The following is a 121,896-nucleotide window of genomic DNA, read 5'->3' on the forward strand; positions in this document are numbered from 1 at the left end:
AAAGTATCCCTTCACTGACGGCTGTCTGTTCACTCCGTCGCTTTCCGTGTTTTGTTTTCATCTGCTGCACTCAGGACAGTTTAGAAAAGACCGTTTCGGCAAAAGAGGAAGTCACATTCGTATGAAGTTTCCTCCCAGCCGTCTCTTTTTTGACAGACCTCATGCAGTCCAGCTGCATGTAGCCATAAAGATCACATATTTGACTGACTTTCATTCATAAATGTTTGTCACACCTGTTGGCAGTTGCTATCAATTAAAGAAGACGTTGGAATTTAAGATGTAAGCTGGTGTGTTTTTCGGAGCTGGTTGTGCTTTGAGATAACCACATCACCACTGCAGCATGAGAATACCTGTTATTTTGTTCAGATGTGGAGCGGTACATATGTGAGGGGTTGAAAGGAGAGCATTTAAGCAAGAAGGCGAAAGAGAAGAGGGAGACCCTCATAAAGAGAATCAAAGAGGTCAAGCTAAGGTGGGACATTCAACACCTCACACCTAACATTTCCTGCTTTCCAGTTTGGTTTGTGTCATTTAACTGTCAAATAACCTTTGGCCACTCAGTATTTCAGAAACTGCTAACTCATTTTTTCACTGTCTTTCCAACAGTTATTCTCAAGATTTCAAGGATAACGGTAAGTGTCAGTGTGTCTATTTGTTAAGCGGGCAATGTCAGTGGTTCTGAACTTTTTAATTTCTGAATTAATTATAATTCAAGAAGAAAATTCATTGCAAAAATCACAACATTGCCTCCTTTCTTTAACACTCCAGTTGATACAATCGAGTCGGATGATGAGGATGAAGTTGACAGCAACAATGATGGAGGCTCGCTGCAATCAGAACGCACGGACAAGGAAGAAGAGGGTGGTGAAGGTACAGTAGGCAACAAGCACTTAGCACACGTCTCGAGTGGATGTGGCCCACTAACTGCTAACAAGCTGTGGATTAAAATTTGGAAAAGCAGCATGACAATACACAAGCTTGTGTGCTCCTTGGAGAAAGTGACTTTGAGCAGCTCAGTAAAGGAGACATTCCAACTGTAACTTGGCAACGTGGCTGGGAACCAATTTAGGGGCACAACTGCTACCCCCACCAATCTCCTCACCCCACCCTTTCCACAACTAGGACACATTTTATAGCTCTCAGCCACAGTCTCGTGCATTGGTGCAGTTTGTGGGGAAACAAAAATCCAGTATATATATCAGCTTAATTGTCATGTGTTTCATCATAGCAACAATCCAGGATTTCATATTTACTTTTTTAGATGAGAGTATTGGGGAAAATCCCTGTGAAAGGGTGATTAGGGGATTGCAGTTTATGGGCTGTAAGCAGCTGCCGGTTTTATGGCGTCTCTTTCACACAAAGCAACTTTGACACAGTTGCATGCTGCAAAGGGAACCTCCTCTGAGAAGGGAAGCATTGCCGAGTGGAGCCTGTGGTGTTAATTATTATTAAATAAACAAATGCATGATGATAAACTTTGACCAGAAATCCACCCGTACAGTTTAAATATTCTTACTAAGGCAAACAAGTTGCTATTCAGTTTGACATTTAAAGAAACATGCACAGTTTGTTCTGGTTTACATCTCTGGATTGTACTTGTTTTTCTTCTTCTTCTAGGGGCCCAGCAGTCTCCACCTGTAGCAGCCCAGGACCTGACGGCTGTCTTTAAACAAGGATATCTGGAGAAACGCAGAAAGGGTTGGTGCTATACCGGTTAAATCCAGACTCATGGTTTTGGAGAGGAAGACCTCCAGTTGTCCATACACTGAAAGATGGATTTAATGATGTCGTGTTTGGACCACATATGTTCTTCAGCTGTGTGTATACTCAAAAAATGTCAGCAGATGCTCTGTATCCCTCATTTTAGTTTTTACCCCACCTTTTTCTTGCACAGACCACAGCTTTTTTGGCACCGAGTGGCAGAAGAGATGGTGTGCTCTGAGCCATCACACTTTTTACTATTATGGCGGTGAAAAAGGTATTTATTTTAATTTATTTTCACAACTCATAAGTAGATTATACATCATATGCTGCCTGTTAAACACACGGTGTGGAAGGGCAATTCTCCACGTTTTGATAGTGCTTTTACAGCGAACTGCTAATGATGATGATTTTATTTTCCAAACCCAGACAAGCAGCAGAAGGGTGACTTCAGCATAGAGGGGTACACTGTCAGAATGATCAACAATTTACGGAAAGACTCGAAGAAAGACTGTTGCTTTGAAATTTCAGCCCCGGACAAGCGACTCTATCAGGTGTGCCCATCTCTTGCAAATCGTCCAGCTGTTTCCGTGCTGAATTTTCTCTCCAAAGTGTAACATCTGGATATGGAACATGTTTAACAAGTGTCTACATACACAGTGAATCTTTCTTTCATTTTCTCCCTTCAATGATATTATTCACTTCATTTACTGCCTCTAGAAAGGCTCAACCTAGTGGCATATTTAAAAATGAATAAATAAAAATGTAAATGAGTGTCTGCAACATTCAGGCCCTTCATGCAGAACTTTGAACTATTCATATATGCAGTGCTATTTGTTTATGTTAATCAATGCATGTAGAACTGAATATTGGACTGACTGCAGTTCTCATTTCTCTCCTTGTTCTTCTCAGTTTTGTGCGTCATCAACCAAAGAGGCGGAGGAGTGGGTGAAACAGATAGACCTTCTTTTGAATAGTATGGGTTTTTGTACTAATTAGAATGCTTTATTCGGTTTTATTTTATAATTTCTATGAACAAAAAAAGCATGTTTGTAAGCATGCATGAGGATAAAACTGTACCTCTTTTTGTATAGACATGACGGGCATCATTCCAGAGGAAGAGGATGAACAAGACACTTATGATGATATTGGAATTGGAGCTGATGCGGATGAAATTTATGAAATACTTCCAGGTTCGACCACTTCCTGTATCAGTCTTTGTCACATGTTCGGCATGTCTCTTTTGGTAATAACACAAACTAACACACTAATTTCCTCATGCATCAATATTGTCATGTTTTTGCAGAAGAGGAGGTGTCCCCTCCTGTAAAGCGTCCCCCAAAGATAGATCCATCAAGCAAACCGGCTCCTCCTCCTACTGCAGGTAAAACATTCAGCAATCTTTTTTTTTGGTCAGCTTTCAAGTGTTTTGCTCATTATAATGTTGTAACTCTCACTAATTTATAAAAAGAAGTAAATTGTGACTAACAAAGAATGACTGTCATCTGAGCAAAATAAGCCATCTCAAGGCACAGTAAACAAGAAGCAGCAACAGTGACTTTTCCAGAGGAAGTTTCTGCAAATAACTGACTAGAAATAACACCAGCTCTGTGTCTAAGTTCCTTTTTAGATAATAAATGGTCTTTTATAATTCTCTGCGAGACAAACACTTGTCTGGGTTTACTCGATGATCAATAACAAGCACTAAAGGTCAACAACAAACTCAAAAACTCAGATGAGAGATGGAGATGCCAGCTGCCTTGTCTGAGCCTGACTAACTATATACAACCAGTGTCTTGCTGGAATGTGTCATCAGAAAACGTTCACAGCTGTTCTAACTTATCCAGTGTTTTTATGCAATACTTTGTGGGAAAATATTGCCAGCAGCTTGCTTAAAACCTAACATAGAAATAGTAGCCTAATTGTCACTGAAGTGGGACAAAGCTACACTCCTGCTTCTTGGTGTTAATAGTGTTAAATTGTACTGCAAGCCCTCTGCTGCCTCCTGTTGGTTTAACAGTCACTGTAGTACTAACTCTTGAGCTCACATGATAACCTTTGGTAGTATTTTTATCACCATGTTGTCTTCAAACAGTTGATAAGAGCACGGACTACCAGAACTACTACCAGGGCCTATGGGACTGTTCAGGGAGCCTTCCAGATGAGCTGTCCTTCAAACGTGGAGATGCCATCTACATCCTAAGCAAGGTATGTTCAGGTAGAGCCCAACCTAAATGTAACGTTTTAATATTAAGCTTGCAGTCAGTAGTGTTTAGTTGGCCCAGACCACCTGAAGTGAATTGTTTAAAGTGAACTGTGTGTTCATATCTGTTACTGGCAGCACCTGGCCCCCTGCCTGAGGTGGACGCCTGATGGTAAAAGGCAAACTAGATTGGTTCCCTGGCATTCTGATGGGGATTAGTTGTGTCACAAAGGAAACTGTTTTAGTGCCGCTGGCAGCGCCTGGGCGTAGCTGGCACACGGCACCATTCCATCACTTCCATCTGGACTGTTTCAGCAGTCGTTGCCGCTGGCATGCTGCAGCACTGAGCCCACACACCTCTCAGACGTCTCTCTCACCTCGCCAAATAGGAATGTGTGTTCTCAGGAAACCCAAGCTTAGTATTCGGTGCAGGTGAGGACGTGTAGTGGACAAGCAATTTCCGAGGCTTGTCAGCTTGAGCAAGTGCTGGGAGAACCTAGGGGCTGCTCTTTACCTTAAATATGTAACTGTACAGCTAAACAGGAGCCTTTTTGTGCTGGTTAATGCCAGCATGAATGGGATTTCATTGTGGTGTACTTGACAAGCCCCTTTGGATGCTGGTTTGAGAATAAGCAGTGAGATTCCATATTTTTACAGATGCATGTCAGAATCAATAGTTTGTATTTAAAAAGTGTGAAATGTATTCCATCTTGGCGGGCTAAATTTCCTGTCTACTTTTGGATCTGTTGAGAGACTCTGCAGTCGCTAGATCCTGTTTAAGAGTCAAGTCTGCCATCTAGTGGCACCAAAAAGCATAAAAGAATGAGACATCAGAACTTTTCCATGCCCAGTTCATTGTCCAGAGGTACACTAAGAAGCACTTCTATTTATATTTTTGCATGTAGCCTAACATTTTGATCCATGTGGGACCAGAAAATAATAAAGAAAGCCTTTCTGATATGTCAAGATGTCATATTTTTGTTCCAAAATGCATCAATTAGAAGTAGCAGATTTCCACACTTTAGAGACTGCAATGTGTAAATCTCTCGTTATTTTAGTTTTTCTGCCACATTAGAGGATGGTTTATGGGCTGAATTCTTAATTTTCTGTTATCCAGAGTCGATAGTTCCTCAGCACTAATGGAATGACACAAACGCACAAAGCAGGCGGACGTATCAATGCTCATTGACCAAATGCTCGTTTATTGCTCCTTCTTGTGTGTGGAAAAGGACCAAGAATCAAGTTGCCTTTTCACTCAGACTGGGAGTGCCATTAGCTGAAACCTTGGTGTTGGGGGTTGTGGCCTGCTGTGAGGGCAATGACCATAAAACCCGTCTGGACTGCCACAGCCAGCTGCAACCAAAGGCACAGCCTTCTCCTTCCTCCCCCTTCTGTACATCCCTCCCCCACTCCACAGGCCAAAAATAGGTGTGGCATTACAGCTGTGAGACCCCCCGGTTGGGAGGTGGGTGCTATTGATTTGAAGGTTTGACTAAGGGAGTGCGTGTTGTCCAGATATGCTGCACACCCCGTAACATTCCTTATACACATGCACAACCACAACTGCACCTCGCAAATGAAACACTAATAAACAATGGAAACGCAGAGTGTTTGTTTTTATCATCCCATAACACATCTACTGTTCAGTTCCAGTAGAGATTTTAGACTTCGGGACATTATTGTGAGTAGTGTCACCATATGTGTTCTCATGTTGTGTCCAGCACTCATTTAAGCACAATTTATGTGTCAGCCAGCCACCTTCACAATGAGGTGTTGCCATTTTCAAAGCTTAGAGGCAGGAGGTGTGTGTGTGTGTGTGTGTGTGTGTGTGTGTGTGTGTGTGTGTGTGTGTGTGTGTGTGTGTGTGTGTGTGTGTGTGTGTGTGTGTGTGTGTGTGTGTGTGTGTGTGTGTGTGTGTGTGTGTGTGTGTGTGTGTGTGTGTGTGTGTGTGTGTGTGTGTGTGTGTGTGTGTGTGTGTGTGTGTGTGTGTGTGTGTGTGTGTGTGTGTGTGTGTGTGTGTGTGTGTGTGTGTGTGAGACATCTCTACACATTTCATGCCTGTTGGCTGTAGAATCCTAGGGTGCTTGAGATAAGTGTCATTTTCGTCTATGGTTATGTCTGGATTTTAAAAAAAAAGTAGTTGGAGTATAATCACATGTTTAATAGGATCTAGATGGTTGTTTCACAAGTTTTTTTTTTTCTTATTCTGACACTGAAGTTATGACAGGAAGTCATTCATCTCGTTATCCAAATGACTGATCCATCACCGTATACCTGCTAGTGTTAATGCTGTTGTCATCTGCTTGTATGTAGTACCTCATGACCAAACGCATCTATTCTAAAACTGGAACATGAATACGACCCACTCTTTTCCCTGAAATGCTGTACAGATCCATCTTCCTTCAGCCTTGTCAGAACATAATCTCCATTTGATTCACATCCTGGGAAGACTTTGATGTAAGGTTGGGCTCTTGTCCGAAGACTGAAAGAGGGTTATTCTTTTCTTGTCTCAGATCTCTCCTCATGGTGTCTTCCTCTCATCTCTCATGCTGACCGCCATTTGGACTTATTACTTTTCAAGCTGTGACAGATTTATGTCCGATGTGCCCTATGCACAGTGAGGTTTTTTTTCTTCTTTTTCTGGCGTGAAGTGAGTGAGAGAGCTCAAAACTTAAAGTTGAAAACTGGCAATGTAAAGTTGATGATTAGACAGATCTATCACGCACAGACTGAGGCGCTAAAGAACCTGCTGCGTTGTACCGAAAAGAAATGCAAAACAACCAAAAGGAGACACAAATGAGAGATCTAAAATGATCATAAAAATTAAAAAAATGTTTTAACTGAGATACAAATGAACCACAGAATCATGTAAAACAGTAAATTGTGATCAGAATATCAAAAGCAAAAATTATTTGCAGTTGCAAACCTCACACACAACACATCTACATCATCATTTTTTTTGGTTTTTTTTTTAATTTACAATTTTAGTTTGTTTATCAATTTTTGCTGCGTCCCCCGCCCCAAGTTTGTGTGTATTTTAGTCATCAGTAGGACAGTGAGTGGTTTCACCTGTCCATGCCCAAGGGCTTGTTTCATGATACTAATGTGAATATGAAGATGGAGCAGTAAGAGAGGTCTCAACTGTCATTTTCTGTCAGAGAGAGCACAGTCTTACCATTCTTCCTGTGTTTCTGCTTCTCCTGTTTCCAGGAATACAGCAACTTTGGCTGGTGGGTTGGAGAGAAGAATGGAGCTATAGGTATTGTTCCCAAAGACTATCTGATGGAGATGTACAGTCTGTAAATATTCTGCATATAAACTGCTTTCTCTTGTGGAAATTTTCTTTGTCTACTTGTAAAAGATCAAAAAATGTCACAGGAATAAATCTACTGTATTCTCACTGGCATTCCTGTTCAAAAGGCCGGTCGTTTAATGGACAATATTTAAATTTGAATATTTTCATAGCACTTATTTCTGCTATGCATGCACTTTCTATGGCAAAATAAAATATAAGCACACATGTTCGTTGTGTCAGTACTTTTTATAGCATAACCTTTTATTTAAACCACAAGAGGGCAATATAGTTCCTTAACCAGGCCTACATGACCTCTGAGAGGCAGGGGACAGATCTTGTCCAGATGTTTAAACCAAATTTAAAGTGGCATCCAACATGAGAAAAGAGGGACACCGTTGTCAGATTTATTTCTACAATCTGCATGACGGATGTTTATTAATGTATGAATTTGATGCTGAATCTGTTCTTTGCCTTTTATCAACCTCTGCAGAAAAGCCACTATGTTAACAGTATTCATTGTGTAAAATTTCTTGGTTTAAAATATATTTGTTTTAAAGGCTGAGTTTATTCATCTGGTCAGCACTTTTGTCCAATGCTTCAAATGGGTCTTTTTTATTTATTTATCTTTCATTTTATGGTGCCTGGGAGACTTTGCTGGGTGGAGGATCACAGCGTGGCAGATGGTAGGTTGTACTGCATGCCTGAGTGAAATGGCTGAGGTGCACTAATAAGACAGTCACCCACACAGATAGCAGGGATGCTTATCGTCCTCGGAGGGGCTGTTTGACAGCAGGCGAGGTGATGTTAGCAGATCACGTCCCCCTGTGGTTATGCACATACTGTACATGTCTTTTAATGGTCTCCTCAATGAAGTTGAGCTACAGTTTCCTACATCCAGGTGCTGCGCTCATTTTCAGTTGGACGTACAATGTGGCCTTGACGAGGATTTTCAAGGTTGGAGATTGAAAAGAAAAGTACCTTCATTTACAAATAACTCGCTATGTATTTTTTACTTGCTGCTGTCCTTCTGCTTTGTTCCTGCTGAGTGATGAACCACAGTCCTCTGTCCTTTGGGTGACATTCAAAGTCAACATAAATCCTGGCCTTTATGGTATAGTACAGCGATAAACCTTCCCTCCTAATTGTAGGTGTAATGAATTACTATAATTACTTATTGAAAATATAGGAAATATTGAGAATTGCTTTGTTTTAGAGCAGTGGAGATTGACCCAGACAACGTGAAGCCTCACAATACTGTTTTTAAGGCTCGTCCTTTTGACTATGAAACAATAAATTGTCGACTTGCATAGATAAACACAAATATTTCTTTACTGCTGACTTTTTAACTTTTTTAAAACCGTTCCCCCATGACCCCCCCCTTTAATATTTGGCAAAGGTTGTCAAAGGCAAGCAAGGCTAAATACTGCCTCTCATTTTTATGTGCCAATAAAGGATTTCCTTAATGGATGTTAACTTACCCCCATCTCCTGTTGGATTTGGACAGCCATGTCCTCAGACTATACAGCTGCTTTTATTGCAATTTAACATCAAGATATAATGTTTTAAAGATAAATGGCACTGTGTCGTTAATTTCATGAGCACTAAATTACGCTAATGATAACAGAATATCACTAATTGATACTTTTAACCATAAAGACGCACTTTCACCAGCCAAGTATATATAGCTTGGGCTACTGAGTAACAATAAATAATTGCTGAGAAAGATGATGGAAACAGAAGATGTGGTCCAGTTGTTATTTTATACCCAAGACTCGTATTTCAAATGAAACAAATAGTATAACATTAATTTGTTATCTAAATTGAACACCATGTTCTTTCTTTGTTACTTCATGCTTTGTGCTTGTGTAGACTGGGACAATATCAGAGCATGCAACTGTCCTCATTTCACACCGTCCACCGCGTCCTGCATACCACTTTAGATATGTATGTCTGACCAAGCTATCAGCTGTTTCTCCTGCTCTTTAACCAGGTCTCTCAGCAGTAGGTCACAGCGCGGCTTCATGGAGAGTTTCTGTCAGGAATGCCTCAGCCTTATTTATGCGGTATCCCCAGGCATTTTGCAGGAAATGTATCGCCTCTCCGATGGGCTCTATGTCAGCATTCCATTAAAGCCTCTCCCCCTGGTCTAAATCTTAAAATCTGAAATAGACACTTTTTAAATGCAACTCACTCTTAATTGAGGTCAGTTTCTGGGAACGTAACTCATGCCAGCAGACAAATTAAAGTTTCCTCAGCTGGCTGAAGACATTGTGAGACTATATGGTTTACTTAAAGTGGAAGTTAATAACGTTCATGACAGACCGCTCTGAGACCACATATGTTTGCAGGTCTAGGCGTATATTTGTATTTATTTTAGTGATTTTTCCATGTAAAATTATGAGCTGCAGAGCGGGGTTAGTGGGAGGCCAGTAAATATGGGGTAGATGGGCAATTAATTACAATCAGCACGCCCACTTTTCTCACATGTTGTCAGTGTTTGCTCATCCCTTTCGCTAACAGGGGCAGGCAGCGATGTTGTGGGAGGACCTGTGAAGTGTGGAATAGGAGACACAAGCAGCTCCAGAGTCTGAAAGGCCTCAGAAGGAGCAGAGTCCCTCCATAAGGTCCATATGCAGCTCATATTTTAAAAGAATGAAACTGTTACTGCTTCAAAAGGGTTTGTCATCTTTCTTCAATATACCCATAGCATCACTGTTACAAACGGGACTCGTGTTTCAGGGTGGGAGGTTGGCAGTCCGGGCTGTCAGGAAGGGTAGAGCTATGTGCTGATACGTCATTCAAGATAAATCAGGCTTATCAAAGTGACAGGTGTTTGTCCACCTGCTATAAACATCTCCCACACCTCACCCCTGCTCCATCTATTTGTTCATTATTTATAAGGGTGCACATTCTGTAATATGCCTGTTTACTCTCCTGATGTAACTCTAATATCAGGTCAGTGATCTGGAGCTGATTTACAATATTTGTTTGTGAGGTGAGTAATGACCCTGGATGGTTTGGGAGGATAGCAGGGAGGATAGTAATCAGTGTAGGTTAGAGACGCATGCAATGCTCTATCTTTAATTACGCTCCCCAGGAGGCCTCGCACCCACAGACACTGCTGCAGCTAACTACCTGCTAATCATGTGCAGACTTACTACGCCCCTTCTCTCCTTATCTTTTTCTCTTTTGCTGTGGTGGTAAGTAAACACTGCTCACCACAGGCAGAGTTTATGATCATAGAGTGCCGTCCTTTCTAACTGGGAATTCACAGCGATTCTGCTAGCGATTCTCATAGTCGCTAACCCTGGACCCTTTCCAGTTTGCGTACCGTGCCAAACGGTCCACTGAGGATGCAATCTGCTCTGCTCTCCATCCAGCCCTCACACACCTGGACACTAAGGACTCATATGTGATAATGCTGTTCATTGACTTCAGCTCAGCATTCAACACCATCATCCCACAACAACTCGTATGCAAGCTTGACCAGCTGGGGCTCAACACCTCACTGTGTAACTGGCTGCTGGACTTTCTCAGTGAGAGACCACAGGCAGTAAAGGTCGGCAACAAGACCTCGAGCAGCATCACACTGAGCACAGGGGCCCCTCAGGGCTGTGTGCTCAGTCCACTGCTCTTCACCCTGCTGACCCATGACTGTAAAACCACCTACAGCACCAATCACATGACTGGTTCGCGGATGATACAACTGTGGTCGGTCTCATCACCAAGGATGATGAGACCCTGTATAAAAAGGAGGTCAGCCTTCTGACCACGTGGTGCGGAGACAACAACCTCCTTCTCAACAGCACCAAAACCAAGGAGATTGTTGTCTACTTCCAGAGAGGCCACACTGTACACCCACCACTGACCATCAATGGCGCTGTCAACGAGAGAGTGAGCAGCACCAGATTCCTGGGGGTGGATATCAGTGAGGATCTCACGTGGACAGCCAACACCACATCACTGGTGAAGAAGGCCCAGAGGCGTCTCTACTTCCTCCGCAAGCTGAGGAAGGCATGAACCCGTCCTCCCATCATGAGCAACTTCTACCGTGGCACCATTGAGAGCCTCCTGCAGGCCCGGTTCTACGAGGGTGCATAAGCATGCATTGCACCCTCAGTTTATGTGTTTGCATGCTCAGTTGAAAAGACGAAAAGAAAACTGACAAATGCGCGCGCGTTAAGCCTGATTTATGGTTCCGCGTTAAATCGACGGCTTAGCCTAGGCGTAAGCCCTGCGTTGGTGCAACGCGGAACCATAAATCAGCCTGTGTACGTCACTCATCTGCGTCCAGCGCGCAGTTACGCGCTGCTCTCTGCTGCACCGTTAACACAAAGTAACAATGGATATTCAGAAGTGGTTCAAGCACAACGACGCAAGCAAGTTTATATTTATGGTTATATTTATTTTTGTTATTTATTTTTCTATGTTTTATTTTCTGTTGCTAGATTGTCTGATGGGTGAGGTAGCCCAGACTAAATGTAGCATTTTCTTTTTGCAGCGATATTGCTGCAAAAATGCACTTGAAAGACACTTCAAATATTATTGTTTGACTGGTATCATTCCACTTGAAATTATGGGAAAATGCATAATTTAGTGTTGAATAACGTGCCAGGCATGTGTCTGATCTAAGATGCACCCCTAGTCATCATTTTCTAGAACCGGCCCTGGCCTCCTGACCAGCTGCATCACCGTGTGGGGCGGAAGCTGCTCGGACTACAACAAAAAAAGCCCTGCAGCGCATAGTGAATGCAGCTGGACGCATCATCAGTGCCTCACTCACCCCCCTCCCCTCCATTCAGGACATTTATGACACCCGCCTCATCCGTAAAGGGACCATGATTGTGAGCGACCCCTGCCACCCCTCACACGGTCTCTTCAGCCTCCTGCCCTCTGGGAGGAGATACCGGAGCCTCCAGGCTCACACCACCAGTCTGGCAAACCCCACTCTCCCACTCCTCCACCTTAAAGGGGACCTATTATGAAAAACACGTTCAGAGAAGGAGGAAAGCAACCAAATTCTGCAGTGTCTGTACAGCCGCCCGGAAGAGCCATCCAGTGTGATGTGGCTTCTACGAGCCGTTCAGATTCTGCTCCCTTTCGTTACGTAGCCAAAACGCAAACCATGCCCACAACTAATTTAGTTGTGGACATGCAGTTAGGACACAGTGTTACACCGTGTCCTAACTGCATGCGAGCGTCCGACTATCGCGTTGCACTGCGTGACATCGGACGCTCTCTGTTCACACTGAAACCATTAATATACAGTTCTGTTATTAATTGTTGTTCAACTCTAACAGGCCGTTTTGTGCTGAACTTGCTAACTACCCTCCCTCAACGGTTTAACAGTAGCTAGAGTACATTAACAGAAGCTAACGGTAAATTAACGTCTGCTCAGCATCCTGACAAAACACAGAAAAATAACGGTCAGAAATGTCCAGCTCCCTGGCGATCTCCCTCCAGCAGCTGCCACTTTATTGAGGTTTTTGTAGTGAAATGAGGAGGTATCATAGAGATAACTTCTCATTTCAACTAACTGGATCAGCCGTTCCTCATCCGTGACCGTTTCCTACAGCGCTTTCATCCGGCTTTCAACGCGAGCGACAGGAAGAAAATAGAAGCAGGGCATCCGACAAATGTTCAGCTCAAAACGCCGCACCGCGCATCGCTGCGCAGTGCTGCGTCGCTGCGTCGCTCGTGGCCAGTTAGGACAGTAAATAGAAAATAAAACAATGGAATTGATTTTGTCGCTGACGCTCACTCGCATTGCATGCAGTTAGGACACGGTAACTCCGCTGGCCGGAGCTTCCGCCATTTTTTCGTAGCGGTGTATCTTGTCATTCAGGCAGCCAATCAGCACAGAGCCTCATTATCAGCCTCCCGCCCACTCAGAATCCCACATAGATAATGAGGTTAGAGAATGGGAAGATAAAGACATGGTTTAGAGGCTGAATTTCTAATTTATTTAGCAAAAACAATCAAAAGCTTGTTTTTAAAACATTCAAGGCCTGTTTATAATAGGTATTAGATGACATAATAGGTCCCCTTTAAAACATTTTGAAACACTTTGTATATAATATTTTAACTATTTAATTTAATGTAATCCATTGCACTACTATTTTTAATTTAATTTTTTTAATTTATTTTATGTCGGACAAGAGGGAAACGTACTTTCAATTTCTTGTATTTTATGAAAAATGGACAATAAAGATGACCGGACTTTGCACTGAGTTTGGTGTCCCTGGTTGCAACGAGCTCACTGTCACGTTGGTGTCCCATCTCAATGTCAGCACCTTATATAGCAGCTTTTGTAAGAGAGCTTACTGGCAGAGAAAATAAAGGCACGAGGGGTTGGGTTACAAGAGCCTGCTGAGCTAACTGAGTCACTGGACAGCAGATTGCTGCCATCGCTCCCATTTAGTGTCATCTTTGGTATGTATCCAAGTAGCGGTCCTGCCAAGCTAACAGAAGCTAAATTAGTACCCAGGCTACACATGGAGCTGCTCCTCAGAACAAAGTGACACAGCCGCACCATCGCTCCAGTGAATGTCACAGAGGACACTGTGGCGAGAACGTCCACACAAGCTTGATTGTTATGTTTTGCTGCTTTGCAATTTTGTGTTTATGAAGCAGAGCTTGAATAATTGTTACCTCAAGCATTTGTCACATGACAGTTAACAGCCACTCGCCAAATTAAATATGACATAAAATAATAATATTTGACTCTTATACATTTTAGTTGACCAAAGAAAAACAAGACACAACACTAATATTTGAGTGACAAAAATGTGACATTGGTTTTAGACATATTTTTGAGGCTGAAACCAAACAAATTGTGGTTTCAAATGGTATGCTTTACTCCACTTTCTACAAGACAGTTGTTTTTTTTTTTTGCAGTTGTGACGCAGATGTCCTGATATTTTATGTTGTAGTTTTCTGTTTGACCTGTTTTAATCATTTATTGTCATTAGCTGTCCTGACCATGATACAGCACAAGTAGCCCAAACCATGATACTCCCACCACCACTGCAGACTGGATTCATCCAATAGAGAAATCTTTTTCTCCAAACACAGAACTGCTCATTTAGAAAACAATTTTCTAATTAGGCTTAATTTATGTAACATCTGGCTCATCCATATTATCTTTACCAAACTGCAGATTGGGCTTGTAATTCTTTTTGGAGAATGGTTTTACTGGCCTTCCATGTGCACAGTTGCTATCTGTTAAGATATCTTGCAACTTCATAGCCATTTAATATTGGATTATTCTCCTCAATAAATAAGAGGAAAAAAATAGACTTTACTATCTTTTGTTTCTTGGGACTTAAAACTGCACACCTTCCCGATACAGAATTATAGAAAATACTAAAGTTTTCAGATCTTCATTTTTTCTCCAGTTTTCCCATAATTACTTTATGCTTCCACAATCTATTGAAACACCTGACTGCTCGCAGTAGATCTTCATTTAAAATAACAATTCAATAAAACCACCAACTGCACAAGACACAGTGATGACTTTGAGCAGATGAGTCTTAAAAAGTCCTAATGACTGCTTTAATTCAGAAATTTTCTCATTAACTTTATTTTCTGTGAAATTATGAACTTGACACCCCAAATGTAGTTGAAGAAGAGGTTCTGATTCCCCTACACTACTAGAGCATTGTGTTTAGATTGTTCTTATTGTAAAAACATTTTCCCAGTGATTGGGTAATATGTCCATCCTCGCATGACTCTGGGTTCTTAAACATCCAGTTAAACATATTCGTAAACGTGAATCCCGGTCTTCAGGAGTTCAACCCCACCCTGACAGAACTTCAGACATCTTGGTTAAGCAGGTTTATTTTATATGCATATTAATGATTCCACCCTGGTCTATTAGTGTGCCGTGAATAATTATCATGCAAATTTAGGATAATTTGAGGCATTTGTGGCTATATGCAGACATTGAGATGATGGACTGTGTCTGGAAAAGACAAGCTAAGCTGGTCAGTGGATCTACAGCACAATAAGGAGAATTTAGGCTCGTCATAAAAGATTTTTCCTTGGCTCTTATTTCACTTAGACGTTTTTATGTTTTTTTTATTTTCTACCTCATTGCAGCCGTGAGCTGCCTGCTGATTTACACACACTGGCAGTGAAGCTCAGAGGCCCCTGGAGATGGTGCCCTCCACTTCTTCACCCTCCCTAATTCTCCCCCCAAATCCTCTTTGTTTCTCAGTCCTCTGTTGTCTTCTCAGTGCCACTGCTGGCAGTGTCTCCACTCTGGGTCTGACCAAAGAGGTCCCCTCTAGTCATTCCTCATCCCTAACAAGACATTAGTCAGAAGGGACTTGATCTTGTGACACAGAGGGCAATGCTCCTCTGTGATGACACACAAATTCATTTAGCAACGAGCAAATATATATCACAAATATATCACATCCGTGCATCTGTCTGTCTTCTGTTTACATGAAGTTACAAAACAGCGGAGGATGTAGACACTAGGGTGTCTGTAAAAGCTCAATTTTCATTGCAGCATCTGTGTATTCTTGTGCAAATGCAGTAAGTGCCGACATGCTGCCTTGTCAGACGGTCTGTCCTTCTCCAATTATTTCTGGTGGCACACACCAAAGATAAAAACCTTTTCATGCGTTTTTATTTCGGGGCATTGAAGACATTTTCTCAGCTTCCTATTTCCCCTCAGGTCCATCTGTTTATGGCAGGCGAGCTGGTTTCACACTGATCAGTTTGACTCCAGGTGATGGGAAGATGTTGCTTGCCTTGGTACGGTGATCACGCCCTGTAACTGCTACATACGCAGACCAAAAGGCACCAGCATGAGGAAGAGGAATAGCGGGTGTAGCTATGCACAACTGAGGTCAGATAGGGCTGCTGGGTTTGACTGATGACTGATACTTCTCATTTCAGCTCATTTACACTTAACATTTGAGTGACATTTGAGAGATAAGGAAAATAATTTCAGCCTTGACCATTTTCTATTTGATCTTTTTAAATACCAGATTAAGGCATCTATAAGGGCAGTGCTGGCTTTTAAGTGTACACAGTACTGAAATAAAATGTGGAAATATTCAGCAGGAGCTTATTAACACTTCATTTAATTCCAAGCTGGTACACTTTGCTCCTATAGTGAATGTGGTTGTGTTTGCTGTATAATAAGCCTCACATCATTTTCACTGTCAGTGATGGCTGCAAGAAGTAGAGCTGCTTGCAAGGCTGGATATTTGATCTATGGCCTCCAACTGACTTTTGCATGGGTGAATGTGACTTGCACTTTGACTGGTCAACAGTATTCGACATGTTCAGTATAAATGCAGTTCATTTACACTGTGTGACCTTATCATATCACCACTGTTGCTGTATAATTCTGGGATGATTTCTTTTGGTCTCATCCCCTATCTACTGCTGTGACAGCTAGGTTTGTCCGATATCGACTCATCCTGGTTCCGGAGAGTTGCAGTCACAGAGATTTAATATCTGAAATGGTGCTGAGCTGCTTTTGCTACTAATAGATTCTGCATAATGTGGCACTTAGAATGCATGAGCAGCCTCTGATTTATCTGTAATTTGCCTCTACCGAAGCATATCTCCCTCAGTGCTACCATTTGTTTTGTTTTTTTTAAGCTTCCTACAGGAATCCTGATAAGGATTTTATGTTTCGTGCCTGAAAATTTTACTTTATCCAGTGCTGAAATTGGCCTTTGCGTTGTGTGATTCTATGAATTAGTCATGCGTGAGATGAGATGATAATGTGACATGACAAATGTGGTGGATTAGTATGAGCTGTTAGACATACACAAGCATGCTTGTTCATACATACTTCTCCAGAAAAAAGGTCTTTTCTGATCTTCTGCTGTTTTATGAGTCAAAAAATAACCATGTTAAACACCATAACCTGAGCCAAAGTACATGTGGATGCAACATCCTGAAAACAGAGTTATTCCACCAGATCACTATGTTTTCACTCCTTCTGACCTCTGTGGGGGCATATAACATGAAGAAGGGAGTTTTTTACTGCAGAGCAGGTCTAATAGGTTTGAAGCTGTTCTCGTTGTCATGGCAGCAGGGCTGTACTGACAGTAAGGCTATAGTTGCTCAAGGTTAACAGCCAGTGGAGCAGAGTCACGGACCATTGAAAGAAGAGTCAATATTACTGGACAAGTCAGACTAAAGCCAAGGCTGAGGGAAACAAACGAGCCTCCACTTTTACAAAGATCTGTTGCTATGAAAAAGTATTCAAGACAAACCAAGTGACCTTTGTTACTTGTTAAACACAGACCAGAGGCTTTATCTACATAATCATTAGCCTTTAAGCAAAGCTCAAACCTGGAAAAACACTTCTTTACTTTCAGTGTCAGACTTAGATGAACTTCTCAAGGTTTTTAATAAAGCTGGGTATCATTAATTTTTCATGAGCCCACTCCTCATCGGTTCTTTATAAGTGTTAGCTGTCATAATTAATTTGTACGTTTATATTTTCAGTACAATTTCTGAGGATATGTGGCAGGAAAATGAGCCCACATTTACACATCGTAAATATTGGAACTGGCAAAAAAAAAAAACGAAACAAAAACATATTTCAGTTGATGAAGACTGAGAGGTTCTCCAAAACTACCATGAATTAAATACGAGTTGACACCTTTTGGTTTTGTTCCTTCTTGTAAAAGGTCCAGAAAAAAAATCATTTGCCTGATCTGATCAAAACTGTATGTTTCAAAGTAAGAATGAACTAATGATACAAATGATTAACAAATACCCCGTTTGGACTGAAACTCTGATTCTGATGTTACTGAACCTGGTGTAAATGCCCTTTTGCACGTTGACTCATTTTCCTAGCCACAGAAATAGAGCATAACAAATGCCACATCTACTTTAATCCTTCCCTGAGGAGGTCTGAAGTCAGAAGTCCAATTCTTGCTCCTCCAGTGGAGCCTGGCTTCATCGGTAAATCAGAGGAGCTCTACCTTACATCAACAGTTAAAAAACATCCCACGTGTTTTCTTTTAATCGGCCATTCTATATTTTCCATAGGAGTGTGTGTGAGTCCGTGGTTGGATTGTTCCTAATGGACTGTCCTTGGACTATCTCCGTTTTTTGCTGGAAAATAAAAGATTAATGTATTTGAAGGTGTGTGACAATGCGGCTCCACATTTCCAGCAGGAACAAAAGTGACTCATATGCCCCATTACCAAATGCAAATGCATATGAACACACACTTACACATCTTCTTGAGACGCTCGCCCCCCTTACTTTGAGTTTGCTTCATTTCTACCATCTCAAATGTTCTGCTGCTCAGAGCGGAGCATCTCAAGTGAAGTTCCATGTAAACAGTACTCGAGTTGTAAAAAGAAATCAGGGGGGATGGTGGATTTTATCTTATGGGGACAGATCATTTGCGCTGATTACAAATAATATATTACAAATAATAGCACTGACCAAAACAGCTGCAGAAATACTGCAGGAATGACATAGCAGCAGTTAAATGCTGCCTTCTGTAAGCTTTAAATATCCACTGGGTTTACATCAAATACATCAAAACACAACAATAAAAAACAGTTTTCTGAACTTATCAATATGACTCTGTCCTTCACAGGATAAGTAAAATGGATCACTATTAACAAGAATATTTGTCTTATTTATAGTTAAAATGTCTCATTTTAGTAAAAGAAAAATCTCATTACACTTAAAACAAGACTCATCACTGGAAAAAACAACAATTTTCACCTGTTTCAAGTAGATTTTCACTTGAAATAAGTAGAAAAATCTGCCAGTGGAACAATATTTTTTTGCTTGTAATAAGAAGATAAATATTGTCCCACTGGCAGATTTTTCTACTTATTTCAAGTCAAAATTGACTTGAAACAGGTGAAAATTGTCAAATAAGTTATTTTTCTGGTGATGACTCTAAATGTTGAAATAGCAGTAAAACCACATTCATTGATGAAATGACATAAGGGATGGAAAGGGGGGATGGCAGTTTTACAGGGGGGGTGATTTTGACCGTTTTTATTTCAGGGGGGGTGCCATCCCCCCTCTTCCCCCCTCAACTCGAGTACTGCATGTAACATACGTTTGTTGTTCCTATTCTGGTTTAATAATGTATCATTCATTTGATGCAGAAATGTACAGCTAATCTAATTATCTGTGCAGATATGTCAGTGTGCTCCCACTCCGTTTAGCGGTCCTTTGCAGACACATGGTGGAGAACACATAAATGCATGCATGCATGTATGGACACAGTGACAGCAGTGACAGCAAGCTCCTGCTAACACGAAGCAAGGAAGAGACATTAAAAAGGGGGGCTTGTCAATGCAGCTGGCGGTTTGTTCAGTAGGGAGCAATGAAGCCCGTCTACCTGGTAACCCCATCAGACAGGAGAGTCCCCTGAGATCCCACAGGACCTCCTACCAGCCACACACCTGACAGGAGAGCTGTGTGAAAACTCTGTAGAGACCTTATTAGAAATGTCATTCTGCTAAGCGCTGCAGGGGCCATCACATGACAAGCTTCTCACACTCAACACTATAATAGGCGGACACATTTGGCTGTCACTGCTTGAAATATTAGTCTGTTATCTGAACATATTGGGCCATTTTCTTAGTATGAATGACAAAAATTCATGATGTTTCTGTAAAGTTTGTTTATGGAGCAGATATAGGTAGAGACAACTGCAGCGTGTGTTCATAAGGCACTATGAAACTGAGACAACACTGCCACCTTCAGGAAAAATGTTGCTGAAAACTATTGACAAAACTAAACATCAAAATGACAGCATTTTAAATACTATGTACTCTTCTGCTTTGAATCTTAAACTACTCTCACAACCTGACTTATTACTTACTAGTAATCAAGTCATTTGGTGCAACGATGCAGTGCAGCCCCCCCCAACAGTTTCAAAAGTGGAATGCAGAGTAGAAGTCGATAGCCTTTCGCATGTTTCCCCCCAGAAGAATGAGAACACTGTTTTCATGAAGAACCAGATGAGACTCTGAGCATTTCCTCCTGGCTGGCCCCCAACAAATCAAGAGAAGGAGTGCTGTCAGGTTTCTTAGTTGCCAAATCTTTCATCTTGGGCTCTGGATCTTTACATTCTGAGCTGGAAGAACACAAACAAGAGCAGAGTTTTAACTTTAAACTCCATTTTGGCATTATTGACAAAGCATAATGTTTTTGCCTTTTTTTTTGCGTACTTCCTTGAAAGGGTTTGGGAAAGTCCAGCATTACAATACCTATCTGAGTCAGAGTCACAAGACAGGCTGAGGTCCTTCTGCAGGTCCTCTACTGAGTGGAATCTCCTCAGGCCGCTGCGCTGGACGGCCTGGGCCACAGAGTAGTTGGTCCTTCCAGCAGCACAGGCCTCAATCTTGGACACGCTGAGCTCTGACTGCAGGAAAAGGTGCAGGCAGCTGTCAGACAGCACCAGAGGACTTCCAAGGATTCTGAGAAAATGGAACAATAAAACACGTGAGGGTTAGTTATTCAGTTTATTGTACAGTTAATGGATGTGAAACCAGCAGTTATGTGGTCTGGATGTGACGGGAACTAGTGCATACCAGTTGTGTTGCTGTGTTGTAATGTGTCAAAGTTCATTAAACATATTGATCTCTGAAGTCTTTCTTACTCTTCTAAGAACCGCTGGAGTCCTTTCATTCGTTCAGTAATCTGCCGGGCGTTGTTGAGGCTGAAGAAAGGGTTTTTGGGGGGCAGCTCCGGTAACCGGATCCTGCAAAAAAACAAAGTTGAAAAAAAACAAAACATAAATGTGATTACTTTTAACAAGACTACAACTTTTGTCACGCTTGTCTCATTTTAGTTCAGTGAACAAACTCACATGAGCAGTGCATTTTCCTGCAGTTTCTGTCTGAGCCAAACAAACTCGCTGTACCTCCTCCTCACACTCGAGATCTTCTTGGTGAAACACACGCTGTCCGTCTGAAAAGGGATGCACCAGTTTGACACAGGCCACACAAACAGAAGCCATAAATCGAGTAACTTCATCACATCATTACACTTACGTGTAAACAGATTTCATAATCTATGTAGGCATGCCAGAAATCATTCTTTTGTATCCGTGGGTCCCGCACCCAGACGCTGATGAGCTGCTGCATGGAGGCAGGAGACACACAGACCCGAATGCACTGTCGTGAAAAAAGGGGAAGGCTTTTTATTGATCAAAAGAGGAAGCGTGATGACAAGTGTTTAAAAAAAACAAGGATAGGAAATTCCAACGGCATGTCCTTTCTCACACAGTACATGAAAACGAGTTGTTTTAAAGGCAACTCAAGTTTTAATCAAACATTTTTCAAAAGAAAAATATCAATATATAACATAACTTAAGACATACCTGAGTCATTTTGTTGTCACTTTCTTCTGTCATAATCCAAAATGTCTAAGGACGGAATCTCAGTAATATACAGTCAGACCGAAAATGCTGATGTGTTGTGCTTCTTCTTTGTAATTCACTGTCCAGCAGCAAATGTTTCAAAATAAAGTCACAAGACTGACACAAGCCACTCCCCCTGTAACTGTCAAATAAAAACTTTCAAAAACACCAATGCTCAGTTTACAGCCTATGACTGACAATAAATCCAAACACACCTGACTTGGCTTTCATGAAGCTGGACCAGCTGTTTGAATGAAGCTCATGGGATCAAAATGAATTGTGAGAGAAAAAAAAAAAGTCATAAAAGTCTTCTTTTATTCAGACTTCACAGATCCATGGTCAACAGTTACAGTAGTTCAGTAGCAGGTGTGTTTAAGGTTCAGCTGGGTGTCCCATAACAGTCATGGGAGATATGTAGAGTAAGGACAGTGCCATCAGGTAGAAGTAAATAGAGCTGTATAATAGCAGTTAGTGACAATTCCCTGTCTTAAAACTACAGTGCTACATTTAACAACTGCCATCCCTTCCATAGGAGTACAAAGGTTTGTATTAGTATGTGTATGCTGTCAGGAGTAGAGTTACTTTTAGAAACAGGACATTTTAAATAAGTCTACCAAGACCTCCCTTTGGGTAAAAGCACCAAATAACTAAACGACTTTTTCAGAATGAATGATCAAACAAAAGGAGGAGAAAAAGTGTTGAAAAAAAGGTTTGAAATTTCTATTGGGTAACACTTTTTGTATATTTAACACATACAGTAGATAGGGTAGAACCTGGGGCAATAAACACCTCACACCATGAACGTTCAACCAACACGTCACACATCTTGAGCTCTGAATAAAAGCTACTCGCGCTACAGGTAAAGACTGGACAGCAAGTTCATCACTAGGGGCTGCATCACAAGAAATAAAACACACTAAACCCTCCCAGGGGAATATTGTTGAGGCTAAACAGGATTTTACAAAAGTCAATGATTCAAATAACAATATCTTAAAAATAAAAACATCCACAGTGATTGAGTCTGCTACATAATGACAAGAAAAAAGCTGCAAGGGGTTAGTCTGGCCTCAAATCATCGGCTGCTCTGCACTTTAGATACATTTTAGTCTCCATTGCCGTGCCCTCGAAAGGCAAAGTGGTCTTACTGAGCACCAGGCGGCTGAGCGCGCTTCACATTGAACCTGCGCCAATAATCTCGCCCCTGCAAGAGCTGGAAACTCCTTGACTTCACGTGATGCGCCTGTAATGTCAGCTGGTGGAGGATGCTTGATGGAGGTTAAACTAAGCTTCAGGTGAGAGCGCAGCTGTTCGTGAGTTAGTCCTCTCCACACAACCCACGCACGGCCTCTACTGCTCCTCGTCTTCGCAGTGCCAGGTCAGCTTCTGCTCGTAGAAGTCGATGACCACCTGGGGACATCTGGCGCTTGCTTCATGGGCCGGGAGCAGGGAGACGTCGTCTGAGTTTTTCCTGCAAGTGGAAAAAACACAGAGTCAAGGCAAGTCTATTATCTATAGCTCATTTCAGCAACGAGGCAATTCAAGGTGCTTTACATAATAAAAACACAAAAAGAAAAGGACGAGAAAAGAACGAGGGAGGAAAACATTCAACCGGCCTGCCACTTTCAACAGCAGCACATAGTTCACAAAGTTCATGTCAAAATATGTCGTCATGAAGGAAACACTAGATATGCAAGTACGTGAATCTTTAGTTTCAGTGGCATTTAAGCAGATGAAAGCTGCATCCCCACAAAAAAAAAGACCAAAATGAGAGATATAAAACAACTCTGTTTGTTTCACGTGAGCCAGTCTCAGCCGATTTATGCTGTGTTGCCACCCTCTAAGAGTCAATGCTGCATGTTTACAGGCTGTGCAGATGAATGTCTGTACACACGTGATAAAACATAATCTTTCAAAGTCCACACATTCCTTGTGTTTCTAAATAAAGTTTGCTTTCAGAGAGGAGCTCTGAATCAGATCAGGGCTCTTGAAATAGACACAAGCATGGGCTTGAAACTACAGACTCTTTCAGAACCACACAAGACGGGGCTACTTCCTCTCAAACATAATTTATTACTATATGATTAAAATACCTATTAAATGATTCTCTGGAATATTATCCTCGAGCAAAATAAAAAGGTTCATATCCTTTCGTGTTGAAGTATAGCTGTACTAAGGGTAATGAACTGGACATAACCAGGCCTAACTTCACAACACGACAACAACTTGAAACATTTCAGGAGGAAAGCACAGAAAAGAGTTCAAATCTTCAAGCGACTCAACCAGAGTTGCAGCTAAAACTGCAGAGACATGATAGATTCACCGTGCACTGATGCTAACCAGCTAACGTGGTTGAGATTAAATGTTTTTGTCAAAGACAGGAACTTCTACATTTATCACCGTGGGAGTTTTTTTTTTTTTGGTACTTATACACTATTTCAGAACCAGCCCTCAAATGAGCAAATAAATTTTTTTTAATAGAAATTACGAAGAAGAAGATGGATAGTAATCCTTGAGATTAATAAAATAGATTTTGTATGAAAAATCAGCAAAGTTGGCTGATAAAGGAAGCAATTGGTCCTTTCGATAAGTCTATGAGAATAAAACCCTGACATTTTTGTAAAGTCACAGCCTTCCTCAAACACTTCTGCAGCACAAACACAGATCTATTTTATCAACCAGCAAAACAAGCTGAGGGTTTAACCGCTTATTTTTTCATTTGTTTTGTCTTCGACAGTTTCAGGTCTTTCTTCAGTGTCCTGCTGCTTGGCCGTTTTGCTTTCACTTGGTTCAGATTATGCACCAAAAGGACTTGAAGGGTTGTTTTTTTTGTACTTTTAAACCAGTCTACATTTGAGAGGTTCAAAAGTGTCACTGTACCTTTCAGAACACAATGGAGTCCAGGACACCATCACTGACCATGAGATGAGTAAAGAGCAGAGCGAACGCTAGGAGCCTCAGAGCGGCAGGTGTGGGCTGTGTGACTCTGTAAATGATTGTACAGGTGTACACAATCAAAAGCCAACTGACTATGTGACATCAAGGCCGACTGGGATGATAAGGGCAAAGCGCGCCTGCTGGGGTTTTCTGCCTCCCTTGCAGTGGAAGTTTAAAGACAACAAATACATAAAGGAAGTCCAGTTTGAATGTTTATATCACCACCTCAAACGCGAACATGTGTTTTGTTTACCATCAAACAAGCATTTAACCACATGCTGGCATTTATTCAAGGACAACGTAAAGAGGAAGCAGTGGAGTTACCATTTGACGAGGAACATGAGCTCTCCCTTTCTGTCTGTGGAGCCGATGATGCATTCAGGCTCGAGGTAAGTGCTGAGGTCTGTGGGGGCGTCTGACTGGTTGTCATCTGACCGAAGGGGGCAGCCGTCGCTCTGCACAGCCTCAAGCTGCTGCTGGGACTGCACACAGGACTGCAGCAGGAATAACAGGAGGAGGAAGAGTTGCAGCACAGGTTAGAATAAAATCCACAAAGTCAACATCTGCATAGGAGTTGGACAAGGTGTGGCACTTTTCACTCAGCAGGAATAATTGTGAAATTACTTTTGGTTGCTTTCGCTTTCAGGAGTATTGCATAACGTACCACCTTGGCACGCCATGTGGTTTCACGTTCCGCTTTAAAACTGGAGTAGAAACAAATTCTGCCACAATGGTCTAACTCTGCTTGAGTGATTCTCACCATTTCTACAAAAAGCTTCCTGATTTTTCTTTTTTTTTTAACTTTAAGCAATGTCCTTAACAGGAAGCCATCTAAATATATGCCCCCTTAGGCATTTTTAGACACTTATGATCTGTAAATAACATGGAAAACAAACTGCAGAGACATTTCCACCAGACTTTTCTCACTCACAATTTCCGTCTCTTGCTCTGTCATTTCTTCTTTGGGAATTAACGCTTGCTCACTTTGCTCTTCTTCATTCCCTTCAGGGAAATGAGTGTTTCTCAAGAACTCCTCAATGAGTTCAGGGCAGTCCAGATTGTCCTCAGGTTCCCACGTGTTCTCTGCACTGTGACGACACCAAGAGGGAGGAGACGGCGCGTCTTCACCGTCATGTGCAAAAGAGTTTCACACAACAACAAAAGCAAAGCAAGCAAGTGACTGACATGTTGCAGAGTAAACTCACTCGGTGAAGCCTTTCCACTTCAGGTAGTACTCCACTCGTCCGTTGAACACTCTCCTGCGGATGATCTTCTCCACCACGAACTCCTGCACAACAGAAGGCTCCTCGGTCTTCCTCTGTTTGGCCGTCTGCTTCTTCCTCATTCTGCCGTGAAAAACAGGGAAGCGAGTGAGCCGTTTACGAGCACATGGGGAAACAGAAAGAGTCTTGTTTTGTTTAAACGTCATAAATAAAACAGTTTGATCTGCGGACCGGTTTAACAGCTGCAGGGCACCGTGGCAGTGAGGACTCCTCTCAGGGGCGTCAATTGGGTATGGCAAGTTACGGCAGCCGCCACACCTTGGCTTCAAGGGAAAATGTAAATGTTTGCTTTTTAAATACATTTATGGAATTACTCTGTCTATTTGTATTGATTATTCTATTACTTAATACATATAGAATCACTACAAATGCAAATCAGAACAACATGATCGATTTCACTAGTTATTATACACTGCAAAAACTCAAAATCTTAACAAGAATATTTCTTATTTCTAGTTAAAATGTCTAATTTTTAGTAAAAAAAAAAAATCTCATTACATTTAAGACAAGACTCAAAAACAACCATTTTCACCTGTTTCAAGTAGATTTTGACTTGAAATAAGTGGAAAAATCAGATTTTTCTACTTATTTCAAGTGAAGATGTACTTGAAACAGGTGAAAATGGTCAAATAACAAGTTATTTTTCTGGTGATGACTCTTGTTTTAAGTGTAATGAGATTTTTTGACTAAAAATGAGACATTTTAACTATAAATAAGACACATATTCCTGGTAAGATTTAGAGTTTTTGCAGTGAGCGAGACTGCATTTGAAAAAGTTCCAATTTTCTTGACCACACAGTACAGATAAGCTACAGTATTTGCTGGACGTGTTGATTGATACTATAGTTAAGTTCTGTGACTTGTAACCTTGCCATACCTTAGCTTCCACTGAATTGACGCCACTGACTCCTCTGCTGTGCCCTGCAGACGATGAAGCAAACATTTATTATAGTGCTCCACCTGCTGTCTCGTTTGGGAGGCAGCAGTCCCAAACGCAACATGTTAGGAGAGAACACATGTTTGGTTTAGTTACGAGCGGATTTTGAGGAGAGACGCCTGAAAACGTGGATGGAGGGGAGTCTTGTGTGAGGCACAGCACTACACGGCACAACGAAGCACATGAACGTACGCTGTTGGTGTTTTATAATCTTGGCGGACAGTCTTGCGTTTCTCTGCTCAACGCGCACACGCACCAAACACGCGCGGCCCCGTCCACGCCGCTGGCCGCGAACACGTGTCGGTCGGGGAGTTTTTAAACGAGCGAAACAACTTTTCATGAATGAGTGAGAATTAAAGATGGCCGTGGATGCTCGGAGGAAGTGGTTGCCAAGGGAAAAGGTCATGCCAGGAAAACCGGGAGGAGACGGCGGGGACGCGCAGCGCGCCGACCAATCAGAGCGCAGTCCGCCGGTCCTCACGGTCCTCCCCAGCTGCACTGGTCCGGAACTGGCCCGCCACCCACGGGCCACATATGGATATGGCAGAGATGTGCTGGGAGACACACACGGGGGGTTTTCTCTGCGACTTTCTTTTTGAACAGAGTATAATTCATAGAATAACAAATAAATACATAAATAAATACATCAAATAAAAAATGAAATGAAAGTGTGAAGGTCTGCAAGAACATCAAGATATTCAAACGCTGCTATAAGCAGATTCTCATACTGAACTACCAACATTTGATGTTATAATGACCATGATTTTTTTATTTTATTTTTTTTCATTGTCTTTTTTTCTTCTGTGCATGATGCTTTTCTTTCTTTTTTTAGCTACTTTTATTATAGTGATTGTTTTTGTTTTTTTTCATTGACTTTTTTTCTTCTCTACTGTGCTTGGTGCCTTTCGTTTTAGCTGCTTTTATTATTGACTCACTTGTCTTTTAATTACTTTTATATTGACATACTCTTATATGTCAAGAAGAAGGGTATAAACTGTATATATGTATTATTGTTGTTATTATTATTGTTATTGCTATTATTATTCTTTTATATATCGGATATTCTTATATTGCAAGAAGGGGCCGGACTAGATAAGCATTTGCTTCTTCCTGTCCCTTCTTGAACAAAACTGGTTGTGCTTTATTATTGTTGTTGATGTATGGTGTGTTTTTTTTTATTATTGTTTTGTTCAAGATGAATAAAGATCAAATAAAAAAAACACTAACTAATTTACATATGAAATAATTGATCAAGGCAGACGTTTCTCTGGTATAGCACAATTCAACACAAGGTAATTCAAAGTGCTTTACATCAACATCAAAAAGCGACAAGACACAATTAAACAGTAAATAACAAATACAATTATTAGAAAATAGGTAAAATAATAAAAAAGCACAAGTTGTTAAAAATAAGGGCAGTAGAGTACAGCAGGTAAGTATTTAATTTAGGAGTACGCTTCAGTAAACAGTAATGTTTTTAGGCCTGATTTAAAGGAGCTGACAGTTGGATCAGACCTCAGGTCTACAGGAAGTTTGTTCCACCGGTGAGGAGCAGAATAACTGAACGCTGCCTCACCTTGCTTGATTCTGGTTCTTGGGAACCACAACAAACCAGATCCAGATGAACCTCAGGGGTCTGGGAGCTTCATAGGAACTAACAGATCAAGCATGTATTTTGGTCCAAGGCCATTCAGTGCTTTGTAGACCAGCAGTAAGATTTTAAACTATCCTTTGACGCACTGGAATACGTTGTAATATGGTCCAGTTTCCTTGTGTTTTTCCTTGTGTTTGTAAGGACTTCTGGATCAGCTGCAGCTGCCTGATTGATTTCTTGTTTAGGCCTGTAAAGATGCCATTGCAATAATCCAACCTACTAAAAATGAATGCATGAATACGTTTTTCCATGATCAATTTAAAGATTACCAAACAAAGAAACTTCCATAAACAAGACTTTTCCTTGTAAGTTTATTTCCTTTTGTTGTATTGTTGCTTTATTTTAAGTTATGGTGTCATGTGGTTTTCTCTAAGGAGGTCCTTTCTCTTCAAACGACCAAAAAGGCACTGTAGAGTTCAGCATTCTGGACATTTAATTGACAGCTCATTTTTAGCCAATCAGCAATCCCAGACTTACTGATTGGGCAAATAAGCACGTACCAACTAACCCAGTGTATACAAACCCAGTGATTTTTTTTTTTTTTTTTTTTTTGGGGGGGGGGGGGGTGACGACATCCACTGCCAATCCAGGAAGCAGGAACACACGGAAATACACGTCAAGCACTGGAAATCTGCAACAAAAAACCACAAACAAAGCACGAAACCGGCATGGAGCCAACCAAAACAATAACAGCAATCGACCTAAATCTTGAGATCTGATCGCAGTCTGAGCTAAGCTATCGCTACCCGCTACCTAAACCCAAAAACTAGAGAGCCAGCATGCAGGTGAACAAGCCAGTGTGTATGTCTATGTGTGTGTGTGTGTATGTATATGATCATGTGTGTGTGTGTGTGTGTGTGTGTGTGTGTGTATAACGCACCTGATTCTAATTAATGGACCTCATTAGTTTGTCACCAAGGTCTGCACAACTCTGTTGATGAAACAGGTACTTGTATCACGGTGTGCTGAAGCAGGGTAGCATCTAACATGCAGGACAGGGGCTCGAGGACCAGGGTTGGGAAACACTGACACTGACCTGACCCATAATCAACCCCCCTCTCCCCAAATTGCTTTGAAAAACAACCACTAGGGGACGCTGCCTTTCTATATTGGATTATTTTGGGCCAAAATGTCAATAGATGCACCTCTAAATAAAATGGGCCTGTGTGCAACAGAACTCACAGCACAAGGCAACAGAAGAAAATATTTGACTTGGAGGTGGACTCACGTTGGAAGGGCATCTGATGCGCTACTGTTACTGATTTTGTTTCATCCTCAAGGCAGGATTATGTAACACCAAGTGCGTTTGTCCAGGAAATGTACTTATGCAAGCACTACACTAGCGATAGAGGAATGCACGGAGAGGCAATGATGAGAGTTGATATTTCAGTTTCTCAATGAAAAAACTCTGGGAGGACCTTTGGGATGTGATTAGAGTGGTTTTATTTTCAAAATTCAGGGAATAGCCGATAAAAGTTGCTTGCATAGATGATTAATGTGTTGTATATATTGTCTCCAGAAAAGAGGGGCTATTGATTCAAGTCTCAAGAGGACAGGAAGCAGGTCTTATGCAAGTTGCAACTCAATATATGGTCATTTCAGCCTGCCGCCTTGACAACATTAAACTCCCCTGTGCAGAAGAAACTAAGAAGCTGTACTGTTGGTGTGATTCTGAGAATGTGCAGGTTCTGATAAAGTCACTAAGGTTATTATTAAATCTGTGTCAAAGATGCTATGAACAACTTAACAGCATTTACCAAGTTTAGTTTGATCCCATGCTACTTCTTGTATAGGCACTAACTTTTTAATTAAGCAGAGAAACTTTCTCTTATTCTCCTCTGAATTGTGTTTGTTCTTGTTATGAAAAGCATTAAACACTTATATTCCCTTATTCTATATTGATGCTGTTTACAACATGGTGGTCAGTTCTGTTCTGTTGACTCTGCTGCTGTTGCCTTCAGCGGGACTTCTTTGTAAATACAGTTATAATCTCAAGGCATTTTTTTCCTGTTTGGTAATATAAATGAAAAATTAACCTTGTATAAAAGGTAAATAATTTGTTTGTAATGGCTCAAATGAGTCACTTAGTCACTAACTGTTTATTCAACAAGTCAGGGAACAGTGGCTGTGAAGTGCCCTTATGTCTGGTGTTTAACTTTTACAACCCTTCACATTTTCAGCCCTACATATATGTTTTCTGTATGGATTTGTGCAGGAGTCATCCCAGAAACTGTGGCAATGTGTGTGTATCATCTATATGGCCTGCTGTTGTCCTCTGACCTCTCACTGTCATGACTTGAGGTGTTTTACCAGCAGTTGCCATAGTAACTGAACATCTAATGGGGCCAAGCTGTCCCTGCAGGAGTAAAAATGGCAGTCGTGCATGCAGTGAGACCCTGGATTTACTGCTCTGCTATATGGATCATGTTGGGATGTATGCACCAAACACAGGTTATTCCAGCACCACATTCTAGATAAAAAAAATAAAAAATAATAATCAGACGATAGGTTTATACATTATTGACAAGACATCAATCACAAAAAGACAAATAATTGATAGCTTTTAACAACTATTAATAAAATGTATTTTATGACACATGTTCTAAAGGAAACTGAAGATCCAGGAAGGGTTTTAGAAGTTTCATGAACACATTACATTTTTTTGTACATGTTTAAAACCTGAATAATTTACCACCATACAGTGATTTATGGGTTTGAAGCCTTTTTGTGCTTAAAACCAAACAGATTGAACTCCAGATTGACCATGGCACTAAAAATGAAATACAGAAGTTGATGAAATGACATGCTCAGGTGTACATGGTAAAAAGATATATTATGTTATCTCGTCATGCCTTAAATCAACAACTTCTCTCAGACCAGCACATTCTTCTTGTCCACTGCGAATGCATCCGCTGAACAGATGAGCCCTTGAGAACCTCCCTGCCTGAACAGAAATAGGTCCAGATGGCTGGATCCCGCTGTGAGGGGGTTTTGGGTGAGTAGTGTTCTGTGTGGTTCAGGCCAACCCTAGATGCTTTTCACATGACGGACCCCCAAAGCTTTCTCTCTGTTCTCCTCTGAAGCTCGGGTTGCAGCCCTGATGGGGAGTTCTGCTTTTGTTGCTGCTGTTTTTCTCATGAAGCATTAACCTGGGTGAATAAGTGGAAATGGCAGCGAAGAGAGACATTTTAAACAAGCTCTTCGCTAGCTGAGTGAATGAATGATTCCCTGCATATGTAGATGTCATAGTTTTGAAGGTAATTATTGGATATGATGCAGAGAAACATACACATGCAGGATGAATACAAACGGAAGTATGAGAGGTCAGATGTCTTCATTTCACCCAACTCTGGTGGTACTCAGTAGGGTTCTGTGTGGCAGAAAAAAAAGGTTTGCAACAGTGGCAAAGAGAAAAGGGATCTCTCTTGTATCAGATTAAGTTTGTCAGCACAGCACCAGTATTTTCCTGCAGGAGTTTGTCTCTAGTTTCAGTGCCTAGAACATATTGTTGGCCACAGAAACTTTTCCCAGTGTTATTATTATTATTATTATTATTATTATTATTATTATTATTATTATTATTATTATTATTATTATTATTATTATTAATATTTTTAGTAGTAGTGGTAGTAGTATTAGTAGTATTATTATGATTATTATGATGATGATGATGATGATGATGATGATGATGATGATGATTATTATTATTATTATTATTATTATTATTATTATTATTATTAATGAGTTTGGGAGAAACAGAGAACATTGCTCTGTTAATTTATCATTGAAGTGAAAGTTGACCTGTTATGTGGGCAAATCCTGAATTTTAGAAATTATTCTCATCAGTGATTATCATTTTTTTTTTCAGTATCAATAAGCCGAGCACTGTGATCAGCCAAAGTGAGTAAAGCGGTTTTCAGAAGTAGTCAGTCAGTAGAAGTGTTTCTGTTGCCAGTATGTTTTCACTCACGTGCCTCTTTCTGGGGTTTCAGTTCCATAATGTGAAGGCCGTCCCATCCTGTTAAATACTGATTAACAGGCATCAGTGACAAGCATTTCTCTTTCCCTCAGACATCAGTGTTTCACACAAACGGGGGGTGTTGTGGTTTGGTGAATGTTGTGGTTAATGGAGAAAACGGACCCAAGGCATGTGTGTTACTCAGGTCACATGCCTGATGTCATCATAGCGGTTTTTAAATGGAAAATCTAAGTTTTCGACTTTTGTAACACTTTTTTGAAACTGATGAAATTCACAGTTTGGGTCATGGTAGCTGTAAATGTTTCTATGAAAGCTGAGGAAAATCCAGAGCAATTTAAATGGAAAAAACATAGACATTTCGACATGTTGGATAATCTCTCAAATTACTTGAACGGTTCAGCTTCAGTCCAGAGTTGTTGTTTTTTTTACTTTACTACTCTTTACACATCTATTTTCTTGATTTGTCTCAGAGGCCCTGCGATAGACTGGCGATCTGTCAAGGGGTGTGCACCTGCCTCTTGCCTGTAATTAGCTGAAATGGCTCCATCCCATGACCCTGCCAAGGATAAAGTGGGTATAGAAAATGGATGGATGGATGGATGGATGGATTTGACCGCTGCTGTCTCCTTCATTTTAAAACTTCCCTTTGTCAGCTGTCCATCATCTACCAGTGAAATGAAACAGGGAACCTGAATTGTTTCCTCTTTCAGATGCTTTCTACAAATTGCCCCACTTGCCCAGATGGAAATAACTGGTCACCAAATCAAGTCAATGTATTATTATCATAATTACATTTATTTTAACTAGGAGAAGAGGTCTTCGGATCTCTTGGTAAGAGCATCCTGGCCAAGAGAGCAGTAAAGATAAAACACAATCATACATATAAAGGCTAAAAAATAACACAAATTTAACACAAGTTATAAGGTTATAAATATATGTAATTCATATTCCCTTTAAAAAGTTGGCCTGTGTTTCCCTGTGTGCCTTTGACATGTGAAAGAGTTAAGCCATAAAAGTCATAAAGAGATGATTGATTGTACATTTTACTAGGATATTCTGAAATATCCTGGACAGAATTGTTGATAGCTCTGAAATGATTATGAATCTTTGCATATAGTCATCCTTCAATCTAATTGTTTACTCTAGATTAATCTCGAACTGTTTCTAATTAGCCATTCAGAAGATTTAAAGTCAGAAAACTTGCCACGGTGTAGTTTGGTAATATTATGTGCATCGCAATGAGGATGGGCCAGAGTAAGATGGAAGTGCTAAAAAAAAGAAAACTATAGAGGAACCTGTTAAAGATTAATTCAATAAAACCATCTTTAAGCAGCTTCATGGTCCTGTGTCTACAGTTAAAAATAATATTAAAAACTATAACTTACATGGGATTGTAGTCATCCAAGAAGTAGCTGCAGAGGAAATGAACCTCCGGTCATCAGATAAATAGACAAAGGTAGACAAATGTTAAACAAAGAGCCAAGGAAAACATCCAAAGACACTGAAGCTGAACTCCAAAGGTCAAGGTTACTCACGGTCTGATTCTTCCAACCATTACATTTTGAACTACAACGGACCCCATGGAAGTAGAAAAAAATATATTATATAAAAAATATTGCAGGAAAATATTGCAGGAAAATTCAGTAGTAGGCCATGGATCCTCTATACGTTCTCAGATCTTAATCTTATTGAATATCAGTGTAAAAGTATGAGAAATGCATCATTGAGACCGAACCGTTGAAATCTGAGACACCTTAAGCAGTCTGCTTAAGGAAAAAGGGCCAAAACACCTGCTGTTAGAGACTGAAGTGTCAATGAAAGCTATAGAGAGCGCCCAAGGTTTCTGCTGTAGTTTGTGCAACAAAGTGTTAAGTCAAATAAACCAAAGTTTCAATTGCGTTGACTAAATAAACCTGGATAAAATTAACATTTATGTTATTTCTAACAGCGTTGTAGATTCTTTTTTTGTGTAAGGGCAGTTTTGGGCACATCTGTCCACATCTGTATGTCATTGTTTTATCACGTAAATATGAAAGTGGACAGCAAAGGCCAGAGCGCAGCAAGCAGACAGCTGAATAGCATCTTACACTTGAGTGGTGAGAAGACCTTTCCCTCTGTAAATCTCCTTGTCACTATGCAGCTGTTGAGTGTCTGCATGCATCAAGTGCAGTTCCAAAGACCACAAAATTCAGTCTGCTGACCTTTAACTCCATCTTCTCACAGCTGTATGCTTTGAACTTTCGATCTGCTAAACATCCAGTCAGGATTCAACTTTCTAAAGCCCAACTTTATCTGTCCTGTGGTATTTTAGGTGGGTGGCGGCTGATACCGAGTAAGATCTACTATCAGAACATAGTGGCAGAAATCAGCTGTTCAGTCCTGCGAGGTTGGTGTTTGAAAAAGTACAGATTAATGCAGAGTAAAGTAACGAAAGTAATTCCCCCACCAACTCAAAATAGGTTTGCAGGGCATATGGGGTGAAAACAAAATAGCTGAGAGTGCAGGTCTGCAGCAATTTGTTCAATAACTAAGGGATTTTTTGAAGTTTTGTATTCATCTTTTAGTTTTTTCTTCTTTTTATTTTTGTTTTATTTATTTCAATAACCACCCACAAAAAATAAAGTCTAAAATAAAATCTATTTAAACTAACTGGACTATTGTTTATCTTAAATGACACCTAAACAACTTACAATACGGTTCTGGGGCATTTATGATCAAAAGCTCATAAAGTATTAAACAAAAAATAATGCAGAAAGACGTGCATTTTGAAAATATGTGCATTTTTTATGAGGGCTAAATGTTTAACTGGGGCTTTTCTTGAGGAATATTTCTTGGACAAATGTAAATTCCTGCAGTCACATCTGGCATTGTAAAACAGATCACATTGGCATCTTTTACACACTAATTTAGTTTTTATTCTCATCGCTCTTTCCATTATTTGTGCTAAGGTTTGCTAAATCTCAAAACTCTTGATGGTAGGAAGATTTTCACAGCAGTTTTTTTGCATGACCATTCTGAATATCTAAACACCCTTTTACTGTTGTCTAATAATCCAAACTACAAGCTGATATGCTTTCTGACAGCAGGGACCCTTTAATAGTTTACTATAGCTACTATAGGAGGACGAAAAAATCCAGTAACAAGTTGCCATAGAAGCAACAGGTCTTGACTTTAGCTTGTATTAAAAACCAAACTGAAACACATACTGTATAAGTGGACTCGGGGTTTATTGAGTTGATTCATTCATAAATAAATAAAGGAATAGTTTGAAAGAGTTTCTTTTAATAATTTCTGATTCATGAAAAGAAGACAGTTTTTCAGACATATGAATCACAGTGAATGATTTTATAGCTTTTTACTTGATATGAAAAATAGTCTGCATAGTTGGCTTACAACAGGGTGGTATGAAGTAAGGAAGAAGGAACAAGAGTTAAAGTCTCTCCTGTAAAATGCCAAGTTAAGACTGACGCACAGGAAACAAGCTCTTACAGGAAATGAAGAGACAAACACAGGCCGGGTTAGATTTCCCCATCCTGCTTTTAGATGAGCCTCGCTGGTGTGGAGACACACAGGTCTCCAGGTTTTGTTTGCAGCCAACAGTAACCTTGCTGCAGCGCCTCAGGACTTTAAGTGCTTGTGATGGCTGATTGGGATGTTGATATGAGGGCTTGCGTTTGTCATTCCTCAAGATCCTGTCCCTGGCCCCCTAGTCCTCAGTCTCCTCCTCCATCACCAGAGCTGAGTTGTTCACCAGAAATGCTCAAGAGACATGCTATCTAGTTCTGACATGCTACCTGCACTGCTTCACTAATATAAAAAAAGATTAATAAGGAAGAAAACAAAAGAAATGTTGTTTTTCAGTGTTTTAAAAAGACCTCCAGGTTGAAGACTGGAGCCGCACTGGGACTCTGCCAGTGTTTCTCAGGTTTCACCTTGACCTGGAGCAATGAATAAAGATTACACAGCTGCCAGCACAACGAAAACAAAATAGGAAACAAAAAAGTTTTCCAGCAAGTTCAGACTAAACATAAATTCTTTAAAGGTCTGAGAAAGCTATGCCAGAACAACCAAAAGGATGAATGTTTGCTCTCTCTCACACTCACACACACTCACACACACACACACACACACACACACACACACACACACACACACACACACACACACACACACACACACACACACACACACACACACACACACACACACACATGAAAAATGTAATATTGTTGAAGAACAACTGTCTTTCTGTGCATTGATTTTAATAAGCTCATTAGGATGTATGGTTTTGTGACTTCACGTATGTGGTTGTGTGATTTAATTCAAATTCAAATGTACTCTATTGATTCCCAAGAATAAATTAATCTAAGCAGTAGTTTTCATGATTTAAGTCTCTTCACTAAATCCATGAAAAATCTAAAATCAAATCATGACAGAAGCAAAAAAGGTACATCGTTTATGTTAAATATTCTGCATGTTTAACACTCTACATGACTTTCAAAGTGATTTTAATCAGAGACTTCCTTCAAGTCAACTCCACATTTCTATTTGTAAATTTGTAAACACCTGACATCCAGTAAGTTAGAAAATTGATTGCTTTTTTTGTTTGTTCATTCGTTTGTTTTAGGAAGCAGTGGACCAACATTATGAAAGGCTGTATTTAAAGGCATGATGTTATCATAAACCTGACCAAGTAATTTAGATCCCCAACACTAAGGTCCCTAAATCTTACAATTTCAATCAACTAAAGATGGCACAATCTTGACTGAACATTGAATCAATAAAATAGTGGCCACTGGGACCAAAAAGCCAGTGAACATGAAGGTAAAAAGCAGGTGAAAAGGGACTGAACCGTTTTATTGCACTTAATAAAATGCACTAAATCGTGTTCCCGGTTGGAGACAGACCTGCATCTCTTTGATGCCCTCACCTTTTCAAAACTGTTCACAAATATTTTCCCTCTATGATTTAAACACTGTCCTTTTCAAAAAAAGCAGACATACTGTATAAATACTAAAAGCATTTATATGATAATTTATTTAAATATGTTTGAATATTTTTTATTATAACCATAAACAATAATATACTTGTAGTTGATTTGTGATTATTGTTTATCACCTATTCCCATGTCATCTGCATAAAAATACAATTGTTGGGTCAGAGTGAAGAGATGATGACAGGCAGTGGAGGTTCATATACTGCACACACTGTTTGAGGTTAGAGCTGGCCGGATGCCCACATAAACTCAGCGCTGCTTTTCTCACACCGCATTGGAGAGGCCGGCATCGATGGTGGTGATTCATGGTGTGGCGCCCAGGGCTAAGTCGAAGTCAGTACGAACAATTACAGTTGCACTGATGTGTTGTGAATGTGCTTGTGTAAGTCACAGAGGAATGAAGAGGGGGGAAAGAAAAAACATTACTCCCTGATTGAGCTGAGATTTGAGCTCCACGTACATGTTTGCAGTGTTTTTTAATTTAATCTCGCAGGAAAACATTAATGAGTATGTGGTGAGAAGGCCTGAACATTACTCTCATGGAACATGTGATAGATAATAATGGTGCATCGGGGCTATAATCCACACAATTCAGGATACACCACAGATGTAGAAATTCAAAAGAAGTTTTTCCTTTAACTGCTATTTGCAAAAGATGTTTCATTTGTCCACCAAACTTTTTGCCATTTATTATGTGAAATTACAGTTTCGAAAGCAAAAGTCTCTTCCCTTGCTGACTAATGTGTGTCAGTTGCTTGTGGGTGGAGAGTTTTTTTTACATTAAAGTTCCACATTGATCTGCTTTTTTGAACAAAGCCAAAGTCTACACACTGTCTGAAAGTATAGGGGTTGGTAAAAGCAACTCATCCTTAATATGTCTCCGGATTGTGAAGGGTTCAACTATTTGCTCCTGTAACTATTAACTTGAGGCCGACTCCTTCCTTTTTACACTCCTCCATCTCATATTGTGGTTGTTTCTATGTGTTTGGTAAGAGGTTAGGACTTGACTGGCAGAGGTCCTGCTCTCTGAGAGTTTGTAGCTCACTGGAAGGGGTTTGTTTCTATCGGGGGTGAAACAGCCACCCGTCCATCACCCGACAGAGCTGACAGCCATTCAGCAAAACCAGAGGAGTTCCTGCCAACAATCAAAAGGCTTTTCATGGAAGGAATCTAGCTCTGGTCTGTCATCAGGGAGGGGCGTTCCCATCTGTCAGCAGGGGATACTCTGCTTAACTCCTCCAAGTTTTCTTCTCTTTCTCTCTTTCTCTCTCTCTCTCTCTCTCTCTCTCTCTCTCTCTCTCTCTCTCTCTCTCTCTCTCTCTCTCTCTCTCTCTCTCTCTCTCTCTCTCTCTCTCTCTCTCTCTCTCTCTCTCTCTCTTTCCTTTTTTTTGCTGGTGTTTCAAGTCAAATATGTGGTATTTAAGAGCATGTACTCCCACTCCTCTCCCACTGTTTTCCCTTCAGAGCCATTTTCACATCTAATTTATTGAATGTCAGCATTGCAACTTGGGATGCTTTTTGAAATTTTTATATTTCTTGTAAGGACATTAATTTCATAATTTCTGGCACACTATTTGCTTCTCAGTAGTGTCAGTTCTATTATTTGCCACTTGAGGGAGGCAAAACTAAACAAAATCTAGCCCCACTGGTCCAAATTTACACAGTACAGTAATCTCCAATATAATATATTATTAAGTATTAAAAAAAGAAATATATATTTATATGTATGTATATATATATATATAACTATACTTGAGACATTATTGATACCAATAGCAATTATGTATGTTCGTTTTAAAGTAGTTTTTGCTTCAACATTATGAAATTTGGCCCCAAGTACAAAATATATTTTAATTTTCATGTGGTTCATCTGACTTTTTTACATTTTGCATCACTAAGATGGTCTAAGTTTATTAAAGTTTTGAGAATTTGGTAATGTTTTGACCTGCAGATATGTATCTTTTGATCCTTGTTCATTTGCTCCTCAGCTAGAGCGCTATCTGATTCTCCACTGGATCTACTACATAACCAGAGAGCTGCCTGCATGAATGAATTATTCATCTCTTTTTCATAACACTGTGGATGCTTTGATTGTGAAAGACACACAGAGAAGCCTGCGCGATACACGGCAAGGAGAAAAACATGTTTCAGTCTCCACTGAATCTGCAGCTGCATCATGTGATTGCTTGGAATAAGATGCATTTCTCTCCTGGACGCAAAGACTGTATGAAATTGTACAAATAGCTGTCAGCAGTTGGGTGAATCAAGGCAAGAGAAGCTTGTTCTGCTGCACAGCTGAAGGTCTGCAGGCCTTTTCTTGTGAGACTCACAATGAATTGGTTAGTTGAGGGAAGGCGACAGGGGAAAGATATATTTCCCTCTCTGTCAGATTAGTTTCAGGCATGTTTCTTTTTTCTTTTTTTCTTAAAACCCTCAATGGCTGTTGAGTGAATGTGGCTGATGTTAAACAGCACAGACCATTTCAGTGTATCTGCCAAAACAATCAGTGATGAGCATCTGTTCTGGATACCAGATGACCCAAAGTCAGAGAATGAATTAAATGAGGATAAACTGTAAAGGCTCAAAGGTTTGGCATCAAGGTGTCTGCGGCTGCTCTACCATTTCTGCAATAAAACATGACGTTGAAACTCACCATACTTCATTGTGAAAATGTGCCCTTCCCATCTTTTCTACATTTTATGTTAAGCCTTGGCTCTGCAAAACACCATCTGTGGCCCAGTGGTGGTATGGTGGTTAATTCCCCTGTCGCTGAAGCTGTGATCGAAACCATCTGCTGATTCTGGTTTCTTTGTACAACTTCCACTCTTTAATCTCTTAATGTAAATGCTGTACTGAAAATAACAGACAGCGTAATCTATAGTGATTCCTCATCTGGCCAGTCATCTGCTCAGTGACCTATAAATGGAAGATAACATCCATTGTTTCTGAAAGCATTCGGTATGAACAAAACTGAATTAAAAACAGAACTCTTTCACATGTTGTAAGACGTCTTTGTTAGTGTATTTTTCAAACGCGTCTTCCTAGTAATTTGCCTTTTCCAAAGCTGACACTAACAGAAATCAGACCATTTTTTTTCAAGTTGGTAACATCACCACAAGTTTGTTTTAATGACTAAGAGCATGTTTTTATGGTACATGTGGGAAACCAACAAGAAAGAAGAAAATCATTAATCTGCTTAATTATTCTATAACCGTCCAACCGTTCCAAAACGTTTAAAAATTCTGTGCAAATTGTGTTTTAAAACATTAAGCATTAATTTGCCATTGTAAGACCTTTTGCAACATAGGCTTTTTTAATTAAAAACTCTACACAGACAACATACTGAATGGCAAAATTAGAACTGTCACCATAACTGTACAAAAGAGTACAAAAACAAAAACAACACTAAAATAGAGTTGAGTTGTTCATCAGAAAGAAGGAAAAAAAACACTCAGTTCTGAAGTTCAAAAGTATTAAAATAATTGGCTGAGAGGAGCTGAATTGGCCATATGGTCAATTTCCCTCCTTGCTACAATGCCAATGAAGCAAAAAAAAAGGTCTCGACTTATTGGCGCCACCAATATGAAGTCCAAGAAGGTTTTAAATGTAAGTGAAGTGAAGCTGACAAAAAAATAAAAGTTCACAAATCTATAAGAAAGAAAGCAAAAATCTTAGGTGTCAGTTTGGTTAACTTTTAAGAAGAAAGAAAGCACGAGTGAGCTTGACACCATCAGCAGGCCTGGAAGGCCTCCTTCACACAACATATAACTCAAGTGGATGATCCCAGAATCCTTTCCTTAGTGAAGGAAAACTTTTTCACAACATTAACAGAAGTCAAGAATATTTTGAGAGGGTAGACAAAACATTGACAAAATCTACACACACAAATGGATGCAAATAGACGTATGTATCAGAGTGACGGGAAGACAAAGGTATAGCAAAGGAAAGCAACAGCTCATGATCCAGTATATCACATCATATCAAACACGGTGGAGGCAGTGTTATGGTATGTATGGCTGCCTATGGAACAGGCTCACTGGTGTTTATTTGTGATGTGTCTGCTGATAGAAGTATTAAGATGAACTCTGAGATGTACAGGGCTGTTCTCAACTCACATTCAGACAACTTCTACAAAACTGATAAATCTGCATTTTACAGTGCAGATGAATAATGACCCTAAACATATGGGAAAAGCAACTTTTGATGTTGTGAAGGCAAAGAAATAGAATATAATTTAATGGTGAAGTAAATCGCTTGATCTCAGCTTGAGTATGCTTCTCAGTTACTAAAGGCAAAACTGAAGGAAAGAAAATATCCACCAACAAGCATCAATTGAAGATGGATGCAGGGAAGGTCTGACTAAGCAGCTCATCGGAGGAAACTCCCGACTTCAGGGAGTCATTGAATGCAGATGGTTTTCATACAAGTATAAAAATAAGGGCTGGCAATAATGTCATGTTTGAACCTAGTATGTTGAGAAAGGAATTTTAACAGGGATTTTTTTTTTGTTTTGCTACATTCAAACTTTACTGAAGTGTTGCCGAATGTGCTATTATTGAAGCCATCAGACCGCTCTGCGCCAGTGCTACCTGTTTTACAACTCATAATTTAGTTTCAGTGTTGCATTATGAAAAATAAATGTACACAGTGAAATAAATTATAACGAAATGAACAAAGCTATTTCATGCATTAGCATTACTATTGAATGTGTATATTAATATTCATAGTGTACTTCACACTCTATTTGCAGAGCAATCTAGTTTCCAAAAATGGATAAAGGACATTTCCTCCAGATGTATAAAGGAACACTAAAGAGAGATCTCATTACTGTGATTATATTTACTCACACACTATTCAAAATCCTGGCTTACTGCATGCCATTTGGTTTCTATTCTTAGTCTCATACTAAATGACGACGGGTACCAATAGGTTATAAAATATTACACATTTCCTCTGGGTTTATATTCTTCGTCCGTGATGTTTTTTTTCCTGTGTGTACAGTACAGTGCGTCAGAGTGAATAGGAATGAAAGTCTTTGTATGTGAGGAATATAAAGCAGAAAAAAAACAACAGAGAAGAGAAACAGGGAGAGCGAGTGAGATCAAAGAGAGTGGCAGAGCCAGACCCCGTATCAGAAACGAGGTTGGAAGGCTCTCCCTCCTATCTCCATCCGATTTTCCCCCTGATCATCGACCCCGAGGAGAAAAAACTCAATCCATGTTAAATTATAGATTAAGGCCTAGCTCTGGCTACGGCTCGGCAGCTGGCGGCTGTATGTGCATCAAGCTGCACTGACTTTTATACATTTCTGCTGCTACTATTGCCTCACGTCACTGTCTTATTAAAATCAACATCAAAAGCTCTACAGATGAATAAAAGGTTTCAAACGAGACTGTATGAATACATAAAGTTGCTCTCTGCAATTTACACTCTGAAGCTGAGCCATCGTGTCTTGTGCTTTGTCAGTGAGTTAACCCTAAGCATGTCTTCTCAGTTTAAGTTTTATATTTCTTTCTTGCTTTTTTTATGTGTACTCGCCAGTAGAAGACACTGTAAAGTGATGTTTTGCTCTGATTTTAGCTATTCCAGGCAAAAAGTGTATGCATGGGGATAAAATAAAGAAAGAAACATTTAATTAGTATCTATTTATATGGGGGGGGGGACTTATACTCTGTGGTATTTCTAAACGCAAACGACAAACTGGTAGTGGTTAACTGTGATGGTCAACAAACTCCAGATGGAAGCAGTGGAGAAAGAGCAGCAATCCCAAGCGACTGCAACATCAGGAGAAAGGAACACGCTTGAAAAATACCAGAAGTTGAGACAGGAAGAAAAAATTATGTGGAAAGTCAAGGCAACATGGGCGCCTGTGGTAAGTGGAACACTAGAGGCTGACAGCCCCAAACTGGGAGAGTGTTTCCAGAAAGTTCTGGAGAAAACATCAGAGATCTCAGAACTATAAGCACAGTTGTAGGTACAGCTAATATAACACTGTTCACCCACACTGGTGGATTAGCTGTGTGTGTGCCAAGGTAAAAGCAATTAATGTGTAGGTCTCCTCCTCCCATTTAAAGACTAGCCATAACCAAGAAAATGATGAGGATATTGTGCTCATTGAATTCATATTGGAACTGCTGTAAAGCTTTTACTTCCAAAAACACCAGATGTTGTAAATGAGTTACCTGACATGCCAATCAAGTCACCCTCACAATATTTGAAGCTTTATATATATCTTATTGTAGTTGTCTATTTATGGAGGATATACACACTGACATGGGAAATAAATCAGTATTCTTTACATTTCATCAAATAAGGAGATCGTTTTGGACTGGGGGTCTGCTTCAGCCTGGAATGCTTTGGAGCGAGCACCTAGTGGTCATTTTAAGGCACAATCACACTACTTAGGGCCCGATTTACTAAGATCCTAAATAAAGAGTACTAAATTGCGTGTGCACTGAAAAAGTTTGCACGTGCTGTTGTTGTGTGTTTTGCGGGTGATCAACTAAGAATGCTCGCGCAATTGATAACAGGTGCAAACCGCAGTATTTAAATGAGGTGTTGCGTGTCTTATGGTTTGCGCCATGGAGAGTCTGGATGGAAAGCAGGATCGCAAGCGCAAAATGAAATTTGACGCGGCGGAGTTAGAAATATTAGTGGAAGAGGCAAATAAACACATTCATGAACTACAGCAAAGAAATGTAAACATTACCAAAAGTGTTTTGCCGTATTCAGCACCCCTGCTGTGAAAAGCACCCCCTCGTCGACATATATTACCCACAGATCTCTTATTCACGAGTAAATGTCAAAAAGGACTAAATGCTCATGTTTAATTTACTACAAATGACAACGTACACACAATGACAAAAATTATATTCTCATTCCGTGTCACGTTCTGTTTAGCGTCCAGTTTTGTGTTAATGATTCATGTTTAAATGCGCTCATGGATTCCACAATAGTCCCACAATCACAGTCACAGATAACAAAAATCGGGTAAATGGTTATTGATGTCATTAATTAATAGCCTGCTTACTGTGTTGTCTTCCATAATATTTGTAAATATATATAATATAAACTCCTAAGTATGTGTTTGTGTGAGTGTGTATGAGGGGGTGCTTTTCACGGCAGGGGTGCTGAATACGGCACAACACCACAATAACAGCAGCCATCGGTGCGTAATGCTGGGCAGATTAGCACCTTCCTTTCGAACGTATTAAATACAGACGCAATCACAATCCACGCAAAAACTTTCAGGCTTGGTAAATCTCATTGCGTATGGTAAATGGACCAATTTGCATCTTCACCTCCCAGTATTTAGCAATTTCTGGCGGGTACGGCCCATATTGATTATTCATCAGGGCAAAAGTACTAAATGAACAGCGTGTGCTATTTTGCTCATTTGAGAGGCGCAGTCCTCTTTGCACGCTGTTAGTAGATCAGCTTGCACATTGGTTTGCGGGTGATGTCAAGTTTGCACACGTTTTTACGCACGCAAACCTTTAGTAAATCAGGCCCTTAAAGTAATAAAACAACTTTTTGGGAGTTCGTTTATGTAGGCGTTTCATGAGATGGTACAGAACAAGTGCCAAGTATCCAACTTCTGGGTTGAAGCCACTGAGGAACTAAAACAACATGTAGTTTCTCGACTGACAACCAGAGGTCGGCTTGATTATTATTGACAGCCTGGTTAAAAAAACCCAACTAGATTTCACATTGGTGACAAGTGTACACTGATTTAACCATATCAGAAAAATCAGTGATAGGCTGCCACCTCCCATCTTCCCGGGAGTTGTACATCTCCAGGACCCGGAGACGTGCAGTCAGGATCGCAGCTGAACCCTCTCATCCTGAATACAAACTTTTTTCAGACCCTCCCCAGTAGCAAGAGGGTCATGGATGTTTGAGAGGGAGGGCACAACTTGTCATCTTTGTCCCAACGTTCTGTATTTAACTTTTTACTTTTTATCTTTTGTTGACCCTTTTATTCTTATTTCTCCTTTTTATTATATATATATATATATATATATATATATATATATATATATATATATATATATATATATATATATATATATATATATATATATATATATATATATATACAGAGAAAGAAAGAGAGATGTATACCCTGCAGTATGGGGGGGAAATGGCTTCAAAAGCACTCCTCAGAAACTGACATAAAAGGATGTTTGTCAGTTCTTTTTGGTGCATATCCTTCTTTTCTTAGTGCATCCAATAATCCCATCTGACAAAGCCCTTACTATCTTATCGTAGTCATTTGCAAGTGGATTGCTACTATCTGACAAAAATACATTTCCCAATAATTCAAGAAGATTTTATTCACATTTTGAGACATGTACATTTAGCTTTTATAGAAATAACTAAAACAAGACCAGATTCTTATAAGGATATAAGGAACAATATTGACACCATAATAAAAAAAAAGACAACTGCAGACTGTATTATATTTGAAACTTAATCTGTAGTTATGGCACAGCTAGTTTATGCTGACTTTTTCATGTCCGTGAAGCCTCGTCATTGATGGCAGGACTGGTCACATTCACTGGAGCAAAAACATTCAGTCTCTTTCTGCTGCAGTTTGATAACTACACATCTGGATTAAATGGTTCCTGCATCAGTTTGTTTTCTTAGTAAATGAATAGTAAAGAGGAACTGTTTTCACATTAATGATAGCCACCACCATATTTTTTTCCCCAGTAAACACAAAATCTGACAAACAAGTTACCATGGATCAGAATTTTATTCACAAAACTGGTAGAGACAGATCTAAAACTTGCATCTCTTTCTTTTAATTTATTCATTTTTGTATCTGAAACTAATCAATTTCTTGTCCTCTGTAAGAATATGCTGTTGAGGATAAAGTTATAAATATAGAGTCCAGTATATGAAAAATAATGAATGTATAGTTTTGGTAAAGTCTGCCATTGAAAATAGAAATTTTTGTCTGTTGTCAAATGCAATAGTGCAGTAACAACATAATACGTAACAACACGTTCCATTGCAGTAGATGCATGCAAAGCAAATCTCATGGGGCAATCAAAGGCATCAAGATTTCCAGTGTTAACAACAAACATGCAGTTTCAGCTTAGTCATCATGCATCAGCAAACAAACTGATACATAAACACACATTATGCTCGATGAAAACCTCAATAGTTTCATATACTTTGTATGCAGAACACTGAACAACCTACTGAAGGCATGGTAAAATTTTCATATCTTACCCAGAATGAGTCCAGCTGAGGGATGGATTCATCCTGCAGTGTTCACTTTCAAGAGCAATATAAATTAGTCATCCCTCACATACCCAAGGGTTGCCTTGCAATAACAATTACAGTTTCATGTGATAACTTTAAACTGAACACACGACACACATTCTTACAGTACATTCATGTGTTTGTTTCACTTGGGTGAGTAGAAAATAAAGATAAAAACATTGTATGTTGCAGATGACACTAAAATGGCAAACTACATTCAGAGCTGTGAAGTCGTGTATAAATTATTTGTATTCCACTGTTTCATCATTTTTCAAATAACTAGAAGGTAAAGTGCACAAAAACTCACAGATTTACAAACAGGTTAGAGGGTTTGGTTGTTTTTTTTACAAACACTGAAAAAATAATACACTTACTTTCCTTAAGACTTAATCAAAAACAAAGCAAGCTGTATTACTGTCATGTCATACATGCAATTCACAGAAGGAGTCAAACTACTCGGTTAATTAACAAACACTGAAAACAATGCCATGCGACCAAAATTATGCAACTGAGACAAGACAGCGTGTCTCTAACATTCATGAACAAGGTCAGGCTCCAGTCTACATTCATAATGGCTGTTTACGAGACGTGTCACAGTGATTCCTTTTTGTTTTGTAAAGGCATCCCAATGGGCTTGAGATTTTGGGACAGTTCCAGTAAAAACAAAACAGTTACAAGTGTCCCTCTTTGGTTTCAGTGGTCTTCTCATGTCCGTGATAAAACACATTCAGATGTACGAACTGATACAGCGGGGACACTGTCCTTTAAATACAAGTGGGAACTAATCCCGCTCCTGAGTTTAACACAGTGATGCTTGGGAGGAGAAATAGGCGCAGCAGATGAAATCTGTACTTCATTTACCCGGTTAGTCTGGGATGAATGGATCAAATTGCTTAACGCGGTTCTACTTTAAAGCCTGCTTTTCTGTAGGTGTTATGTTGCCAGATGATGCTGCTTTATCATCAGAGGAGTCTTTGTTTGCTCTGCACCTTAGATCCTCATCGTGGTCTGACTTTAACCCAAACATGGTGTTTTTTAATGGCTTCACTTTTTCTGTGCACTCCAGATGGTCACTGGTTTCTTCATTGGTGCCGGACTTCATTTCATGACCTGGGTCAGTATTCTGACTGGACATGGAGGCTCTGTGTGTCTGGTGACAGGATGAGCATAATTCCTGCCACTTCTCTCGATTTGCATTGATCCCGTCCACCATTGGCTGTAACTTCTTGTTGAGCTTCAGCAGTGCCTGAAAGATGGATGAGAGTACAAACTGTTTCTAAATTTCCATGTTCTGATTTTATTTTTGACTTTTTCTCTCCCAAAAAGAGAACCATCAACACTTTTCTGCCATACCTGGTAAAGTGGTTTACAGATTCCATCAATCCATTCTAGCTGTAAGGCAGGTAGTTCATCTTTGCGATTACGGTCAAAGATGGCCTGCAAAGAGATAACAATCTGTTGTCATACTTGACCAGAACTTTCATCATAACAAAAGCCTGGTTTACATTAAATAAATAATATTCCTTTCGGCATGCTGTAACTTGACAAAATAAAAGAAACTCCAGACTCAGAAAAATCTCTGAAATCATTACTTACTGCTGGGGTTAGCTTAAGCTCAGACCTCTCCCTGTCGCCCTGTTCAAAGAATTCACTCGTCACCAGCTCTGCAACCTGCATTCATCATTGAAAACAATTAATCGTTAATTATCTTAATCACATGTGCTGCAGTGTTCTGGCATTAAAACATGCTCGTTAGTTCCTACATAGTATACATTTACTTCAAATGAAGTGAAATCAAGTGAAATTCTTTTTTTTTTTGTGAAAGTGAAATTTTGATCATCAGATTTTTGTGGTTTTGGAGATACTGTATGTAGTCACGGTGACTCGCAATTTTGCGTTGCTAAACTTTGAAAAAATAAAACAACAGATACAAAAACTTGGTGAAGCTTAGCTGAAGTTTACAATTTTACTTGGTTTTAAATCTATGTGAGAAGAAAGTCATGAGACCTATTAAAATGTATCATGTGTGATTTAACCTGCTAGAGAAGCTTAGCTTGATCTCCTCAAAATTAATAAATAAAATACAATAAATAAAAATTCTCATCAACCACTAGTCTCTTTTTTATGATTGCTTAAACCTGATACAATTAAAGTATCATGAAGCGAACCTGTCCTGAGACAGACATCACGTTCAGTTTGGAGCTGTGGGGGTAACTTGGCACAGCTCTTTATTTTATTTTATTTTTTCCTTGTCCCGATCGGTTGAATTTCATTCTGTTTTCGGTTCTGTTGCTCTATTTTCTCTGTTTGGCTTTTTTTGGTGAAATGTTGCACATTGTGTAGTTGTCATTTGCAGCACCTACGATTTGTGGTATTTTCTGCTTTTTTGGACTCCTAGCTTGATTATTTTGTGTAATGCTGTTGTTCTCTTTGCAACCTGATCTCACAAAAATCCGTGAAATGCCCACGACCTCTCACCACTATTTTCCGTGGTACCAACACGGAAACTGGTAAAATTACGTGTGGGCACCACGGATATTGTACCATGCAAAGTCAATGGGATCCGTGGTCGTGATATATACACGGATTATGACATTATTATTATTTATATATTATTCTTATTTATAGTGGCTAAATTATGCGTTTTTGTCGCGCAAGGTACGGTTTTTTACTGTCAGTTTGTAAAAACATGTTTTTAACGCTGTTTTAGCAGTGTTTTAATGAGGTTTTAATCTGACCACCACGGATATAGTACTATGCAAAGTCAATGGGGGCGTGGTCGTGATATATACACGAATTATGACATTATTATTATTTATATATTATTCTTTGTTATAGTGGCTAAATTATGCGTTTTTGGCGCGCAAGGTACTGATTTTTAATGTCAGTTTGTAAAAGCCCGTTTTTAACGCTGTTTTAGCAGTGTTTTAATGAGGTTTTAATCTGAGCACCACGGATATAGTACTATGCAAAGTCAATGGGGGCGTGGTCGTGATATATACACGAATTATGACATTATTATTATTTATATATTATTCTTTGTTATAGTGGCTAAATTATGCGTTTTTGTCGCGCAACGTACTGTTTTTTAATTTCAGTTTGTAAAAACCCGTTTTTAACGCTGTTTTAGCAGTGTTTTAATGAGGTTTTAATCTGAGCACCACGGATATAGTACTATGCAAAGTCAATGGGGGCGTGGTCGTGATATATACACGAATTATGACATTATTATTATTTATATATTATTCTTTGTTATAGTGGCTAAATTATGCGTTTTTGTCGCGCAACGTACTGTTTTTTAATGTCAGTTTGTAAAAGCCCGTTTTTAACGCTGTTTTAGCAGTGTTTTAATGAGGTTTTAATCTGAGCACCACGGATATAGTACTATGCAAAGTCAATGGGGGCGTGGTCGTGATATATACACGAATTATGACATTATTATTATTTATATATTATTCTTTGTTATAGTGGCTAAATTATGCGTTTTTGTCGCGCAACGTACTGTTTTTTAATGTCAGTTTGTAAAAGCCCGTTTTTAACGCTGTTTTAGCAGTGTTTTTATGAGGTTTTAATCTGACCACCACGGATATAGTAGCCTACTATGCAAAGCAACTTGATCTCACAAAAGTCTGTGAAATGCCCACGACCTATTTCCGTGGTACCAACACGGAAAGTGGTATAATTCCGTGTGACCACCACGATATAGTACTATGCAAAGTCAATGGGATCCATGGTCATGATATACACACGGATAATGCCCACGACCTATTTTCCGTGGTACCAACACGGAAAGTGCTATAATTCCGTGTGACCAACACGATATAGTACTGTGCAAAGTCAATGGGATCCGTGGTCGTGATATATACACGTTTTTTGACATTATTATTATTTATATATTATTCTTTGTTAAAGTGGCTAAATTATGCGTTTTTGTTGCGCAAGGTACGGTTTTTTACTGTCAGTTTGTAAAAACATGTTTTTAACGCTGTTTTAGCAGTGTTTTAATGAGGTTTTAATCTGACCACCACGGATATAGTACTATGCAAAGTCAATGGGAGGCGTGGTCGTGATATATACACGTTTTATGACATTATTATTATTTATATATTATTCTTTGTTATAGTGTCTAAATTATGCGTTTTTTGTCGCGCAACGTACTGTTTTTTACTGTAAGTTTGTAAAAGCACGTTTTTAACGCTGTTTTAGCAGTGTTTTAATGAGGTTTTAATCTGACCACCACGGATATAGTACTATGCAAAGTCAATGGGAGGCGTGGTCGTGATATATACACGAATTATGACATTATTATTATTTATATATTATTCTTTGTTATAGTGGCTAAATTATGCGTTTTTGGCGCGCAAGGTACGGTTTTTACTGCCAGTTTGTAAAAACATGTTTTTAACGCTGTTTTAAGAAGAGACAGGCGATATTTAAAGTTTCTCCCATTTCGTCAACCACAGGGGATTCCCTGGGCGTCCCCTCTACGTCATAGAGTGACGAGGGGGGATCCTGATCACGTGACGGATCCCCCCGAATAATAATGATAATGCTAATGATAATAGTAATATTAATAATAATAAGAAGAAGAAGAAGAAGAAGAAGAAGAAGAAGAAGAAGAAGAAGAAGAAGAAGAAGAAGAAGAAGAATGATAATAATAATAAGAATGATGATAATAATAATGATAATGATACTAATAATAATAATAACAATGATGATAATAATAATAATAATAATAATAATAATAATAATAATAATAATAATAATAATAATAATGCAGAAATTAATTAATTATTTATATTAATCATAATATTAATATTTAGTATAATAATAAATACACCTGTAGCACAAACCAGTGTTTATAGCAAACATTCAGAGACATTATCAGACAATGATTAATGACGCAACACAGTCTCACTCCGGAGGCATGTGCTTGTGCTCTTACAACGCCATATTAAAACAAATTATAAACCACATTAACACTTCATAGAAACAAAGATCGAGTGATGAGGTCTGAAAGGTCTGTTTTGAAACGTGGCTTAATACGTTACGCCACTGAACGCAACCCTTCCTGTCGCCGAGATAGGCAGCAGGACAAAACGTTAAAATAGCACTAATAAATGCATATATTGATCTTGTCCATCACATACATCTACTCACGATATAAATATACATTTTATGGTCACACTTTGTCTGTTGAAAAATGAGCGGATATATTATTTCGGAACCCTAATGTCAACATCTGTTATGAGATGCTGTTATAGTGGGAGGCCCCGCCCCCTCCGGTGTTGTCATGATAACGTTTTGCCCCGACTGTTAAACAGGAAGTGCTGTACAGCTGATGTCTCGAACGTTAACCGTTGAACGTTAATTAAAGCAGAGACGTTCAATAAACTGTATAGCGTATCTTTGATTAAAGTACTGCTGAAGTGATAGAAACGCTCCATGTCTCCTCTCCATTTATTGAACACAAACAACATCTTAACCCTAAACCGGAAGGAGGTTACCAGAACTTTTGAACTTTTTTTAAAAACATTTTTTAAGATGTGTTTGCATAACTTAAACACACAGAAATGTATTAGCACTATGATATATTATACATTTGATCATCCTTGATCATCCAGGATCATCCTGTCAGACTGGGGAAGCGGTTAAAGGGTCTCTAAATAGCCATGTTAAGTTAATGGGAAAATTTCAAAAGGTGAAACAATCAGTATTTAAAGGGGAAAATAAACTCAGAACTGGTCCAAATTGAATAGTATGACTGTGTATAATACTATCATCGATATCTTAAAGAAATCTGGCCACAAAATACTCGTTAAAAGATTTTGACTGATTGTTTCCAGCTCAGCCCCTTAAATAGCTCTCTGAATATACAAGTCAAACATCCATGATCTGTACCAACAAGAAAATCAAACTTTGTCGTAGGACAACAGTGAAGACATCGTTGGAAAGGTCTTAACCTCAGGAGCAACATATGTCAATATGAGATTTGCGGGCAATTCCTGCTCCCCAGGTGTGCCCTTTGAACCTTGTACCTGTGACACTTTTGAAGGCCTATAATTCAACAACAAAATATGCTAGAGACATGGGGTCAACAGTTTTGGAAAGCTCTGCACCTCTACTATCATGCCCGACAGTAGTCCAATAGGGGGCGCCACTGAATAGGGTCAAAACCTATAAAAAACATGATTTCACCCTCTTACCAATACAAAAGTCAAAATCAGACCGAACAGGCGTGCTTCCCACCCTTAAAAACATATAATAAGCTTGCAAAGTTCGTGATCACAGTTTTATATAAGCGCTAATTCATTGGAACTACAAAAGCTATGACGTAGCACAATGGTGTGTATTGTAACTTGGCGCAAATTGTAGTTCTGTAACCTCTTCCGGTTTAGGGTTAAGATGTTGACATTAGGGTTCCGAAATAATATATCCGCTCATTTTTCAACAGACAAAGTGTGACCATAAAATGTATATTTATATCGTGAGTAGATGTATGTGATGGAAAAGATCAATATATGCATTTATTAGTGCTATTTTAACGTTTTGTCCTGCTGCCTATCTGGGCGACAGGAAGGGTTGCGTTCAGTGGCGTAACGTATTAAACAACGTTTCAAGACCTCATCCCTCGATCTTTGTTTCTATGAAGTGTTAATGTGGTTTATAATTTGTTTTAATATGGCGTTGTAAGAGCACAAGCTGTTAAAAATAAGGGCAGTAGAATACAGCAGGTAAGTATTTAATTTAGGAGTGTCATCAAACCACACTTTTAAATTGAAGTACTGCTCTGATCGTCACATATAGACGGGATTACATTGGAAGTGTCATACAATTTGGTGTATTCTATTTGTGTCTGAAAATTTCTCGCTAGAAATGTCATCAAACCATCTTTTAAATTGAAGTATATGCATTTAAAAAAAAAAAGAGGAATGGGGAAGCCGCTCGCGGTGATCACCTGCTCCGAGCGTCAAATCTAGCCGCAGACGGGATTACATTGCAGCCAATAGGAGCCTATTTGCGCCTCCGGAGTGAGACTGTGTTGCGTCATTAATCATTGTCTGATAATGTCTCTGAATGTTTGCTATAAACACTGGTTTGTGCTACAGGTGTATTTATTATTATACTAAATATTAATATTATGATTAATATAAATAATTAATTAATTAATTTCAGCATTATTATTATTATTATTATTATTATTATTATTATTATTATTATTATCATCATCATTGTTATTATTATTATTAGTATCATTATCATTATTATTATCATCATTCTTCTTATTATCATTATTATTATTATTATTATTAATATTACTATTATCATTAGCATTATCATTATTATTCGGGGGCATCCGTCACGTGATCAGGATCCCCCCTCGTCACTCTATGACGTAGAGGGGACGCCCAGGGAATCCCCTGTGGTTGACGAAATGGGAGAAACTTTAAATATCGCCTGTCTCTTCTTAAAACAGCGTTAAAAACGGGCTTTTACAAACTGACATTAAAAAACAGTACGTTGCGCGACAAAAACGCATAATTTAGCCACTATAACAAAGAATAATATATAAATAATAATAATGTCATAATTCGTGTATATATCACGACCACGCCCCCATTGACTTTGCATAGTACTATATCCGTGGTGGTCAGATTAAAACCTCATAAAAACACTGCTAAAACAGCGTTAAAAACGGGCTTTTACAAACTGACATTAAAAAACAGTACGTTGCGCGACAAAAACGCATAATTTAGCCACTATAACAAAGAATAATATATAAATAATAATAATGTCATAATTCGTGTATATATCACGACCACGCCCCCATTGACTTTGCATAGTACTATATCCGTGGTGCTCAGATTAAAACCTCATTAAAACACTGCTAAAACAGCGTTAAAAACGGGCTTTTACAAACTGACATTAAAAAACAGTACGTTGCGCGACAAAAACGCATAATTTAGCCACTATAACAAAGAATAATATATAAATAATAATAATGTCATAATTCGAGTATATATCACGACCACGCCCCCATTGACTTTGCATAGTACTATATCCGTGGTGCTCAGATTAAAACCTCATTAAAACACTGCTAAAACAGCGTTAAAAACGGGCTTTTACAAACTGACATTAAAAAACAGTACGTTGCGCGACAAAAACGCATAATTTAGCCACTATAACAAAGAATAATATATAAATAATAATAATGTCATAATTCGTGTATATATCACGACCACGCCCCCATTGACTTTGCATAGTACTATATCCGTGGTGCTCAGATTAAAACCTCATTAAAACACTGCTAAAACAGCGTTAAAAACGGGTTTTTACAAACTGAAATTAAAAAACAGTACGTTGCGCGACAAAAACGCATAATTTAGCCACTATAACAAAGAATAATATATAAATAATAATAATGTCATAATTCGTGTATATATCACGACCACGCCCCCATTGACTTTGCATAGTACTATATCCGTGGTGCTCAGATTAAAACCTCATTAAAACACTGCTAAAACAGCGTTAAAAACGGGCTTTTACAAACTGACATTAAAAATCAGTACCTTGCGCGCCAAAAACGCATAATTTAGCCACTATAACAAAGAATAATATATAAATAATAATAATGTCATAATTCGTGTATATATCACGACCACGCCCCCATTGACTTTGCATAGTACTATATCCGTGGTGGTCAGATTAAAACCTCATTAAAACACTGCTAAAACAGCGTTAAAAACATGTTTTTACAAACTGACAGTAAAAAACCGTACCTTGCGCGACAAAAACGCATAATTTAGCCACTATAAATAAGAATAATATATAAATAATAATAATGTCATAATCCGTGTATATATCACGACCACGGATCCCATTGACTTTGCATGGTACAATATCCGTGGTGCCCACACGTAATTTTACCAGTTTCCGTGTTGGTACCACGGAAAATAGTGGTGAGAGGTCGTGGGCATTTCACGGATTTTTGTGAGATCAGGTTGTTTCTTTGAATGTTGTTGTATTTTATTCTTAAATGTATCTGAAATATTGTTGTCTTTTTTTATACAGTTTAAAAATATATATATTTTACTTATTCCTTATGTTGTTATGGCCTCTGTTGGCGAGGAAGCCTAAACTGGGACAAGCATGAAAGCCTCAAACACTTATCCATGTCCAACTAAGAGTAAGTGGATTAGCAAACTATGTGGGCTTTACTGGGCCACTTCCCAGCAAACCAAAGTCTGTTGGAGTTTATTTAGAAAACTTTGGGAGGCCTACATCTTTGATTTATATAGATGGGCACAGAAGAATGCATAATGTGACTTTGCTCCTTCTGATAGCTGAAATATTCAGACAAAACCATGCTGTGTTTCACATAATGCTTGGATGCAATTTTGATGTATCTATCAACCACTTTTCTGAAGTAGTTCATTGCAAACTGGATCTATTATAAGCTATTAACATAAAAACATGGAATAACTATTGCTTCACAATTCAGGACCACAATGAAGCATCCCATCATGCACTGTAAGAAATCAGCAAAACCGACAGCGACTCAAACCTGTTTCGATATCTTCCAAGGACGAGTGACAGCCCCCAGATCACATGCTGTCATCAGCATGGACCTGTGGGTGACATTAAAGCTCATTTTAATCTTTTTGAAAGTTATTCTGATTTTCACTGTACAAGACATTTTGTAACGTTCACCACAAACCTCAAGGCTTCTCTGTGTCCTTCATCCGTCCAGCTGAAATCTCCACACAGGACATAGTCAAAGAACTTGGGTCTGCGCCTTTGTTATAAAAGAAAGATTACTTGTGAAAATATAAGAACTGTCTACATTAAAATGAATTATGTCTAACAGCTGTAAACTAGTTCAGCTTCAACTTACTCAAAGTGCAAGGTAAGATCTGTGGAGAGAATGGCCTGCTTCAGCAGCTGCATCATGTTGCTGTACTCTTTAGAGCTGAGGTTTGCAAAGATATTGTGACCCTGAACAAAACAAAACAATAGTGTGAAAATTCATGCACAGAAGCAGGCTAGGGTAAATACACAAAATTGCTAAAGTCATCGCTCACTGTAAAATGAAGCTCTAATTAGCAATTTCATTTAGCATTGTGTGTAGACTTTCTCTGTCCTCTGTCAGAGGTAATCAATACACAAACCGCTGGTAATCGAACTGATCCACACCTTAGACAAAACACTCCTCCCTAATGACGCTAGCAGCTAGCCCCGTGGTCTCACATTCTTAAAAGATCAGCAGAAATGCAATCACGGAGGATCGGCTGCTTTATTTAGCTGTATGGCTTTTTATCCTGCTTTTACCGTGCATTTGAATTGGTTTGGTTTGGCTTTCTTGTCATACTGATGCATTTGGTGTTATAATGTTTGAAGTTTTGCTTTATCCCCAGATCCAAACATAGTTAAACACCATACTGTATCTGCCAAGCAGAAGGAGTCCCAAAAGCATCGCCACACCGCCTGTAAATGTGTTGTTTCAGTTTGGTAAGCAAGACAGCTCTTTCCAGAACTATGTTCCTATTTGAAGCACGCTAAACAACAGTGCAGATAATTCAGGTGTATATCTTTTTCTGGCATTATGACTTCATGGTTTTTAGCTGATCTTTTCTGACTGGTGTCAAGTTTTGAGGAGGATTGGCTCATAAAAATATTATCCTGACCTCACTCTGCAGGATCATGACTGCGTGATTGAAGTGATGATGCTCCAGTGTGGCTGACGTCCCGTAAAGCAGAGCCAGAGCAGAGCCGGTCCTGCAGGGAAAAAAACAACAAACAGGCCAGGGATCATTGACACACCAGTTCATTGCTACCCAGGTCTCCCAGGCTACCCAGGTGTCTTTTACTTACTTGGCTTGGAATGCGTTGTTAGTGCCTCGGTGGTCCAAGTCATGGCACAAACAGCCCACCATCAGCGCCAGCATCTCTGCATCTGTTAGGACATCCTGGAAACTGGCTGTCTGCAAACACCAATGGTGATGGTCATCCATCCATGTGGGATATTTAACTACGACAACCATTTTCCTTTTTGTTTGATCTAATAATAATTTATAGATGTGTTTCTATTTTTTGTATATTTCCATCACCTAACGGTTAAATTTGTATAGGAGACGACAGGAACTAGCTGAATATGGGAGAACAGAAGACGATGAAACAAGGGACAGCATGTTGCATATCTGATCACTCTAGTCACTCATGTCTTTGGGACTTTACGTAAAATACAAGTAGTACTTTAGATTTATTTAATGATATTTTGTTTAGTGGCTAATAGTTGATCATGTGAATTTACTTTCTTTTGTTGTGGCAAGCTTAAACCTTTGTTTGTGGAAACTTTCTTTTGCTGTGTTGATATTTTGATTAAAAATTAAAGCCCAGAATCAGAGAGAGGCCACAGTAATCTACATTTTACATAGAGTTGACAGATATGCCTCATAAAAACCAGATTATTTTTTCTTCAAAAAGATGTGGAAAGGTTTGATTGTTTCGCTAAATAAGTAAATAATTTACTCTGAGTTATTTACAGTAATAATTTGATTTAACTTTCCATATCAAAAGACCTTCACATGAAGGTTTTAGATTTCTTCAGCACCGGCTTTTATTTCTGTCTTCTATATTTTACCACAGTATGTAGAGCTAATCAATCACCTTTATACATGGGAGATTTAATCTGTGAAGGAACTAAGATTTGTTTTTCACTTTCCCTTTAATACTCGTAGTATAAAAACAAAACATCAAAATCAATCCGATTTGACTCCTTTTTTCTTAAAACTCACTGTGATCATAGCGAACATGCACTGTGACACATTAAAAGCATGTCTCCAGTTATGATACGCCACAGTTCGATAGTTCTTCCTCACGGTCAGAAGCCAGCGGCACAAAACCTGCAAAGAGATAAGTGTAAAAGTGATACACATATACTCACTGGCCACTTTATTAGGTACACCTGTCCAACTGCTCGTTAAAGCACATTTCTAATCAGCCAATCACATGGCAGCAACTCAATGCAATTAGGCATGTAGACATGGTCAAGACGATCTGCTGCAGTTCAAACCGAGCATCAGAATGGGGAAGAAAGGTAATTTAAGTGACTCTGAATGTGGCATGGTTGTTGGTGCCAGACAGACGGGCTGGTATGAGTATTTCAGAAACTGCTGATTTACTTGGATTTTCACACACAATCATCTCTAGGTTTTACAGAGAATGGTCCAAAAAAGAGAAAATATGAGGCGCCAGACTCGTTACAACCGAAGTATGCAGAAGTGCATCTCTGAACGCACAACACGTCGAACCTTGAGGTGGATGGGCTACAGCAGCAGAAGACCACACCGAGTGACACTCCTGTCAGCTAAGAACAGGACACAATTCGCACAGGTTCACCAAAATTGGACAACAGGAGATTGGAAAAACGTTGCCTGGTCTGATGAGTCTCCATTTCTGCTACATTCGGATGGTAGGGTCAGAGTTTGGCGTCAACAACATGAAAGCATGGATCCATCCTGCCTTGTATCAACGGTTCAGGCTGCTGCTGGTGGTGTAATGGTGTGAGGGATATTTCCTGGCACACTTTGGGCCCATTAGTACCAATTTACCATCGCCATTGTCAACGCCACAGCCTACCTGAGTATTGTTGCTGACTATGTTCATCCCTTTATGAGCACAGTGTAGCACAGTGGATCTCAAATGGATCCACAGTAACCAGATCTCAATCCAATAGAGCACCTTCGGGATGTGGTGGAACGGGATATTGGCATCATGGATGCGCAGCCGACAAATCTGGAGCAAATGCTTGATGCTATCATGTCAATATGGACCAAACTCTCTGAGGACTGTCTTCAGTACCTTGTTGAATCTACGCCACGAAGGATTAAGGCAGTTCTGAAGGCAAAAGGGGGTCCAACCCGGTACTAGCAAATTGTACCTAATAAAGTGGCCAGTTAGTGTTTACATATGTACATTTATCACGTACGCAATAAATATAGACATTAATCTTGCAGTATGTTTTCTAGAGCCTCACCTCGTAGTCAATTTTAAACTTTTGGACAACGCCAAGTTCCAGAAACATCCTTAGCGATGCAGTGATCATGGCGTCATTGTCCAGGGAGAAGTCGTTAAAGTGGAATTCATCGATGCTGAGCTCATTGCTCAGGGGGATCTTGGCAGCCTTGGGGGAAAACAGAGAGCTGTCAGTAACACAGTGTCAGGGAAGGGTGGCAGAATGGCAGTCATGGATTTCCCCTTCAGGCTACTGACAGACTGCATACATTTACAGTATGCCTGTTACATACATATATTTATCCTGAGGAGTCAGTCTGAGGGTTACCTTAAGTCTGTCAACTTCTACTTTAGAGCAGGTTGCATGGTAAGACAACATCTGGAAAAGCAGAAATCATAAGAAATAGTGGGACAAATGCTGACAACTGTAATGCTTGTTATTCATAAGACCAAAAGACATTTACCACAACAGATAACAAACACTTCCCAAGGACCTTTTACCTGCCCCGCTTATCTTCCTACATAAGCAGGATCAAAGTAAGTACAACTCTGCTTTTTAAACTAATATAAACTACCACTGTAGGTAACGGTAAAAAAAAAATCTAGGTGATTTAAGAAGGAGCAAAGATGATGAAATATTGACTACAGCAGTGAACATCGCCTTTGATGAGAAGTGAGAAGACTAGTGCATGTATTTATCATGAATTATTGAAAGCGGCTTAAAAATGTATTGTAGAGAAGCAAAATCATGTTTTCAGAAGATGATGTCACTGCGCAGGTTAGACACAGGGTAGTGGAACAGAACACAGTAGGAGACATTAATTAAAGAGCCCTTGAGATTAGCATTAATCAGTGACACCACATCCCTCTAACCACCCTGTTTGAACTGATTTTTATAAATGTAATAGAAAGCTGTTTTCATATAGGTTAATTTAGGTATTTTATTTTTGTCTTTTTAAACATTCTTATTAATATTAGAATACTAAAGTGCATATAATATACTCATATGTCTATGTATAAAATATATAAAAAATTATTTGATCAAAGAATTTTTGTTTTAGGCAAATTCAGATGAGCTCAAATGAACCACAGCATATAACATTTTTAACTGTGCCAATATTCATTTTGCATAAATAAAAACAACCAATTAATGATATAAGCAATGTTTCAAAAAGATTGAAATTAGTACTATTTGCAGATGATGCAACCATCTTTGGGTCTGGTAGCAATTTGCAGTTTTTACTACGTGAGATTAACACAGAATTAAAGCAATTAAATATATGGTTTGATTGGAATAAATTGTCATTAAATTCAAGCAAATCTAGTGTAATAATCATTTGGAAATACAATTTTGATACAAAAACGCAGATTCAGTTGGACAGGGTAGATATCAAAAGAGTAAACAAAATTTCTTGGTGTTATAACAGATTAACAAATCAGCTGGAAATCACATATTATGCATGTAAAAGCCAAACTATCACATAGTATCGCATTATTAAATAAAGCAAAACAGGGTCCGGATCACAAAACACTCCCCATTTTATATTGTTTAATGGTTTTACTATATCTAACTTAATTCAACAATAAGGATCATTCATATAGGAATCATACAAATGTATTACTCCTTCAGTCTAAACTGCTTAAATTTACAGCTCTTATGAAATTACACACAGCACAAATGATATACAAGGCAAAAATAAGTTGTTGCCTGGAAATATTCAAAAACTATTCATGGAAAGGGAAGGGAGTTACAATTTAAGGACATTATGTGATTTCAAGATACTGAATATCTTTCCATTCGTGTAGTTAAGATGTGGAAATTAAAGGAATGTCCAGACATGTAACAATTTAAAAAGAAGTTTTTTAGTTGCGAGAATGAAGGTGTTTGAGGTACGCATATGTTTGTTGTGTATTCATTTATTTATTTATTCATTTTATTTATTCTTTTGTTTGTTTTTTTAGTTATTATTTGTTTTGTAATTATTATTTTGTTTGTTATTAATTGATTGTTTAGGTGTATCTTTCTGTTTATAGGTATGTGTGTGTGGATATATGTGTATACGTATGTATTTACCTATATGTATATGGGTTAGTGTCTTAATGTATACTGTATATGTGTTTTCCTGCAGGTATGTAGGTGTCTATGCATGAAACAGTGTATATAGGATAATTGATTAAGTGTAATAATGTTATTGTTTTAAAGATAAATATTATTAGAATACAAGAATGTATTATAGTTAGTTTAATAGGTAATTCAGTATTGACAAGGAAGCCTAATGATACCAGTATATGCTAAACTCATTGATAAGGGGTGGGATTAAATAAGTATGACTTCTTCCCAGCAGCACGGTGGCTTGCTGATTAGCACTATTGCCTCAAAGCAAGAAAGTCCCCGGTTCGACTCCCAGTCTCTCTGTGTGGAGTTTGCATGTTCTCCCCATGCTTGCGTGGGTTCCCTCGGGGTACTCCGGCTTCCTCCCACGGTCCAAAAACATGCATAGTAGGTTGATTGATGATTCTAAATTGCCCGTAGGTGTGAGTGTGAGTGTGTCTGGTTGTTTATATGTGGCCCTGCGATGGACTGGCGACCTGTCCAGGATGTAACTCCTGCCTCTCGCCTGAAAATAGCTGGGATAGGCTCCAGCAGACCCCCGTTACCCTGCAAAGGATGAAGCGAGTATACATAATGGATTACTTCTTCCCACTCCTTTTCAATTCATAATGTATTGTGTTCTTATCTTTTGTAAATTTATTCATTTGTCTGTCCACTACTGTGTGATTACTTTTCAATGTATTTCTTGTTGTGTGTGTGTTTTTTTTTACTTATCTTAAAACTACTAAACTAAACTAAACAAAAACAAAAAGTAAGAAAAAGTAATGTGTGCCATTCCCCATTAATTCAATAGCTTGTAGAGCCACCTTTAACAGCAATAACTTCTTCTTTTCAACATTGCATCTATTCATTGAGGTTTTTGGTTATTCCATTATGCACAATTATCTTAAACTCCCCCAATTGGGTTGAAGTCTGGACCTTGAAAAACCTTGATTCATTTCTTTTTCATCAATTCAGCTGTAGGTGTGCTCTCCTCTTGTGCTGTTGCATGACCAAGTTTCGATCAAGCTTTAGCTGTCGGGCAGATGACCTCAAATTTACCCCAATCCTCTAGTTTGGAGATCATGGTCAACAGTGCCTGCAAAGTTTCCAGGTCCTGTGGCTTCCAAACAACCCCAAATCATCAAGCCTCCACCACCATGCTTGGCAATGGGGTATAAGTTACAGTTAAAATGCTGTGCTTGGTTTTTGACAGAGAAGACACTGGACACAAAGGCCAAACACACCACTTTGGTCTCATCTGTCAACAGGACACTGTTCCAGTCTGTATATCTCTAGTATATTGCTGAGCTTTGCAGTGTGTTAGAACCCAAATGCCACAGAACAGCAAGTTCCCAAAATATCTGCTTTTATAGAGGTCTGCTCACCTGATGATGATTCTTTAAGCAACGATGATTAGCAGCACTTGGCAGCAATTTAACCTTTTACCACCTTAACTAATAAGCTGAATGGGGATATTTAGTATTGCCCATACGATTTAGCTATTTATTTCTGTTTCATTTGTATTGAATAAATGATGACACGGTGAAAAAGGTAAAATGATGTTTTGTATTTGAGGCTGATTTTGCCCGATAAGTTCACTATGATGAGATGATTTTTATAATGCTTTTACACACATATACAAAAACATGAGTTCAAAAGAGTATTAACTTTTGCACATGTCTGTAGAAAATACTGTACATGGATAAATGTGTTAAAACTGAAAGGGGAAAAAATAAGTTGTCTTCCACAATGCTAAAATATTTATGACTAATGGACTGATGGATATGCTTACATCCAGAGCCACTGACTGCTTGGCCCATGTCTTCTTCACTTGATTGTACATCATAGTGTTGTTGATTCCAAGCCCACAGAATATCACAAATGCCTGCACCCAAAAAATAAGGCCTTTATATTAAGTGAGACAATATACCCACAAACAGAAGTTATCTGATACACCAGTCATTAGCTGACCTCAAACAGTCTCTGATCTGCATCACTGAATGTCTTTCTGTCCAGGCGGTTCAGAATTTGTGCAACACCTTAAAGAAATACACATAAATCCTTGACTGCAACATGAACACTGGATTCCAGTATGAAATTAATTTCTGGTCAACCTACCAATTATCTGATGAGTTCGATTCCAAATAGGGACGCATAACACCGACCTGATGTGAAACCCAGAGGCTTGATCTGCCTTTTAAAAAAGAAGACAGAACGATACAGTTTGTTTTTAGAGACTTTTTTCCAGGCTAAACGTCACAAATGTTTTAGTTAGTTTAAAAGTTTTAGATAAAAGTTTCATTCAAGCATTCCTAGATCTGACACTGCGGCCACACCTCTGCATCAAAGCGTGGGTCGTGACACACATCGCTGATGTTGACAGGCAGTCCTGTAGATGCCACCAGCTCAGCAATGCTGTTATTGATCAGCCAGTCAGAGCACGACAACTTCTCCATGCTTAATGTGGCAGATAATGCAAAGAAAAAACAATAGTCAGTTAATATTGAAAGTACATAATGTGTTTGTCGCTGCATTTAAAGCATAACTAGTATTTTCATACAGAAAAGCCTCAGAAAACTGTGAGTCCATGTGCTCTTCACCACATTGAAGTTGCTCCGTGGTTTACATTTATGTAGCAGTGTCCTAAAAGTATATTTTACCTGATGTCTCTGTCCATGTTGCACAAGGGCGACATGAGCTCAAACGTCTTGGAGAACTTCACAACCTGCGGGAAAGTCATGTTTCACCCCAAAAGAAATGTCTGGATAAAATATACTTCAGTCATTCTAGGTAGCTTTCGTAGTTAATATTTGAAATCCCCCCCAAAAAAGAAAAAGCTCTCACAGGTGAGTCGATGTCCTCTAAAAGAAGCACAGAGCAGCGCTCACACTGCAGCAGTGTAAGCGCTCGTTGCATGATCTTTCTGACAATCTTCTCAAGGTCGGTTTGCTCTTCAAACAAGTCGTTGACAACCTCCAACAAAGTCTATAGGAACAAGAATAAAACTTTGCACACTAATGCCATACAGTTGAAGGTTAGTTTAGGTGCCACAACACAAAATTCCATAAGAGTCCTAACTAAAATGAGATATTTTGCATATCATGTTTACTCTCCGCTAGTGATACAGGGATCTAATATGTGTTAAAAAGAAAACAAAGCATTTCACATATTCTTACCCTACTTCTTTCATATTCCTTGCGGGACTCCGAAAACAACTTAGCATTGGAAATCGATATTCCACAAAAGGGTAGATACATCTGGAGCACCTGAGTTAAAGAAGGAAATAAAGCATGAATGTTTATAAGTAACAACCATGTTTGACTGATTAAATGGATTAAAGTAGGGAAGAGTAGTGAAAAGAGTGCATGGTGATGAGAGAAGGATATGATGGACTCAGCTACTTTTCAGCACAAACTCCTTTCAGTGAAATTCCCACTTAATGAAGTATTGATTCAGAGAAAAAAAACAACTAGTGTGAAATCAGGGGCCCGAAAATGTCTGTTTTCCAACCAAGCTTTTTTTTTCTTTAATTTTTTTGTTTACTTTATATTTTCTGAAAGTTCCTTTGTAATATTTTTTGGATTCACAAACAAATTCACATATTAATTATTAAATTATCTGACAATAGAGTAAGTACAGCTACTCATGTATTCAGAGAGAGGAATATTTTCTACAACTTTATTCTTTTCTGCCACCTTGTGGACAAACATTTTTAAGCCAGTGCAGTTTGATTCTCAAAACCTGTACTTACTACAAATACATACATATCTGGCCATCTTTGTGAATTTACTTTAAAATGTTGTTTACCCAATTGACCTCACACCTAAACAAGCAGCCAAAATGAGTCCAAACCTGCAGACTGCTCAATGGATTATTTGCTCAGCAGCAAAGTGGGGGAGAGGAAATGGCATCCATATGCTGTAAAAGTGCACATAAAGTTATAATATATGGACATTATACAAACCTTTTCTTTGTGGATAACTCAGGCAGCAAAAGAGAATGCATTAAATCAAAGCATATTTTCTAAATGGGCTTGTGTTTTTCCAACAGACATAGTTAATGTGCCACGCTTGAGTAAAAGCCTGACTTCTTTTGTTTATTCTTCTTTCATTTTTTCTTTCTAAGGGAACACTGTGCTCCTGTCCAGGGCCATTAAGAAGATTCAAAGCATAAAAGTGTCATCTACATACAAGACTTCTGTAATAAATGCTACTGTGAATATGTATTTATGGTAGAGGGGGGCACACAATGTTTCATTCTGTTAATCTTGACGCCCTTTCCAAAATGCTTTTAATGGCAAACACCACAAAATAAATAATTCAGAAGATACACTTTACTTAAGATCTTTCATGTCGCAGTGTTTTTGTTATTTGTTGTTGTTGTTGTGTTTTGTTTTTTACATAAGCGAGCTTTACCTTCTCGTCATCCTCAGTAAAAGGAGTGCCCATTGGATTTTTGTTAATTGCTTGCACCACACCAATGACTTCTCCATCACTGTTGCAGATGGCCATGCAGAGGATGGTCTGCGTCTTGTAGCCGGTTAACTTGTCTATTTCATCACTGAAGCGGTGGTCCTGGAAATGTGTTCATAAACACATATTAAAAATCGTTGGCCATATCATAATCCCACATTAACACATACAGGCCACACTGCATGGATATATACACAGTCAGTGAACGCATCTCTACACCTTATGCGCATTTGTCACCCCACCCCCCCTATAAAAACAAGCATCTCCGACGCAAGAGTTTAGATGAGATGTTAAACTTGTAGCTTTGCAAGAAATAGATGTTGCCATTATGAGGGGCACAAATCTGCACTGTTGAGTAATAGTCCACGTCATCGTGTTGCCTCAGGCAGCCCAGGGCCACAAGATATTAATGATGTGCTGCCCAAGACTAGATCTGACAAGGGGGGAGCTGAAAGAATCGTAACGCTGGCTCTCTGGCTGGATAATACTTTGTCGTTTTTTAAAATCACATAACTGAGTGGTTCCACTTAAACAGAAGTGTTTTATCTGTAAAGGGTGGAGCCAGTGAAGCTTGGCGTCAAAACCTGCTGATAAAACAGCTCCTTTTCAGTGAAAAGGAGCTGTTTTATGCTGAAAAGTTTTCATCATAGCACACTTCCAAGTTTTGGGCAGCATTCATCACCAAGTTCAGTATTAGGTTACACTAATGTTAATTTCCCACAGCTGTAACTACCTCAAAGATCTTAGAATTAACTTTTGGATGAAATTATACCTCATATGCGTTTGATATGTTTACAGTCTCTCCATGCTCGGCCACATATCCAATGATGCCTTTCCCCCACGGCACTTGCACTTCACTGGAGTGCAGGGTGCTGGACGAGGGTCTAACCGTGGTGCCCGAGTGCACGTCAAAGAACTTGGACACCAGCGTCCTCTTGTGAGCGGGTCCTTCAACGAGGAACAGCGAACACCTGTCCGCGTCCACGAGGATGCACACGTTGATCAGGATTTTATAGCTCAGGTTGGTCAGGTCGAGATCGTTGGAGATGTCTTTGACTAACTCCAGGAAAAACTCCCTCTCGTTGGTCTCCCTGAGTCTGTATTTGTAGTCGATGGCGCAGGACGCGTACTGAGGCACGCTGACCCTGGACTCCAGCAGCGCGCTCAGGATGTGCGCGGTGGTGGGAGGCAGGGAGCTGGCTTTGCGGAGGAGAGCACGGCGCCTCATGCTGGACTGAGACTCGTGCTCGCTCAGGCTGACGTGCTCGTCGTATGTGCGGTACGCCGTGGAGGCTTTGGAGCGCGCAAAGTTGCGCCGCAGCTCCATGTGAGACGCCCTGCGCCGGAGCGCGTCGGCGCCGCCGGGCCACAGCGGGTCCAGGGCTGCGCCCCGCTTCTCCTCCGCGGGGCTGGACGCTTTCGACGGCTGGTGCTCCCTCAACCACCTGCTCACCTGGTCACACTTCGCTCTCCGAACGAGATAGTCCTCGAAAAGGTCCGGGTGGCAGTCCAAAAACGCCTCCACGTCCGAGAAGCCAAACGCTGTCATGGTGAAAAGCTGCCAAATGGACACTGAAAGCGCAAAAATAGGCTACAAGTCGACGTGCGGAGGGAAGTGACTACAGTCAATCTTCTCAGAGAGCTGATGCCCTCTCAAAACATGTGTTCATTCTCTCCCAGCACCATCCAATCCATGGTAAACTCTTCCCTGAAAACACTGGGAGCCAAATGGCCAGATTCACTTTCTTTGACACAGAAGTGATAACGACCATGTGTAGCGCTGCAGCTGTCAATCACACCACTGCCTGACATGTGTCTCTGGTGGATTTCTGGACAATACTATGCAGCGCTGTAGAAAAACGCGGCACCTATATATATTCCTCCTACAAACAGTAAAAAAGAAAAGAAAAAAACAAACTGCAGGACAAGATGTTCACTCTCTCTCTTTATTCTGTACCACCAGAGACACTCAGTGCAGGGCTTTTATCAAAACAGTGTCGATGTGTTGTATTTAACCTTCCCCAAAACACTTATGCAGGCAGAATAATTTGAAATGTACAACGTTGCCTACAGCAATGAGCTTATTTGAAAAAGAAAACTTGAGCTAAATGTTAACAATAAAATATTGAATATATGGATAGATAGATATACATATAGATAGATAGATAGATAGATAGATAGATAGATAGATAGATAGATAGATAGATAGATAGATAGATAGATAGATAGATAGATAGATAGATAGATAGATAGATAGATAGATAGATAGATAGATAGATAGATAGATAGATAGATAGATAGATAGATAGATAGATAGATAGATAGATAGATAGATAGATAGATAGATAGATAGATAGATAGATAGATAGATAGATAGATAGATAGATAGATAGATAGATAGATAGATAGATAGATAGATAGATAGATAGATAGATAGATAGATAGATAGATAGATAGATAGATAGATAGGAAAGCAGCTGCTATTATGTTGCCTTCTGAACATTTCTGAATAACTCAAGGGCACTTGGCTGCCGGCAGAACATGACTGAATAGAAAGAGAAGGAAAAAGAAAACATTAAAACATGTTTTGCCACACTTTTATGAAACTAAAAGAAACATTCCTGCCATGCATGTGTCATTGCCTTAAAATATTTAATTTATAATGTTTTCTAAGGAGAAAAGACACCCCTGCATTACCTTGGAGCAACACGCACACACACACACACACTCCTAACTGACACCCACACACTCTCTGTACCTTTGTGTTTCTGATTTTCTTTTTCTGAAAAACGAAATTAATGAAACATTTTCCAGTGCTGTGAGCTTTGAAGTGAAAGTTCACAGGTTCTGCTTTCATTTTTTTCCATTGTCAGCTCGCATGAAAGGCACATCTTAGATGTCTTCATGAAGCCTTTCAAGAAGCTTGCAGACCACCCATAAAGAAAGGATGGACTGACTGAAGCATGCTGGCAGCTGGGTCCCCCCGACCCTCAGAGCTTGGGGTGACAGTAACTATTTGTTCACACACACATACAAAATCAAAGCTTTGTCTCCAAACTGTCACCCCAATCTTTTCTCAAGGAAGTGATTTTCTTTTCTTTTTTGTTCAAACTTTATCATTGTACAAGGAAAAGCTTTAGTGAATATGTATTTTTTTTCTTTTTGTGTGGCCACTTATGAAGGCTTTCTGCAATTCTGTTCTTATATCTTTGTAGAACTGTTGAAGATGGAAAAGTGAGCCTTGCAGGGCGTAAGCCACCTCTGTCGTAATAACAGTTGGAATAGATTATGCAATCCTGAACAACATGAAGCAAGTTTAAGAAATGATCAGATTGGTTAATTTACTACTTTGTTATCTGAGAGGAATAAGTACAGGATATGTAATTGCTTACATTTTCACTGAGAATGTTCAGTATTTCAGAGGTTACTGAGGTATGAGGGGAACTATAAGAGACAGACTACAAATTGAGTTGAATTCCTGTTGGTGTGTTAAATCCTGCATGGGGGTTAACCATCAGCTCGCATCTGTAGGATAACTTAATATTAGGGAAATCACTGCAGGCTGTGTCGCATTTGTAATGCAGCAGCAGAAATTTAATCCATAGAGCTGCATCTCTGCTGGGGCCGAACAGCGTAATTGGTTACTGGACTTAGCTTGAGCTGCTTGATAGGACTTAGGCATTTTGCTGAGACTTTGGGAAGGGTCTCTTGAGAATCCCAATTAAAAAGCAGAATGCAGAATATGGGTCTTGTGAGCTAACAAACAAGCCAAGCTTTGCTGCTTGGAAAGCAGTTCATGTCATGTCCAAGGATGGGAACTGTGCAGGTTACAGGCAGGCAGTAATACTGTTTTTATGTTTCAGATGATTTGAAAAGCAAAGAGTTTAAGAGTCCTCTAAAATGTACAATTTCAATCTAATTTTTAGTGTACTCAATGAAGTCCTCATTTATGACATTGTCACATATTCACACAAATTGCAGATAATACAGTCCTCCAATCAGGATTTAGTAGTGATCACATCTAAATCATTCATCCATCCATCCATTATCTTCTACCCGTTTTATCCTTTGTAGAGTTTCAGGGGTCTGCTGGAGCCTATCCCAGCTAATTACAGGCGAGAGACAGGGGTTCACCCTGGACAGGTCGGCAGTCTAGCACAGGGCCCATCTGAATCATGATTAAAAGTGTTAGGATTACAATCAAATGAAATATCTGATCAAATTACCAAACCAATATGACATCTCTTTTTGTTGCCGATTAAGTCTATAGGATATAATTTTAAACTTTGAGAAAACCACAATGCCAACAGTACTATTTTTAAGTCAAGCAAATATGCAGCCAACATTTATAGGTGGGTCATATATAAGCTAAAAGCAGCTTGCAAAATGTATCCCATGTGGATTGGTCTGCAGGTTGTATGGTGGCCCTACCTGTGTTCATTCATATGGACTCTTGAGTGTGATATACCTGGATTTTATGTGGGGCCCAACTGCTACATTTTCTAACGTGCAGCATACAGCATGTTAGTAAAATTATGTGGGATCCACACATTTTTCACCTTTCTTAGCCCATGACCATGTAGTACACTTGCATCCCGCAATGGCCCATATGTGTGGCCCACATTGGCTTTCCATTTGGGGCCCATAATGCTGGAACCATAAGGGGCCCGAGCCCACTCTGAACCCAAGTAGCCCACTTTTAATCTAGATGGGGCCCACACAAGCATGCTGAAAAGATAATAAAAGATTGTCTGAGATTGCCAAAAAATCCACGTTCCCAGACTGAGATCTCTATGTTCCCAGGAGCTGCTCAATCCCAAATTAATTTTTCTACATATGAAATATCATCAAACAAAATTTCATAGTTAATACAATAGCAAGTTTTGAAATGTAAAGATGACAACCTGTCCTAACAATCAAAAATCATTGCATCATGTTAATTGTGTCACTTCCCACTTTGAAGTGTAGTTATGTTTATTGGTTGTTTCTTTTTCTTGGGAGGGGGGGGCGGGGTTTCAGTCCTTTGTATCAAATGCATGTACAAAAGTGATTACAATGTAGCAGCACCATGGACAGCTCTATCAGCCTCTGCTAAACCCGAGAAGAAGCTGTTCTACAAAAGCACACTCTTCATGGGTTATCATAAGAACTTGCTATGCAGATGAATTTCTACTCTGATGTCTTGGAACAAGGTAGTGAGTTTCACCAAGGCACATAGGCTGTATCTGTCTCACTATTTCTATACCACTTAGGAATCGGGGCAATGAAATATGACTCCTGTAACCAAGCACCAGACGATCACACAGCTTGTATCTGGTGTCAGTATGTGCTGGTCAGAGCCAGCTAGATTTTCATATAACCTTATGTTTAGTTGTATGAGTAGCATGTAATATTATCAGATCTACGTTTGATGACTGGATGACAGAAATCTAGAGCAGTGATTGTGGGCTGCTTCAATATCAGCAATATAATTTGAAATATTCACACAACTTGATTGAATCATTACACAGATTAAAAAACAGATGCCTACAATTGGTATGATCTTTCCTCCAGGAAACTAAGAGTTTGTAGTCAGTCTTTAGAAAGTTTAAGCACACAAAGGTGCTTATCTAATTGTGTTTGTGCTGTGGGCTGGATTGGGTGTCACCCACGTAGGTCTCATTGTTATTTCAACACCGTCATTGTGGCTGCCCCACTAATCTAAGCCTACTGGTCACAAGCAAAGAGGAAGAAGCTCTGTTTGGTCAACAAACTGTTTCAACACTGACATTGTCATCTGGATAAAGATGACTGCCTGAAACAAGAAAAATAAAGAGACTTAACTGGAATCTACTTCTGTCCAGGTAAGTGTGTGTTACAGCACGTTTTGTGATCCTTCAATCAATCATCAATCAATGGCTGAGAAGTCATTTTGGTGTTTTTTTTGGCCTCCTCAAATATATATTTTTTCTTCAACACTACCACTTCTTCAGAGCCTCTCTGAAGATTGCACTCAGAATCCTCTCTTCACCTTCATCCATTATGAGTGAGGTCTCCAGCTGCTACCCAGAGCTGAAGTCTTCAGTAACTCGTTGCTCCTTGGCTCATTTAAAAGGAAACTTTCACTGGGAAAATGAAGGAACTATACCTGAGTATGTGTTGAAACTCTCTAGATGGAAAGACAGTTGCAGAATAAACATCAGATGTAGTAAAAAGAAATGCCATTGCTTCACTTTTACAGGCTTTTCACCAGTCAACAATATTATAACAGTACTGGAAGAAAGAAAAGTAATGTTCGTCTCAACGACCAACTGTAAGTAGCTTTTTAATTTATTATAGTTGTAGTGACAACAAACGGCCAAAATTCACTGAAGCACAAAAAAAGAAATTGCTGTGTGGTGAATCCAGTGTAATAAATACAATAATTTCTGTTTTATTAGCATACCAAAACCAACTGACATAAATTTAGCGTAAGTAGCATTTCTGGAGGCACATTAACATATACTGGATTTATTTTTATTTTCCTCTGCAAAGCTCTGCACTTGCAATTTGTTTGTGAGTCTAAATTATCTTTCATTACACCTAAACTTCTTTTCCCATCATTTTACAGGGAGAAAACTGTCAAGATTGGCACTCTAAAAGAGCATCCCTATTCATCCCATATCTCTCGGTTTGCAATGTTCCCATCCTTCCGCTCCCCAGATGACCCAGAAACAGGAGTCAGAGCTTCTTCACAATCTTTCCATAACCTCCTTATCCCAAACAGAGCTCCTGATGTAACTGTGCTCAGCAAAACTATAGGTAAGACATTTTAGTAAAAAGAAGGTAATATAAAATGTGTTTTTCTACAGATGTTAAAGATCCTTTTTAGTCACATATCTACATAGATTATTAAAAAAGCAGGCTCAGCCTAAAGTCAGAATTAAAATAACAAACAACAACCTGCATAAAAAAACCACTATGAATACAGATTCAGTACTGTATGTCGTCTCCTGCTCCACTTTGAGGTCACTTTTCATCATTATAAGGCCAGCTGGGTTCACATAGGGGCAGCAGTTGTGTTTGTTTATATTTGTATCGCTCAATAAAAATAAATTTGATTTGATTTATTAACCCACTTTGGTCATGATTCAGTTCAATTCAATTAAAAAATAATGTATTAATCCCTGAAAGGAAATTAAGTAAATCATTTTATCACATTAAATTACAGTATCACTTTTCTCCGATTGTTCTGCCCTGCTTTGAGTTAGAGGTTAGAATTGGGACAACTCTTGTTTAGTTGTGATCATTGTCCTTTATCTTTGTCCTTTTTCAAAGTCAATGTTTCTGTCATTTGGTCTTATTTTTGGTTATTGTTCATCTTTTTGTAAACATTGTCTCCTTGAGGTCATTTTGTGTCATATTTGTTTGAGGAATCTTGTTAATATTTGGCTTATTTGGAACAATTTCTGTCCTGTGACGGTTTCCTTTTTTTGTCATCTTAAACTCCCAATTGATTTATGCACATGCTACCCTCCCTGAGTCTGCTTCTGCTGGAGTTTTTATTTATTTATTTAATCATATATCCCTATTAATAAGATCTTTTTTTCTCCTTTTTTCAGGATGGGGTATTTCACCGAAACAAAGATTTGATGCAATCATTTGGTTTCCTTACACAGGCATAGGCATTATATGTATTTTGAATCTTAACTGTAATTAAATGAACTAACTTAGCAGAATTAGACAGAATTGGATTGAATTGTAATATAATTGAATTAAAATTTGAAACTTTGAAATAACTTTGAAAATGCATCTCTTTGTTGCCATTTTGTCTTTTCATGTGACTTTTTTGTGATCACTGGTTTTCTTGTTTCAAATGATCTCTTTTTCATTATTTTATGTAACTTCTTCGATATCTATGGAAGCATATGAGGGACGAAATTCAAATTAAAATGCATTCCCTTTCTTGAACATACATTTTTTAAATCCTACTGTTGCCTTTTTCGCTGTGTCTGATAGATGGATTCAGTAATTTGTGTATGTTCACAGGCAGTGGGTACCGACATGAGATCATAAAAACACCAGCGAAGACCGGGAAGAGCGCTGTTATGTGGACAGGAGAAAAAGGCTTTTGGGATGTGAGTAATAAAACTATATGGAACTTCAAATTGTCATTGAGGGAACCTAAAACATATCCTACCATTCAGCAGTGCAAAAAGTCTTTAAAAGGAGAGAACCAAGTTTTCTACCCAACTCCTCCAAAGACAATACTGCCAAACCCCAAGATGCGCAAGTGGGATTTGTCATTGTCCGAGCGAACAAGCAACATGCTTAGAAACCTAGAGAAGACACTGTGGCTCACTTCTTACCAAATGCATTATACAGGTAAGAAGCCAAAAATGTTTGTAGGAACCTACAAAATACATAATCACAGAGTGCAATTTTGAAATTATGAGAAGCGGCATTTATAAACAGAGAAGGATTATCAGTTTGTGATATTGAAGGTAATTATTAATAATGTGGCATTCATTTTTTATATTATTTTAAGGATCCGGGCCAGCAAATCCTTTGAAGATAGATGATTTCAAGGAAAAAATAAGTGACATCACTTGGGTTAATTCACGCTCTGCACCACTGGTAAACTACAATTTACATGTTTACAGTAGTTTTTACATTTTGAAATGCTAATGCAAATTATTTTCCCTACAGAGAGAAAGGTCCTATCCTGTATTTATTTCCTCTAAACCAAAACAAGGACTTCGGAGAAAACCAGAGACCAAAGTGGAGAAGAGTGCTTGCAGTCCCACTATTTCTCCTGCTTCAAACCAGATCACTGCCTCAGCTATTATAAGCCGACACGGGCCACAAGAGATCACAGCTCTCTGTAATGAGGCACCCTTTCCAAATCAAATGGGTCACACTGAATCAAAAAACAGAACTTGCTCCACCGAAGTGCAGCACACTGAGCTGTCCCAGGAGATTTTACACAGACAGCAAACTCTGAATAAAAGCTCTGTGTACGAAGGGAAAAAGAGTGAAAACTGCAGAGTCCGGTTTGATGTAAGTCTCACGCAAGACTCCGAGTCACTGAGCAGCCAAGAGGCTAACAGTACTCAGATCTCAAACACAGAGTGTCGCCTGGGCCCATACAACCACCCACGTTCCCACACAGAGGTCAACACAGACAGGACCCTCACTGAGCTGTGTTTAAAGGATGCACCAAGCAGCAAAAAGGAGAATCTTAAAGTGGGATATGTTCCTAGCTGTTGTCAGACAGCTCTAGCTAAAGGTCAAACAAGTCCTGAATCACATGCTGAGCTATTATCAGGGTTGTCTTCAGAGCAGGAAGGGATGAGAGAGGTCAGAGAGCTGCTGCATGGTATCTCTAATCCCTGCATCCTGCCACGGCCCACTGCCCTGCCAGGCATTCATTCAGTGGACGGAGCAGGACCTGTGGGTGGAGGAGGCACAGCTCTCAGCTTCCTGGAGCTTCAAAATTCATTCAGTAAGTCAGAGGCTCATAAAAACTTCAACAGCTCCATCACTCAGGCCCCTGTGAACCTCAGGGATAATGTAGTCAGTGGGAAAAAACACAACTTCTATGGAATCAACTGCAACTATATTCATGGATAAAACAATGAGCCCAGAAGGATGCTGGAGCCACAGTTGATCAAAGACAGAAAAGAGGTTGAGGTTGTTTATGTTAACTGTAGTGTCCCAGACAGTGACTGGTGGAGGGACATCACAGCTGGATGAGGACCTCATTTTGGACAACATGGCCAAAATAAAGATCATAGACGGTACCACCATAAAGTGGCCTCTCTTTCCAATTGTGGTTTGTTCATTTTTTATAGATTATCATAATACTTTAGCCTTTGCACCTGGAAGTCTAATTGAGCTCCTTCTCAGCTTATTTATCAAAATGAATTTAAATAAATGTCAGATTGCTTCAAAACCACAAAAGAATTGGATGCCAATCATCATAACAACTGGCCTGTTGATATTTGTCTGGCCAAGAACCTTCCAGTGCTAGTTTCTCTGTCTGGCTGGACACTAAGAATGAAGTCAGAGTCCAAACATTGCCCCTTTTACAGCTATGGAGAATGTTGTGATTTTGAGAACATTAAAGTCATACCTTTCCCAGATCTATGCCTTTGATACAATCCTGTCAGGCAGTTCTTTCAATAATTTTTCCAGCCTTATGGGTTGATTTCTTTTACTATAACATGCACCATCAACTGTGAGACCTGAAGAAGACGTGCATGAGTCTGGAAGTGGACTGCAGTGAAGCTGTAGATGCTTCAAGGATAGAGATGGACAGCATCAGAGTTCAGCTGTAACCATAATAAAAGAAAATGTCAGAATACTTCCAGTATGTACATGAGACATTAAACCTTTTTATTTTTGAAAAAGAAAAGGCAGAAAAAAAAGAGCATTTTTGATTCAAGTGATTATAAAACATCATTCATTTATTAATGAATTATAAGTTTACAGTTACATCTGTAACAGACCTTTTAATATTCCTTTTAATATTCCTCATATGATACTATATTTGTATATAGATATAGTTCAATGAAGTCACATCATTAAAAAGAAGCGGCCCATCACTCCTCAGGATAAGAAGAGACCTGAGCCCAGTGCAGGGCCCTCCCTGGGTTGGCAGAGGGGAGCAATGCCCAGGACTGTCTAGGTATGAGCACTGGGTGATGAAATGGGTAAAAAAAAAATCGGGGATAAAATATAAAAAAAAAAAAAAAAAAAAAAGCAACCCTCAAAACTGAATGTGCACACAGAAGGAACACCGAGAGGCACTATAATTATAATGATTGCTTTCATCTCAATTGAAAACATTGTAATTTAAAAGGGAAAATTGTGTAAGATTGATTTTTTCAACCTAATGTAACAGAGTGTACCTCCGATAACTGCCTGTGTTATGGAATCCAGCTCTTTGTATTAGCGGTGCAACAGCAACCTTCCAGTTATGAAAGGAAGAGAGGCTTTTTTTTGTTTATTATCTGTTGCTGCCAGGCTGGCTTTTGTGTAAGGTTTCTTTTTTTTCTTTCTTTTTTATTGACAATGTGTCCTCAGACTGCAAGCCTGCAGCCTTGAGTGAATGAAAAGCCCCCCATTAATACTTTGAGAAAAAGAAATATAACAAATGGTACAATAAAATGAACACTGAACATTTTCTTACAGAGTATTGCACATAATTCGACGCAATTTAAGGTAAAAACTAATTTGTTTTTGTTGAGTTATTTTGGTTCAACTGATTTAAGTTTTTTGCATCAGACTTGAGCTTATAAACTAAACAACCAATCTAAACTTTAGTCAAATTTAGTCTTTTCATTAATTCATCAGTTATCAATTAGGATTTTACTCTTTTTAATTACATATTTTTTTCAATCACACTCTTCATCAGCATCATTGAAAAGTAGTGATTTGACCATTTCTCCAGCAGGTGGTGGTATATCATCATAATCTGGAATTCTTTATTGCTAGTTGATTGCGCTTGATCACAGTTAAAGACCACGTTGGTGACTTCAACACCTGTTTAATTCAAAATAGATAAAAACAAATACAATAGATACAAGTAAAGTGTTAATCTATATTTCATTGAGTTACAAGTGATAATGTTAAAATTAGACGGATTATTGAACATTTATCATTTTTTATTTATCATCTATAATCATCAGGAAGGGGGCATCTGCTTTAAGTATAACCTCCCAGATTTAGGCAATCTGTCCCATACGGATGTTGAGTGTTATTAAATTATAATTATATCTCCCTCTATTTCGGTGTAAGAGAGATAGATTTCTGGATTTTCTGTTTGTATTTTATGGAGACTGGACAGTAAACGTGGTTGTCATTTAAACTGATGTAATAACAAGATTAGGGTTGCCTTTCTTTTTTGACAGGACTGTGCATACTTGTTTTTATTAATGTAAGGATAATAAAAATTCAACCGCTGGACCGATTCAAGTTCAAGAAATGATGGATGTAAGTTTGAATATTTTGCCATGCGATTTGTCCTTGCACTTGTGATTGTCCTCAACATGTTGTCAATGGAACAAACCCCTCCCCTTTACGGTGACTGAGGCTGAAATCTGCATTGTGATTGGACAGGTGTTCCGTCGCTCAGGCGGCTTGTCCCGCCTCCCCCGCAGCGGTGAAGACGTGAAAGCTCATAGCGGCTCCGGTGCTTGAGCTTCATGTGGCTCACAGAGACAGCAGGCCAATACTTTCTGAATATCATTTAATTTCATCTCCTCTTCCTTGGCTGGTCGTAGCTAAATATCTGTTGACAGAGCGACTGTTTCCATCTGAGACTCGAGGTGAGTAGGTTTTTTTCCTTTTTCATGCTATAATCTGTGGTGTTTTAACTCACTTTTTAAGAAGACAAAAAGAGTAATTGTTTATCTCTATTAATAGCAAATGCAATTTTATATATATATATATATATATATATATATATATATATATATGTGGTTCAGAAACATTTAACAGTAGTTAAACTGAACTTCTCCATTCTCAATCAGAATATTTAAAGTAAAACAATTAGTTCAGAAATACATTTATATTGAAAAGTGCTTTAAAACCCCCTTTTTAGGTTTATTAAGTTTTACAAGCTGATGATATTTTATGAACATAACATGTAATTCACGCAGTGTGACACGTATGATCATTTTAGTCTCCATGGTTACTCTGAACCCTCTGCTCCTCCAGATTAGTAACAACAAATGCCTATAGTTTCTATATGGATATGATTGACAGTTAAGTGGGGTGAGTCTGTGTTAGAAATCACAAGCCTATAAAGCGCCTATTTCAATATTTGCCTCTCATCCTGAGTGGATGTCAGTGTGTGTGTGTGTGTGTGTGTGTGTGTGTGTGTGTGTGTGTGTGTGTGTGTGTGTGTGTGTGTGTGTGTGTGTGTGTGTGTGTGTGTGTGTGTGAGTGAGAGAGAGAGACAGACAGTGACCACAGATTTAATCAGGGTGGGAGCTCAGCATATCATGCTTTCTGCACAGTTCTGCACAGGAGCAAAAAGAGGATTATGGATTATTGCACTTTATTTATTTGAATGCAAGGATTTTAGACAAAAGTTATAATAGCGCTCACAAGTACAGCATGAGTTGGTGAAAACATTATTGGACTTGTAACACAACCAAACAGTGATATGTCTGTGTTTATAAAAGCACTCATTTTATGACTTGCACAGCTCTCTCAGCTCTCCTGGCTGTTGTGTCAACAGTGGATCAGGAGCTTTATACAGTAGATACTTCTTGAGCCATGTGTTCAAACATGTTGTGAAGTCTTGTGATTTTCTAAGAATATCCTTGAAGCTGCTTTGTGAGGTTAAGTGACAAAGTGTACTCTTTCTCATGCATGTATACAGGTGAAGGACAAACTTGGGCTCTTCACCATAGAAACAATCTCAATGTTGAATTTGAAAATGTTGGATACATACTGTAATGTTTGTGCAGATACTCAGTACTTGGGGAGGTTGTTAGGCTGAGCTTATAAACTCCTTCTCTTTTTCCACTCTCAAGGCTGTTTTGAGAACTGTGGTTTGTTTGGGGCCCAATTTACAAATCCTCTTGAGGTTTCTCTGTTCCTATCACTCACGTCCTGTCACTGTCAAATACAGGGATTGTTTCAAGAGAGGAATCAATAAAGTCTGTAAAATGCAACAGCAGCATGTGAGGAAAAACATTTCTGTCCACGTGGTTATAACAGCATCAGGCCACTGCGTTGCATAAGGTGACCTCCAAAGTAATCTCACTTAATGTTGACATGCACAACCTATTATCTATTAGCTTCCCCCCCAGTCACCATTTATTTGTAGCCTGTGTTTACAATAAAGTGTTTCTACAGCTTTTGATAGGTCATCTGCTTTGTGTCCAGCTCGTTCTGAAATGTCATATTGCAGATTATCGCATGGATTGTCGGTCCAGTACACTGACATCTACTCGTCAATAATTCTCATGTAGTCATTAACACAACAGAGACAACAGAGAGAGTACTATTGAGCTGTAGATGTATGATCACTTTCCAGCCATCCACACACAGCATTATTAATCATACAGGGCACTATGTTGCATTGCTTTAAGGTTTGAGCTGAAAAAGAGCCTCTCAGTACCAACCAACAGGTGATTTATGTAGAATGTAGATTTTTTTTAAATATCAGCAAAGCAGCCATGCATGGTTTGTTCTCTCTCTTATGTGGTCAAGTGAGTGTGCATAAATTCATCATGTGGTTTCAGATTTATACAGATGTGGTTTGAAATGTGCTGCAGAGAAACTATATTTAAGTATGAAATAACAACAGTATCGAAGTTTTGATCGTTTTAAAGCAATAAGAAAATCATCAACTGTTCAAAGATTGTTCTTGTCTTCGTCTGGGCGTCAGAGAGACTGATTTCACAACCCCCTCACAGACTGCCAGATATCATCATGAAATTTTAACGAGTACAGCTCTATGAACTTTACTTACTAGATACTTTTAACTTAAAACAATTGTACCCTCCCAGAGCAGGGGCATGTCTTCACTGAACTCTTCCAAACAGTCTTGGTCACTCTTGTGCTTTGTAAAACTGAATTATTCAAAATCTTGGACGGTTTAGATGAGGGCATTTCTTTTGTGCTGAATAATTAAGCATTTCATCTTAGAAAATTGTTCTCATATTTTTCTATTGAAATACACATTTTTTTAATTTATTTTGTTTTAATAGCCATTCTAAGGTTTGATAGGAAGATCACAAAATGCAAGTAGGACTACATTGTTTGGAAGAGCAATAAACTTTGGACAGTCAGGTTAAAATAAAATATAGAAACATTCTCCTAAAAAAATAGAGAGAAAAGAAAAACACAACAAAACAAAAAATATAACAGTGTCAGGCTCGGTTAACAAAAATTGCTTTTACATATCGGACATTCTGCACCAGGACATGCAGAGTTACAGTTTCTTCTTTTTTTAATTTAAAATCAAAATGAAGTCTAGAGATGTAGAGTGCAGCTATTAAATAAGTCCACTCAGACTTATTCTACCAATTTTTGTTTGACATTATGTAAACGTAAGGAAAAACTCATTTGTCTCAAGTCGAGGTCAAATCTTGACGCAGAGAGCTGAGCAGCATAAACAGAGATGACAGCAAAACATGTCGCAGCATAATTTCTTTTTCTGTCCATTTGGCCTTGCGGCTACGAAAAAAGTGCTTATGCAGTCAAGAACCCTGCTGTTTATTTCAGCATCATGTTGGCTCAAATGTTGTATGCATCCATGCATGTAAAGATATGTAAACAAAGCGATCAATAGGTTTATCATTCAGTCAACATATGGAGTCATCTAACATAATAATTACATTATCATATGATAACTTAATAATATAGTCTTTGTCTCAGAGTGTCTAGTAATTTTCTCTTGTACAATAAATAAAAAAACCCAATTGTTATGGTGTGATTGTTAATAACTTTCAAATACTTGACCAAAAGAATGTGCATGTGATGGACTGGGGACCTGCCCCTGCCTTTCACCCAGAGAAAGCCGGGATACAGTATGTTCCAGCAGACCACTTCCCCCTTGTCAAAATACTCTCTTAGTCTCAGGTCTCAGGTTCACAAATGCTCTTTGACACAAAGAAGTCAAAGGAGAGAATTAGTGATTTTAGAAGGACTCAGATTTGTTCCTTCTTGAGAGAAGAGGTGGATGTGGTGGAGGACTTGCAGGAGCCTGGGTTTTTATATGACAACAGACTGGATTGGAGATATAACACTGAAGCTGCCAAGAAGAAGCATTCATAAATTGATGAACATAACACAACATATTGGTCAAACAACAGAGTTTCCTCAATCTGAGTTTTTTTTTTTAGCTCCACTGCAACAAGGACGAGTACAGAAGGTCGTTCTTGCTCACTGCAGTGGACGTATGCAATGAGTCTGTTGCAGGTGAGGGTACTCCTCTAGGACAAACTGCACTATACCTGCCTCTTTGTTTGTTGTTTATTTTCTTTCTTTCTTTTGGGACTATCAAAGCAGTTTTCAGTTCAGGTCCATTCAATTCCAACACACATTTAGAATTAATCTACTTTTGGCAACCACTTTCTATCATCATGTCAAATTTTAGTTTTTGCAAAATTTTGGTTTACACCCAAAAACCTTGAGCTGCAGTATCATACTCGTAGCCCTCAATATGTTCACTGGCAGTTGTTGACTATACTAGCAGGCTAAATCAAGGACCTCCTACATCAACATGTTAGTGTTGTTACTATATTCACATTCAAGGACAGCCTCATACAGCTGTTTCTGTGTCGGTGGAGTCTTGTTGTACAGCTTTCTCTACATATAAGTTGCATCGATAAAAATAAAGATATTTTAAAACACTATGATGGCATTTTACCATCACATACCTCTCATATTTGTGAGTCAAGTGCAACAAGAAAAACAGCCCACCATATGGTGAACATGAGATGGGGGGATTATTCAGTTATTTTTCTTTCCTGTAGACAGAATTGACTTGAAAAAAGCTTTATAAAGCAGTTGAGGAATCTAACCACAGCAGCACAACTTAGCAGAGACATATTGATTGTTTTTTTCACCATTTTATTGTCAGCTCCCACCCTTTCATTACTTCAGGAATGCCACAGTGTAGCTTCTGGTGCTTTGACAGTCCATTTCCTACGCTTTGCTTTATCAAAGATGGATTTGTGCTCAAGCCTCATGTTCACAGTGCGGTGAGTTATAAATGCTGTACTGATGAAGCTCACAGAGTTAAACCTTGAAGTAAATCTCCCAAAATGCAGTAACTCCTCTCACGTAGACACTTCATCTTTGACTTTAAATAAATGGAATGCAAATGGAAGATCTACCTAAATATATCTCAGATCTGATAGAGATTGTTTCTGCTAGTGCAGATGTTCTTTTGGTTTTTTACATTTTTTACGATTTATTCTTTTTGTGGCCTATTTTTTGGCCCCAAGTATTCTTAACAGAGAGCATCAACTATTACAACAAATTACAGCAAGAATGGGTGTTGGGATAGCATTATTGGTTTGTGTTCAGAGCTGAGTCATAACCACTGAGATCTGTAATTGGCAAAGCAACAGCTGGATTGCTGAGTTGCTACACGTGACACGGCGTGAAGAGCAGCTTTATTTTTCCTTCTCTTTGATAAGAGTTGAACTAGGTCGCAGCCCCTGTGAGTCCTAATGAGCCGGTGTTGAGTTATGAGGCTGTCAAGCTCCCCTACAGTGTGTATGTAACAAAGGAGAGGACCTCTGCCACGTTCAGAGCTGACAGCACAAAGACACGGAGTGTGGGAGGGAGGGAGTGGTTGGAGGCCGTGGGGGGGGGGGATGGCATGATGAGGATGTGGTTGATGAACAGGATGCAGTGTGGCGTTTGTGACAGTGTGCTGCAACGCCTCTTAGATGTTTGACGGATGGAGGCATGAATGAAAACACATCCTATTCTGCACAATATATCAAGGAGCTGTAGTTTTCTCTCCCTCATCAGTGTGAAAATATCCCCATGACCTTTTTCTCAGAGGGTGGATATGATGAGCAGAGAATCCTTCAAGCTCTATTTCAAGAAGAAAGGAAAGTAAGATTAGAGATAGCAGAGAAAGTCGTGCGCATTTAGAGCCCAGCATCGTGAGCCTGATTTTTGGAGTGGCTTCCTCCAGCTCTGGCAACCTTTCATCACGATGTCTCAAGAAGATCAGGGGCAGGCATTGTCTTCTGTGCGTCCTTTTCAGAAAAAGGTGCAGCAGACAAAGATACACGCAGACTGGCTGACATGACTGGCTTACATGACCCTGACTGATCAAGAGATGTTCTCATGAATAAGATAATTCATGATTGATCTCAGCCAGCTTTGTCTCTGTGTCAGTCCTCTGGTGGTTTAGTGCAGTAATGACCTGTGATACTGTTTGAAAACTACATACAGTTATTTTAAAAAGGAAATGTCCCGAAGCCTGTGAAGTATCGGAAAAAGATAGATAGCCGGAGTAATGGCTGGCGGGGACTCACTGCTGCTCCTATTAAAAGTCTCTGTTAAAACACAGAATCTTCTGCTTCCTGTGAAGTTGTTGCAACTTTAAGAACTTCTCCAACTCGGATGAGAAGTTGATTCAGGCAGGAGTAGTTACTTCTCCTCTACTACTAACTGCAGCCTCATGAAGGACCTTCCTACTTTACTCCTTACTTAAGGACCTTACTGTGCTCAGTTTGTTGTTAGCATATACATTTTTTAATGAAGCTTGCACCCTTGAAATGATGAGATTTCACCGATTGGAGCAGCTCAGCTTCAATGTAATCGATATAATAGTTTTAAGTCAGGTAACAGACTAATGAACAGGTCTATGTGAAAAGAATATACTGTTGTTATTATATACATACATATATATATACATACATATCTATATATATATATATACACATACACATACACATATATATACAGTGAGAGTAAAAAGTATTTGACCCCTTGCTGATTTTGTTGGTTTGCCCACTAATAAAGACATGATCATTCTATACTTTTAATGGTAGATGATACTTTAGGCGGGCCTCCACATGTGCCTTCTTCAGCAGGGGTACCTTTCGGGCACTGCAGGATTTTAATCCATTGCGGCGCAAGGTGTTGCCAATTGTTTTCCTGGTGACTGTGGTCCCAGCTGCCTTGAGGTCATTCACCAACTCCCTCTGTGTGGTTGCAGGACGATTTATCACAGTTCTCATGATCCTTGCCACCCCACGAGGTGAAATCTTCTGTGGAGCACCAGACCAAGGTCTATTGATGGTCATGTTAAACTTCTTAGATTTTCTCACAATTGCACCAATAGTTTTTACTTTAATACCTAGCATCTTGCTAATGTTTTTGTAGCCAATACCAGATTTGTGCAGGTCAACAATCCTGTCTCTGAGGTCCTGAGAGTTCTTTGGTCTTACCCATGTTGGAGGGTTTGGAATCCGTCTGATTGTCTGATTCTGTGAACAGGTGCCTTTTATACAAGTGATTAGCCTGAACAGGTGTCTTCAATTCAGGTAACAGGTTGATTGGGGGTGTCTAACTGGTCTGTGAAAGCCAGAACTCCTAATGCATACTAGGGGATCAAATACTTATTTCCCTCAATGAAATGCAAATAAATTAAAATAAATTATTTTAAGTTATTTTCTGGATTTTCTTTTTGATATTCTGTCTCTCCATGTTAGAATACATCTACCATTAAAAGTATAGAATGATCATGTCCTTATTCGTGGGCAAACCAACAAAATCAGCAAGGGGTCAAATACTTTTTACTCTCACTGTATATATATATACACATACACATATATACAGTATGTACAGCTGCCCGGATACATAAAAGGCTGGAAAAAGGGCAAAACAGTTTCTTGGAAATGAGACACAAGCAATCAGGACGTTACTGTTTTTTAAAGTAAACCCTTTTATGATTTATTCATGGCCTAGTTTTTCATCTTCCTCCAAGAAATTGTTGTTTTGTATTTCAATAATGAAATTATAAACAACTGAATGGTATTATCCCCAGCAGGGTGCAGCCTTCATTTGTAATAAGATCACCGTTATTTAAGTGTGGATGTTTAGACACAGTAAAGTGTGAGTGTCGAGTGTTTCTTCTTTCTTCTTGTGCCTCTGAAAAATATGTGACAAGTTTAGCCTGCAGATGAAAAGAAAAAAGGCAAAGCTGAGGAAGGGATTCTGATTTAGTCATCTGGAGAGATGGACAACATTAGAGGGAAACAAAATTATACTTTCTTTTCCTCACTAGGGTAACTAAATTTTGCATTATGGCTAAAGACTTTGAACTGAGATTGTTGTTGGACTGGTAACTAAAATGCATTATTGTGGCATATACAAAGGTCAGTTGTTTGTCACCTTTAGGCAGATTGTTTCAGAGCTGAAAAGATCGGAGTATGGCTTCAAGCTTAGTTTGATCCGTGGAGAAATATTAAATCTACAATCTTCTGTTGAAATAACTCTGGCTCATCAAACCAGCCCAAGACAGGCAATCCGTTTAAATTTGGTCAAAGTTGTGTGTTTTATCTACTGAAATTATGTTTTGGGGTATTTTTGTACTTTTTGTAGTTTTTGTTTTGAAGTTCATTTTCTTTCTTACTTTGCTTTGCTTTATACACAACTGAAGGTTTCTTCATGAACATACAATCATATGGACCAACTTTCTTTCATGGCTTCACACAGAAATATAATGTGAGCAGATTCAGCATTTCTTTATAATATATTGATTGACACTGAATTTGGAAGTTGTGAGTTCAAGTTTCAATAATAAAAAAAATTGATATGATTCCATCAGCCTGATAAATCCATTTTTCACCTTGCACCACGGCTACTTCTGAACCTGCTTTGGTAAACATCAGCTTCCCAGTTATTACTGAATTAAAATATATCATGCACTTTTCCACTCAATGTAGATTTTATTTTTCTGAGAAATGGTCGTTGACCCCCACCCAACTGATTTGAATTACTGTAATGCATTAGATGCTAATAGGAGCTTAAAAATTGTAACTTTTCGAGTTAATACTCTATTGCAAAGGAAAGCTGCATCAAGAGGGTTCAACCATTAGATGTTTATTCTGATGACTCACATCCTAATGATGCCTGAAAGCCTACCATACTTGTCAGCCTCTTTGGAGTCCTTTGAAAACCGTGGACGGACAGAAACATGAACTGCAGATGAGATCGGATGAGATGTATGAGAGGGCTCTCAGGTTTCATCGCTGTAGTTAATGTAGCTTAAAGAGACATCAAACCATTGTGATGTCATCTGAAGTCAAGTAGTGGAAAGCCACGACATGCCAGCCCCCCACCTTACAAAATGGACACCAACACACAGAGAATACATTTCCCAGTGAGAGACACCAGGAGAAATAAAATGGCTTGTTGAAGTTTTGCATAGTGCCCCCCATACCAGCAGACCTCCAAGATGCTTATACCATCTATGATTTTATTTGTGTTTTACAACTACAGAAGGACTGTTTGTCACTTCACCAGTAGAGGTGCTATCAAAGAGAGACATGGCATCATCTGATGAGGTGCAATTTTTAAAACCTATGACACTTATTTGTAACACTTTGAGAAACATGTCAAAAAGTCCAACTTAAAGGGGACCTATTATGAAAAACACGTTTTTTCTTGCTTTAACATATATAAAGTGGTCTCCCCTCAGCCTACATAACCAAAATGCAAACCACTCCCACAACTACCGTGTCCTTCATAACTGCATGCGAGCGTCCGACTATCGTGACTGCGTGACATCGGACGCTCTCTGTCATCTCCCTCCAGCCAGCTGCCACTTTATTGAGGTTTCTGTAGTGAAATGAGGAGGTATCATAGAGATAACTTCTCATTTCAACTAACTGGATCAGCCGTTCCGCATCCATGACTGTTTCCTACAGCGCTTTCAACCGGCTTTCAACGCGAGCGGCAGGAAGAAAATAGAAGCAGGGCGATAAATGTTCAGCTCAAAACGGCGCGCCAGTTAGGACAGTCCAATAGAAAATAAAACAATGGAATTGATTTTGTCGCTGACACTCGCTCGCATCGCATGCAGTTAGGATACGGTAACTCCGCCAGCCGGAGCTTCCGCCATTTTCTCGTAGCGGTGTATCGCGTCATTCAGGCAGCCAATCAGCACAGTGCCTCATTATCATAGCCTCCCCGCCCACTCAGAATCCCGCATAGATAAGGAGGTTACAGAATGGGAAGATAAAGACATGATTTAGAGGCTGAATTTCTAATTTATTTAGCAAAAACAATCAAAAGCTTGTTTTTAAGACATTCAAGGCCTGTTTAAATGTTTAAATAGGGATTAGATGACATAATAGGTCCCCTTTAACCCCCTCCTGATAGCAGTCAAGCTGTGTCTCTCAAGGCCAAATGACCAAAGCTCTTAGAGCAGGACCCAAAAGATCAGAGATCAAAATACAGTACCAGGGCCAAACAGCCTGAGGGAGAGACTTCACTGCCATAATCCAGGATGCATGACTTCTCCAAGTCATATTGGACTCTCGCAAAACTAGAGTAAAAAAATCTGTCTAATCTTGAAATAATGAGCAGCGCTGAAAACAACATGGGTAGTTAGCATGCTAACTTCATTATTTAACATTTCTCATACATATTTTCATGTGCATTTGAATTTTTCCAATGAATGTAACACAAAATTGTCAAGTAAATATACAATTATTTTTACGCTGGTATAGACTCTCAAATATCCAGGTCATGGTAACGCTCAGAGGCTTGAAACAAGGCAACTGGGCTTTCTTCTTTTTCCTTAAAGACATATCACATTTCTTAGCCAACATATTCTCAGTTCAAGGATTGAAAGTACATCCAGCTGTCTTTTTTCAAGCCTTTGAGAGCAATTAGTTTTAGTTTTTCAGTTATAAGAGATATTCACTATCACTGCTTCACAGGCAATAGACACTGGAATACCAAATCTTTCAGGATTCAATAGCCTGATCAGAAAAATAAAATCGTGAAAAAGATTGTTGGCTGTGGTCCATCTTCTGTCGTTTTTCTTTCCTTTCTGTATTTTAAATATGATTAACTGAGAAGAAGCCTTAAAGCGTGTTCAGAAAGACTAGTCTCCAGGAGCCGCATGAATGCTGTGGGAACAAATGAGAAAAATGAGACAGTCAGTTAAGGTTTTCAACCATGCTAGTTACATATTTGTCTCATCTAAGTGTCATGCTGGTTTCTCATTATAGAACAATTGTGGCTGCCACCCACCCACCCACATGGTACTGAAATATTCAAGAGATGTCAATCCTCTCTCCACACAAACCATTTAGACTTTTTTTCACATGAGACAGTTTCAAAAGAAAGTTACCACATAAATTAGTGTAAAACCTGGCTTGTATATTGATAGTGTTGATGTGCATGGTTTCTTATGTTATTTTAACAAACCAAGTTAATATTTGTATGGTTCACAATAATTTGATATCTTATTGGATTTAATATCCAGGGAGTATAAAGAGTTTTTTACGATGCAATATTGTTATGTGTCTATTTCCCATTAAAGAAAATGGGCCATCACTGCTTACCATTCATCCATATTCATTTGAGTATGTGAGTACAACGGAATTGTTGAAGCCTGGATGTTGTTTTCTGATATTAAAACATTTTTTAGCAGAAAGACACGCTGATTCAAATGGAGATTATGACATTCTATGCTGTAAGAAATATTTGTGTTTTATTAGTTTTTTTGTTGTTTTTTTAAACAATATTTTTAATTATCTCTAAACGGGCTTGAACAGAGAGAAATATTGTATTTCCATTGGCTTGGCTTATATTTCCGTTTGCACAACCCCAAAAATTAGCATTTGTTTTTGCATATTTACATCATGTGCAGTGTACATGAATGTACAGTACAAGTCACTAGATGCAGCAGGGTACCACTTCGCTTGTATCAGTACCATTTTTTGTGAAGATTTGTCATCGGCGTCTGACACCTCATTCCTGTGGAACCGTAGATGTTCCAGTAGTAGATTAGCTTTATTACATTATTATTCAGCCAAGATAGTTGTAACATTTTTCATTATATCAAGCAATAAAATAGAAAGAAAGAAAAACACATCCTAGACCTGGAACAGTATTTTGCAAGCAATGCGTCCTGTATACAAAAACGTGTGTCATATTCCATAACAGTATTTACAGTAGTTGGTATTATACTATAGAAAACATAATATGAAAGTCATCGAATTAATATGAATAATATGCATGGTAAGTCATTCCATACTAGTACATACTAGTACACTAGTACATACTCTGATTGTGTATGTATAATTTGTTATTCACACAATGAGAACATAATAGTTTTCACACTTTTCTTTCTAATCATTGATCATTTTTTGACCAAGTATGATATTGGATACATGCAATTACATGACATTGAAGATATGGTGAACAATTTTGGTTCAGAAGGGGGGAAGTTTGAGATGGAAACTGTTCAAGAATTCATTCAGATATTGAATGGCAGTCAAGTCATTCAAATGGTGAATATTAACATCACATTCAATTTCAATTTAAAATTTTTTTTATTTATATAGCGTCTATTACATACACGAGTTGTCTCGCTTTCCAGAGACCCAGAAGATGACCCCAGAGCAATTCTTGCATAAACAATGATTTTTAAGTTTGGTTTTGAAGGTGGAGGTGGTGTCAGCATCCTTAACCCAAACTGGAAGTTGGTTCCATAGTAATGGTGCCTGATCTACATTTAGATCCAACTACGAGTAAACCTACACTCTGAGAATGGTGAGCTCTATTAGGATGGTACTATTAGGTATTGCAAATATCGCGGAGGCTAACATTTGGGAGACGTGGTCACTCTTGCTGATTCATTTAATTCAATTAAATCTTTTAATTGAATATTTCAATTTTTTAACACGACCCCCAAGCAATTATTACATAAACAATGGCATTCATTGATTATCAGTTTTGAAAATATGTCTTTAGGACCCACACTTAAATTAACAAAAGCAAAATTACTTATTTCTGTGGGCAGAAAATTATATTTATATCGAACAATTAATTCAAAACATGTTTGCGTAGACAGTTGTTTACATGCATCCACCATGCTTGACAACCCTCACCTGTACCTGTAAAAATGAGAATGCATCTGCTACTTTTTATGTGATTCGCTTTATTTTCTGAGCAAAAGCCGAAAAACGTCCTTAACAATGTCTTATGAATCACCGTTAGCGGGAACTACAACCCCTTATGATGACTTACAATGCATTTGTGAGTTAAAACTTTTACATATTATCATATATTTGTTTTTCAGCTTATAAGTTGTAGCAACAACTGTCCAGTGAGGTAAAAATCCACGCTGACAGTGCTGTGCTGTAAACACACCTGTTCTGTGACCTCGTGAGCGTATGTGCTCCTGAGTGAGTAATTACTGGAGTCATGACGTCTGAATCTGCCCCCACTCCGGTGAAAGCCCAACAAGTGATGATGTATAAGATGAAAAGGTGCCCTGAGGGGTGACAGTGTTACAGATGTGAACACAGCTCATGTGATCAGTGGAAAGTGAATGAATAAATCATACAAACAAGACAATAAGAGACCAGAGGGTGGACAGGTTTACTATTAGTGTTTAAATCAGTGCTGTCACTGGGTTGGTCTGTTTCTGACCCGGTTCAGTTAATAGCATTTGGTAATAATTGTGCCGCAAAATGCACAAGATATACTGGCGCTGCAGTTTGGCGCCTCATGTTGAGTGTCCAGTCACTTTTATCTATGGTTGTAGCTGAATTTCGGGTAAGCCACATTGGTTTTGGTCACATGACTGAGATTTACGATGATCGGTCTCGCACAAGATTTGGAGCAAAAATGCAGAAGAGGAAATGTACTGTAAATCACATTAAAAGGTGATGTGTCTTATTCTGTCCTAGAAGCAGTGCGAATAAGGTCTACTTACTTGAATCTGAAGGGCTTTTAACCACATGTTGTCGTCTTCATTGGCAGCTAAATTGCTCTGCTGAAATGTCAAATGATGTTCAAATTGCAATTGTTTTCTATCTAAAATGAGGTGTGTGGTCACTAGTATTTCACTTACAACACAGTCCTTCCTGCTGCAGGATTATTTGTGTGACATTCAGTGACATGCATACAATTGTACTTGTTTTTTTCTTTAATCAGTTTTTTCTTTCTTCAGGTTATTTTTCATGGCTTGAGGTATTATGGGCAGGGTGCACCATCCTGCCAAGTAAAGCACGGCTGGTTCTTGTTACTCAAACATGTGTTTGTCCAGGGACATTGTCTGGCAGAGAAATGCAGTGCTTGTTTGCATATCTTTCCATCACCTAGGAGCGTGGAGTTAGGTGTTTGATAATACAGACGATGCGGAACAATAAACTGACATGAGCAATGACTTACACCAAAATGGTCCACTGGAAGCATGAAAGTAACAGCTCTTTGCTTTGTCAATTAGATTTTTTTTAGGAACCTCTGATGTGCCAAGCAAGAAGCTGCTTATTTTCACTTCCATCTGGAAAAAAGATCAGCATGCCAAGTAGACTACCATAAATCCGTTAATGATGTGTCACAGTACGTTGTGCACCAGGGTCTGAACAACAGGAGCACTAGTTAAACCAAAAAGCACACCTTATACTCGAAATGGCCAAGCAGGGTACTCGAATATGTTCTCTTGTTTCTCCCACAGAGGGGAAAGCCAAACTTATGAGTGGCAGAGGACATTTGTTTCTAATGACTGACTGATATTCAGACCTTGAAAGTTCATGAATGGCCTGAGAGAGCCATCGGTATTATCCACACAGAAGAATCTGGCCCCAACTGGGAAAGTAATCCTGAGCAGAGATCCAGAGCTCCCTCTACCCGGCCACCTGGTTCTACTCTGAACGGATCCAGCCAGTCCCAAACCCATGGACAGATATTATCACCCAGCAGGTCCAGGGTCTGATTTGAAGGCTCCTATCAATAATACATGTCTAAAAGCCTCCAATTTCTACTTTTAGAAACGCTTTCTATTGGGAAATTATGGAGTTGTGACAGGAATTAAATGTCTGTTATAATAATTTAATAATGTCATTATGTACAGTATGGAAGGCCATCAAGATTTCCATGCTTTACTTATTTTATAATCATGTCAATTAAAACTTTTTAGATGTAATTCTGAGAAAACTGGCAATGGGTTGAGCTTTCATGGACTCTGGAGGTCAATATAATTGTAACTTGTGACTAAATGTGATATTAAAATGAACTGTCATGTGTCACTGACTTGTACGGACATGCTGTAGATGGTTATTTAACTCTCAGCCCACAAAGTCAGAATTGCTGAACCTCCTCAGTAAAGCTAAACTAATAACCCACGGTTGTTTCCTGTGTGGATGACGACATACACAAACAGTAAACGCACACTCTTCCCGAATGCTGATGAGCCCTCTAAACTATGACAAACTGCCACTCCCTCGGTATTAGCAAAATGGGATTTGATGTACTGATGCAGCGGACTGGGTGCATAATGTTAATTGAACTGTGCGTCGTGGCAGGCGACTGAAGGTTGCTGTTTTTTTAAAAAGCCTAATTATTTTCACACTCGATTGAAGTGATGGTAACACATTTTGCAGTGAGATCTCACATTCATTGCATCCTTATGCTTGAGATGTGTTGTGGAAATGTGGATTTGTGCCAACCAGCAGTCAGAGACACTCCAGTACTGATCATGCTATTCTCAGGTATACGGCTATATCTTTTACAACATGTTTTCTGGCCTCTTTAATCTAGACAATTCATTCTATTCTACTTGTACAGTATATGCATATCTGACAGAAATAATGGATGACTTCAATTATTAATCTATGCCAGCCTTTAATCTTCTGTTAAAGAGTCAGTTAATAATTCAGGTGCATTTAACGCTTGGAATTCAGCTACTTTGGATTATAAGTATGAGTCGTACAGATAATGAATCTCTACTTTGTATTACGGCTGAATACAGAATGTCCTCCCTTACTATTATATGTATGTACTTCCAGTGAGTGCTTTAGATTTATGGAGTTCTGAATCTTAGATGCTGACAATACGACGCTCTCTGAAGGGCTGAGAAATTAATTATTTAAGCCTGTGGTCTCTTCAGTTGCAGTCCATTTTATTTCCTCCAGTCCTGGCTGTCGATGTTGTTTTCTGATGTTAAACGCCATGCGCAGCTTTTTCTCAATACAGTCCATATTTCTGTAACAGGAAGATGGAAAAAAAATTAAATCTAAGTAATCCAAAGCAAATTTCAAAGAGCTCTAAAAGGCTCTGAGAGGACTTGCTGATTCAAACCATGTTTCCCCCCCCCCTCTCTCTCTTTCTTCACATGACCCCGTCGTCGACCTTTCTTCTCTGAGTAAAGGAATGTCCCTCGCTCTCCAGTTGTAGCCCAGTCTGGCAAGTCTGCCACAAGATGAGCTCGGAGGAGCGCAGCTCCGCCATGTCACAGAAGATCTCCTCCCTGTCACGCAGCAACAGCAGCTCCTCGTCCAAGTATGACAGCAGACAGGTAACGCCGAAGTTACACAGATCATTTTTACCTTTTAAATGCATAAAAAACAAGCTTAGCTGCAATTTTACCTCAATTTGTTGTTTCCCTCATGAAAACTTAGCAACATGTTCTTCAGTATCCAATTAAGGAATCCAGCAACTCTTCTTATTTTCCCCGGTCTTGGACAACCACATTTTCTGTAAAAATGAAAAATGTAACTGCTCTAATGTACTAAAAACAATTTAGCAAAAACTGCCTTCAAATTAATTATCTAACACATAGCATGGGAGTAGAAATTGGCATGAGAAAACAGTTTCTTCTTTTGCTTTGAGCGTTTATCTGCAGACTGCAGACTTGTTAATTTTTCATTACCCACAGAGCTTTTCCCTTTGGAAATGAAAGTAATAAAGTATAACTCAAGTGCCTCCCACAGAAAAGAGACTTGTGACTAATCATTCTAAGGAAACAACAAATACATGCACTGGAAAGCCCTTAGCACAAAAACACTGATCAAATAAACAAATATTGTGTAATAATCTGTAAATAGTGGTTATTAATATACTGTAGCTAGTCTCAATCAGATGTAGCCTTTAATTTAGATTCACAAAAAAACCTTCAAGATGTTATTATTCACTCTAAAAAACTAGATATTATAGCATAAATCGTTAATACCAGTTTTTTTCTATACTCAAAGATTGTCATCATTTCAAATAAATCAAGAATATACTACACACATACAGTATGACCCTACGGTGCATAACATTCATCTCCAGATTCCAGCAGTGAGACTGATTGCACCAATAACGTTGATTTGCTCACACAAGCCGTCCAACAAAGAACAATAAAAACATTAGTAGTAACATAAATTCTTGTTCCATATGGTGCAATATAGGGGATGCATTGCAGCATAGGACGAGAGGTAAGTTAATACAGCTATAACTCTCAGCAAAAACTGCCATGTTGTACTTTGAAAATGCACCAGCATAGCCTAAAGTTCAAAGTTTGTTTGTTAAGTAGATAGAGAAAAATATTTACGTATTTTCAGAAAACATGGAAAGCCTGTGCTCCTTCTTGTTTTGGTTTAGGTTGTTTAAGAATCTGTTTAGGATGCATCCTGGGTGCTTTCATTTAGAGGTTTTTCTTAAGTAGGAAAAGGTCAGGGCAGAGCAGACTCCAGTGGTGGGATTGTGTAGATTATCTCTAATGGCTGGGGAGTGGCTCACTGTCTCCCACGGGAGACGGGTGTCAGGAATACCCTTGGCTAAACTCATTTGTCTAATAAGTACTTTGTTCTCTTCACTCTCCTTAATGTTTCTGCAAGGAAATGTTTAGTTTACACCTTTAAGGCTAATCTAATAGAAATAATAAAATACAATGGTAGAAAACAACAAAATAATGGTTATATGATGCCCAAGATGTCATGTTAAATTGATGATGGATGGATGGATAGATGGATGGATGGATGGATGGATGGATGGATGATGGATGGAACACAAACACTGTATAATAAAACATGAAAGCCTATCTATCCATCCATCCATCCATCCATCCATCCATCCATCCATCCATCCATCCATCCATCCATCCATCCATCCATCCATCCATCCATCCATCCATCCATCCATCCATCCATCCATCCATCCGTTATCTAGACTTCCTTCTTCCAATCCAGCGTCACAAGGGTCCACTGGAGTTTATACCAGCTGTCTTTGGGCTAATAAGGGGGTGGGTGGGACCTGCCCCCTGGACAGATCACTGGTCCATCATTAGTTAAAAGAATACCCAAAATGTTTTACATGTGTGGAAAAGACAAACAAATTGGTATTTAGAGCAAGTAACAGATGCTTGCCTACTTAGAATATTTTACAAATACCAACCCATTTAGGAGCTATGAGAAGACGTCAGCCTTTAGTTCTTGTTATTCCTGTCAGTCATGTTCATTTTGTTTTTCCTTTCCGCTGTATGCCAAGATTCTCTTTTTCTTCCTCGTTTTTATTTATTTATTAATGAATAAATTTCGACATATCATCCCTCTCTTCAGCCATGGTTGCTCCATGCATTAGTTCTAATGAATTCCTTGTTGATGATAAAAGTGATCACAATCACTGCAAGAGTGTAGAAAAGTCCCCGTGTTTTAAAACAACACTCCATTTAAGGTATGAAATACTGAGACGTAATTAAAAGACGAAATGAGTATTAAGTGGAATCATCTAGCACCTGTGTCCCTATCTTTAAATTATTGATGAGGTGGTTATCTTGCAAAATGAGAGTTTTATGAGAAGAACAATATCACTCCTGCATCTCTCCTCATCCTTGACGAAGCACAACTACAACCAATTATTGTGAGTATTTGTGTAACCCCAAATATCCAACTATTTCTGTTAGGAAGGTTGGTAGACAGCCCAAAACCATAATACAGGGAATGTTTAAGCCAAATCAGAACTGAGGAATGAGCAGTTTAGGAATGCAGGACAAAGCCAGCAACCACGCCTTTTAGAAGAGATGTACTGATCGAAGTGGTTTACAAAGATGTTTACCAGCGAGAGGAACTGGAGGAAAAGAAACAGGATTAGGACACGCACGCAGATCAGATCCACAAATATTGTCTTGTACAGGACGAGTGATGACAACCTGTTTGGCACCTGGCGTGCAAACAAGACACACAAACAGACCCTGAGAGCTTCAGGACTAGCTGTAGGAAAAACAAAATTTTAAGAAAGTTTTTTTAAGAAGCCTTGTTTTAAAATATGTATCTTACTTTTTGTCTATAAACTATTTTCCTAGATTTAAGGATTCTAGTCAAGAAAATTGTTCTCGTGCAGTTGACAGGGCTATTTTTGCAGTGAATGAATGGAGAGGGCAAAGGGCACGAACACGTTTAAATATATTATTCATTCAAACTTTAGATCCCATACTAGTCTTATTCTACACGTTTGAAGGACAAAACTCCTCCTCCTCTGACAATCACCTTAAGGTGGAGCAGGAGCCCCTGGATATTGGACATGTTTCAAAACATGATTTACAATTTTATTATTTAGAGAGCTGTTTCTATGAACCCTGCCTTCTCTGCATTAGGTGACAGCTTTTTTCATGAAAGCAGATCTTGACCTTGGAGGAGGCTGTGTGTGTCAGAGGAGAGAGAGAAAGAGAGGGGGAGAGAGGGAGAGCAGTGATGAGCGTTGGAGGAAACTGAAAAAGCACCCCACAAACCGTGCCCTTGTACTTACCCCATCCCCGTTACTTTAGATGGACTCTCCTTCAGCATTCACTCTGTCTGACTGACATGGTTCTTTGAGCCAGAGCTATTAAACCTGACCAGTGAAACACATGCCGAAACAGCAAACTGCAAGTCACCTTAAATCTCTGCCAAAGACGCAATGTCTGTGTGTGAAGAGCCATTGGTTCTGTGGCTGTGGTTTGGTGAATCACTTTATATTTAAAGGGGACCTATTATGAAAAACACGTTTTCTCTTGCTTTAAAGGGGACATATTATGGCATTTATTGTATATTTTAAACAGGCCTTGAATGTCTTAAAAACAATATAAAGTTTGTTCTTCTACATAAATCAGAAATTCAGTCTCTGGGCCATGTTTTTATTTTTTCCGCTTCTGAAGCCTTTTTCTGTGCTTCATTTTAAGGGCGGGGGGGGGCTATGATAATGAGGCTCTGCGCTGATTGGCTGCTTGAATGACGTGTAGGAGGGGAGGAGAATAAGCCTCGCTCCGGCCAGAGCAGCCGGCTGCGTCGTACACAAAACGTGTCCCATGCAAAAAGCTTCTGCGACAAAATCAATTCCATGGCTTTATTTTTTTTGTATTAGACTGTCCTAACTGGCCGCAAGTTTAACAGTTTCAGTGTGGACAGAGAGCGTCCGATGTCACGCAGCTATACCTGATAGTCGGACGCTCTCATTCAGTTACACGCTGTAAACCAGTGTTGTGCATGAACGCGTTCAAATGAACGCGTTCATTGAACACGTTCATTTCTGTGAGAACGTTGAACTGAACGCAACATATTTACACATAAAGAACTTGAACGTGAACTTGTTCATTCAGCAGATCATGAACTGGAATTTGATCTGTTCAGATTATGTGAGCTTCACTGTTTAGGTCCAATTATTACGGAATAATCCTTCTTATTTCACCGGTGCAGTCTTTACAAATGTAGGCTGATTTATGGTTCCGCGTTACACCTACGTACGCGGCGTGCGGACCGTATGGTTCGCGTCGCCGCGTGCCTTACGCCGTAGTCTTCGCCGTAGATTTAACGCTGAACCATAAATCAGCCTTGACTGGTGAAGAGAGACGTTGCAGTCGCAGCGTGAGCGATCCGTCAGAGGATGATCCGCTTATCATTATCTGCGGGAATTTTACACATCGTCTCCCAAAGAGTCTGACGGTAGGAAACTAACCTTTCTGTGCAAATTATGTCCACCTGCGCTGAGAAAACATGTCTGAGCGTCTGCCTCGTCAACTTCAAATTTAAAACGTCATGTGGAGTTAAAGCATCCGCCCAGTGGGAGAAAATATCTGCGAGTCCTTAACAATCAAAAAAGTTCCCAGAAAGACCAAGAGGTCTGATTTCCCAGTAACAGGTAGACAAATTGATAATGCACTACAATGTTGGAGATTTACAGCCTCTGAATAAAGTTCAAACGCCACTAGGACAATATATGATTGTATTCAGCAGGGTCTCCAACCCTGTCCTGCATGTTTTAGATGTTTTCTTGCATCATCACACCTGATTCTAATTAATGGCCGTCATCAGCTTGTCATCCAGGTCTGCACAAGTCTGTTAATGACAGTCATTTATATCAGGGTTCTGAGGGGAAACATCTAAAACATGCAGGACAGGGGGTCCTGAGGACCAGGCCTGAAGACCACTGGTATACGGTGGGGGGCGTTTCATTCGTACTTCTCACCTAAAAATATTGAAATGAACTGAATTTGAACTAGTTCAAAATGAAAATAGTGAACTATGAACGTGAACTGTTCATTTTTAAACTATGTGAACTGAACTTTGAACTAGTTCATCAGAAGTATGAACTTGCACAACACTGCTGTAAACGGATCTTAAAGCCTAATTTACGGTTCTGCGTTAAATCGACACGCGTACCCTACGCCGTAGGCTCTGCGTTGGTGTAACGCGGAACCATAAATCAGCCTTTAGTCACCTCGTCTTCACACAGGAAGATTTCTCATCATTTCTTATGTTACAAGACAGATGAATCATGTTAACTGTAAATAAATCACAACACTGAATTTTCACAAATGGCAACTTTATTGTTAAAAAAATAAAATATGAGTTGTATATAAATAACATTTATGCACTATTGCTGGCTCAAGGAAGGACCGTGCGTTTTCTGAAGGTGTCGTTGATCAGCTTCAGGTGCTTGGAAGATCTGAAACCAGACAGAAAAAATGTATTATTAATTTACCTAACGAGTGAGTGGCTCCGTTAGGGAACACTGGAGCCGGCCCGGTCCGTGAGCAGCTCCGGCAGCTCCGTATGCGGCGCCGGAGCTAAGCTAAATACTTAGCCCATGCAAAGATCATACAAATATAAATAACATTAAAAAAAAGGAACTTACCGCTGACTCGTGTGCAGTTACCGGGTCCGTGCTGTGGGAACTGATCCTTTTATGAGGGTAAATGTCGATGCAAAATCTAATTTCTACTCTCCCTCGCTGTTCAAACAGCCACCGCTTCTAAACAATGGCGGAGCTCCAGCCGGCGGAGAGAGCTGGTTGTGGGCGTGGTTTCAGCAGCGGAGGCCGAACCTCTGCGCCTATGGTGACGTCACCATAGGCGCAGATTCTAATCGGCTCAAAAAAAATCACGTGACACTGGGGGATTCTGTCGGGCGGGGGTCACAGACCTTGTAGAAATTCATGGGATTTCGTCTCCCCTCTGCTGGCAGGGTGAGGGGAGACCACTTTATATATGTTAAAACAAGAAAAAACTTGTTTTTCATAATAGGTCCCCTTTAACATATATAAAGTGGTCTCCCCTCAGCCTGCCAACTCAGAGAAAGAGGAAAGCAACCAAATTCTGCAGTGTCTGTACAGCCGTCCGGATGAGCCATCCAGTGTGATGTGGCTTCTACGAGCCGTTCAGATTCTGCTCTTGTCGTTACGTAACCAAAATGCGATTTACATAGGTCGGCCTCCGATGCATGAAACCACGGCCACAACTAACTCCGCCGGCCGGAGCTTCCGCCATTTTTTCGTAGCGGTGTATCGCGTCATTCAGGCAGCCAATCAGCACAGAGCCTCATTATCATAGCCTCCCCGCCCCGGTTAGAGGTTAGAGAATGGGAAGATAAAGACATGGCTCAGAGGCTGAATTTCTAATTTATTTAGCAAAAACAATCAAAAGCTTGTTTTTAAGACATTCAAGTCCCGTTTAAAATAGATATTAGATGCCATAATAGGTCCCCTTTAAGGTATGACACTAAAGTACCGCAATATCAGCATGATACTTTTATGTTCATCATTATTATTTGATCCTAAATGTTTATGATCTTCATACTCTCAAAGAGCATTATACTGTAGCATTGTGACATAAAATGTTAAATAACATTTATTGCCTGAATTATCAACTAATTGCCTCAAAATCAAATAAATTGAAAAGTAATACGGCAAAAATTGTGCAGCATCACACAAAGCATCATACAAAGATAAAACTAATCATCGTATTGTATTTATAAGCCTTCCTGGAACGAGCTTCAACAGAATAAGCACTGCTATGTGGATTAGTTCATGATGACACATACTTTTAATCTCCCTATTTGTAGGCAATCTGGTCTTGACGTGTTCTAATATCAGTGAGGATATGTGAAATGTGAAGAGTAAGATTAGACCGGTAAGATAATCTTATAAATAGGACCATGAGGTGAAAGCGTCAAACGACACACACAGGGTGTAATAACTACAGGACTGCAGTAGCCTCTAATGTCCTGCTCTCAGAACCTCCCACTGACAGATACTAGGTGGAGATGATGTAGCAGATCCAAACCACATCCACAGCCACAGATTACAGTGTGGTTTTTACCCTGCAGCTGCTGAAGCTTTCTCTGTGGTCTACTGGTTAAATTTTTATCGCTAAGCCATGTGGAAACTTTGACTGGCATGAGTGTTTGCTAACATCCATCACCTCAGAGTTCTCGTAAAACGGTGTGCATCTGCAGGACAGCTGGGAAATAGTGGACAGCCTGCGCGGAGGCTGCAGCAGCGTTGTGGAGCCCCAGAAGCAGGAGGGCTACATGCTGAAGAGAAGAAAGTGGCCTATGAAGGGCTGGCACAAGGTACAAAGAAACCCCTGCAAGGTCCTGAATGATATCGTATTTTTTCTCAGACTGATAACGACGTCTTCAAATTAGCTGTGACAAGTGAATGTCAATTCAATTTGCCAGTTTACCTCTAAACATTACAGGTTCCAATTCCAATTTTACAAAAGTGCAGATCTGACCCCTATGTGTTTTGAAATAATTGAAAGAGCTTATGCAGCAGATGGTTTCACCTACAGAACGAGTGTGACCTGGGTCAGAGCGTCTCTACGCTCTGAAAGGTTTTCCTGGGGATGATAGTGCTAAGATATCTTAGTGTTCCACTCAGATGCATTAGCTGATGGGTTGTTGGTTACTAGAGCTGTATACATTTAGTATTGACTTCCAGTGTATGCTTTCAACAGTCTGAGTATCGTGATGTACCGTAAGAGCCCCAAGAATTACATTTAGAACTAGAGTGGGGGAGAATGATAGCGTCTGAGTGAGAGGAAGCGTAATCAAGGCAGACAAGAGAAGAGTCTGGGATGAAAAACATCTCACACAGCAGAAACATTAATTACATGATGAAGAAAGTTGGCTCTGTCTTGACCACAGAGTCGTAACAGACTTCAGGCTAGTTGTCAGGGATGTTTCATGTCATACCAGCTGCTGCATCTCATTTTGTCTCTTTGTCTCCTTATAGAGATTTTTTTTACTTGACAAGGGAATCCTCAAGTATGGCAAATGCAGTTCTGATGTAAGTAAATAAATACAAGTTTTTCATTAACCGACAATATCTTATCTGGAGAATTTTTTGTGCTATACTGACATCCTGTGTCCAATCGATACAAAAGGTCCCAATTCATCCTCAATCTCCTGATCAGTTAGTAGAAACCCACTGTGCATTTTACCTGCCAGTCGCACGTCTACTACGTTACAGTTGTGCAGAAAGTCAGCTCGGCCAACTCCACACGGCCTGTAAAAGGATTATCCTTCCATTTTAAACTGAACGGTATTTGTTTCACGCTTAGTCTAATGCATTTATAATGTTTTATGCTACCTCGCAGATTGAAAAGGGGAAATTGCATGGTTGCATCGACGTGGGCCTCTCTGTCATGGCTGTTAAGAAGAAAGCCAAGTGTATTGATCTTGACGCCGAGGAAAACATCTATCACTTGAAGGTAAACCGCATAGCTAATGAACAAATGGGCTTCTCCCACGAGCCCTGAAATGACGCCAGCATTGAAACGACTTCAGAATTACCCGTAAAATGTACCGTTGGTCGGAAGTGACTAACTAATCATAATGCACTGTTCCTTTGTGTGTGTGTGTGCGTGCGTGCGTGCGTGCGTGCGTGCGTGCGTGCGTGCGTGCGTGCGTGCGTGCGTGTGTGTGTGTGTGTGTGTGTGTGTGTGTGTGTGTGTGTGTGTGTGTGTGTGTGTGTGTGTGTGTTATACCACCTCCTGTACTTTACTTGTCCTCGTGTTGATTCCTGGTTTTGGTCTACGTTCTCCAGATTAAGTCACAGGAACTGTTTGACGAATGGGTTTCCAAGCTGCGCCATCATCGGGTCTATCGGCAAAATGAGATTGCCATTTGCCCTAACGAGAAGTCCTTCTACTACCCCCACTACCCCTCCCCCAAATCCCCCAGCCGGGCAGAGGGAGCCTCCATCAGAAGGGTACTGAGCACTACACAACACACAGTTACGCAGTTCCTGGAAGCTCTCTGTAAAGTAGAGACACAAAATTACATTTCCTTTGTTATTCTTTATTATTTAAAGTAAAGTTATTTAGAGTAGAAAATAAAAATACATTTTTATTTATTTATTTTAAAAGGAAATAAATTGTTGCTGGTGTAACCTTTGCGTCTGTCTGCTACTGCAGTGCATGTCTATACGAAGGCAGTCCACCGTGCATTCTCCTGGAGTCTTCCCTCTGAGCTCCAACAGCCAGGCCAAAGTAGCCGCCTGGCTCCAGTCATCTGACGACATGGACAAATGCTCCAAAGGTGAGACAGTAGAGCTGCCTCCTGTTTTTGTGAGTCTGAAAATGATTTGCAGAGTCCATCTGCTTTCACGTGAATTTAGAGCCCTGCATCACCAGATAAATGTAAAAATGCTAAATTGTTATGTTTAGTTTCCAAGCGCTGATAGGTTGCTATTATAGTTCCTGATTTAGAGAAAACTTACCCTTTAGTTCTTTTGTTGACTGATAGTCTTTAAAATGGATTTTCAGACAAAATATTGTTTTTGTATTGTGTAAGAGGCAGATTCTGGTTGTTCACAAAGTGTCTCCGTATTCTGTTACAGTCTGTAGAGTTACGGCGATAGTTAATTTGCTCCATCTGGAAACAATATCACCATAAATTATGTAATAAGTAGCTTCTCATTTTTTAAATAACTGTGCTGGAAGATACATCTTGTGGTTGTGGAAAAGAGTAAACAAAACAACAACTAAATAAAAAAAAGAAAAGCTCAGTGACTACCTCACGGATTATTAAGTACTGGACGTGAACATTTCCAAGTATTAAATGTGATTTTTTTTTTTAAAAGCACCTTGAAAAAAGGAGAGGTTACTTATATGTTTGGTGAACTCAAGTGGAAGAAAATCAACATTAGAACTCAATGTAAAGTTAAATTGTGATGTTAAGAGCATTTCCACATACACAATGTGAAACGAATGTTTTTGGACTCAACTAACAGTGTAGCTTTGAGAAAAGCTCTTATTATCGAGGCTGATTGGAGGGAAAGGCTTCAGTTTGCTTGGGAGTGTAAAGACTGGGCTTTAGAGCAAATGGAAAAGGATCATGTGTTCTGATGAGTCCAGATTTACCCGGTCCCAGAGTGAATGGTGCATCATGGTAACAAGACCAGAAATGAAATTACACACCCATCATGCCTAGTGCCCACTGTGCAAGTCTGTGGAGGCAGCATTATTAGATATTTTTTCTCCTCCCTGATGGCAGAGGCAGCGATTCATATTCCAAGATGACAATGCCAGGATTCAATGGGCTCGGGATTGTTAAAGAGTGGTTAAGGGGGCATTATATATCATTTTCACACCGAGTTTTTGGAAGATGCTTTACGTAATGTTCTGACTTTTGTCTCATCAGTAGATCTTGATGAAAAATTAACAAAACTGAATGGAAATAAATGTTATGGCATCACATTAACTAACAGAGATGAAGGAAATGTATGGGGACAAATCTAAATGTGGTCCAACAACATGTCAGATACATTTTTTTTTCTTTTTTGTCAGGGGTGCATGTGAGTTATGCTGAGGGTTTGTGCTTTCCTGGTGGATAAAGCTTGATATCCACTCAAGACATTGTGAGACGAGGACCTCTGCTGCCAAGAGGATTGTGAATCATAAATGACGCACGCTTGCTTGCATCTTGAAAAATGCCACTTGGTCTAGTGACATAGCTTGGTATTTTTTCTGTACTCCATTTTAAACACTTATTAGGACACTGGTATATAATTTTCTGGTATATGATAACAGTCTGCAGCTCCCGTCTTGAGTCATCATTCATGCAATCCACAATACACAAACAGTAGACAGCAAGTCCGTGTGGAAAACAGTTTGATGTACTGTTCTGAAAACACTGCGGCATAGTAAATCAAACTTGAGCCCTCAGATTTGAAAAATCTACTGACTTAAACCTTGACAAAAGTTATCTGATGTAATCATGTGGAATTTATAAGATGGCCGCTAAACTCATTGAAACGTCATTGAGACGGTTTGGTAGAAAATTAAATCAGTTAACAAAGATTAAGCCATATATTCTGGACCCATGTCTGCAAATAAAGTTTATATATATAGCTGCTGCAGTTTCCCAGTAGAGACTTTTAAAATGTTTTAAAAGCGTCTGTGCTAAAGGTTTGCTTGTAGCTACAGAAAAGTATCCAGAGAGCATGAGAGAAGAAGGGCAGAGGAAGATTAGCAAGTCCAGTGTTTTTATTTACGCCATGTCTATCTGCCGTCTTCTGTTAGACTGTATGTTAAAGATGGTGTTAATAAACACAGGAAACTGTGGCATACACTGATGCAATGTTTGTCTCTTTCATTATTACTCCATTGATGTGTTATTAACACTTTTCCTGGCTGAGTTAGGAGTTGGGATTTTCTAAACTATAAATCTTTGTAAAAAACCAAAAAAACAAAACACAATCACACAACAGATTGGTTGTACGTCTGTGGTTGATTGCCACTCCTTGCAGCTAAAACATCTGTTAATGGTGTCATTTCTCTGGCTGTGTGTGGAGGTTTAGTCGTGTCAGAGGGCTGAAACCTCGTGTCATTAGACCCTGTACACATCGAACACTTGTCAGATACAGTTGGCACTTGTCGTGACTGTGGTATGATGGGAAATCTTTGTGCCTGATTAGTATAGCTTTCCCCTTCTGTTGAATGGAAATGCTCAAGCCAAGATCAATCATTTGGCAAGAGAAGCAGATCTTTGAGGAATGCCTCTCTGCCGATATCAGCAGGGATAGACTCCAGCCCCTGGCAGCTCTGTATACAATGAAGTGAACATAAAAAACAGATGGATAGATGGATACATCTGTAGGTCTTCACCATGGAGCACTGGAATTACTGACTTCATTACTATGCCAAGGCTTGGTTGTACAGAAAATGGCTGTCGTGTTTGTCTTTGATGGCCAAGCCATTAGGTGAACGTTTTCATTTGACACACCTTTTTTGGACTGTTTTCCTTCTCCGTGTAGACTTGTCAGTATGTGAAGCCAGCTTGCTGGAGTTGAATCACCTTCTTCAGAGCATGGAAGTTCTTCACCGCACCTACTCTGCTCCATCTATCCAGGCACTACAGGTCAGCGCTCCCTTTCTAGTTGCTTTCACTTTTCCAGTAAAAGCTTTAGGTGTAATGACACCAACGCATGATTGCTCATGTTTTTTTTTATGCATCCTAACGTATGTATCTTTTATTATTTTCCATTAAGTTTGTGCCACTAAATGTAGATTTTGTGTAATTTTTATGCCTTTCGCCAGCTGTGAAACTCTCCTGAACATCAATATGTTTCTTAATGTTTACTAGGCTTCTCCATTTGACAGTCCCAAAAAAGATAAACGACTCCCAAGGAAATGGCGCAATAAAAATTACAATAAGGATGTCAAAACTACGCTCCAGGTAGACAGCGTGACAATAAAGTGTGAGGATACTTAATCTTTTGACGGTGAATCTTTTCAACTGCTGCTCTTGCCGCAGGTACCCAGCTGCTTCTCATCTGGCTCTATCCGCCTCCATGCCTCTAACCCCAATCTCTCCACTGCTGCAGTCGGCAGTGAGAAAGCTGACCCCGAATGTCTGGATTGTCCTTTTGATGTAGCAAAGCTGCAGGAAGACTTCTGCCGTGTTGCAGCCAACTGTGAGTGAAAAATATGGATTTATTTATCACTCAGATCATTCAAGGGTTTCTCAAATGAACCAGCAAGAGTGAGTTTTTCTAGTTCTGCAGTCATCTGTAATGCACACCACACCTTCATTCTAATGATTTGCCCTGATGTCATTTCACCTCTCTCTTACTTATTGAGAAGCAAAGGTTTTTTCTAATCTTTTGTGATTATGAGATTGGTGCATCTAGTCTAATAAACATCAATTTATTCTGTCTTTTAATGGTTACACCCAAAACTATCTACATCTCCCAAATGTTGATATGCTATAGTGAATGTTTATTTTGGCAATGCTTCACTTCTGGTTTGAACTGACAAATAATTGAAAAAAGGATGTTAAAATGTTGTGTTAGACCATAAATTACATTTTTAACTGCAGGTATTAAACATACCCTCTCTAAGCAATCAGTGGCAAAGTATTTGCCAACAATGAAACATTGCTTATGAGCTAAGAGCTCCCTTTTTGTGACAATCTCGGCCATTAAAGGAGCCGTCTGTAAGAAATGTCCAAAACTGGTACTGCAGTCACTTTCAAAATATTGTTGAGCGGCGTGTACCCTCCCCCTCCTCCCCCCGACCAGAGGTTGCCAGGTAGGCTGCAGAATGCAGCAGGAACGTAGGCTGCCATAGCTGCGATAATTAGAGCCGAGCTGGCAACCCGGATGCCGAAACAATACTGACTTGGTGATTGGGAGATAGGTGGAGGGTGGAGCTTCAGGCCAAAACAAAAAATGACAACATAAACATCAGTTGAGGGCTGCAACTCCTCTTTTTAAACTGGAATATCCTGGTTTGAGTGCTGTTGTCAGTGACATAAGTATTTGAAATGAACATGATTTTTAAATGTCTGTTGACATATCGGGGTCATTTTATGATTCGTTTTATTATTGCTCTTACATACAGCTCCTTTAAGGTTAGAATGACTTCTCTGTCATCACTCGGTCTTTACTGTAGTTCATGCCACAGATTCTTTGTTTGTATTCAGGTCCAAACTCTTCAAGTTTTTCTGTAGGCTGTTTCCAAAATGTGACCGGAAAAAAACAAAAACAAATAAACATTTAACTCCTTACAGTCCTTGCTGGACTATGGGGAGGTTTTTTTCTTTAGATTTAGTGCTTCTTATTCCTTTTACCATGTGAAGTCACACCCATGTATAATAAAATAATACCAATCATTTTAATTTCATCTGTCAAAAGAAATTGTTTGAAAAAAGTTGTTCTCTTAGTCAAAGTCAACTTCTCCACCAACTTTTTTAGGTTTTTGTGTTTGTGTTGAAGAAGTGAGTGTCTCGGTGGGCGTCTGAAGAGATCAGCTTTGAGTCGTGTCTTCTGAAGTTGGTACTTGAATTTAAGTTTCATGAGTTTCATTACAGCTGACTAGTGGTCTGAAACCTTTCTGGCAGGGCTGTGCAATTAATCAAATATAATATACCACATGCTCTATCTTGCTTTTAAATGATGTGCACATTTTAAACATAAATTAATGTCGGGAACGGGTGACCGATTCCCAAGTAATGTTGAGGTCACACTGCTATTTCTGACCAAAAGCATTTAAGAGGCTACTTGAGCATAGTTGTGATTCTACTGTTGACCAAAGTAGTCATGATTATGATTTTTTCATATATATATGTATATATAATTGTGCAGCCGTATTCTATGAGGATACGCAGGTTCTTTTTTATTTATTTTTTTTTTTTGATAAAAACTGTTTGATTGCTCGAGTGGCAAATAAATGTTTTACCACTTATCACTGAGATAGAGCATGAATAATGTTGGACACACTCAAAATTGAAAAAAGATAGAGTAATAAAGATATCACAGTTATGTGATTATATAATGTTATTATTGAAAAATTGTCACTTAACATCAGTTGAAGCTGAAAAAACAAACTGTTGATTAAATAATAACATATTTGATGTGAAAGCCTTGGCTGTAATAGAGGGAAATCAATTTTTGTCCATGCCAAAATTTTATAAGTTCTTCCTTTGCCCATGAACTAACATCCTACCCAGATTCATAAAATTCAGTTTGGCAGTTTTCATGTACAGTAATGGAAAAAAAGTAATTAGGAAAACTGCATCAGTCATAACCTTCATTACAGAGATGATGAGTCAATTTTTGGCATGGTTCTGAGTCATTTCAGGCCTAAATGTTTATATATTCAACTACCTGGTCATTTACATGAAATAATGAGGGTAAATTTGTTCTACAGTGTTAAATCAATCTGTCTAGAGAACAGCTCTCATTTCTGCTTGCATTTCACTTGTTAAATCTATGCATAATTTATACATGTGTAATGGACTCAATTCTATCCGGTGATCCATTATTAACGCGTGTGCGTCTCAATCATGTACTGTAGCCTCCAAAGCTGTGACAGTGAAGTGCTGGTGAAGTTTGACTTATAAGACTAAGAATGTGTCTTGTTTACCAAGGAGATAATCAAATGTTCATGATGTATTAGTAGCATGGGGTGACAGGCTGTCACAGTTTGTTCTGTACATACACGCTATGTTGCTTTGATAATTCTCTTAGATGAATACAAACTGATTTGCAGCTATTGCTCTCCTCTTGTTCCTTCAGTGCATGCAACCATGAAGTCAGTGCTGAATTCACTAACATCTGAGAGGGAGAGATTAAAACAGTGTCTGGATTACGAATCATGTCCCCCTACGTCACCGCGAGTTGTCAATTTGAAGAACACACTGGCAGCGGTATGTGAGGCAAGACACACTCAAACACAGAGAAATGCTTTCAGTCAGTAAAGGTGGGGTATCCTCTCAGATGCCATGTCCTCCCACACCTCTTGTCAGACGTGACACACTGATGAGCCTTTTAGAGGGATTACAGGCTCCCGGTGTGACGCCTGCCCACCTGAATCAACAGTCATGTTTCCCGTGGTTGCAGCCTCCCACCCAGAGAATTTTTACATTTACTGCCTTTGGTTGCACACGTTCATTGTCATGTAGTCAGCACGGAAATGTGTCGGCGTAGAGAGCAAACAAGTTCGAATGTGACTAAAGTGCATTTTGCCACATTACAATGATGGCACTCTCTACGCCAGCACTTCCTCCTCATCACTCTGTCTGCCTTTTAAGCCTCATACTTTGAAGGGGAACAGCTCACGTATCTCAGATTTAAAGATGGAAAGGCAATGAAGGTATTTGTTGCTAGGGTAGTGTATTAAATAGGGGTGTAACGATACACTAATCTCACGATACGGTACGATACACGATATTGAGGTCACGATAACGATACGATATTATAGCAGTATTTTTTTAACAACCTTGCATGAGGAACATATGACTGGAAAAAATTGTCTTTTATTTGAAAGAGCAAAATATAAAACAATGCTGTGCATTTGCCCTATTGTTACAGTTTGTAATGCTTTATAACTGTTTAAGTTTTAAAGAGAAAGCCAGGCCAACCATTTTCCACAAACTGAACTAAAAGTAAATGTCAGGTTTGCATTATGCATCTTCAGTTTCACACAAGTACAAATATTTAGCCACAAACTGAATAGTTTCTTTCATGTATGATTTGACTTTTTTCTTTTTTCGGATGCGCGTTACTAGTCAACACAATATATTAATATTAATATTCCAATATCGCGATACACTTTGTCACCTCCACGACATGTATTGTGACGTTTTTGTATCACGAAATTTTGTGGCACGATATATTGTTACACCCCTAGTATTAAACAATGTTTACCCTGGCTATTTTTCCAGACTTTAACCCAAAACTCGGAGCTGAGAGAGCGCCTGAACAAGATTCATGCTGAATCCCACATCACAGAGCCCACACTAATAAATCTCTCTGCCCCTGTGCAGGTGGGTGCAGGAATCCAGTCACTTTGTTTCCCCCACCCCAGCATGATGATTTTTACTATCTTTGTCTTTATTTTCATCCCACTGTCTAGAATTTGCCATAGAGCGGGTAAACGTTGCCCTTGCAATCAAATTCAACAAATGTAAATTAAACACACACACATAAATTAAATATTAAATTAAAATTGCATTTCTATTCTATTGGCATAAATCTCTTAGTTTGACATGTCTCACAGGAAGACCTTCACCTACTTGACACTTTATCACCTTCACTGAACAAGGAATTGGTGACCAGACAGTGAGCTCATCTGCTTAATTGTGTCCCTGGAAATTCTTATCCTTATTAATCGCTTTTAGATATGACAGCGCTTAGATGTCTATGCTCACTTCCATGTATAGGAAAAATTCAATAATGTTTGCAACTGGTTGCATGTTTGTATGCTCGTTCTTTCTTTTTTTTCAATGATATAGTATGCACTTTGTTATAATATATTTCTATGAAACTGTCTGTGAATTGTTTCTGATTTATTCCAACTAAAATAAAGAAATATAGTGCATGATTAGACTAATATACTATCTACCATTTTAAAGTGATTATCGTCCCCTTGTGATATACTGTGTTATGAAACACTTCACCTGTAAATGGCACAGCAGATGTGCGTACTTACACACCTGATGGTGATTGCATTATCCCCTGAATGAAACCATAATTGCCAGTTATGATGTAGCCTCTTTCTTGCTGTTTTTATAGCTTGTGAGTATTGATGTCTTTCAGAAACAGGACTCTGTGGAAGACTCCCATCCTCTGGTACACCAAGTCTCCAATGAGAGCAGAGCTTCAATTGCTGAGTCGTTGTCTGAGTTTTTTGATGCACAGGAAGTTCTGTTGTCTGCTAGTTCCTCTGAAAATGAGGTGAGATAAACTGCTCTCATCGACTGATGTAACGGTGGATCAATAACTCTGATGCTACTGATGGCCAGAGCTAAACATAAAAATTATGATTACTGTGAATTTTTGTCATTTTTCCTTTTTACAACAGACAAGAACAGCTGTGAGATATTCATTGTCTATATCAGCCAAGATTACGTCAATTCTGCCTTTGTATCTGAAATATGTTTTACATTTTAAGTCTTTACGATAAGACAGCAGCGCAGCGCTGCAGAGAGAAGCTTGATCTTGTATTGAACATCAAAACATTTCAAAGTCCTAAATCCTAAGTTTTAATCTTATTTTTACCTGTTTCAAGAAACAACATTGCTATCTATTCCTTCATTCTTTTCCCTGTGCGGTGTACATGCTGCACATCTGATGACATGGCAGTTCAAGCGGAAGCAATATGGAAATAGATGTTAATTACTTTAATCTAAAAATAAAGCAAGCCGAGGTGCAACTTCGTCACTAGGTGTCCAGAGAAGCGTCATATCCTGCTCATTAAAACCTTTTTTCTGATGTGACAGGGTGTTGAAATAGAAGTGGCCAGCCCCTTTCTGCAAGGTGCATTAACACAATTTGCACAATTTGAACATGTCATTTTTCTTCTTTAGGTGTCAGAAGACGACTCAAACATTAGTGACATTAGTGACAACATTTCCATTGACAATTTCAGTAATGAAATGGAAAGTGAAAGACCAAATTCAGGTAAACTGAATACAACACTGGCCATGTTGTCCTTGAGTTATATCATATCTTACACTAACTACATTTAATCTGTGCCCTTCTACATTTTCTCTCCACACGTTCTGCAGAAGGCGCTGCCCTTTGTCAGCGTAGGTCCTGCCTGCCCTCTCCCAGCCCAAACAACAGCACCATCAGTCTGTGGAACATCCTAAGGAACAACATCGGCAAGGACCTGTCCAAGGTGGCGATGCCTGTGCATCTTAATGAGCCACTGAACACCCTGCAGAGACTGTGTGAGGAGCTGGAGTACAGTGAGCTGTTAGACAGGGCCGCTAACACACAGGACCCTTTGCAGCGTATGGTGAGACGCCACCATTCTGTTCGCTGTTGAATCATTATTTCTTTCTTCACCCATTTATTGCCACATAAGATGTAAACAGATGCTGTTGGGTTTTTTTCTTTTCGCTGTCTGGCTGTGTGAGGCATCTAAATTAAAACATAAGAGGGCTATTTTAAGACTTCTATGCAAATAGGAAAAAAATATATAAAGATGCTATTTTTAAAATGCGCAAGAGTTTCTTTCAAGTAATTCCATGTCGCATTTAGATCAAACTTGGTCATGGTAGTAGTCTTAAAACACACAACATATTAAAATGTAACATACTGAAAGCCAGAGCTGAACTTTGGGATCTACTATGTTGCTGTGGCTTGATTGTATTCCTCTGTCCCAAGTCCCTTTGGAAATGTCCGCTAAATGCAATGTAATATTAGTAATTAATCCTTACACAAACAATTTAAGTAGAGTCAATTAATCCATTTAACAATTTCCTCTAATCAGTTTGTCATTGACCTGTCACGGGTGAACCCCTGCCTCTCGCCTATAATGAGCTGGGATACGCTTCAGCAGACCCCCGTGACCCTGCAAATCCTTAAATTAAATTAATCAGTCTGTTAGTCTCAACTTCATCTCATACAGCTACCAATAAGAAAACATGCATTTATTTCCCAGAATTAGTGAACTGCAGAGCCAATGTTAGCAGAATAAACCTCCAAATAAATGATGCATTTAATCATACCTTTATTATCAAACAAGATCTAAGCAGATAGAAGTGATTGTCAGGCATATTTCAGATGTGGAGGAAACTCTGATCCAACTAACTGATTTTCTACAATAAGAGCACAAAATGTACTGTTTGAGGTTTACATTTGCATGAACTAGCTTTAGGGGATTTTCTCTTTTGAATTTTTGCCATTTTTATATGGGAGCAGTATAAATCAAGCCTTTGGTGTCACATTTAAAAAATACAATAGGGAGGTATATAGACAAGAAAATGTGTACACAGTTACAGAGCAAATACAGACAACTTGATTTATTCCAAACGGGGGGTTTATACAGGAGGCTGCCGTAAAGCAACAGATAAATGAGTAAACTGAGAGAGAAAAAGAAAAAAATCCTTAAAGAAAATCTATGTTTACGTAAACTCAATGGATATTGTGAAAAGGTGTAAAAAGTTATCCACAAGCAACTTCTGCGGAGCATAAATAATTTAATTTTCCTATAAAATAAATGATGTGTTACAGACAGTTGAGTGTCACCGTCACAGTCCTGATCGTGTGATAAAAATGATGCATCGAGTGTTAACTGTTCTGGTTCTTTGTTTCGTAGATGTACATAGCCACTTTTGTTGTATCAGGCTATGCATCCAGCTACTACAGAACTGGAGGAAAACCCTTTAATCCTGTTCTAGGAGAGTCGTATGAATGTGACCGATCGGACAAAGGCTTTCGCTTTGTCGCAGAGCAGGTATGCATGACTCATATAGTGTCCACCATCATAGATTTAAACTGATGAGACTGCGCTCGCTCACACTGTTCTTAGTGACTGTATGACCTTATAACTTTAATCTTATTGGGTCTTTACAAATCCACACAACGCGTAATTGCCTTTGACATTTGAAGCATACTATTTATTCCCATCTGCAATGTCAGGTCAGCCATCATCCACCAATCTCAGCCTGCCATGCAGAGTCCAAAAACTTCGTCTTCTGGCAAGGTACTGGGGTATTGGTATTTTCATCCTTATCTGTAGACATTTCAACGGTAGCTTGCTGCCCAGAATCAATGTTCATTTGTACAATTGCTTTTGTAGATGTGAGGTGTAAGAACAAATTCTGGGGAAAGTCAATGGAGATCGTCCCCGTGGGAAGCACTCATGTGACTCTGCCAGGGTGAGTATCTCTGGCCTCATTGTTACAGCAATGCAGTGACCCGCTCCCTCCTCCCTGGAATCATCCTTGTCAAGAAACTTGTGCAGTATGTCTCAGTGCAGTTCTGGCCTAGTATTTTTCCACTCGCCTCCTGTTCTATTTTCACCTGGAACACTAACAGCGGCACAGCTGTCATTTAGATTAATTTTTAGACCTGTATTCCATTTTTCTAAAGACAGGATTCAGGTCCAAACATACAAAAACAGATATTTTCCAGCAAGAAACATTTACACTTAAAAGATACTTTCGTCAAATAAACACTTAAAAGATGTAAAGCTACTATGAGTAATACATGTGCCTTTGTGCAAACCGATAACCTCTGTTTGGCTGCTGCACCCAAGAGACTAAAAACAATGACAATAATATCTAATTCTCCATCCCAGATTCGGAGACCACTATGAATGGAACAAGGTGACATCCTGCATCCACAATATTCTCAGCGGGCAGCTCTGGATTGAGCATTATGGAGAAGTTTCCATCAAAAACCACAGCAGGGATATATGTCAATGCAAGATTAATTTTGTCAAGGTAGGCAAAAACGTAAAAGCACATGAAGAAGCACTTTTTTATTATTACTTTCTTGTGAATGTGTAATAAAAGGTTGATTTCCACAAGTTAAGATACCTTTTATGTGTGTAACTTATGGAATTGGATATCACACAGACCATAGTTTGATGTCCGAGTTGGGTTTTTTTTCTGCAAAATTAATTTTCAGTGGGTTGTCAAGTACTAATTACTTTTTTATGAACAGCTGACATGTTTTCCCAGCATGTTGAACAATACAGAGAAATGATGATGAAATAAATATGTCAGTTGACATTTATTGGCATAATAAAGCATAATTGGGAGTATGGACACCTGCATCAAGGTTTCGCTCACTCTTGCAGAACTTGGCAGAGACTGCAAGGAGAAACAGTAGGCCTCTTCTGAGATCTGTCATACAGCTTTGCCCTTCTACTCAAATGTATTTTAAACACAAATTACATTTGATAACCATTGAAGCATGTTATTATTTTCTGAGAGACCAAAAAACGAATCTAGCAAAGAGCAAATCAGTGTCACACTGCAACACAACAGACTCAAATACTTACGGTACTTTCCCTTCTACATGTCTGTAGTTTTCACTATTTGCTCATTCCTTAGTCTTTTATTAAAGTTTTTGGATGACACTGGTAAGTCATTGTTGATTGCATTGACTAAATTACACCTTTGTTTATGTACTTTTTTTTCAATGGCTGCATCTGATACTGCTCACTGATGATACGTTCAACAGCAACGGTAGAATCCATCCTGTTACCAGGAAAGACTTAGAGAAGAAGTTGGATTTCCTCCTCAGAAAATTAAACATGGACAAAGCACTTCTAGAGCGTTATAAGATAATTTCAGTATTTGTTAAAATGATTTATGCAACTGCAGATGTGAATTTTCCATTATTTATATACCAAAATAGAAGAGTAAAAGACTTCCCATTTCCAAACAAATACAGCATGCCTTTAGACTGTTTGTTGAGATGAAGATGTGAAGAAAAAGATCATTCTCCTCTGAGCTGGTACTGTGACTTACCCTGAATCACAAGAAAAGGAAAGCGGGCACAAGAAGAGTTCTTTTTCATCACTACACATAAACACAAAGACAATTTAAGGTAATTTTGCATTTGAAATTGATGTATTGTTCCATTAATCAGTTTACCTTTTACTGTCACTATAATCTAGTAATAACAGTAAAGTGAAGACATTTTAGGAGTTTAAATACTTTGGCTCAAATGTTCAGAGCAATGAGCAGTGTGGAAAAGATGTGCAGAAGAGAGTGTGGGCAGGGTGGAGTACCTGGAGAAAAGTGTCTGGAGTTATCTGAGATATAAAAGTAGCAGCAAGAGTAAAGGGAAACGTTAACACGGCTGTAGTGAGACCAAAGGATAGGGAACATGTCTGGAGGTGGCAGAGCTGAAGATGTTGAGATTTTCTTTGTGAATGATTAGGGGGAAGGATTAAGAAGAGCTGTGTGGCCACGGGGAGGGAAGTCTGGGCTTCCATGCTTGGATTACTGCCGCCGCGACTCCACTCCAGTTCAGTGGTGCAAGATTGATGGATGTGTTAGACGTCGTAGCAAAGTTGAGATGTCTGGGAGATAATATGCGGGTGGTTAGATTGAGCTGGGTTTGACACAGAAAGAAGAAAAGTAGTGGCCACATTGGTGGAAGGATTTTGGAGATGGATCTGCCAGGAGGGAGAAAAGGAGAGGAGACTTCTGGATGTGGTGAAAGGGAACATGCAGTTGGTTGGTGTGACAAAGATGATCCACTGTGGCAACTGTCTTAAAAACAACTTTATCAAATATGTATAGGCCATAATCTTTAAATATACTGGATCTTTTATAATCATATGCTTCTATATCAGCATGTGGTTGTGGTGGAAATAATATCCCTCTTTATCGCACTCGAGGGGTTATGTAATGAATGTATATCAGTATGCTAAATACTACTTTTCTCTTCATTAGATGGTACACTATCTATAATGATAGGGCTCTTCACCTGCACTCCAGCAAGAACTCTGACAGGCTTTCAGCTTTTGATGTATGGAAGTCTGCACTGAGGAAGAGAGTGCTGAGATTATTTGCTGTAATGTTTGCCACTTGAAAGACCTCCTAAAGCTGTGCAGATATAAAGTCGAGACATGTCAGACCTCATTATGCTTTGTCATATCTGATCCCATGCACCAGCCCTGCAGCACATGCTGCACTGGGGATCAGGACTGTTTATGCAACAGCTACATCTGCTGCCTCCAAGAGGACATGCTCGTGGTCGGTGCTTTGTCCTGCATACTCCACATCCACCGTCTACTAATTCTGTTCTGTGTTTTTCACAGGCCAAATATTGGAATTCAAGTGTGAATGAGGTGGAAGGAACGATTACAGATAATAAAGGAAAGGTTGTCCACAGGCTCTTTGGAAAGTGGCATGAAGCTATTTTCTGTGGAGACCCACCATCAGCTACATGCATCTGGAGAGCAAGTAAAGTGTCTTTCACACGTCAGTCAGCTTTTCTGTTATGTGTTTTTGTCATCACGTCTGATGAGCTTGTTGTTACCTCGGTATAGATGCGATGCCAGTCAACCATGAGCAGTACTATGGTTTTACAAAGTTTGCAATTGAGCTGAATGAATTGGAGCCATCTCTGAAACTACTGCTACCGCCTACAGACACCCGATATCGAGTGGACCAAAGGTGAGCAGAACATTTTAAATCCCATTAGTGTATTTATGCACATTAGCTGATTGGTTATTCTTAGCTTCCCATCATAACTTTTCTTTACTTGTGCAAAGTGCATTTGTTGAATAGGTGTAAAAATTTTAGATAAATGGGACTGGCAGCTGTCATTTCTTCTAAACTCTGTCAGGTAATATGCCTTTAATATTCTGACTTTGTGAATATAACAAAATCTTGGCAGTCTTAAAAATAATGCACCTTTCTTTTTCTCATCTTCTTCTTGATCAAAACAGTCCAGATAAAGCTTTGTTAAAAATAGAAAAACAAGTGCAGACCCTTTCAGATCCATCACACTGATTTCAGCTTGCATTTTAAAGGTTTTACAGTCTGAAAACACTTCTTTCCTGAGGCAGCACAGGAAAAAAAACTCACGATGTAGTTGTCAAAAGTAAAATAAAATGAAAAAATGATGCAGCTTTTACTGTCACCCTTCACATCATGAGTTATCTGTGCTTCTATTATAAATGACTGTCCTACAATCATTACTCACAACCATGAATGAAGATTAAGTGTGAATATTGAACATTCATATTTAACAATGTTTGCATAATGGATGTGTCTGTCTCGCTGGCAGACTGCTGGAGGACGGGGACTTGGAGGCTGCGGAGGAACAAAAGCAGAGAATTGAACAGCTGCAGAGAGACAGACGGAGAGTCCTGCAGGAAAACAGCGTATCACATCAGCCTAAATTCTTCAGGTAGCCTCAATAACTATGCTTACAGAGCAGCTTTTCAGAGCAGTTCAGTTTTTCCACTTTTTGTTTTTTGTTTACCTCGAAATTAACAAAGTTAACTTTTTGCAACCACTTTGTGTCATTTGTCATTTGTCATTGTATCCACAATGACAGGTAAAAACAAAATTCATGTTCTGATCAGTATTCCTTCTGCTACTTGACTTGAGTGCGTTTGTGAATTCACTGAGCCTACTTAAGAAGGCAAACACATGTCTACAACAGGCCTCACAGGTGTTGCTGTGATGAATATGGTCTAGGATGGGAAGGATTTTAACCACCAACAGACGTGTAGACACGACTGTCCATCTAAACTGAGTAATTAAGGATGTAAGGATGAAGGTCAGACACCAATCAGCAACATTAAGATAAGATAATCCTTTATTTTCTCCCTCAGTGGGGAAACTCACTTTGTTGGCAGCAATACACTTAACACACACATACAGGGGAGGGGTAAAAAAGGTAAAAAGTAAAAAATATATATAATTACAAAGTATGAACAGTATATACAGTACACTGAAAAAAAAAGTGCAAAAAAAGCAGGTACCTATATTCACTATTTACGTTGAAAAGACTATTTTCTGATTTTTTTTCAGGGCTGTGTGGGTAAAAAGAAATCAAACTGTCAATGTAAATATTCAGATCTGTTCAGTTATGTCACAATGTACTCCTAGATTGATTTTGAAATACACCTGATATGTGGCTGGTGCCGATAGGGGTCCTGGCCCGTCACCACAGGTTCCCTGGCTGTCTTCTTCCGCAGTCACGGGGGCTCCACCCGGGGCTTCCCTCTGTGGCCAGCTGGGCTTGCTGGCGAGGGATTTCCTCCTTTCCCTCTTATGATCCCCAAGGGGGCTGCTGCTTGTCTAGGCCCGGGCTTTTTCCTCGACTGCCTTTAGTCTCTCAGGTAGTGCGTTAGTGCCCCCCCCCCCTCCTCCACTCTTAGTGCAGTTCAGCTAAAGCCCTGTTACACACAGACATACACACTTGCTCATTCACTTACAGGCCTACTCCACAGTTTGGAGGACAAATAACTGTATTGGTCTTGATTTTAAAGACCTGGGATGGTTGCTGTTTTTGCCTCTGTCTGTTCTTTGCTTGTTTTTCTCTCTCTTTCAGATTCCCAATGTTTGCGCGCCCGTTGTGTGTTTTCTTATCTTTCAGATTTGCAGCACAGCAATTATGATCTTCAATTTATATTTTAGATTGAACTATACAACCACAGTTGGCCTACAGTCAAACATGGGGAAAATAGCAGTATTGGTTAGATGTTTTTCTGCAACTGGGTCTGCAGGACTAGTCAGGATAGAGAACTGTGGATACAAAAGAGCAGACAGCAATCCTGAGTGTTTAACCTTTCTCAGACTGTCAAGGGAAATGTTTGACATCACAACAAGAAAACTAGTGAAAACAAAACCCCTCCTATGAAAGCATCTTTGAAGGGTGATGCTTGAGTACTTAGGGGCGTTATTTTTGTACAAACTGGTTAGGTAGAAAACATAAGCTGAAGCTATTAAAATTAATAAAACATAACAAAGTATTAAACATTTGGCAGGTTTTTGATGATTTGCATTTCCTCTTTAAGAAAAATAAATACATTCACTATGTGATGGAAAATTTTGCCTCGACAGCTTGATTAAACCAAAACTGCTGAGGAGTGCAGACTAATACTCTGCCCCAAAAAGATTAACATTGACCTTAACAATGATTTGTTTACCAAAATAGTAAGAAGGAATCATCATTTATGCCTTAAAATCATTGTGCTTCCTTTGTTTCATTGTCATTCTTCGAGATGCCTGATGTACAGTATGTTCTGACCCTATTGAATGTAACTGCTTCATTAAATCTACTGAAATCTGGCTCATCTCTCAAGTCTTCTTCTTGGTAACTCAGAGGATCTCAGTTTCAGTGTAGATATTTACTTAGTTGGAAAGAACATATTAAAGAGAACTTAATAGGTTTTTCCACAAACCACTATACCGCAGCAGCAGCCACCTGTACCAGAACTGTGTCATCTTATTCACTTGATTTGTTGGGTTTCTCCACAGGAAATCAGAGGACGATGCCTGGGTGAGCAACAACACTTACTGGGACCTGAGGAAGGAACCCGGCTTTGCCAACATGGATATTTCAGCATTGTGGTGACTCCTGAGCTGCAGATTGCCACAGTTCAACACACACAGCCTTTATTGTGATCCAGGCTGGTTCTGGTTCTGGTTCTGGTGATGTCTGTACAACAGCTCCATCATCCACATCTGATCCAACTTCTGTACTGCAATTCATCTGAGTTATTGCCTTAATAACAAGTGCTTATACAGTAAATGTAGTGTAAACATGTTCCAGCATGTTTTCAGAATGTTGATCAGTTTTGGCTTTTTTTTTTCTACCTTATTCCCAACTATAAAAGACGATAAATCATTTTCATAATTAATCTGTAGGAGCTTGAAATGTCCCAAACAACTCTTCACTTAAGCTTTTGTCTTATCATGGACATTCTCTACCTCCGAGATAAACTAGTCTTGATAAGCCACTGAATGAGTGTACACGTCCAATATTTATTCAGAATTGCCTGATGCCTTACTAGTTGTCCTAGCATTACTTAATTTAATTTTGTTGCCTAAAATATATGTTTTGTAAAGATAAGCAACAACTGTTTAAATAATATTTATATCCTCACTGTGTTGAGCTTATCTTTGTGTCTCACAACAGTAATTACTGCTTTTTCTTTCTTTTTAGTAACGAATGTGTGAACGGTTGTGCAAATATATGAACAATTATCACTTTAAGTCTTTAATCTCTTTTCCACTTTATCTGTTGAACCATCTGGACTTTGGGACCAAACATGTCCAAAAGTGTGCCACATAAGATCAAATAAAATATGACTCTTTCTTTTATGTTCTCTTTGTTGAGTTTTTTTATGAATCATTTCAATGTAATCATCTGTAGGTTTTCCATTTATCTCAGGTGCTTATCGTTTGATATAAATGTTAGTTGAAGGTAGAATAAAAGTAATGATCGAGTCATCGCCTTGTTTGTTAGACAACGGTACACATTTTATGAAGCAAATGCTCTTTAAAGTTGTATACTGAGAGCGATATGTCTTTATGTCCACAACTATGTTTAGCTTGGGTGTGGGACAGCTATAAAAGATCATTTGTACGGTATTCTTCTTGCTCAAGTCTGCAATTTTTGGGCACCTCCTTCACAATGATGTCATGGGTTCAAGCTCCTTTCTTGCTTTGTGCAAACCTTGACAAAACACCTGACATGAAAAGGTTAACTACATACAGTTGATATGTGTCTCACATAGCGGAGGAA

At 39.2% G+C, this 121,896-nt stretch overlaps 5 protein-coding genes across 11 annotated transcripts in view; 2 read left to right on the forward strand and 3 right to left on the reverse strand.

Moving 5' to 3' along the window:
• The window catches only part of skap2 (src kinase associated phosphoprotein 2), a 7,577-nt gene extending 155 nt beyond the window's left edge, over window positions 1-7,422 (forward strand). The window contains exons 2-12 of the mRNA XM_061718333.1: window positions 367-472; window positions 607-632; window positions 769-870; window positions 1,618-1,698; window positions 1,895-1,978; window positions 2,131-2,255; window positions 2,614-2,677; window positions 2,796-2,894; window positions 3,008-3,085; window positions 3,797-3,909; window positions 7,115-7,422. Coding sequence (XP_061574317.1) covers window positions 367-472; window positions 607-632; window positions 769-870; window positions 1,618-1,698; window positions 1,895-1,978; window positions 2,131-2,255; window positions 2,614-2,677; window positions 2,796-2,894; window positions 3,008-3,085; window positions 3,797-3,909; window positions 7,115-7,207 — 971 coding nt within the window. The 3' untranslated portion in view covers window positions 7,208-7,422. The remainder of the gene's footprint in view (window positions 1-366; window positions 473-606; window positions 633-768; window positions 871-1,617; window positions 1,699-1,894; window positions 1,979-2,130; window positions 2,256-2,613; window positions 2,678-2,795; window positions 2,895-3,007; window positions 3,086-3,796; window positions 3,910-7,114) is intronic.
• Window positions 7,423-19,821: 12,399 nt separating this feature from the next.
• On the reverse strand, window positions 19,822-21,743 carry snx10b (sorting nexin 10b). 2 transcript variants are annotated; one of them, XM_061716680.1, is made up of 6 exons: window positions 21,541-21,743; window positions 21,212-21,334; window positions 21,028-21,128; window positions 20,818-20,919; window positions 20,426-20,635; window positions 19,822-20,292 (listed from the first exon to the last, which is right to left on the reverse strand). In XM_061716680.1, the coding sequence occupies exons 1-6, from the start codon at window positions 21,571-21,573 to the stop codon at window positions 20,163-20,165; spliced, it is 699 nt and encodes a 232-aa protein (XP_061572664.1). In that variant the 5' UTR covers window positions 21,574-21,743; the 3' UTR covers window positions 19,822-20,162. The 2 variants fall into 2 exon arrangements, with proteins under 2 accessions (XP_061572664.1, XP_061572663.1); XM_061716679.1 differs by having other exon boundaries at window positions 20,387-20,635.
• A 134-nt stretch (window positions 21,744-21,877) lies between these two features.
• On the reverse strand, window positions 21,878-27,116 carry cbx3b (chromobox homolog 3b). 2 transcript variants are annotated; one of them, XM_061716676.1, is made up of 7 exons: window positions 26,926-27,116; window positions 26,674-26,717; window positions 25,968-26,059; window positions 25,719-25,859; window positions 25,445-25,601; window positions 24,838-25,007; window positions 21,878-23,047 (listed from the first exon to the last, which is right to left on the reverse strand). In XM_061716676.1, exons 1-7 carry the CDS (start codon window positions 27,071-27,073, stop codon window positions 22,927-22,929), a joined length of 873 nt encoding a protein of 290 aa, XP_061572660.1. In that variant the 5' UTR covers window positions 27,074-27,116; the 3' UTR covers window positions 21,878-22,926. The 2 variants fall into 2 exon arrangements, with proteins under 2 accessions (XP_061572660.1, XP_061572662.1); XM_061716678.1 differs by lacking the exons at window positions 25,968-26,059; window positions 26,674-26,717 and having other exon boundaries at window positions 26,926-27,065.
• A 20,423-nt stretch (window positions 27,117-47,539) lies between these two features.
• Window positions 47,540-67,769, reverse strand: pde11al (phosphodiesterase 11a, like). Its single transcript, XM_061717931.1, has 20 exons — window positions 66,989-67,769; window positions 66,160-66,318; window positions 64,921-65,010; window positions 64,589-64,729; window positions 64,405-64,469; window positions 64,081-64,201; window positions 63,863-63,938; window positions 63,716-63,783; window positions 63,537-63,629; window positions 59,978-60,028; window positions 59,672-59,818; window positions 58,431-58,538; window positions 57,508-57,617; window positions 57,321-57,411; window positions 56,531-56,631; window positions 56,354-56,431; window positions 56,201-56,264; window positions 48,232-48,306; window positions 47,989-48,072; window positions 47,540-47,881 (listed from the first exon to the last, which is right to left on the reverse strand). The coding sequence occupies exons 1-20, from the start codon at window positions 67,763-67,765 to the stop codon at window positions 47,540-47,542; spliced, it is 2,841 nt and encodes a 946-aa protein (XP_061573915.1). The 5' UTR covers window positions 67,766-67,769.
• Window positions 67,770-78,373: 10,604 nt separating this feature from the next.
• Window positions 78,374-121,612, forward strand: osbpl3b (oxysterol binding protein-like 3b). Of its 5 annotated transcripts, none has more exons than XM_061718334.1 (23): window positions 78,374-78,506; window positions 94,064-94,210; window positions 101,382-101,498; window positions 102,163-102,216; window positions 102,527-102,640; window positions 102,976-103,140; window positions 103,346-103,469; window positions 106,189-106,292; window positions 106,518-106,610; window positions 106,689-106,848; window positions 109,453-109,583; window positions 110,601-110,702; window positions 111,475-111,612; window positions 112,245-112,338; window positions 112,446-112,678; window positions 113,984-114,121; window positions 114,307-114,370; window positions 114,467-114,545; window positions 114,968-115,112; window positions 117,449-117,593; window positions 117,680-117,806; window positions 118,423-118,545; window positions 120,627-121,612. In XM_061718334.1, the coding sequence occupies exons 2-23, from the start codon at window positions 94,115-94,117 to the stop codon at window positions 120,721-120,723; spliced, it is 2,643 nt and encodes an 880-aa protein (XP_061574318.1). In that variant the 5' UTR covers window positions 78,374-78,506; window positions 94,064-94,114; the 3' UTR covers window positions 120,724-121,612. The 5 variants fall into 5 exon arrangements, with proteins under 5 accessions (XP_061574318.1, XP_061574319.1, XP_061574320.1 ...); XM_061718335.1 differs by having other exon boundaries at window positions 112,449-112,678; XM_061718336.1 differs by having other exon boundaries at window positions 111,481-111,612.
• The last annotated feature ends 284 nt before the right edge of the window (window positions 121,613-121,896 follow it).

The sequence above is a fragment of the Cololabis saira genome, chromosome 3 (assembly GCF_033807715.1).
Source record: "Cololabis saira isolate AMF1-May2022 chromosome 3, fColSai1.1, whole genome shotgun sequence".
Classification (NCBI taxonomy): Eukaryota; Metazoa; Chordata; class Actinopteri; order Beloniformes; family Belonidae; genus Cololabis; species Cololabis saira.

What these genes read in the sequence shown, in the direction of transcription:
- pde11al (XM_061717931.1), bottom strand. Translation starts at nt 67,765, where the DNA reads ATGACAGCGTTTGGCTTCTCGGACGTGGAGGCGTTTTTGGACTGCCAC. An exon ending in GCATGTTCGCTATGATCACA is followed by an intron (nt 57,618 to 58,430) that starts GTGAGTTTTAAG and finishes TGGTGTTTGCAG; the next exon opens with ACAGCCAGTTTCCAGGATGT. An exon ending in GATCTTACCTTGCACTTTGA is followed by an intron (nt 56,432 to 56,530) that starts GTAAGTTGAAGC and finishes TTTATAACAAAG; the next exon opens with GCGCAGACCCAAGTTCTTTG.
- osbpl3b (XM_061718334.1), top strand. Translation starts at nt 94,115, where the DNA reads ATGAGCTCGGAGGAGCGCAGCTCCGCCATGTCACAGAAGATCTCCTCC. An exon ending in AGGGAGCCTCCATCAGAAGG is followed by an intron (nt 103,141 to 103,345) that starts GTACTGAGCACT and finishes CTGCTACTGCAG; the next exon opens with TGCATGTCTATACGAAGGCA. An exon ending in ATCTCTCTGCCCCTGTGCAG is followed by an intron (nt 110,703 to 111,474) that starts GTGGGTGCAGGA and finishes GATGTCTTTCAG; the next exon opens with AAACAGGACTCTGTGGAAGA.
- snx10b (XM_061716679.1), bottom strand. Translation starts at nt 21,573, where the DNA reads ATGACAGAAGAAAGTGACAACAAAATGACTCAG. An exon ending in GTGACAACAAAATGACTCAG is followed by an intron (nt 21,335 to 21,540) that starts GTATGTCTTAAG and finishes TTTTCACGACAG; the next exon opens with TGCATTCGGGTCTGTGTGTC. An exon ending in CTCCAGCGGTTCTTAGAAGA is followed by an intron (nt 20,636 to 20,817) that starts GTAAGAAAGACT and finishes CCATTTTCTCAG; the next exon opens with AATCCTTGGAAGTCCTCTGG.
- cbx3b (XM_061716676.1), bottom strand. Translation starts at nt 27,073, where the DNA reads ATGAAAAGTTGTTTCGCTCGTTTAAAAACTCCCCGACCGACACGTGTT. An exon ending in TCAATTCAGTGGAAGCTAAG is followed by an intron (nt 26,060 to 26,673) that starts GTATGGCAAGGT and finishes TTTCCCTTGAAG; the next exon opens with CCAAGGTGTGGCGGCTGCCG. An exon ending in CAGAGCAAGAGACGGAAATT is followed by an intron (nt 25,008 to 25,444) that starts GTGAGTGAGAAA and finishes TTCCTGCTGCAG; the next exon opens with TCCTGTGTGCAGTCCCAGCA.